General features: G+C 35.9%; 4 protein-coding genes across 12 annotated transcripts; 3 read left to right on the forward strand and 1 right to left on the reverse strand.

Moving 5' to 3' along the window:
- Window positions 1-1,801: 1,801 nt before the first annotated feature.
- Window positions 1,802-95,241, forward strand: LOC138306039 (sodium- and chloride-dependent GABA transporter 2-like). 9 transcript variants are annotated; one of them, XM_069246371.1, is made up of 22 exons: window positions 1,802-1,921; window positions 28,947-28,988; window positions 31,238-31,540; window positions 47,635-47,670; window positions 58,149-58,194; window positions 59,122-59,298; window positions 71,580-71,714; window positions 72,319-72,490; window positions 72,826-72,852; window positions 73,514-73,555; window positions 75,808-75,858; window positions 76,286-76,457; window positions 77,157-77,321; window positions 77,466-77,572; window positions 78,645-78,769; window positions 83,721-83,747; window positions 87,288-87,400; window positions 88,099-88,251; window positions 88,775-88,871; window positions 89,407-89,480; window positions 92,562-92,735; window positions 93,534-95,241. In XM_069246371.1, exons 6-22 carry the CDS (start codon window positions 59,208-59,210, stop codon window positions 93,762-93,764), a joined length of 1,956 nt encoding a protein of 651 aa, XP_069102472.1. In that variant the 5' UTR covers window positions 1,802-1,921; window positions 28,947-28,988; window positions 31,238-31,540; window positions 47,635-47,670; window positions 58,149-58,194; window positions 59,122-59,207; the 3' UTR covers window positions 93,765-95,241. The 9 variants fall into 9 exon arrangements, with proteins under 9 accessions (XP_069102472.1, XP_069102471.1, XP_069102475.1 ...); XM_069246370.1 differs by lacking the exon at window positions 31,238-31,540; XM_069246374.1 differs by lacking the exons at window positions 31,238-31,540; window positions 83,721-83,747.
- Window positions 95,242-109,186: 13,945 nt separating this feature from the next.
- On the forward strand, window positions 109,187-110,701 carry LOC138305807 (uncharacterized). The gene has a single exon (XM_069246073.1). It carries the CDS (start codon window positions 109,187-109,189, stop codon window positions 110,699-110,701), a length of 1,515 nt encoding a protein of 504 aa, XP_069102174.1.
- A 2,337-nt stretch (window positions 110,702-113,038) lies between these two features.
- LOC138305808 (uncharacterized) lies at window positions 113,039-114,516 on the forward strand. Its single transcript, XM_069246074.1, has 2 exons — window positions 113,039-113,582; window positions 113,687-114,516. The coding sequence occupies exons 1-2, from the start codon at window positions 113,039-113,041 to the stop codon at window positions 114,514-114,516; spliced, it is 1,374 nt and encodes a 457-aa protein (XP_069102175.1).
- A 12,428-nt stretch (window positions 114,517-126,944) lies between these two features.
- Window positions 126,945-129,653, reverse strand: LOC138306580 (uncharacterized). Its single transcript, XM_069247018.1, has one exon. The coding sequence runs from the start codon at window positions 129,158-129,160 to the stop codon at window positions 127,739-127,741; it is 1,422 nt and encodes a 473-aa protein (XP_069103119.1). The 5' UTR covers window positions 129,161-129,653; the 3' UTR covers window positions 126,945-127,738.
- Between the last annotated feature and the right edge of the window lie 10,667 nt (window positions 129,654-140,320).

The following is a 140,320-nucleotide window of genomic DNA, read 5'->3' on the forward strand; positions in this document are numbered from 1 at the left end:
GAATGTTGAAGATGTCCCGACGTATTAGCAATTTCAAATGTTGGGAATGAAACCACGATCCGTGGGGGGTTTTCTCCATACCACGCGTTCTTTGAAGTCAAACGTAGAAAAACAAGTCACGTGTTTATACCTCATTCATGCCATTGGCTGAAATAAATATGGAATTGTATTATGGGTAACTAGTAATCACATGAGTGGGTGTTTACTTCAAAATATAGTGATTTCTCTGACCTGGTATTTAGTATATATAATTTGGCCTTTTTAAGAAGATATTATTTTCTCTGTGTTATATGTATCTGTTCTGAAACATAAAGCAGGTAATTATATATAAAAATATAGAATTCTACGAATTTAGCCGAGGGTAGCCGATCATCGCTGATCCTAGATTAGACGGTTAGACCTATTGAATTGGTCAATTCGCATTATATCATTTATATATAAAACGTGGAAATGACAGCTTTATAAGTCATTTCAGTTCATTACTTATAGCAAAATAGTACATATGTGCAAGTCAAAATGATATGCATGAAATATTAATAACATTTTGGAGTCTAAATATTTTCAAATAAATCATTTTTTCCGAAGAAATGGCAAGCAAACTATCACTATATTTGGAAGTAAACACTCAATCACGTGATCACTATGCTAGTTACCCATAATACAATTGTACATGTATATTCCGGCCAATCACATGAATGAGGTATAAGCACGTGACTTGTTTTACTTCGTTTTTACTACTACAAAATTTTTTTAGATATATCCCGAGTTTTGAGGTAAAACCACATCCCAGGAGGATATTTAGTCCAAAGGCAGGTAGATCTAAAGGGACCTCCAGTTTATAAACATTTTCCCGTGGCTTAGTACATATACTGCTAGTTCTTTTTTTGCATAAATAAATATAATGGTTAAACATTATATTATTGTATGTGGCTTTTTCAGATTAATAAGCTGCCTAAATAAAAAAACGGAAACGTCAAATTTTTTACTTTTTTATTTTCGAAAAGCATACATTGAAAACCGAAAGTGTTTTTCTCTTTTATTGGTATATAAGTTGATTTTTTTATCCTCTAAAAAACGTACCCAAACCATCCTCGTGTTTTAGGAGTGTAGAGAAAAACATCTAGGCGCACTCACACACATTTATATATATATATAATGGTACATGTACATCTACCATTCGTAAAAATGACGGAGTTGCCAATCTCTTTCACTGACATGTAATTTTCTGAGTTATAGAATGATTTAATTTTAAAAGCCATTGGATAGACAATTTATCTAATCTTCCTAAGGTTATCAAATAAGTCATGATATATCGTCAGCAAACAATTTAATGGAGCAGTTGATAATGAAAACAATGTCGTTAATGAAAATTTATAATAGCAATGGACCTAGAAAGGATCCTTGAAGAACACCAGATGTAATAAGCTATATGAGATTGTTTTCCGTTAATTACTGGAGATCTAGTCAAAGATTACCCAAGAGAAGAAATTTCCTGTGATATCAACATATTTTCTTAATTTTTAAAGGACACGTCGATTTTTTTACTAAATACATTCACGAATATTAGACTTTTCAGTTTGTGTTAGTATATCTGTCAGGGATACAGTGTGCCGGGAATATATTCTGTTTCTGTGAGACTTGAATCTAAAAATAGATACATAGAAAAAAGCATTGATAAACTTTTATAAAATACAGTCAGTGATTCGCGTTAAAATATCAGAGTCGGTTGATTGCACATGAATGACCATCACGATAGATCTAATATCCGGAATTTTAGGTTCCGTTCGATTCCGTTTATTAGACGCGATAAGTAAACGGAAGTGGGTAATTTCTGTGGTTGTTGTTGTGTATTGGGATTCTGCCAATGTTCGGATGACATGAGGCTGTAGTGTGAGAGAGGATAGTTCAAACAAGCAAAATTGTAAGTATGCATTCTTTTTCTAAACAAACGCTTTGACAATTGTGAACAGCAATGCCCTGATTGACCCTCAAACGTCATATATGTACATGCATATAATGGCTCCTCGAATGTCGATTGATGGTTCGCGAGCGATGGGCTGGTGCTGAATGTGTTGAATGGTCACAGCGGAGTGTGAGGCTGTGCATTTGCTCTGTCCGTTGTACAGTTTCATCCTCCAGCAATTAATGTGTCAGGCATGTCTAGTTCTTACGTAAACAGGTAATGTTTATATACAAACAGTGAGGTCTGGAGCAGGTGCCCGTGGCTCTGTAGTCCCGTATATATCGATTATTTTGCTGGTTCTAGATGCAAGTCTTAATAACAACATGACGATGTTATCTGTGATACCAGGTGATGTGCAGTGGACAGTACCTTATAGCTTTAAACTTTAATTCATTCACCCATGAAATATTATAATGGATTGGTCTAGTCTTTGATTTAGAAGAGGCTAATTGTGTCTTCAGGGGTAAAAGAGTTTATTAAAATAAAGGCAGTCCGAATTAGATCTCTGTTCCCCATTTCCTGATCCTGTTCAAAAGATTGGGATTTTTTTTTTGAAAGTAAAGTTTTAACAAATCTTATTTCTCAATGTATTTTATCAGATTGGATTTAAGACATACAAAAGCTGAGTTAATGTAATGGATGTTCCATAATATGTCTTTCATTTGAAGTGAATTTTCAGTCAGGGTTCTTTTCATGTTCTCTCCTAAAATGTGAATGGGGACTAGTATCGGCCCTATTCCCCACTGCAAAACCTCAAAATTTTTCCTAATTCAAGCCTTGAATTTCCTAAAATCAAAATTTCTTGAAAACTATCTAAAAATATTGCATGAACTTAGTTGGTTAAGACTTTAAATATTTGTGAATTAGCTTCCGAAAAGTACATCAACTACATTGGAAATAAAAAATCTTAATTGTTATGCGCTATTTCATATTTCATAATTTTTCCCAAATCCTGGTTTTGTTGTACATTTTCCCAAATTCAAAGCCACAGGCCCCATTACCAAAGCAGTGAGAAAAAGGCCTGCATTGTGTCTGACATGCAATATACTTATACATTGTACCTGTACATGCAGGGATCAATCTAGCTCTGATTTATTACCGTTTATGGGTAAATTTCCCCTCAAGAAAATAATTCCCCTCTGGTCTAAAAAGATTTAAAAATTCCCCATTTAAAGCTAAAATATGACCGTTTTTGTAACAAAATTTCCCCTGTGACTTATTTTTCATTAATTTATTGTAGACTTTTGTTTGCAAATTTCTTATATTTATCATACAGCTACTGCATATTTTATGATGAACTCAAATTTTTCATTATTGAGCTTAAAATCTTGCTTTACTAAATCTAAAAATAAGATTAGTTGTTTTACAGTACTTTTTCGTCAAAATGCATATAATTTTGGACCAAAGTAAGATTCAAATTCCCCTATATTTCGCCAAACTTTTCACCTATTTTGAAAAAGGGTAGTTTCCCCCAAAACCTAGATTGATCCCTGATAGCAGGTGTTAGACTGGGGTGAGAGTTTGTGATACATTGATTCTTGTCTTTAACTCTTCAGTGTCACAGTGACAAGATGTTATCAAATCTGGTTTTGTATCTGTTGATTCAATACATTAAGCAAAAAGAAAATATGATATTGAGCTGAAATATAAACTATTTTGTGATAAAAAAAACTATTTATTTGTGTGCATTTCATTCCTAACTAGAAATGTAATTCAACCAGTCTTCTTATGTTGAACATGTATTTAACTATATACATGTAAACTTTATCGCTCATATGGAAGAAATGTATTTATTTCTCCTTAAAACAGATTTTATTCTTTTTTTTTGTACTATGACAGAAACATTCTTAAGCATGAAATTAAAGGTGATGATTTTTTATGTGTATCTGCACCTGGGCTGCATGGCCACAAACATTTTCACATTTGAATGAGAATTCACAGTTTCTCAGACAGGTAGCTATATATATAAGATATCGGTTCTTTATACCAATAGAGTATTGTTACCTATTAAAAACAAAAAGAGTCATAATAATATCTGTATTTAAAAAAAAAAAACATGTAAAAGTGAGTAAATGAAGGGAACATGCACTGGAGTGCAAGAGTCTTTGCGTTATAGTTAAATAAAATCTGTATGTAGTATGTCAGACAGTTTGTTTATTTCATCAAAAGTGTTCAGTATCGTTATGATAGCGGTATTATTTCATTGATACAATGTACTGTTGTACTATTACTGTCTATAAGTAAGTGATGGGAATCAGTTGTAAAATCACAATCGATGATCGGTTTAGTACAACCTACTACTTATGGATTCTATAATCCGATACCATTTATAGAAAACTTTCTTATATTATGTATTTAACCTTTTATTTTCTCTGAAGAAGTTTAGAAAGATATCCTGTGCCAACAGTAAAGAGAAGTTTGTTTTGTTATTATTCAAATTACAAACATAACATTTTGAAATATGAATTTAACTGATGTTTTTGAGACTGCATGCAACTAGAACCTGGAAACCAACTCAATGTTGCATTCTTCTCAAAATATCTCTCACTTCAATGACTTGTAAGAATTTTCACAAACAGAAGAGCAAAAAATCGAGTGATCAGAAGTTATTTTCTAGACATAGAAGCGGTCAAATTGGGTTAGGCAGTCTCTAGGTTTGCTGCTCCAGGCTCTAGACTCTAGAGGTCAGATAGATTTGGTGAAAGACATATGTTAAACTCGGTCTCTTATGGTGAAGTGAACTGGTGTCTCACCACCAAGGGCTATCACTGGCTTAGCGTATTGATTTTACTCTCACAAACAAATGAAGTTATTTATATGCTAACAGCTTGCTCTAATGATTTAGAGAAAGAAAGGTAGAAGTCGATGTTCTACTTCACATCTGTAATGTAATTATTCTATTTTGTTATATGTAACATACCGACCACCTGGTCTATGAACTAAAAATCAGCCTCAAGTCCAGCGAAGTTTCATCCTAGTATTTCTTAGTCCCATAATATAGGTTCAGACCTGGTTTGAACGGTTCAGACCTGGTTTGAACCCTTGGCCTAGATCTTGTTACATATATTTATATATAGTCAGAAATTAGGGTAAATGAAACAAACAAATAAATCAATGCATACATAGATGTACCCGCCTCCCCGGTTGAGCCCTGTACCCTCCCAACTCAATTTATTTTTTATTAATTTCAGCAGCTCAATTACATAAATAATCACTGATATTTGTTTGGTCAAATATTTAAATATCATAAAAGAACTATATAGCTAGATTCAAAATTTAAAGGCCCACTACCTTTCCGGAGCAAAATTTAAAGGTTTCTAAAAATCATAGATAACATAAGAAAATATATGTCGATGGCCTAAGGTGAGGTTACAACATGAAGCTTATGCAAGATATCCTGCGTAATGTATGGTAACAGTTGGGTTTCATTTCACTTTTTTGCCTTCTGGCGCAGTGATAATCAACTACCGCGCGGCATTTAGGACGACGGCGGGAAACATAAGACGACCCGCGTTATGAAAATTAACATTTTATTTATTTAAATTAAATTGTTCAGAAGGTGATGATAAGTGTAGAATTACCGGTAAGTTGATAACTTTTGCGACTCTACAAAATTATCAATCTCGTTTTACATTTCCATTTAAAAAATTAAAAGCTGTTTCGGAAAGGTAGTGGGCCTTTAAGTTAGGTCTTAATTATATGTAACCTACATTATGCATGATGAAATGTTTGACTTAATTATAAGGTCTGTTTTTTACTTAGGATATGTTTTCTTTCTTTGAAAAGATAATAAACCACAAAACATTTTCCTTAGCATGTAAACTAGCCTTTTAACTGTACAATTAAAATCCTTAATCACCCTGTACATTTCTGTGTAACATCTTGCACACTGTGAGAGTGAGTTGTTAAATGATGTGCTATCCCTATCTTATCCCGAGAGGCCTTCAGCTGATGGCCCGAATCAGTAGTAATCTGGTATCAGACAAGGTGGAGGTTGTGTTGACGTAGGGTCATATAGACAAAGACTGGCTTGTGTTGATTAGCTTATACTATACAATTATTGACCTATTTTCAGGTGGATCTGGTGAGTTATCAACCTGAGAAAGTGCATCAGATATTACCTGAGATTGCAGGTCAATAACTTTATTATTATAGACCTTTCTTAGCGAACATGGAAATAGAAGGTAGAATAATTCTTATCTGAATTTAAAAAAAAAAAAATTCAATGTTAAAGCTGGTATAGACAATGGTTTTGGCTGACTGCCACACTGAAATAGAATTGGCTATTTGAATAGTAGATGTCAAAGAGAAACCTTCTTAGCCATTGTATTAGTCCGTCATCTATTACCACCCAAGGGACAAGGGGAAAGTGCTGTCTATAGTAAAGTGGTTTTTATATGCAGGTCACATTGTGTTATAATTGACTATTTGGGACCCCAAGATGTGTATAATCTATATAATTGTTCAGAACAAAAAATCTCCACATTATTTAGTTACGTCCTGTTGTTACAAAATTATCAAACAACTACTCCACCTAAATAACTGGAGGAATTTCAATGATACTTGGTGGCGATACTCCTTTTACAGTGTAGATGTGTGTAATCTATACAATTGAGCAGAACAAAATATCTCAGTATTTTTCAGAGTTAAGTCCCTTTGTTACGAAATTATTAAATGACTATTCCACCTAAAATTACTGGCGGGATTTCAATGAAACGTAATAATCCTTACATAATATAGATGTTTATGATTACTATTAAGATAAGGTACAACTAACTTTTGAGAATAATGCCCTTATTTTCAAAATATTGTGGACGAAACAAGATGAATAAATTAAGGATGATCAGACAGAGTGGATGAATCATTACAGGGATAAGACAGGGGGATGCATTGTGAGTGCCTATGTCTGATTAGATATGATGTGTGTATGTCTGGTATGTCATTGTGACGAGTGCTCCACATAACACACATGACAACTGTCTGGGCCCAATGTTAATATGCAGCATGTATACATATTTATACTTATATAATTACAGGTACATCTTTACTGTAGATATATAGCTCTCTGATAAAGTCATAACACAAAAGTCTCTGTAAACCTCTATGGATATTAATGTATCAAATGGGCATTGTCCATACCAGGGATGAAAATTTGGGCCTTAATTACCTAAAATGGACCCATGCTTTAAATAAATGTTCCTCCATAATTCATACTGTATGGGGTTCTCCAAACTTAGTAAACATAGATACCATATTCACGAAAGTTGTATTTCATGATTTGTATTTGTAAATATTTCAAGATGTTAATATTTTGGTAATGAAATCAGAATATATGGTACTACATATCTATTTTAAATTTAACCTATAATCTCATACAGTTACTCATATATATACTAAATATTATTTTTTGGGGTAATTTTTGCAATTTTGCAATGAAAAGTTCTTCACATCCGTAATTCATAAAAAGAAAATTCCACATTGACAAAAAGCATTATGCACTTATTCTGTGCCCTCCAAACTGAAGTTGGACTAAAGCATGCATGGGTCATGCAAGCAAGCTGGACTTCTACAAATTCTGTCTCTTTCAAACTTTAGCTAGACAGAAAGTGTCAGTCCTGCAAACTTGAGATGGGTGACTATAGATCGATCTGCATGACTCTTTTGCTGCAGTGTTAAAGTTGTATAACATGAAATATTTGTGGGTACTTTCTTTCGTTGGTATAGTTTTATGGATAGAAAAAAATTGTGGTAAACAAATGGAACTATAGAGAATTTACTATATAAAAATAATATACTTTGTTTAAAATTTATGGTTTAATTTCTAGCATTCATGAAAACAATAAATGTTTCCACACAACGGACATATATTACCGTATTTGACCAAAAAGAGGCCAGGGCGTTTAGAAAATGAAAAAATTAAAAGATGCTTACTTAACGAAATTATTGAAAAAACAAAGTGCAAACCTATACAGTTTTGATAGTTGAAGTCTGTTTTTTTACGCCTGGGCAATGGAAATTAAGGAATCAAAAGGGGAAGGGGCGCTAATAGGGACATAGCGCTTATTGGATCGATTACGGTATGTGTAGTATTATTTTAGCCAAAGAGACCAATTTACGTCTGATTCTGACTTGGGAACAGACATATGGCTACATAATGCTATGGTTAATTCTTTCACCCCTGAAATTTCACAATGGACTGTTCCAGTCCTTGATTTAGGAGAGTCTAAATGTGTTTTCAGGGGTGAATGAGTTATCACTTAACAAGCTGTTAGTCAGATCTGCCCACCAAATGTCAACTGTACCACTGTGATTGACTTGTTAATTTACATAATTAAGCACATGGAGGTCACATGATAATATATCCTCTTACATTGCCATGAGTCAGATATGACAGTATATTTGATGCTGCCGAATGTGCATGATCAGCTAGTATTAGTAATATGATTGTGGGATCTTTGATATCCTAATTCTAATTTCATATTTGTATTTGGGTACCAGAAAATATCCCAGTTTCATGATGGCAGAGGTATTATCATTCCTATATAACCCCCTCTCACCCCTGGGGGAATTAGAGTAGACAAAATTTTGGTCTTGCGAATTTTCTGAAATGACAACATTGACTTAAGCTATATATTGTATGGCTGACAAATCTTGGAACTTCTTTGGTAAGAGAACCCTGTTTGAGGAAAACCCCATGTCAATTACTGATGGAAACTCGAACACTTGGTTAAATCTCATGAGATTTCTGGCCAAGACGATTATGATGTGGCTAAGACGATTGTGATGTGGCCATGACGATTGTGATGTGGCCAAGACGATTGTGATGTGGCCAAGACGATTGTGATGTGGCCAAGACGATTGTGATGTGGCCAAGACGATTGTGATGTGGCCAAGACGATTGTGATGTGGCCAAGACGATTGTGATGTGGCTAAGACGATTGTGATGTGGCCAAGACGATTGTGACGTGGCCAAGACGATTGTGATGTGGCTAAGACGATTGTGATGTGGCCAAGATGATTGTGATGTGAAACCAAAACTTTAAGTCAAAGCTACCTAAAACACTGCTTTATAATTCAATGTAAGTTTTTCCTTTGAATAACACATGAATCATGCTGTCTGCCGTGTAATGGAAATGGTTTATTCCCAGACAGACGGGATACACCAAGTCAACTTTAAGGCATCCATCTTGTGTACGTGTGTTATATTCTGTCTTTGAATATTACAGAGTTATCTCCCTTGTGGATAGGTTTCTATTGTGATGTCACAACTTTGTAAGCAAAAATGATGATGCTTTCACCGAAAACAAAACAACATGATGTTATACCCATAAAAGCATGACAACATTTAATACTTAAATCCCTTGAGGGAATGGTTGCATCCTCTTGGGACAGAATGGTTGCATCGCCTTGGGAAAGAACTTCGACTTCTCTTGAAAGAATGGTTAATGTGTCTTAGGAGAGAATAATCGACGCCTTTCGGGAGAGAATGGTCGACTCTTTTCAAGAGAGAATGGTCGACTCCTCTCGAGAAAATGGTTTACTCCCCTCGGGAGAGATTGGTCGACACCTCTCGGGAGAGAATGGTCGACACCTCTCGGGAGAGAATGGTTGACACCTCTTTGGAGAGAATGGTTGATGTGTCTTAGGAGAGAATAATCAACGCCTCTCAGGAGAGAATGGTCGACTCCTTTCAAGAGAGAATGGTCGACTCCTCTCGAGAGAATGGTTTACTCCCCTTGGGAGAGAATGGTTCGACTCCCCTTGGGAGAGAATGGTCGACACCTCTCGGGAGAGAATGGTTGACACCTCTTGGGAGAGAATGGTTGATGTGTCTTAGGAGAGAATAATCGACGCCTCTCGGGTGAGAATGGTCGACTCCTTTCAAGAGAGAATGGTCGACTCCTCTCGAGAGAATGGTTTACTCCCCTCTGGAGAGATTGGTCGACACCTCTCGGGAGAGAATGGTCGTCATCTCTCGGGAGAGAATGGTCGACGCCCTCCCAGAATCACATTCAAGATCCACAGCAGGTCGATCTATAAAGATTATGGAGCCAAATTTTCTTACAGCTTTTCCACTCTTTTTGAAGTAGACATAAAAGCTTTTAGCTTTGAAGAATGTCTATTGAATGGAGTGTATTGGAACAATTAAATATCTAAAATCGTGCACCAAAGGTCATAATGCATATAAGTGAATACTGAAATGTTTATATTCCTTCTGGGAAGTTAAACAAAATTATCACAAAGATCTTTTGAATAATAAAATGCTCCATATTAAACTAGCTTAAATGTCAGAAAGCAAGCTGAAGGCAATGATTACCTTTTGTGTAGAAAAAATGGATAAATTTTGATTGGATAACTTGCTGCGTCCTCACAGCCAGAGCTATCAAAGCTTGCACTAGGTTTATAGGTGGGTAATAACCACTGATCTATGGTCAGTATTTGAATTGTGAAAATAAAAAGATGCTCCACAGCCGACAGAGCATAAACGATACTCATCATTTGAACAATAATTGGTGTTTAATCGTGTATATATATGTGTCTAATTAACACTAAAAATATCATCAAAAAATTTAGTTGGCCTCTGGTGCATACACAATCAGTACTTCATTCCATATAGGATATAGTGCCACGGAATTTTTTCCGGGATGCAATTAATTATTTTTAATATTTCTATCTTCATGTAAAATAAGAAGCTCTAACTTTTCAATGGTGGTAATGGTGTAAAGTAAGTAACTTTTGCAACTGAAGAAAAATATTTCTTTGTCTGCTCCTGTTTTGATAGAGAAAAAATACCATTTATCAGCGGTGGGGCATCTTTAAATTATGACGGATGAAAATCCTTGATATAATGTGTTGGCGTTCTGGCGAATTGGTGGAATATAGTAACATAAATTTTCATAGCAACTGGGAATGGGATGGAGCATCAACACCAAGGGTTCCGTACAAATTTTTTTACGGAACCCTTGGTATTGATGCTCCATCTCATTTCCAGTTGCTATTCACTATATCGACTATGGGGCGCTGTTGAATACTTTTAGTATCCACCTCGGATTCCTCCACCGATTCTTTGCCGACCAGCACCCTCAGGACGTTGGATATCTCTGCCAACCCCTTCATTTATCACAACATTTTAAATAAGGATTCACAAAAAATATTTGCATTAATAGATTTAACTGTACTCATATGGATGTGCATCAATTAAATAGAAATAAATCCTTATTTAAATTTGACCTACATAGATTTTATAAGGCAGTTGTATTGATATTTGTACAGGATTGTGTCGGGTCAGAACAATGTTTGCTTTCTATTGCCTCTACCATTATGATTGGTAAGCATTCAACATGATGTGACAAACGGAAGGCTTGTTGTTGACCGTGTCGTTAATTGTTAATATTTATCAAGTTTATAATTAAATCTTCACTTTACGAAAACACACCTAGTACATATTACATCGTATTTGACATACCGTGTTTAACCCATTAAGCACCCAGGGCTTTTAATAAAATGAAAAAATTTAAAGGTGCTAAATAAGATGACATTATTGCAAACCTATACAGTTTTCATAGTCTTGGGTCTTATGTCCAGGCAATTGAAATTGAGGCCTCAAAAGGGTTAGGGGCACATATAGGGCCATGGGCACTTATTGGGTCGAATATGGTAATACCACCCAGGGTGCTTACAGAATGAAAAAAAATTGGAGAGGGGGGGTTACTTCATAGAATCAATTTGGTTTAGCCTTTGATAAAACTTTTTCAGCAAAATTTTATTTCAAATAAATTGAAATGGGATCAAACAACAGACAGTGCCTATGTAAGTTCTCTCCCTCTCCCCTTCATAAAACTATTGCACAAAGTAAGCTATAAATCAACTCCCAAAAGAAAGAAATTCCATACAGAAACCAATGGTTCTCATATTTTCAGTCTGCGTGTTTAATTTGAGGTTAGTGAAAATGAGGCCTCAAAAAGGGTGAGGGGCACTTATAGGGATGGGGGCGCTTATTCGGTCAAATACAGTATATAGGTAACAGAAATCATGGTCTTTAATTTTAATTGTATGTATGATATAAAGCGGCCATTAATTGAAGCATGTTCAAGAGATATATTAAGGTTTCTGGCCAAGTGGATACCGGTAAGATATATCCTGACAAATTACCACAAACGCTCCAGCTCCGAGTTGTAAGTTCGATCCCATGTGGGGCATATGAAATTTGATTGGGAGGGGGGTGAGGTAGTTGGGAGGGGGAAAAGGGGTGAGTCTATGTACATGTTGTGTTACTTCGCTTCCTCTTATACTCCTGTGTTTCATTGTATTCCATAATGTTTTGATATACCGTATTCAACCCAATAAGCGCCCCGGATGCTTGATAAATAGAAGCTAATAAGGGTCACTTTTTTTTATAGAAACACATTTGGATTTAAGCCTTTTATAAAATAAAGGAAGACATAAATCAATTCACAAATGAAATCAGTAAGGCAACCAGCACAATTTTCATATTTTTAGTCTGCATTTCATACTATTAAAGTTTATAAATGATGAATTTGATATTTTGTTAATCAAAATATAACGGAGAAAAGATTTTTTTAAAATCAAAATATTTTGAAAACACAAACAGAAATTGAAAAGTGGGGGAAAAATATCAGTGCTCAGACTTCAATGAACGCTGTATGTGTAACAGAGATCTTTAAATCATTGACCCCTAAAGACACATTTGGACTCTTCTACTTCAAGAACTGGAATAGTCCATTATGAAATTTCAGGGGTAAATCGGTTAAAGGGGTGGAGTTCTGCTGATTCAGCACATTATTCTTAAGATAAGAAATTATAATTAGTATAGGTGAATGTAGACAGTGTTAATTTGTGGCGTTGGTATTGACCGCGGTCACGTTGTTCTTACACAGGCTTATCTATGTAGACTTTAGAGTCCTCTGTATAATCATGGTCGTATTGATTATAAATGTTAATTAAATACAACGACGCTCTCACACATACAATCTCAGGCTATACCATTGATTTAGTACCTACAATACACCGACCAACCTTGTATTGTAGATCACCGAGTCACAGCCATACTTCTTGTAAAGAGGAATATGTTGTAGTTTAAAAAGTACTTGTTGTCTTTTGAAAGAGGCATTTAAGATCATAGTATTAAAAGTTCTTGTTTTCTCTTGAATGAGGCATTAAAAATCATAGTTTTGAAAAGTACTTTTTTTCTTTTGAATTAGGTATTAAAAATCATAGTTTTGAAAAGTAGAGTGTCAAATCCTGCCGGAATCCCAATTGAATTTTCTCTTCGGATATATACAGTATACAGTCATTCCTAAGTCAGAACAGGCCAGTTACATGTTACAATATATAGAGTATCGTAGTAGCATGTGTATCATTCATACCGACATGTAATTCTACCCACACACTCTGATAATGGACCTAATTAACTGTAAATGTGTATAAAAAGTTGCTGATTAATCTTTTACTACGCTAAGGTGTGTATTTAAACGATTAATTCCAAATCTCGTTAAGGTGTTAATAATTAGACCCTTATCTCGTTGGGTTTGTTGTTACCTTTTGTATACACCTTTAAAAAACTGTGATAGACTATTTAATGACAAGTAGACATTGAAATATATTGATTGTTAGTGCTTTTAATTGGGCTAATGAAAGATGAAATAGATGGTCGCTCAATAATTAGTGGTTTTTAGCTCACCTGGCCCGAAGGGCCGGTGAGCTTATGTCATGGCGCGGCGTCCGTCCGTCCGTCGTCCGTCGTCCGTCGTCCGTCCGTCCGTCCGTCCGTCCGTCAACATTTCCAATAAATCGCTACTAGTCATAGAGTTCTGCATGGATTGTAACCAAATTTGGCCACAAACATCCTTGGGGGAGGGGGAACAGAACTTGTATAAATTTTGGCTCTGACCCCCCAGGGGCAGGAGGGGCGGGGCCCAATAGGGGAAATAGAGGTAAATCCTTTAAATTGCTACTTGTCCTAGAGTTTGGCATGGATTGTAACCAAAATCAGCCACAAACATCCTTCGGGGAAGGGGAACAGAACTTGTATAAATTTTGGCTCTGATCCCCCAGGGGCAGGAGGGGCGGGCCCAATAGGGGAAATAGAGGTAAATCCTTTAAATCGCTACTTGTCCTAGAGTTTGGCATGGAATGTAACCAAAATCAGCCACAAACATCCTTGGGGGAAGGGGAACAGTACTTGTATAAAATTTTGGCTCTGATCACCCAGGGGCAGGAGGGGCGGGGCCCAATAGGGGAAATAGAGGTAAATCCTTTAAATCGCTACTAGTCATAGAGTTGTGAATGGAATGTACCCAAATTTGGCCACAAACATCCTTTGGGGAAGGGGAACAGAACTTGTATAAATTTTGGCTCTGGCCTCCCCGGGGGCAGGAGGGGCGGGGCCCAATAGGGGAAATAGAGGTAAATCCTTTAAATCGCTACTAGTCATAGAGTTCTGCATGGATTGGAACCAAATTTGGCCACAAACATCCTTGGGGGAAGGGGAACAGAACTGTTATAAATTTTGGCTCTGACCCCCCTGGGGGCAGGAGGGGCGGGGCCCAATAGGGGAAATAGAGGTAAATCCTTTAAATCGCTACTAGTCATAGAGTTCTGCAGGAATTGGAACCAAATTTGGCCACAAACATCCTTGGGGGAAGGGGAACAGAACTTGTATAAATTTTGGCTCTGGCCCCCCGGGGGCTGGAGGGGCGGAGCCTAATAGGGGAAATAGAGGTAAATCCTTTAAATCGCTACTAGTCACAGAGTTCCGCATGGAATGTAACCAAATTTGGCCAGAAATATCCTTGGGAGAATAAGAACTGAGTTTGTATAAATTTTGGTTCTGGTCCCGGGGGGCAGGAGGGGCGGGGCCCAATAGGGGAAATAGAGGTAAATTCTTTAAATCGCTACTAGTCATAGAGTTCTGTATGGATTGTAACCAAATTTGGCCACAAACATCCTTGGGGGAAGGGGAACAGAACTTGTAAAAGTTTTGGCTCTGGCCCCCCAGGGGCAGGACGGGTGGGGCCCAATAGGGGAAATAGAGGTAAATCCTATAAATTGCTAAAATAAATTGTCCTAGAGTTTTGCTTGGATTATGACCAAATTTGGCCGCAAACATCCTTGGGGGAAGGGGAACAGAACTTGTATAAATTTTGGCTCTGACCCCCTGGGGGCAGGAGGGGTGGGGCCTAATAGGGGATTTAGAGGTTAATATCAAAATTCCTTCAGAAAAGAAACAATGAACCTGTATTCAGAACATTACTTGGCATTACAAACCAGGTGAGCGATACAGGCCCTCCATAATTATTGGGTTTTTTTTTCCAAGTATCTCATAGACAATATCTGAAACATTTCTAAACAGAGAATGGAAACTCCTTCTTTGTGTTTTTAATACAACACGCTTTTGTATTATAGCTATCTGGTATACTAAATGTGTAGGAATTGCCCTACAATGACATCTAGTGGTGACTTCTTGAACCATTTCATTCATAAACTTCCATTCATAAATTCCCTATTCATTGAATAATATTCCTTTGGACCAATCAGACGGTGGACTTTCATTAAGAATTCTAACTTTAAGGAATTTCTTCAGCTTCTAACCAATTCTCCATAGGAATTATCATTAAAAAAAGTGAAAGAACTATACTTAATTCTAGTAAAACATTTTTAAATCCTTAACTTATAATTCTCTATATCGAAGCAGATTGTAGAAGTTTGGGAAATTTGAAGTTCTGTAGTAATGCTTGGAATTCTCTACGGAGAATCTTAGATGAAATTCCTTAAGATATTCCTGCATTCCTTGGTGAAACTGTCGAGGCTTGGTACTGGATCTCTTGTTTTCAGGACTTTTAAGGCCAGTACACCTGGGAGATCACTAGCATAGTCAGGTAGGAGGCTGTAATATAAATCAATAGAGCTTTTCTCCAGGTATGTTTCTTTTGTGTTAAAATGATTTTTAGATGGGGATGGCCATATTGACATATATACGAGTAATTAATTGTAAGATAAAAACAGTAATGTTCCGAGAGATGAAATCCTTAATGGTTTTGTATTCTCTGAAAATAATTAGATATTTATGGTCATTAAGGCATAACGAGGCGTGTATTGAAACAGGTATTGATCACTGACATGGTTGAGTGATTTACGATACCTGCCTGTGTACCCGCTCTAGTGAAGTGTAGCACTATGAATGTGCGATGAATATGATCTTTTTGTTTAAATTTCTCGTTTTATTTCTCGTATTATAAATTTATTTGTTGTTGGAGGGGGAAAGGGGAGTTGATTATAGATCGATGGTTGTGGGTTTATTGTTAAGTTTTATGGCCTATCAACACCCATGGTCATATAAGGAAGTGACTGGTTTGATGGTGGAGGAAAGCCAGAGTACTCGGAGTAAAACCACTGACCGGTCGTTAGTACCTGGGAACTGCCCCACATATGGGATTCAAACTTGGGTCCCAAAGGTTGAGGACTTGTGGTCATATATGTTAGGACATCTTAACCACTCGGCCTCCAGGTTCAGATATGGAGGAGAAAAGCTTAATAGCTGATCGCGCAGGGTCCTAATATAGATTTATAAGGGAAGAATAAGGTAAAATACTCGAGAGTTATATAAGGAAAATTATTACTATTTATAAAAGAGATGGTTTTATAGGGGGGGGGGGGGTAGAGATCGACTTCTGGGGTGTGTGCTGCGTGATGTTGGACAGGAGAGTTGATATAAAAGTCTTAGAAGTACTTTATAGTACATAAGACATTGTGTTATGCACATCTTAGGTTAGATAAGAACTCTTAGAAGTACTTTATAGTACATAAGACATTGTGTTATGCACATCTTAGGTTAGATAAGAACTAGCTTTGATCTGAGTAAAGGAGCTGTGGTGTTTATGATGAAGAAATAAAATATTTACACAGCAGTAAGACAACACAAGTCATCTCTGGCATCGTTCCTGGTATTTTATATAGTTTTACAATAGATGGATACAGGTACTGTATATAGCTGTGGCCATGAAATTATGTTCCTCAGAAATTGCATTTCAGATATTAATTGTTAGCCGCCAGTAATTACACAAAACAAATGTTGTATTCCTTCTCAACAAAGACATGTCGCAGAAAGCTGAGATAAAAGCGAAGGAGAATTAGTCCTTATGCATAATTTACTCTGGAAAATGTCAGTGTTATTTTCAAAACCAATTTTCTCCCCGCTCAGGTTTAAACTTTCTCTACTATATTTGTACTGAAGGTTAAGTTCAATTTTAAGAGCACTTCAGCAGCATGTGAGTTTGGAGAAATATACAGAATGCTATGGGTGACCATGTAGCATGGTTTTTCAAATCATGGTTTGAACTTGCTAAAGCATAATTTGACTAAATCTCCATATTCAAGTTATAGTTGTGTTATAAGTAATGATTGATTTTGCATGATGATGTTAGATGTACAAGTACCTGAACTTAAGGCCAAAAAAAAATCAAAAAAATCTAGGTTTCAGGTACCCCTACCTACCCTAGTTTTTACCTCCAACCCTAGCTATTTTATCACACTTTTTCGAAACAAAAATGTAGTGTGTGAAGTTTTCAGCTTAGATTTTTACAGAAGTATATCCAGATAAAGCTAAATTAAAGCAATGAGATATAAAAGACTTCTAGCCAGCCTAAAGCCTGAAAGACAAATTACTTTTGTACTGTAGTAATGAAGCAACTGAACCCCTCCTCAAAAAAAACAAAAAAATAAAATAAAATGAAAAAAATTCCCGACCGACCTACCCCATTTTTTAGGTCATCTGACCCGAAGGGTCAGGATGACCTATAGTCGTCATGTTTCGTCCGTCATCGTCCGCCGTGCGCCGTGCGCCGTGCGCCGTCCGCTGTGCGCCGTGCGTTAACTTTTCACATTTTGAACTTCTTCTAAAGTTCTACCAGTGCAATTTGGCTGAAACTTGCATGAAATGATCCTGCCATGGTCCTGACAAAGTGTTGTTATTTTTTGGGTCGATCCGAAATCCAAGATGGCCGCCACAGCCGCCATCTTGAAAACACATTTTGAACTTCTTCTCAAGTTCTACCGGTGCGATTAGGCTGAAACTTGCATGAAATGATCCTGACATGGTCCCGACAAAGTGTTGTTACTTTTCGGGTCGATCCGAAATCCAAGATGGCCGTCACAGCCGCCATCTTGAAAACACATTTTGAACTTCTTCTCAAGTTCTACCGGTGCGATTTGGCTGAAACTTGCATGAAATGATCCTGACATGGTCCCGACAAAGTATTGTTACTTTTCGGGTCGATCCGAAATCCAAGATGGCCGCCACAGCCGCCATCTTGAAAACACATTTTGAACTTCTTCTCAAGTTCTACCGGTGCGATTTGGCTGAAACTTGCATGAAATGATCCTGACATGGTCCCGACAAAGTGTTGTTACTTTTCGGGTCGATCCGAAATCCAAGATGGCCGCCACAGCCGCCATCTTGAAAACACATTTTGAACTTCTTCTCAAGTTCTACCGGTGCGATTTGGCTGAAACTTGCATGAAATGATCCTGACATGGTCCCGACAAAGTGTTGTTACTTTTTCGGGTCGATCCGAAATCCAAGATGGCCGCCACAGCCGCCATCTTGAAAACACATTTTGAACTTCTTCTCAAGTTCTACCGGTGCGATTAGGCTGAAACTTGCATGAAATGATCCTGACATGGTCCCGACAAAGTGTTGTTACTTTTCGGGTCGATCCGAAATCCAAGATGGCCGCCACAGCCGCCATCTTGAAAACACATTTTGAACTTCTTCTCAAGTTCTACCGGTGCGATTTGGCTGAAACTTGCATGAAATGATCCTGACATGGTCCCGACAAAGTGTTGTTACTTTTCGGGTCGATCCGAAAATCCAAGATGGCCGCCACAGCCGCCATCTTGAAAACACATTTTGAACTTCTTCTCAAGTTCTACCGGTGCGATTTGGCTGAAACTTGCATGAAATGATCCTGACATGGTCCTGACAAAGTGTTGTTATTTTTCGGGTCGATCCGAAATCCAAGATGGCCGCCACAGCCGCCATCTTGAAAACACATTTTGAACTTCTTCTCAAGTTCTACCGGTGCGATTAGGCTGAAACTTGCATGAAATGATCCTGACATGGTCCCGACAAAGTGTTGTTATTTTTCGGGTCGATCCGAAATCCAAGATGGCCGCCACAGCCGCCATCTTGAAAACACATTTTGAACTTCTTCTCAAGTTCTACTGGTGCGATTAGGCTGAAACTTGCATGAAATGATCCTGACATGGTCCCGACAAAGTGTTGTTACTTTTCGAGTCGATCCGAAATCCAAGATGGCCGCCACAGCCGCCATCTTGAAAACACATTTTGAACTTCTTCTTAAGTTCTACCGGTGCGATTTGGCTGAAACTTGCATGAAATGATCCTGACATGGTCCCGACAAAGTGTTGTTACTTTTCGGGTCAATCCGAAATCCAAGATGGCCGCCAAAGCCGCCATCTTGAAAGCACATTTTGAACTTCTTCTGAAGTTCTACTGGTACGATTTGGCTGAAACTTGCATGAAATGATCCTGACATGGTCCCGACAGAGTGTTGTTGTTATTTTTCGGGTCGATCCGAAATCCAAGATGGCCGCCACAGCCGCCATCTTGAAAACACATTTTGAACTTCTTCTCAAGTTCTACCGGTGCGATTAGGCTGAAACTTGCATGAAATGATCCTGACATGGTCCCGACAAAGTGTTGTTACTTTTTGGGTCGATCCGAAATCCAAGATGGCCGCCACAGCCGCCATCTTGAAAACACATTTTGAACTTCTTCTCAAGTTCTACCGGTGCGATTAGGCTGAAACTTGCATGAAATGATCCTGACATGGTCCTGACAAAGTGTTGTTACTTTTCGGGTCGATCCGAAATCCAAGATGGCCGCCACAGCCGCCATCTTGAAAACACATTTTGAACTTCTTCTCAAGTTCTACCGGTGTAATCCGGCTGAAACTTGCATGAAATGATCCTGACATGGTCCCGACAAAGTGTTGTTATTTTTCGGGTCTATCCGAAATCCAAGATGGCCGCCACAGCCGCCATCTTGAAAACACATTTTGAACTTCTTCTCAAGTTCTACCGGTGCGATTTGGCTGAAACTTGCATGAAATGATCCTGACATGGTCCCGACAAAGTGTTGTTATTTTTCGGGTCGATCTGAAATTCAAGATGGCTGCCACAGCCGCCATCTTGAAAACACATTTTGAACTTCTTCTCAAGTTCTACCGGTGCGGTTTGGCTGAAACTTGCATGAAATGATCCTGACATGGTCCCGACAAAGTGTTGTTACTTTTCGGGTAGATCCGAAATTCAAGATGGCCGCCACAGCCGCCATCTTGAAAACACATTTTGAACTTCTTCTCAAGTTCTACCAGTGCGATTTGGCTGAAACTTGCATGAAATGATCCTGACATGGTTCCGACAAAGTGTTGTTATTTTTCGGGTCAATCTGAAATCCAAGATGGCAGCCAAAGCCTCCATCTTGAAAGCACATTTTGAACTTCTTCTCAAGTTCTACTGGTGCGATTTGGCTGAAACTTGCATGAAATGATCCTGACATGGTCCCGACAAAGTGTTGTTATTTTTACGAGTCGATCCGAAATCCAAGATGGCCGCCACAGCCGCCATCTTGAAAATACATTTTGAACTTCTTCTCAAGTTCTACCTGTGCGATTTGGCTGAAACTTGCATGAAATGATCCTGACATGGTCCCGACAAAGTGTTGTTATTTTTCGGGTCGATCCGTAATCCAAGATGGCCGCCAAAGCCGTCATCTTGAAAACACATTTTGAACTTCTTCTCAAGTTCTACCAGTTTGATTTGGCTGAAACTTGCATGAAATGATCCTGACATGGTCCCGACAAAGTGTTGTTATTTTTCGGGTCAATCCGAAAACCAAGATGGCTGCCACAGCCGCCATCTTGAAAACACATTTTGAACTTCTTCTCAAGTTCTACCAGTGCGATTTGGCTGAAACTTGCATGAAATGATCCTGACATCGTCCCGACAAAGTGTTGTTACATCTCTGGTTGATCCCAAATCGAAGATGGCTACCATGGCACTATATCTAATTAACTTCCTACATGTTAAGGCACTTTGGCCTCTTGTTTGAAAGAAAATTTGTTGAAAGAAATTGAAAATGATCCTGACATTGTCCTGACAAATTGACACCATATGAAATTAAATTTACCATTGCCAAGGTAGTCAGATGACCGGTAAGGCCCTTTGGGCCTCTTGTTCAGTCATGTAACCTGAAACATGCATATAACTTTTTTTGGCCTAATAGTAATAAGAGTGTCCTTAAAAAGCGGCTACCCACTGGTGATTGTTCAGGATTCATTCTAATAGGGAAGCAACTTTGTCAGGAAATTGGAAAAACACGTCCACTCAATAGGAAGATAATGTTTAAAAGAAATAAAACAGGAAACATGCACTCAGCCTACAAATATCGTACGGCCAGTGCAAAATCTAAAAAAATTAATCTACAAATGCCTGATTTGTGCAGTTCAGCTTGGAGCGGGAAAAAAATCACGGCCAGGCAAGGATTCGAACCTGGGACCCTCCAAACACTTCAACTGATGTACTCAACCAAAGGGACAAATTCACATACAATGTGATACCCGATAGCGTTTGTCCGGGACTATTGTTTCTATTGGTGATGGAATGACGTCAGAAGATGATTTCCCTTTGAATATACGACAGGTCACCGCGGCGATCAACCTGTTATAGAATTGTTACATTAATGTATATAAAATAAGTTGTTTGTTGTTTCGATGCCTGGAATATCTCGACAGACATAAAAGACCTGCTACCTTTCCAAAACATATTAAAAAGATTCTTAAAGTGAATAGTCGGGCAAAGAAAACCAGTCTAAATGCGTTCATTGGTCTTCCAAAAGTTCTCACATATTAATATGACGCCAAGTTCTGCTTACGTTTCCCAGTTCTGGCCATTAAAGTAAAGGAAAGTTGAAAGCAGTGAAAGCGAGGCTGCGTGTAAATGTAACCACGGACATAGTCAGCAGGGAGGACGTTTTAGGATTCCTATACTTTAAATTAATTTCTTCGTACGCAGACAGATTTTGGCGAGAGATTTTATTTTTCTATTTCATAAGAAATTATACTGGATACATTCACACCATTTTTACCGACTTTAGCCATCCTTGCCCGACTGTTCACTTTAAACACAGCAAAAACAAAAAACAAAAAAAAAATACTGATTACTTAATATGAGGTTACAACACCAAACAAATGCAAGATTTCCTGAGTTATCTATGTTAACAGTGAAGATTCATTTTGCTGTTTTGCCGTCTGGTGCAATGATAGTCAATCCAATGCGCAGGTATTAGCCAATTAACGGTGGGAAACATAAGACAACCGGTGTTATGAAAATAAACATTTGAATTAGTTTAATTGAAATGTTCAGAAGGTGATGACGAGTGTAGTATTAAAAATTGAATAAGTTATAATAGCTTTTGCAACTAGAGGCCTGCAGGGTGGCAGAGTGGTTAAGGTGTTTCGACGACATATAACCACAGGCCGTCCACCTCTTGGTCGCGAGTTCGAATTTCAAGGTGGGCAGTTGCCAGGTACGGATCGCTGGTCAGTGGGTTTTCTCCGTGTACTCCAGCTTTCTTCTACCAACACACCTGGCACGTCTTTACAGGACATATACCGTAAAAACTTGTGTAATTTGCGCACTTTTTCTGTGCAAAAATAAAATTTGAAGTTGGGGGTGCGCAAATTACATTGATAGAGTAGTTTTAAAAAATTTACGGGGAAAAAATCTGTCCATTCTGAGGGGCTGACGATCTATGAACGTTGAGGTACCGCTCCGTGTATGGTAGCCATTTTATATAATAAAAGGTATTAAAGATTGTAAAAACAATGCCTCACCTATTAAAGTGGATTATCTATGGCTAATTAAAGTGTTAAGTTATGACCACGATGTTTTGTTTACATTTGTCCCGATAATTTCAATGGCGACTGACTGAGAGCATGGCTTCTACTTACAGCAAGAGGGTATACCCTGTACACCTCGTAGTATAATGGGACAGCCACAATCAGTGACTTCGGCTGGGTCAATGTAGTTTACCTGTATTTTTTTAGGGGAGAGAGGCTGTAGAGAGAGTCTGTATAGAGTGTGTGTGTGTATACACAAAAGTTACCCCGGCTGCAGGCGTGTGCAAAAAGTCAAAACACACAAGGGATTTATAAGATGCCTAAACTGACCTATATTTAGGACTTTCAATAAATGGTTTGCAATTGCATTACTGCAGAATTAACAAGCTACAAGGTTAGTGAAATTTTCAATGGTATTATTGTATATAATTAGCCTTTAGCTTTGCACATGAAACTCCGTAGGGCCCGGCTGCAGGCCGTGTGCAAAAAGTCAAAACACACGTGGGATTTATAAGATGCCTAAACTGACCTATATTTAGGACTTTCAATAAGTGGTTTGCAATTTTATTACTGCAGAATTAACAAGCTACAAGGTTAGTGACATATTCAACCGTATTGATAATTTTGATTAGCCATCAGCTTGGATCTGGTACCGTACAGGTAGTGAGTTTACTCACAATGTGATTGTTGCAAGCTAACGTATCCGCTAGCCGATTGCTGTTGATTGTTAATGATCTCAAACACACTAATTACTTATTGTGACAATTTTAAACAAATAAATTCTAATCTTTTTGAATATTCCTGATTACTATTCATGTGTAATATCTCAAAACATTGACATGTGCACGGAGTACGGCGAATTCGAACCGGACCGCCGATGTTTTGGACATCTGCAAGATATTTTAGTTTCAGGTTACGGTGGCCAATAAAAGAAAACGAACACAATGTGGTTTTAATATATTATTTCTTCTTAATACAACACTTCTTTGTGCATTTTGTCAAGCATTTATGAGGAATATTTTGCATTGAAATTGTCACCTTCATACATCGATTTTGGGACTCCCTGGACATCGTTTTCCCCCCAAAAAATTTGATGCGCAAAATATACTGATAGTAGATTTTTTTCAGCATTTTCAGCCCTAAAAAGTACCTGCGCAAATTACACTGGTGCGCAAATTATACCAGTTTTTACGGTAATAGGACATTTAATAGGATGTTAGGGTGGAGCATCTTTAAACAAATAAAAACCTGCTTTTCCAGCTCTACAAAATTATCAATCTGATTTAGCCTTCCCATTTTAAAGATTGCAAGATGTTTTGGAAAGGTAGTGGGCCTTTGAGTTGGGTTTAACATGGTAAGAATGTAATGCTTCTATAATACATACAGAGAGGTATAATTAGATGTCTGATGAACCTATCTCAGGAAAGGATTGGCAAAATATCATATTGTTATCAAAAAAGGCTTATGCATTGATGGTTATATGTGATAGGTTCATCATCTTTAATACGGTCGTTAATTGTTTTGTTGTAGAATCGTCCATTGGTCTTTCTCATTAATAAGTAGAATAAGCTAATTAATTAAACAAAGACATGTACAGAATGAAATTGTGGTGCACCAAATACTACAAATGTACTTATTTTTAACAGTTGGTGTTTTTTTTGTTTTTTTTTTAGAGCTTTTTGTGCCATCTTAGAAGCACTTGTTTATATACAGCACTAGTAAAAATTTTGTTAATCGCTTTAACAGTATTTTACAAATTTAAGCTTAAATTTGAGTGCACAGTGGGGGGGGGGGGGGGGGGGGGGGGGGAGTTGAAGGGGGAGGATCGACAGAAGAGATGTTTGGTGTTATATATTGTTTTCATGTTTAGAGGTAGTTTGCTCTGTAGAATCACTGTCTGGGTCTTTTTACTGTATAATTATTCTCACTCTACCATTTACTATTATCTCGGAGATTCTCAAAGCTAGACGAAGCAGCGTACCAATTTAGACAAATGGAAACATGTCTGTTTGAACTCTGTACCACCCCTAAATACCAAAATGATAGGGTCCAAGTCAATGATGGGAGATTCCATTACCAAAAAACAGGGATAATAGGTAGCAGGAAATAATTAGCGGTTTACGGAGTAGACTGTCTAAATGATTATTGATGTGAACGCAGTAATGTGTGCATCAGAGATTTTTGAGATGTTGTACTGCATCGCACTAAATCATCTACCATAGATATTCCCTTTGAAATTCAATAATTTTTGTATCAGTCTCGGTATTAATTTGATTTCTAATCACAAGGAGCGGATATTTTCATGATGAGTCACTCCATACATAAATACAATTATATATTTCAGAAGATAATTTCAGTTGCAAAAATTATATATAACATTCAATGTAATTGAGATTTTTCTTAAAATCCTTGTGATCAAAAAGCTTTTGAATATGCTGTGTATTTCAGTGAAAAAATTGTTTTATATGCCCAATTTTTTTCCAATGAACTGAATTTAGAGTTTTGTAAAAACACTCAGGTTGCTGATCAAACTTCCGGAATGTGCCTCATGTATTTTAGTGAAATATCTATTTTTATTGTATAGTTCACTAAAATATTTCACATGTTTTATATGTTGAGGGCCGCGGTGGTAGCTGAGTATTAAAGATGTCCTGGCATATATTACCAAAGCCCTCCACCTCTGGGTTGGGAGGTCGAATCCCATGTGGGGCAGCTGCCAGGTGCTGACTGCTGGTTGGTGGCTTTGATCTGGGTACTCCGGCTTTCTTCCACCAACAAACCTGACACATCCTTACATGACCCTAGCTGTTAATAGGATGTTACATTAATACAACCCATACCTTGTTTTATATGTGCAATTTATTTCAAATGAGCAAGCACCAAATTTTATAGATCACCCTATTATCAACTTTCCCTGGTTCTGAAATACTCCATGGGAATTAGATTTTAACTTGGCAATGCTTAGATTGTAGATTCATTTGATAATGTCCATCCTTATTTACCAAAATTGGTTCAATGGACATTTCTATCTTTTGGACTTGGACTGGTCCATTTCGATATTTAGGTAAGACAGGTTGTCCATCAATCAAGATGTAGAGACAGCGAGATGACATCTTCACAACAAGAAAGTTTTATGTCAAACTAATTTGCATAAATTTACATATCCATTTACATTTGACAGGTCTTGTATGTTAATTTGAAATTAGATGTGTGTATGCTAGAAAATTGATGCATGTTTCGTTGAATACTGTACCATGTTTTATCCAATAATCTCCCAGATTGCTTTAGAAATTGAAACAAATAAGAAAGTGCTTTATAGAACCAAATTGTACTATAATCTTTCATAAAATTACCGTATTTGTCCCAATAAGTCCCCATGTCCCTATAAGCGCCCTCCCCCTTTTGAGGCCTCAATTTCAATTGCCCAGGCATAACTAAAGACCAAAATTGTAATTGTATTGGTTTGCAATAATTTTGTTAATTAAGCCCCTTTTCATTCTTTTCAATTTCTTAATCGCCCTGATTGCTTATTGGAACAAATGCGGTATTTCACAAAATAAGCCATCCACAGTATTGTTGTTATCATGTCATTGACGACACAGATTGAAGACAAGTATAGTTAGACTATTTGGCAATACTTGTAGTTTCTGCCCTTGTATAGTGATCAACATTATGGAGTGGGACGACTGGTTCACCCATGTCAGTATTATCTGACTGGGTGGGGTGTGTTGCTTGGTGTCTTCAGCAGCATGCTTCAGTGATACAGCACTATAATAAAGGCGAAAGATCCTCAATACAATATATAATATGACCGGGTGGGGTGTGTTACAATAAAGGGCACGGTGTCTTTGGCGGCATGTTTCAGTGTTATAGCACTATAAAAAGGGCAAGAGTTCCATTATACAAGAAGACACAACATGAATATACCGCAGTCTCCCAAAACACGTACCTCGCACTTCGCACATGCTACACACCACATACATGGGAGGCCGTCCTTACATGACCCTGGCTGTTAATAGGACATTATACATGGGAGGCCAATCTTACATGACCCTGGCTGTTAATAGGACGTTATACATGGGAGGCCAACCTTACATGACCCTGGCTGTTAATAGGACGTTATACATGGGAGGCCAATCTTACATGACCCTGGCTGTTAATAGGACGTTATACATGGGAGGCCAATCTTACATGACCCTGGCTGTTAATAGGACGTTATACATGGGAGGCCAATCTTACATGACCCTGGCTGTTAATAGGACGTTATACATGGGAAGCCAATCTTACATGACCCTGGCTGTTAATAGGACGTTATACATGGGAGGCCAATCTTACATGACCCTGGCTGTTGATAGGATGTTATACATGGGAGGCCGTCCTTACATGACCCTGGCTGTTAATAGGACGTTATACATGGGAGGCCAATCTTACATGACCCTGGCTGTTAATAGGACGTTATACATGGGAGGCCAATCTTACATGACCCTGGCTGTTAATAGGACGTTATACATGGGAAGCCAATCTTACATGACCCTGGCTGTTAATAGGACGTTATACATGGGAGGCCAATCTTACATGACCCTGGCTGTTAATAGGACGTTATACATGGGAGGCCAATCTTACATGACCCTGGCTGTTAATAGGACGTTATACATGGGAGGCCGTCCTTACATGACCCTGGCTGTTAATAGGACGTTATACATGGGAGGCCGTCCTTACATGACCCTGGCTGTTAATAGGACGTTATACATGGGAGGCCGTCCTTACATGACCCTGGCTGTTAATAGGACGTTATACATGGGAGGCCATCCTTACATGACCCTGGCTGTTAATAGGACGTTATACATGGGAGGCCGTCCTTACATGACCCTGGCTGTTAATAGGACGTTATACATGGGAGGCCGTCCTTACATGACCCTGGCTGTTAATAGGACGTTATACATGGGAGGCCGTCCTTACATGACCCTGGCTGTTAATAGGACGTTATACATGGGAGGCCGTCCTTACATGACCCTGGCTGTTAATAGGACGTTATACATGGGAGGCCGTCCTTACATGACCCTGGCTGTTAATAGGACGTTATACATGGGAGGCCGTCCTTACATGACCCTGGCTGTTAATAGGACGTTATACATGGGAGGCCGTCCTTACATGACCCTGGCTGTTAATAGGACGTTATACATGGGAGGCCCGTCCTTACATGACCCTGGCTGTTAATAGGACGTTATACATGGGAGGCCGTCCTTACATGACCCTGGCTGTTAATAGGACGTTATACATGGGAGGCCGTCCTTACATGACCCTGGCTGTTAATAGGACGTTATACATGGGAGGCCGTCCTTACATGACCCTGGCTGTTAATAGGACGTTATACATGGGAGGCCGTCCTTACATGACCCTGGCTGTTAATAGGACGTTATACATGGGAGGCCGTCCTTACATGACCCTGGCTGTTAATAGGACGTTATACATGGGAGGCCGTCCTTACATGACCCTGGCTGTTAATAGGACGTTATACATGGGAGGCCGTCCTTACATGACCCTGGCTGTTAATAGGACGTTATACATGGGAGGCCGTCCTTACATGACCCTGGCTGTTAATAGGACGTTATACATGGGAGGCCGTCCTTACATGACCCTGGCTGTTAATAGGACGTTATACATGGGAGACCGTCCTTACATGACCCTGGCTGTTAATAGGACGTTATACATGGGAGGCCGTCCTTACATGACCCTGGCTGTTAATAGGACGTTATACATGGGAGGCCAATCTTACATGACCCTGGCTGTTAATAGGACGTTATACATGGGAGGCCAATCTTACATGACCCTGGCTGTTAATAGGACGTTATACATGGGAGGCCAATCTTACATGACCCTGGCTGTTAATAGGACGTTATACATGGGAGGCCAATCTTACATGACCCTGGCTGTTAATAGGACGTTAATATAATAAAACAAACCAAATTATAGACAGGTTTGACTGTGTAATGTTGTTATTTTGTCATTCAGTAATTATTTTTTTAATCTTTATGTTACAGGTCGTGAGCTCAGACTGGCATCTGACTGTGTCCTCCCCTCAGGTAAATATTCCCATGATTATTAAAGATGCTCCACCGCCGACAGAGCATAAATGATATTCATCATTTGAACAATAATTGGTGTTTAATCGGGTGTATATATATATAAAATTAACACAGAAATAATATAAAATAATTTATGTCGCCTTTGGTGCATGCGCAATCAGTACTTCATTCCATATAGGATATAGTGGCACGGAATTTTTTCGGGATGCAATTAATTATTTTTTATATTTTTAACGTGAAGTAAAATTAGAAGCTCAAACTTTTCAATGGTGGTAATGGTCTAAAGTAAGTAACTTTTGTAACTGAAGAAAATTACTAAATTGTCTGTTCCTGTTTTAATAGTGAAAAAAATACCATTTGTCAGCGGTGGAGCATCTTTAATCATTTAATCATTAATCAACTATTGACAAATGACCAAACTAGAGATGAAAATAATGTATCTTTAGTGTTGTATCGTTCATAATGTATGTCAGTATAGGTGAGGAGAGGGGGGGGGGGAAACAGAATTAGTAACTGCATGGTTGTAGTTTTGTGGTTTTAATGATTTCCTTATTTCTTTGGGTTGTGTGAGGAGGATTGATAGGGAAGATGGGATTTGAGCCTTATTTCTTTGGGTTGTGTGAGGAGGATTGATAGGGAAGATGGGATTTGAGCCTGATTTCTTTGGGTTGTGTGAGGAGGATTGATGGGGAAGATGGGATTTGAGGGTTCGGGGGGGGGGGGGGGGGCATAAAAAGGATGAGAGAGTGGTATCAATAGAAAAAACCTAGAAAAGAACACAAGTTTGACAACTGCACATCAATATCATTGATGATGTCATCAACAATACACATCACTGTTAAATTAACGTCACATGAATTCATGACGTTATGTGATTGTTTTGATGGAAGATTAGCACACAATCTCTCGTGCACTAATGACTGACAGAGAAATGTTTCGCTTCTAAAACAGTAGAGACAAATCAGTGAATGATTGGAGAAATAGTGGGAGTAATGGTGGGAGAAAAGGTGGGAAAATGGTGGGAGTAATAGTGGGAGAAATAATGATCCTGAATGGTTCATGCCAGGTATATAACAGCTCATGACAGTTTTTAAATTTGACACTAATATGCGGACACAACTTTTAACTAACAGCCAATATCTACATTGATTGGTAAATCATGTAGGTATAATTGGTTTCAGTAAAGTTGAGTGCTAATTCTTATATTCTATAACAGAATTCACTTGTTAGGATAATACATATTATAATAAGGCAGTAGCTTCTAACTCCTAACATTTCACATTTTACGAGCCGCGGTGGCCGAGTGGTTAAGATGTCTCGACATATTATAATTACCGCAAGCCCTGCACCTCTGGGATATACGGTAATCCCATGTGGGCAGTTGCCAGGTACTGACTGCTGGTTGGTGGTTTTTCCCTGGCTACTGCGGCTTTCCTCCATGCCACCAACAAAACCTGGCACATCCTTACATGACTCTGGCTGTTAATAGGATGCTAAACTGATAAAACCAAATGCAAAAACCAAACATTTCACAACGCTTCATAAGGTACAAAAGTTTGTAACATTTGGGATAGATGTATTATGAGTTATTCAGTAGATTTTTTTTGCCGAGTAGTTCTATAATTAGAATATGAAACTAACGGATAAATGTGTAAATTTTAGTTTAATTGTTATTCTTACTAAAGAGTGGTCTCTCTGATCAGGTCGTCTTTATACAGATTTCAATGGTGAATAGAAAGATCACACATGTAATTTCAAATTAATGTGTGCTTTTGGAAGAAATATTTTTGTGAAACAAATTGATACTAAAATGATACATATTTAGTTTAATATGATCCTCATCAATGTAAATCCCAGCTAAAAAAAACCCCCATTGATCTGTGCTTTTATTGGGCTTTAAAGAGCTCTGCAATGTACATATGTTGGTATTTAAGGTGGTAGATCCTGTGGCTCATGTTGTGCCTAGCATGATACTTAACAACAGATAATTGATTATAGTTGGCCTTAATATGATAATAGTGTACAGATTGACCTGATATGTCATTAAAAAAAGAAAAAGCAAAATAAATGACCTATTTAATGTTTACACAACAAATGTGTGAAATATGTACAAATCCAGAGCAAAACTGTAATCCTATATGATATATAGCTATGACACTGTAACTTGCTGTGAGACTGTTCCTGTTATAACCTGCTTGCTGTTGCTGCTGCTGATAGCGGCTCAATTGTTTTCTCCTTGTTTTCAGTCAGCTCTCCACCAGTTTGTATATTCCGTCAGGATTACAGCTGATCGAGGCTGTGTAGTGTTGTGGGTGGCTTCATGGAGGTGTAGTACAGTTATGGTGGCATATTAGTGGCATCAGATTGTGGCATTCCCTGTGGCTTTCATAGAGTGTGGCCGTATCAGTGGTGACACATTATATCGTGTACTTGAGGAGATTTTGATAGTGTGGGGAAGGTTTTTACTCGCATCATTGAGCCAGTGCACTGTGTGTTGTATAAACCATACTCTCTTTGGATTCTCTATCGCTGAATGAATGGGTAAACAGGTAAATGAATTATTTATAAATACAGGTAGATGTATATATATATACAAAGGTATTACCTTACATGTACTGTACATATAGTATATCTATGGTTTCTGCTTACACGTAATGTACATACAATATACCATATTCGACCCAATAAAGGCCCAGGGCATTTAAAAAATTGAAAAATGAAAAGATGCTAATGAGACGAAATTATTGCAAATCTAGACAGTTTTATGTAGTTTTGGTCCTTATTCATGTGTGGAAAATTGAAATCGTGGCCTCAAAACGGGGGTGGGGGGTGGGGGTTACTTATAGGGTCATGGGGGCTTAATGGGTCGAATACGGTAGTATATGTTTGATGATGGTGTACAGTACATTATGAAAAAGGAAATGATGATGGTTGAAATGAATTCCTTCACGTTTTATTTTTGACATTTACTATTTATATCTAAGTTTACCGCATATGGATATCTATACCAGCAATGTGACTGTAAGGATAATTAATGATTATCAAGATTTTTCCCGTTTATAAACATGCGAGAGAATTAACCCAGTAGAGAGTTTATATGAGTGTTAAGTTTTTGGTACAGATGCTGTATGAGATCTGAGTTTATAACAAGTCACAGGAACAGCTAGCTGGTTCTGTGTGAAATTTAAGTAATGTATTATAGTAAACAAAAATAAAATATAAATAACGTTACTGAGACTTCAGTCACAGGAACGAATGATTCTGTGTGAAATTTAAGTAATATGTATTATAGTAAACAAAAATAAAATATAAATAAAGTTACTGAGACTTCGGTCACAGGAACAAATGATTCCGTGCGAAAGTAATATGTGTTGTAGTAAACACAAATAAAATATCCTACAGCTAACTACCCTGCTGAGAGGCAGTTCAACCATATTAGTTACAATAAAATCTCTCTGTGGATGGAATGCTGTTACAGTTAGTGGACTGGAACTGGCGTTTTCTGCTTATTTGTTTTATGCCTCAATAGCAGACAATGTTATAGCAGAAGTTAATGAGTCAGACTTCTTTAACTTCACAAAGTCTAGTATTGTATACAACCCCCTCCCTCCCCCTAAATCTTTATATAGACCCACCCCTCATTCCCAACCCCTCAGCTCACTCCCCATCCCTCAATCTCCACCCCTCATTATAACATGCTGCATCCCCCACCCATCATTACTCTCATTCCCCACCCCTCACCCTATACCCCTACCCTCCATTACCCTCTACCACCACTCTCTATCCTCCTGTTCCACATATCCCTCATCCACCCCCCCACCCCCCAACCCTTCATCTTCCACACTCACTCCCCACTCCTACCTGCCATCCCTCATTCCTCACCTCTGAGACACTTCCCACCCGACTTACTCCCCACTCACCTCCCCCCCACCCCTACGCCTCACTCCCCCCCTCCCCCCTCACTCACCACCCCCACCCATTGCCTCCCTCCCCCCCCTCTGTTCCCTTGAACACTTGTAGTGATCAGAGAGCTACTCAGTGTTACACATCGCCAATGGTTTTTGCAGCTTTCACAAACACAATGTTAAGTGTTGTCCTACATATAAAGCCTTGTCATCTTTACAAAGCAATTTGATTTTCCTTTTTATTTACAAAAAGAAATATTTTTGTGTAATTTTGTGATCTTATGATGGTGATATTGGAGACACTGTTTAATAATGATCATGTTTTGTTTGAGATATATAATTGAGATATTCATCACATTATTATGTCGGTAACATTTTTCCACATCTATGTGAAACAAGTTAAGTTGTAAGATGTTGCTCAAGCTATACAAGAGGACGCACTTGTATGGTTCTCGGGGGCCATCATCTTCTTTTTGTTTATAGTGACATCTTACATCATAAAACATCAAGTCACATGACTCAGACACGTTGCAAATGTATGTGTGAAGTCTTTGATAATATTTCAAAGTCCAACATATTGAAAAAAAAATTTGATCTATTTACTTTTAGGATTAATGAAATCTTACATGGGTCTGTCAAGTGGACAGAGATATCTCAAACCTCAAGAAAGATTTTGGCCGTCAAATGCAACCCGAAGCTTAGACCCATCCTTGATTTTTCTGCCATGTTTCAAAGAAAAAATCAGTCATTTAGAATTATTTCTATGGCATCAACATCACAGAGACGTGGCAATGCATCAAAATTAATGAATCACTGACGTCATGTGAAGCTTGTGTGAGCAGTATTTTCCCTTTCCCAGTTAAAGACAGAGTTTCATTTTCCCTAGCAACCTAGGGATAACACTGTCAAGTATATGGGAGAAAAGGTTGTTTCACCCTATATATAAAAAAGAGGTAATCTATATATTCCTCATCTAAAAAAATGAAGGAAAAAAAATGAAAAAAAGAAAAAAAACCAAACTGGATAAAATCATGCAAGCTCACCTTTTCTTTCTTAGCTGTTGCTATTCTGTTTTTGTATATTACAGAGTTATCTCCCTTGCAGATAGGTATCCATTGTGACGACCTTTTTTATGACCGCAAGCACAGTATTTTCTCTGAAAAGTACGACGTTGTACTCGTAAACATATGTCACAATCGCACATACCTACCCGTAATTTTTGGGGCCGCGGTGGCCGAGTGGTTAAGATGTCCTGACATATTACCACCAGCCCTCCACCTCTGGGATGCGGGTTTGAATCCCATGTGGGGCAGTTGCCAGGTACTGACCGCTGGATGGTAGTTTTTCTCCGGGTACTCCAGCTTTCCCCCACCAACAAACCTGGCACGTCCTTATATGACCCTGGCTGTTAATAGGACGTAAAACTAAACCAAACCAAACCAAACCTACTTGCAAGGTTAGATAACTCCGTAATATGCAAATATGAAATATATTATTAACCATTAGCTTGTAATTATAATTAAGGAGTGTGTGTATCCATATTGTTGCCTCCTAAAACTATTAATGATTAAAGGTATGGCTGTCTAACTGTTTTGGTAAGGGATATTTTTGACCTGTGTCTGTCAAGGTCAAATATTGTACTAATTTCATCACTCAAAATTGATAAAAGTTCCTTATTAAGATTTCAGTGATTTAAAACTTATTACCCAGCAATAAATGTAAGAAAAAGAGGAAGATTAATTTATGGCCTGGAGTTGAAGATTATTATAATCAACTTATGTTATTCGCCCTATTTAGAGCCCAATAGGGCGCTTAAATATTTGTAACATAGGGGGTCGCTAAAAATAGATATTAATGAACCAAAATGTAAGTTGTGGATGAAAAACATATTTTAAATCTTTATGTTCTTATGGTACATTAATCGAGAACAGTAAACATTATTATGTCATAATTCACCTATAAAAGACTCACAAGTTCATGTGATATGGGATGCAATGTTGATGTTAGAGACATCACATGTAAAATATTGTTAAATCTATGGGATGGGGGCATTTATACATCTTCAACTCTTTTCCAGAAAAGGGGAGGGGCGCTATATTACAGCGAACACGGTACTGCAAAATACTGCTTTATTAGCTTTGGTGATGAACATGTGTACTTTTAATTTTGGAAATAATTTAATAGTGTGAGAATTATAGCAACTGACTAAAAATATTTGATTCAGCAGAATAAGAATTAGAATATAAAAGGCAGTATTCTTCCCTTAATTGGATTAATTAACAAATTTCTCTTTGTAATTAAACATTGCCTGCATATCAGCCCACCTATGTAGTTTGTCTGCTGATGTCTGTTCCAATTACCAAATAATATCATCTGCAACATAAACCAGACATCAAAATTGTTCTTAATTCTAAATTATTTCCTGTCTCATTATTTTATTATCTTTATTGCTTACAAATATTTCATGTTATTTTACAAAGAAATACTATACATGATGCAAAGAAGCATATGTAACTTTACATACAAATATGTCCTTTTCATCCGACTCGACAAACAATAGAAGAAAGCGATATATGTTACTGCGAATCTTTCTACTGTCTTGGCTACCGACCAAGCGCACACAATTATCGTTGTAGAAAAAAACTCGAACATTTCGCATGTGGGTTTTGGGAGAGTGTAGACAGGAACGCTGGGCCGTCACTCTCCAACTCTCTATAACACTACACAGTAATGCTTACTTATTGTACTGTAGGGTAAACCACTTGACTATTAAAAAAAAACCATCGTAAAAAAACATCGGGAGATTATTGTGGAAGCTTGCTGACTGACATTGATATGTTTAAAAGGTTTTCACACCATGAGTGAAGTTTGGAGTAGCGTGGAAAGTGTCACATGCGAACACTGTTATTGGTAACACCTATTGGAAAGTCATGATAGCACGTTCTGGCAGCTGATGGAGAAATTTAAAGACACCACATGCATTAAAAGTCTGTCTGCAAACTTTTTAACTTTTGTAACTTAATACAATTAAACATGTCTATAGACTTAGCACTGTAAATCTGTCCTTTATAGAAAGGTGTCCTTTATACAGAGGTGTCCTTTATACAGAGGTTAATTATAATTCGTAAATTGTTCCAAATGGGGTTGATGACTCTGTTCTTTATAAACAGGTGTCCTTTATACAAAAGTAAATTGAGATGATGAGTCTGTCCTTCACAAACAGGTGTCTTTTATAGACAGTGTCCCTTATAGACAGATGTCCTTTGTAGACAGGTATCCTTTATAGACAGATGTCCTTTATAGACAGGTATCCTTTATAGACAGGTGTCCTTTACAGACATATATCCTTTATAGTCAGTTGTCCTTTATAAACAGTGTCCTTTATAGACAGGTGTCCTTTGTAGACAGGTATCATTTATAGACAGATGTCCTTTATAGACAGATGTCCTTTATAGACAGGTATCATTTTTAGACAGATGTCCTTTATAGACATATGTCCTTTATAGTCAGGTGTCCTTTATAGACAGTGCCCTTATAGACAGGTGTCCTTTATAGACAGAAGTCCTTTATAGACAGGTATCATTTTTAGACAGATGTCCTTTATAGACAGTGTCCTTTATAGACAGATGTCCGTTATAGACATATGTCCTTTATAGACAGATGTCCGTTATAGACATATGTCCTTTATAGACAGATGTCCTTTATAGACATATGTCCTTTATAGACAGGTGTCCTTTATAGACAGTGTCCTTTATAGACAGATGTCCTTTATAGTCATATGTCATTTATAGACAGTGTCCTTTATAGACAGATGTCCTTTATAGTCATATGTCATTTATAGACAGTGTCCTTTATAGACATATGTCCTTTATAGTCAGGTGTCCTTTATAGACAGGTGTCCTTTATAGACAGAAGTAATTTATAGACAGGAATCTTTTTTAGACAGGAATCTTTTTTAGACAGATGTCCTTTATAGACAGGTGTCCTTTATAGACAGTTGTCTTTTTAGACAGGTGTCCTTTATAGACAGGTATCCTTTATAGACAGGTAGCATTTATAGACAGTGTCCTTTATAGCAGTGTCATTTATAGACAGGTGTCCTTTATAGACAGGTATCATTTATAGACAGATGTCCTTTATAGACATATGTCCTTTATAGACAGGTATCCTTTATAGACAGGTGTCCTTTATAGACAGGTGTCCTTTATAGACAGGTGTCCTTTTTAGACAGGTGTCCTTTATAGACAGGTATCCTTTATAGACAGGTGTCCTTTATAAACAGTGTCCTTTATAGACAGATGTCCTTTATAGACAGGTATCATTTATAGACAGATGTCCTTTATAGACAGGTGTCCTTTATAGACAGGTATCCTTTATAGACAGGTATCCTTTATAGACAGGTGTCCTTTACAGACATATATCCTTTATAGTCAGTTGTCCTTTATAAACAGTGTCCTTTATAGACAGATGTCCTTTATAGACAGGTATCATTTATAGACAGATGTCCTTTATAGACAGGTGTCCTTTATAGACAGGTATCCTTTATAGACAGTGTCCTTTATAGACAGTGTCCTTTATAGACAGGTGTCCTTTATAGACAGGTATCATTTATAGACAGGTGTCCTTTGTAGACAGTTGTCCTTTATAGACAGGTGACCTTTATAGACAGGTATAATTTATAGACAGATGTCCTTTATAGACAGGTATCATTTATAGACAGGTGTCCTTTATAGACAGGTATCATTTATAGACAGGTGTCCTTTATAGACAGATATCCTTTATACAGAGGTCAATTACAATAAATTACACCAAATGGGGTAATTTGATATTTCTAGCAAAAATAATTCTAAGGTTGATTTTCATATTGAACCAATGCCATGATACAATATAGTAATGTGTTATATCTGTTTAATTCGGTACTGTTATTTGATGCTTGGTCTGCATAAGACAGTCAGATATAAGAGATCTTGATATTGGAATATCAGAAATATTTTTACTACCTGATGTATAAACAGAGAAGTGGGCCAGATGGTCCCTTAAACAAGTATAGCAGTATAACTCACTCAGTGGAGGTGTTAGTTTATATTACTGACTCTACATATCGTATTCAACCTAAAATTAGCCCTTTCCCCCCTCCATTCTTATAATTGTCCCTTCCAAAATAACATACCATATTCAACCTCATACCGTATTCAACCTAATATTAGCACCCTCATTCCTATAAGTGCATGTCCCTTCCCCACATAACATACCACATTCGACTTAATATTAGCGCCCCCCCCCCCCCTGGCTGTTAATAGGACGTAAAACTAAACAAACCAAAAAAAAAAAAACCAACCCATTCTTATAATTGTTCCTTCCCCAAATAACATACCGTATTCAACCTAACATTATATTAGCACCCTCATTCCTATAAGCGAATTCCCTTCCCCACATAACATACCGTATTCAACCTAAAATCAGCGCCCTCATTGCAATAAGTGTCCCTGACCCACATAACATACCATATTTAACCTAAAATCAGCGCCCTCATTCCAGAAGTGTCCCTGACCCACATAACATACCATATTTAACCTAAAATCAGCGCCCTCATTCCAATAAGTGTCCCTGACCCACATAACATACCATATTCAACCTAAAATCAGCGCCCTCATTCCAATAAGTGTCCCTGACCCACATAACATACCGTATTCAACCTAAAATCAGCGCCCTCATTCCAATAAGTGTCCCTGACCCACATAACATACCGTATTTAACCTAATTTTTGCACCTCCATTCCTATATATATCCCTGAATCCCTTTTCATGTAGAATGAATCTATGAAAACTATATGTTTCTCTATTTGATTTCTTTTTTAAACTGATTGATGACCCTTTTTACTTAGATTAATGAAAATTTGGTCCTGTTAAGTACCTGACATTTTTTTTTTTCAATTTTCAAGTGTCATGATCATGAGTGCTTATTAAATTGAATATGGTGCACACATGTTAAGAGAAAGCTGGAGAAGGTTAAAGTTACCATAGCAACACAAAATAATATATAGTTGTCTTGGTGTATTACATTTATAAATCAAGAACTAGAAATATGATTATTTTCAGATTTAATTATGATAAGGTTATTGTGAACTACCAGCAAGAATAAAAGGTTTTTGTTTTAATGAAAACACATGATGTAGGCTTAAATCTGCCACAGTAAATTAAGAAAAGTGGTGAAATATCTTGATCTGAAACAAGTATTACAGTCAACAATTGGATTGTATAATCGACTAAAAATTTACAATTGGTCGTCTGTTGGAGTTGTAAGAGTTATCCAATCTGATAATCAGTTAAGATTATCGGTTTGTTTTTTCTTGTCATTTTGCCTTGCATAACATATATAGCTAGTTGTGATTTGTGATCAATTTGTCATAACAGGGTTTGGAGGTTTGAGGAGAAGGGGGAGGGAGCGCATATTATGGGACCCTTCAAGCCCATGGCCTAGCTATAAAGATCATCATATTTTCTTGGTCCTCTGGGTGGATGCTATAGTACTTTAATATTTCAGTTATTTAACTGCTTTTCCCATTCTTTTCAAATTTAGCATCTTGGGTCTAAATCAGGTTTACTACTGTGACCAACTTTCTATATTTTGTGAGTTTTAATAGTACTATTACAGAGTGAAGTGGATTTCCATGTCAGTAATACACTGGTGTATAAAGTATAACTCTCCCGTATACTCTACGGTTCAAGTTTCAAGAATTTCTAAATTTCCATAACACACAGATTTGATATTATCAGTACCATGATGGAATGAGATTTGGCAGATGTCAAATAGTTGGCCAGAAAGTTGGCATGTATTTATATCATAACTTATACATACTTCTGACATTCTATATGTGTTCATATATTGAGGTATATATACATTGAACATAGACGTTATATCTGTTTTTATGTGTTAAGGAATCTTAAACTGTAATCAAATACCTCTCATATTTTGTAGGTGTGGCTACTTTAAACAAAAGTAGTAATTTTTCTTTGATTTTTTCTTCATATTTAAAAATATTTTCGGGAGTCAAAAATTATGTAGTTGTTAGTCCTATTTATACAGTCAGATGTGCCAGGTTTAGGAGGTGGAGGGAACGCGGAGTACCAGGAGAAAAACCACCGTCCTGTTAGAATGGTCAGTGTACTTATTAGCCCTTAAACCCCTGCCTGATTCAAACTCAACACACAAAGGTATTGGTTTTATTGTAAAATTTAATTGTCGGGACATTTTAACCAGGAAATATATTATGACTTGCATTATGGATATGACCATATTGTTGTGTGTGTGCGCAGGTACTTTTTTATTTGGAAAAAAAAAAAAAAAAAAAAAATTTACGAAAAAAACTCTGTTTTTGCATCTTCATAGTAAACAGTGAACATTGAACCAATGTAAACACACTTCATTTAATTTGCCATTTTTCAGTTGGCATTTATACTCCCACAATTGCCAACTGAATGCAGTTCAGTACTTAGGTAATCTGAACACCATTGTGGTAAAGTATACGACAAGAAGTTGTTAATTCTGAGTTCTCGTGTGATTTACAACACCTCACCTGTTTACACTATCCGGCTGTTCCGCCGAGCATGTGTTCGTTAATTAAACAAATCTTGTTAATCACTCACCTAATGTTAATGTTAAAACCAGCTTATAGACATCTTTAACCTGATCACCCCTGAAATGTTATAATGGACTGTCCCAGACCTTGAAGTAGAAGAGTCCAAATATGTCTTCGGGGGTGATTTTGTTTATACTAGTGTCTATTGAAGAAACAGCCGGTTTCTCTGAAAAGTGTTTCAACGTAATTGGATAGTGTAAACATAGAAACTGTATTGTTTGAGAACTAATTCAAAAACCAATTCTTCCAAGTGTTTGAATTTCAAGGAATCTTAATGAGAGACAATAACAGTTGTTAAAACAAATTCTGGTTCGTCTAAGTGTTTGAATTGCTAGAATATCTAAGAGTTGTAATTGTTATTGTAGTTGTTGTGTCTGCAAAAGATTATTCTTGCAGTATTTGATTGAGCTAATTTAAAGGTTGTTAGGAGGTACTTAACAGGACCAAATTTAAACTAACCGTTCACATAGTTATTGAACGAAGTTAAGAGCCCAGAATAACATGTAAATGAATGAAATGACAAATTTTTTATTCAGTATTAATATTTTCAGTCTGTATTGAATTCAAGGCAATACTGAGGTTTCAAGATCACAAAACGATGTGGGTAAGGTACCTCTATTTACCATCGGTGATTATGACATCGTCATTTGAAGTGATTTTTGTGACGTCATAATCACCGGAAGGTCGGACTAATCAATGGTAAATAGTGCCTTGTCCACATCGTTTTTGGATCTCGAAACCCCCGTATTGGTAAAGTTAATGCTTAAAAAAGGGAGAAGAGGGGGCTTAATTACTATAGGGTTGCACATGAGCTCTCCTTGGGCCATATTTTACAAGGCATATGTCATGGCAGATATTGGGGTGCCTAAAATCCAACCACCTCACTGATCGATCGACACTATGAATCATTTGTCTAAAACTAACATTGTTTTCAAATATCAATCTAGCTTGTATTAAATGATTGATGGGTATGTAAAAATTGATAGTATATTGGTTTTACAGTACAATTCATAAGAGTTGTATTTATATATGAACAGACAAAATTTACTCAGTGGCAAAATGTGGAGCCTTCTGCAACACAAAATCAGAGGGTCTGTCAAGAATTTTGGGGGCCTTCAGGGTTCCCCCCTCTCCCCATCCCTGGTCCAACAAAATCAGTGGGCCTGTAAAGAAGTTTTGGGGCCTTGGGAAACATACACCCCACCCCCACCCCATACCCCACCCATGGGGACATAACCCCCACCCCCAATCCCTGGTATGCCCCTCTCCAAGTCTTATAGTCTCAATCCAGGATTTCACAATTTACACTGTCAGTAAAACAACAAGTTACAGAAAGCCACAAACTGCAGCAACAGGCGACATCCATATAGCATGGTGATGAATGATCAGGGAGAATCTAGGGGTACCCTCATCAATATTGCACTGTACAGAGAACATGGAGGGGATCATTACCAGAGATGTGGCACCACAATCCATAGTAAGGATCGACACAGCATTCAGCATCTTCACAGAAAAATATTCATCATATTATCTTCAAATTCTTTTTTGTTGAAATTAAATAATTTTTTAATGTCTCACTCTCAAATTAGGTTAGTGCGGGGGAGGGGGGAAAGGGAGGGAAGTTAGAATCAAATTGGGATTTTTAGAATTTTATCATGACTTCCAAGTTGCAGATTCATATATGGAAGAAAATTCTGATATTTCAAGTGCCATGCTTTAGTTGCATATTCAACTGAGAACTCCAGATTTGGCAATAGATGACAGTTCTGTGTTAAAACTTGCCTTGCTGTGTTACAGGTCACATTATTCATACAAGAGATACCATATTCGACCCAGTAAGCACCCCTGTCCCTTGAAAATGCGCCCTTCTCCCTATTTCGAATCCTCAGTTTCACTTAGCTCAAAGTAAATGCATGCTGAAAAATACGACAACCAACCGTTTGTTCATTTGATTTATTTTGAAAATTGATTTAGGGCTTACTTTTAGCAGTGATCTTGTGAAAAGGTATACCGTATTCGTCCCAATAAGCGCCCAGGGCATTTAAAAAATGATCAGGTGACGAAGTTATTGCAAAATAAGACGAAGTTTTTCATGTCTTTTTTATTGGGCAAATCGAGGCTTTACAATGGGGAAAGGCGCTTATAGTTTGACACGGGCACTTATTGGGGTCGAATACGTACGGTAGTCCATATTTGGGCTGGGAGTGGCTCTGGATTTTTTCCTTCAGTTATGTAAGCGCGATGGGAGCTTATTGGGTCCAAATACGGTAATAACTTGTAGATTGACAGGTTTTATGAACTTATGGAAACTAAAATTTTAAATTAAAGGATAAGTCAAAATGGAGGCCGTGTGTGTCGGTGTATTATAGTTGACATTTAACAGAACAGTTTTTATGGTGAAGGTTAATTCCATACACATATAAAGTTGACATGTTTCTTTCATGGATAATGTAATGATGTATGATCATTCTGTTCATCTAAAATATGATTTCCTCAAAAGAAAAAGGAAATTATGAAAAAAAGTTTCTAGACATTTTATTGACTGTAACACGTTCTGCCTGATTGAAATGACAGGATCAAATACTGTACCTTCTCACCCGATATATTGACAAAATGGCATGGCTGCTATTGATCTGGGTGAGTCCATTTAGCTTTGTAGGGGGCACCACAAACCTTGATAGATAAAACAAGATCTTCTACTTCTCATTTTTGGCTGGCATTCTGATTATAATTACTTTATTGAAAACTAACTTATAGTTATGTCACAGAGAGGCTAAGACTGAACAATACAATAACAGGGATTTTCTTAATTGGGAAAGGAACCTTTTTACTTTATTTTGGGAATAAATTTGGTGATTAGGATAGAAATTCTTTGTATTAACCTGTATTGGGAATTTCAATAAAATTTGAAATAATTTTCATTGGGAATGGGGCTCATTATTTATCCTAAAAAGCTCCCAGGAAAAGTTCTGAGCTGATGAACTTAGTAAGGTTTTGTAGATATAATTCATTCACCCCTGATATTTCACAATGGACTAGTATTTGATTTAGAACAGCCTAAATTTGTCTTTAGAGGTGGATGGGTTAAAATACTGTATTTTAAGAGACAATAATTAAGAACTTAGTATGAGAGAAATACACTGAAATATACATGCATCAGGGAATTTGAATCCCATGCGAGGCAGTTGCCGGGTATTGACCATTGGTCGGTGGTTTTTCTACAGGTACTCCGGCTTTCCTCTACCAACAAATCTGGCATGTCCTTAAATGAACCTGCTTGTTGCTATAAGCTATAACGAAGGTACTAATAGAACAGACCAGACTTGTAGTTCCTACCCCAAAGATCAGCTGATGGGGGGAGGGGGGATAATGAGGCACTTATGCTAATCAGACAGTTATGTTGTAATTATATGGAGGAGAGTGATACACTGCACACATGGAGGCAGGTTTGTCATTGTGGAGAAATTCTCTTGGTGGCCAGATGTTTGCCTGATGTGTTCATGAATGGGCTCAACACAGCTACACCAGGCCTAGCTACAGCTGATGGAGCATGGTTAGCTTTATAATGGAACAGATACACACGTTACATAGTATGGTTAACTTAACGATGATATAGATACACAGGTTACAATAAAACTGATGAGGGAGTTTTTATGAAATGTCCATGTCTGTGCTTGTCCTGTCTAACTGTCTTAATGTTAATCATTGTCTTTAATTTCTTTTGAGTTCAGTTATCCCTATACTATAGATTTTAGATCTTGAAAAATTCATGATTTAACCATTTCTCAAAATTTCGCAGATAAAATTTTTGTGATCATACCCATGTCTTGTGAAGATGAGAAAAAGTTATGTTGTGAAAATACCCGCTATACAGTATTTTCATTATCAGAAAATTGTGTATCCACGTCACATGTGCAGCAACAATTTCGGTGCCGCGACCTTCACCTTTAGTTGTAGGTCGATTTGCATGTAACCCTGTAACTGACATATGTTTTTACTTGGAGAGAAAATAAATCTGTCCAATAGCCATGAGTGTTAGCAGATTTTCTCCTTTACACCCCAGTGAAGCTTTGACAATTGTGTTATCTTTGAATCAGAGTTCAGAGTGACATAAGGACTCTTGTTGCACTCATTGCTGTGTCAGAACCCTGAAGTGAGATTTGACAATCTTGAGGCCAAACAACACATGGGTATCATCTTAATCTTGTTTGTCACTGAGGCCATACATCTGGCAAAAAAAATCCAATGCTTATTAGTCAATAGGGACTTTAATTGAATGTTTGATGACGTTTTATGGCTTATTTGTAAAGTGAAATGCTGGCAAAGATCTTAGTTGTCATGGAGACTGCATCAAATCTAAGTGTTAGTTGTCATGGAGGCTGCATCAAATGTCAGTATAAATTGTCATGGAGACTGCATTAAATACCAGTGTTTGTTGTTATGGGGACTGCATCAAATCTTAGTGTTAGTTGTCATGGAGACTGCATCAGATCTCAGTGTTAGTTGTCATGTAGACTGTATAAAATCTGTGTGTTAGTTGTCATGGAGACTGCATCAAATCTGAGTGTTAGTTGTCATGGAGACTGCATCAAATCTGAGTGTTAGTTGTCATAGAGACTGCATCAAATCTCAGTGTTAGTTGTCATGGAGACTGCATCAAATTTCAGTGTTAGTTGTCATGGAGGCTGCTTCAAATGTCAGTATAAGTTGTCATGGAGACTGCATTAAATACCAGTGTTTGTTGTTATGGGGACTGCATCAAATCTGAGTGTTAGTTGTCATGGAGACTGCATAAAATCTGGGTGTTGCCATGGAGACTACAACAAATTTCAATGTTAGTTGTTGCAAATCTTCATCAAATCTGGGTGATTTTTGTCATGTAGACTGTATAAATCTGTGTGTTAGTTGTCATGGAGACTCATCAAATCTGAGTGTTAGTTGTCATGGAGACTGCATCAAATCTGAGTGTTAGTTGTCATGGAGACTGCATCAAATCTGAGTGTTAGTTGTCATGGAGACTGCATCAAATCTCAGTGTTAGTTGTCATGGAGACTGCATCAAATCTCAGTGTTAGTTGTCATGGAGACTGCATCAAATTTCAGTGTTAGTTGTCATTGAGACTGCATCAAATTTCAGTGTTAGTTGTCATGGAGACTACATCAGATTTCAGTGTTAGTTGTCATGGATACTGAATCAAATCTGAGTGTTGGTTTCATGGAGGCCATATCTGATCTATGATACCATAGGTATCGTCCTACATCTATAATACATGTACCTGCAGTCTGCTTATATACAATCAATCTTCTTTTAAAGTTGTCATGGATACTAAATACTATTTTAGTGTTATTTGTTATAGAGAGCACATCAGATTTATTAATCTTGTGTATCACAATGAGAGACTTAAGACAATGAATCTAAGTCTTAATTGTTTGATAATCTTTCCAACTGGCTTACTGCAAGCTATACAGCAAGTGTAGAGATAAGCCCTGATCATGTACAGTGTTCAGAGCAGCTAATCCTTCAGTGTTGTGAAAGTTTGTTATCTGCTTTTGGTATTGGAAACATGATGAGAGGATCTGTTAGTGGCAGAGTAGGAATACTCTGATTCTTCTGATGTTTGAGTTGTTAAGTTAAGTGTCAGACATTGAACCACTAGTTCTCCAACCCTGGGACATTCTTCCATTGACCATCTTTTGCTGGGTTGTTGTGGTTGAGTTTTCAAGATGTCTGACGTTCTACCATTAGCTCTCCAACTTTGAGTCACTTTTGCAGTGGCTGAGTGGTTAAGGTGTCTGACATTCTACCACTAGCCCTCCACCTCTGGGTCACAGTGGCTGAATAGTTAAGGTGTCTGACATTCTACCACTAGCCCTCCACCTCTGGGTCACAGTGGCTGAGTATTCTACCACTAGCCCTCCACCTCTGGGTCACAGTGGCTGAGTAGTTAAGGTGTCTGACAATCTACCACTAACCCTCTGTCTCTGGGTTCAGTGGCTGAGTGGTTAAGGTGTCTGACATTCTACATCTAGCCCTCCACCGGAGGGTCAGAGTGGCTCACCTCTGGGCTGTGAATCAGAAACCTTCATGGCGCAGGTATTGTCTGTAGGACGATGATTCTTCCCCAATACATGTACCATGGTATTTGCTCAATCTTCAGTATTTTATTATCAACCCATGAATTGTCATTGTAAATTTTCATTATTAAAAGATGAATAATATAATATAAACCAAATATCTGTCCATTTAGATTGGATCATACTATAATGTTTCGTCCATTACTGATCGAGTTATATTTCGTAATTTGCCATTTTATGAAATAAATAGGATATGTTACCATGGTAACTTACTGTGTATTAGGAGATGTTACTATGGTAATTAACTTCTCTGTTTTAAATCTCACGAATCAGGATTGAACATAGCAGTTCACTGACAAATATAGTATATGATGAAGTGTAAAAGCCATAATAACAGGTTCCCCATAGCGGTAACACTGGTATATATCACAACATTTATAACATGGGATAATTGGGTGATGGCTTGGATTATTATCAAAATGTCAGATTACTCTGTCGACAAATGTCATGACTTTGACATTTTGGATTTCTTTTCCTAAATATAGAACTAATCCTATTGTCATGTATTTTTCTGATACAGACTAGGAGCAGAACTGACTTAATTAATGCATTCACCCCTGATGACACATTTAGACTCTCCTAAATCATGGACTAGATCAGTCCATTATGAAATTTCAGGGGGTGAATGAGTGAACATATACTGTTTGCATGTAAGATATGATTTGAGATTTAAGATAAATCATCAACAGAATTATGTCATTGAATGATAAGTTGATAAGTGAGTTTGAAGTCATTAGAAAGTGTTCTCCAAAGTAAATGTAAAATCACCCCTGTAAACACATTTGGTCTATTCTCATTCTAAGACTGGAAGGGTTCATCATGAAATTTAAGGGGTGACTATAATAATGAAGTGATATAAAGAGCAATGTTAAGAGTGTTCCAATTTATTCCGATTTGATTTATTTAAGGTTTATTTATTTATTTATCTATTTTATTTATCTATTCTTCTATTTATTTATTTGCAGATATGAAGATGCTAGAAAGGGCAGATTACTGTTTATGTAAGTTTCTTTTATTCTAATAATTTACCATACAAACTGATATCTATGGTGTTAATTTAACGGAGATTTTTGTCTTGTTTGATACCTACTCAACATTGTTTATATATACCGTATGTTCAACCCAATAAGCGCCCTGGATGCTTAAAGATGCTCCACCGCCGACAGAGCATAAATGATATTCATCATTTTAACAATAATTGGTGTTTAATCGTGTATATATATATGTCTAATTAACACAGAAAATAATATGAAATAATTTATTTTGCCTTTGGTGCATGCGCAATCAGTACTTCATTCCATATAGGATATAGTGCCACGGATTTTTTTCGGGATGCAAATAATTATTTTTCTAATGTTTAACTTGAAGTAAAATTAGGAGCTTGACCTTTTCAATGGAGATAATGGTGTAAAGTAAGTATTTTTTGTAACCGAAGAAAAATACTAAATCGTCTGCTCCTGTTTTAGATAGTGAAAAAACACCATTTGTCAGCGGTGGAACATCTTTAAAAATGGAAAAAAGTAAGGAGTACTCAGAGAAAAACCTGGTTTACTATATTAGGTTTCTATCAAGTCAATCAGTGATTCAATGAGAAGCTGATTGAAGCTGTTTGATTTGATTGGTCGAGATTGATAGAGAACAATATTGATTGGTCGAGATTGATAGAGAACGATATTGATTGGTCGAGATTGATAGAGAACAATATTGATTGGTCGAGATTGATAGAGAACGATATTGATTGGTCGAGATTGATAGAGAACGATATTGATTGGTCGAGATTGATAGAGAACAATATTGATTGGTCGAGATTGATAGAGAACAATAGTGATTGGTCGAGATTGATAGAGAACGATATTGATTGGTCGAGATTGATAGAGAAGAGAACGATATTGATTAGTCGAGATTGATAGAGAACGATATTGATTGGTCGAGATTGATAGAGAACAATATTTCCAGTGATCAAAGGTTTACTGGAGAGCTAATGGAAAAGATGGATCTTATTGTGACAAGTGCTCTGTGTACAGCGCAAACAGAAATAATTTACAGTCAACAATCAACCGATCACCACAAATACTCGTCTCCGGAGTCCTCATCTCCCGTTTTGTTTACAAGCACCTGGTCACATGGTCGGAGGGATATGTTGCTATGGTTTCTAATCAAATCCTAATCCGCAGATGGATTTGATTGCTTTTTCTCTAGGCAGGTATTTTAAGATGACAGGAAATTGTTTAGCAGTAAAAGTTTTCAATGAATTATCATGTTTTGTTTAATCATACACGTTATGAATTGAAGCCGGGAGTCATATTATAACACTTTATTATTTTTCACATTATATAGGCCTTAAATATAACCTAAACAATAGGTGGTTGGGAGGATGATTTCATACCTTTTTGAATATAATCTGGTAAACATAGTTGTTTGTAAATATTCTCACAATATAGACTTATTTATTATATCATTTTATCATTAAATTCCAATAAATTGGATATTGAAAGGGCTGATGAGTGGTCTAGTGGTTAGGATGTTCTAACAATACCATCACAAGCCCTCCATTCAATAGTATTGAGTTTGAAATCAATGTTATAGGCAGTTGCCAAGTAGTGGTTATAGGTTGATGGTTTTTCTCCTGGCACTCTGACTTTACTCCACCTCTTAACTCTGGCATATGTCCTTATATGGCCCTAGCTGTTAATAGGATGTTTAAGTAAATGACTAGATGATGAGACATTGATATGTCTCCATAAAATGAAGTAGTGTACCGTATATATATTTGTATGTATTCATTTGAAAAAATATGCTTGTGCATTTTTGCTTTCAATAGACTACTGACTGCAGTTATAGTTCGGATAATCAATGAGCTAAAAAGGCTTGGCCATCAGACCATATCTGGACTTTTATTTGCTTAGAATTTTTCTGTTGAATTAATTCTCCATTCTTAATGAAGATTGTCTATCAAGGCTTCGGAGATCAGATTAAGAAATCCTAAATCTCAGTTAATCTGATATTTACATGATATCATAGAAAGCTGAAATCAGCAATACTTCAAACTGACTTACTTTCGCGATGAATTGATTTAACATTTTCATGCCCTAATGATTTTTCACGGTTATTAAATTTCGAGCTTTAGAGTATTCTGGTTCTACTGTGCAATTTGGGTTACTGTGAATCATTATTTTTTTGTGGGGGTTTAATTTTCATTGATTTTGGTTTTTTGACCAAATTCAAAGAATTTATGTCCCCATTACAGTTGATCTTTTTAATGAACGTTCGGTAAGTGTAAGTGTTCATAGGATCACATCATATAGATCTATTTTAGGAAGTACGATAAAAATTTCAAAGCACCAGTTAAAAAATATTCGACAACTTATACTTAGATAAGCCCAAAACAATTTTTCTTTGGATATTTTCGGCAATTTATATCGCTATCCAAATCTGCAGAATTCAATCACATGCCAAAGTATGTTGGTTTTCACTAAACTACCAAAATAATTGATCCATTAAAATCACATGTAACAAATCTGAGACAAATGTAGCATTAGAATTCAGACGAGACCTTGTTATCACACGCCTATATTATAACGGTGAAATGGCAGACGTCTAGAGTAAATAACACTTCACGGTATTGTTGGTGTATCCCAGCACTAGACTAATTGTCCCTTTGTTTAACTTAATCAATGTATGCAGAGTCCATATAGATGTTATCTTATCATAGAGAGAGTCCCGACTAGTGGCTAATAAAACCTGATTACCCTATCAAACAATTTGGAACATTCCAAATGAAACAGAGGTAGAATCCATTTTCAAAATTAAGGGATTCCAGGTATATATATATAAGACAGGGGATATGTATTCCGGATCTCTTAGACATGTAATTTGGATTCATTAATAAATTTTAATATAATTGCTGATAAAAATTCTGCCCCACCCTTAAACGTTCGTATCAGAGAGGGAAATGTTCCAAAAAATTGATTAACATAAATGTAGCACATTTAGATGGTGTTAGGTGTAACACCATGTCGACAGAAACACTTAACACAGTTAGAGTGCTCGGAAATTATCTATAGTCAATTTCAGCATATTTTTCTGTCGATAAGATTTTAAATCAATTACACAAATGGTTTAACTCATTCACGCTTGAAATTACACATAGACCCTTCTAAATCAAAGACTAGACCAGTCCATTATGAAATTTCAGGTATGAAGAAGTAAATACTTTATGCTAAATGTTATAACTTTTCAAAATAGATAATTCACAATGGCATATATATGTCCTTGTAGTAGGTCTCCTTTTTTTTGTCGTGGCCCTTCCCTTAACCCCACACTCAACCCCAATCCTCGTCACAAAATGTAGGACACATCATAATGATGATGCATCAATAATTTCCTGGCTTAGTTTATAAAGATCATAGAGAGAGCTTTTATTTCCTACATAGAGGATCTTACAAAAAATTATTTTACGATTTTGATAAATTTCATATTACATAGTCATTAGTGTAAGATTCTATTTATCACATAACTGTTATTAATATAAATGCAAATATAAGCGAAACTTTTAATTTCATCTCTATATAAAAAAGCAGAAATCATGGCTCGGATGTGATGTTTCCGTCTACTGAGACAATCATGCGAAGTCATATATAGACTATGACGTCAAAACTACATATGATGTCATAATAATAGTGTTATTACAAATGTGTCTTACGATATTCATGACATGGCCGTTGACATTTTAGCGGAAAAGATATCACCTTCTGACTGACTTTTCCGCTACTGCAAGGTCCCTCTATAAAGGTGTGGGAAACCAAATCAGGTACGACCGACCATCGATTATGTCTTGTCAAAAATTATTCCGATCAAACACGGCTTTGACACATACCTGGGTGTTAGTAGGGGATGTTATTCTAGCTGTAGACGTCCAGTTTTTAACTTTTTAACCATTATTTAATCAGATAGATGCATTTGAATCCAATGTTGACAATTTCTCGGCTAAAATCGAGCGACATTTTGTAAACTACCGCCGCGCATGCGCCAGTCTCCGAGAACATTACTTGTGAGGCCCATTAGGGGTGATGATATTTCCATTATGTCTTGCAGGCCTACAAATGTTCATACAACACATACAATGGATAGACAAGCAATTTGATTATAAATATATATAAAAACATGAAAAAGAGGAAAAGAACTTTTTTTATTTTATTCTTTAAGTTAAAAAGATGTAAAAAAAAAAAAAAAAAACATAGTTTGTTTGAAAAACTGTTCAATTCATCATCAGCATCTGTATTTTTTGGAAAGTTTTATTTTTTATTGTTTTTATTTTTAGAATGATTAATTATTATCTTTTATGTCAAACTTATTGAATTTACATTTATTTGGAAAGTGCATACATGTGTTTCCATTTTTCTCAAAACTCAACTGCAGGATTTTTCTGTAGTTTGTTTACATGTACATGTAAGCCCTACAACATTAAACATAATAAACCAAGCTAATTATAAAGTTTAAACTTGATTTGAATTGTAGGTGATTTTCTTTGATGTCAAATTAAATTCTGATTGATTGGAAATGGAAGATATTCTTGATGTTTTCTTCATCAACACACATTAACATGGTAAAGTTATTTGGAAATGCAGAATATAATTTATATAAAATGTGGCTTGTGTATCGACAGAAGAAATGCACGTGTATGAAATTTTATTGATATTGATTATAAGTATATAAAGATTATATGTATTGACATATTCATTTATGAATTATAAAAAATATGAGAACAGAGAAAATCACGAATAGTTTCTGATGCTAGAATTTATAAGAATATTTCCACAAATTTCCATTCTAAATGATAATGTCAAAGTCAAAATTGTATTACCCATGCGTTCTACAATTTATAAATATACATGTACTGTGTGCATTGTTAAAAAATGCAAAAAAAAAAATCAATAAAAAATCATGGACAATATGTCAAGACATATTGGAATCAGACAAGATAAGAGTCATTTACTTAAGAAATATATCATTAATTATGAAAAGAAATCTGATACAAATCATTTATTTATTTTATATAGGCCTATATATATTTGTTTAATCTTAAATTAATTTCTTACTACCCATTTCATTTCTCAGAATGCTTAAAGAAACTTAAATATTGTGTATTCATTTTAGTGATTTTACTATTTGATTTCATTTTAAAAATGACATCGCCAAAATACCCGAATTTTTAGACCTACTCCTTTCATATGACTCATATATGAGTGTCCCCCATGGGGCCTCACAAGTAATGTTCTCGGAGACTGGCGCATGCGCGGCGGTAGTTTACAAAATGTCGCTCGATTTTAGCCGAGAAATTGTCAACATTGGATTCAAATGCATCTATCTGATTAAATAATGGTTAAAAAGTTAAAAACTGGACGTCTACAGCTAGAATAACATCCCCTACTAACACCCAGGTATGTGTCAAAGCCGTGTTTGATCGGAATAATTTTTGACAAGACATAATCGATGGTCGGTCGTACCTGATTTGGTTTCCCACACCTTTATAGAGGGACCTTGCAGTAGCGGAAAAGTCAGTCAGAAGGTGATATCTTTTATTACAAATGTGTCTTACGATATTCATGACATGGCCGTATGACATTTTAGCTGTCTGTAACTTTTAGACTGGCCATCGGACCCTAAGTTGTGAATTAGAATCTTCTCAACAGAATGTTATCCACCTTCCATTCCTGTTACCAGGCAGCTTGCCAAAACCTGTACTTTACCTACTCTATGTGCAGAAAAGAAAGTTTATTGGTAAATTTGGAAACTATAGAGTAATTTACAATTCAATATAGACACGAGGAAGATTTATGTGGGTTGATGATCTATTGAGTTTCTGAAGCTGCTTAAATAATAGATGGATGTATTTTAGTAGATGAAATAACAAATAACTATAGTTTGTATTTTGTTAACTGGACATACCTCTGAAAACACAATGAACTCTTCCAGTTCTGAAGCCGGAAGATCTTATTATTAAATTTTAGGGACAATTCACTTAGAGTCTATATTTGAAATCCCTGATGAATCCCAATTTATTGCAGAGAATTTAAATATCAAATAAAGAATATCAATATATAATATCGAGTGTCAAATATAACAGTGAGGAAGATGGAGGGTAAAATCCTGATTACTCAAGTTGACAATGGTACAAAAAATGGTACATTAGAAAAATTTTGATGTTTACTGATGGAAAAATGCTGAGATAAAAAGTACCATCAAAATTAATATATCTGTTTTGATAATAATCCTTAATTGAACCTACTTATATTTAAATTTTATTTAATGCTTTATTTCTAAGAAGCTTAATTTTCCAAAAGCGTACTTATGATTTTAACTATAACCTTTGACCTTTTTCAGTCATTAATTTTCATGATTTCAAAAACAGGGTTTATAATGGAATATAATGATTATAAATGGGGGTGTTTTGTTAACTTAAGATTATGTTGCTCTTTAAAAGTGAGGTAGTTTGATATCCAATCTTAAGTCTCTGAAAACTATTTCTTGGAGCCTGCTATAACTAAGATCATGTTGTTGCCAAATAAACCGTTTCTGAACAGCTATAAAGATTGCACTCCAAGAAATGAGTAACCAATTAAATATGGTGAATTTGATCGCTATATTACTTCAGTTATATTTTCATTATCCCTGTGCTCATGAATTATGAATAATAAAGAGTTTTGCGTTTGTTGAAAGTGGCTATTAAATTGATCATCCTTGCTAAAATTTGTTCCATGCAATAATTAATTTGGCGAAGCTTTCGGAATCCATAAAGCTGAGTTTATCACTGAAACACAGTCTGTGTTATAAAGTACACTATTGCTTTAGTCGAACCTGTATATAATAGATACCAGAGGACACAGCAAAAGCATCCTTTATAGACAGGTGTCCTTTATAGACAGGTGTCCCTTTTACAGAGGTAAAATATAAGGTGAATTGTATCAACTGAAGAAGTTACTGAGTCTGTCCTTTATAGACAAGTGTCCTTTATAGACAGGCGTCCTTTATAGACAAGTGTCCTTTATAGACAGGCGTCCTTTATAGACAAGTGTCCTTTATAGACAGGCGTCCTTTATAGACAGGTGTCCTTTATACAGATCTCAATTTTATAGTTAATTGCACAAAATGAGATTGATTGATGATATATATATAGGTGTCCTTTATGGACAGTTGTCCTATATGGACAGGTGTCCTTTATAGACAGGTATCCTATATAAAAAATGTCCTTGATAGACAGGTGTCCTTTATACAGAGGTGAATATTTAATGAGTCCGTTCTCTTACATGTGTAACCACATAATAGAAAGATCATAAAACCCTACTGAGGGTACATTTGTACAAAACTGCACTGGGCACCTTCATAGTTTTTGTACCTCGATCAACTGATACCAACCATAAAGATGATTGTGTCTTAATTATCAAGAGGATAAAAACATAAGATTTCCAACTTAATTAAACCATATTTCTCCCTTGCCTATGAGTGTGGTATCCAATGCAATACTTTCATGTCGTCCAAGGCTGTATTATATGGCTACTTGGCGATATTGCTTCGTAACATCACAGCGTTAACAAAATTACTATGTGCTCGGTGAATTTTAATTTTATTTTCAGAATCTTTATTATTTTTAGTTTTAAATTAAAGAATGCCAAAAATGGGATCTGCGTTAAAAATATAAGGCAATTTTCATGTATGGAGAATTGATTTGCAGTAGTGATTTTCTTCTAACATATTTCTCAAAATGATTTAATATCAAAGTCGTAAAATTTTGATAAAACATGAAGTTGTGATGAAAAACATTCTTTGATATCCTACCCTCAGGATCACAAAATGTCTTTCATGTTCACATATTTAATTTTTACATGTTTTCGTACTTAATAGAACTTTCAGATTGGCAGATTCTTTTTCTTCGTAAACCAACGTTATCATGACATCACAATAGAAAAGTCAACATTACATATTGATTTGAAAAAAAAAAATTGGAAAATAAATTTAATTGTATGTTTAAACGTATCTTATTTTATCAAGAAGTCTGAAAAATTGATTATAAGCATTGATGTTACTATTTTATAACTTCATCACTGTATGAAATAAATTTTGTTGGGAAACTTTTGTGAGAATTCGCTGCACAGATTCACACAGTTTACAAACAAAATTTCTTTCATATCACAATGAAGTTTAAAATAATTTTTGGACCTCAATCAAATGGTACCAACCAATGATGAAAATAAATTTTGTTCGCAAACATTTGTGAGAATCCGCAAAGCAGATTCACATAGCTTGCAAACAAAATTTCTTTCATACCCCAATTAAGTTAAAATATTCAATTTAAAATAACTCTACTAATGTAACTCCTATTGTACTTGTCTTCCATGTATCTTCTGTATTTGTTGTGATGTGTATATTTTTTGGAAAAAAAATGAATAAAAAAAATATTAAAAAAAAAAAAAATATAGTAACATCAATGCTAAAATATTAAAGAGTCGTAAAGTATAACATATCAGAGTATGAGATGTACTTGATGTGTATTATATATAGCAGGGCATGTCTACCACATGTACAGGTTTTTTGAACCCCATCACGAATATTTATTATAATACACAATGGCTTTTGATGCCAAAGTCCAAAGTTTATGCACTTATGGAGAGTTACTGTATACAGTGGACCCTCCCGAAATCGATCATGATCGGTGCATATAATTTCGGCCATTTTAGAGAGGGTTCGGTTTGGAGAAGTGAACCTAATACCGATCATTACGATCCAGATTTATTCGATGGGAAGTCGTTTTTTACACTAGTGTACCGCATGTATGCCTAGTGTTCGTTAAAACTGACCGATATTGATTGTTAATGTGAATGTTATCACAAAAGAGAGAATCATACGTTTAAAAGGAATGGATTACAACAATCTTGACTTTGTTACCACATATAAACGTAGTTTAGTTCGTTAGTTAGTTGCGTGAATGTTCTTGGGGATGCTCTCGTCTATACAGCCGATCGCTTCAAGTTACGTCAAGAATCAAATCATATGGTCTGATTACATGATGATCAGTCGATCAGTCATTGTCTTAAATAATACATGGCTTCGGCTTCTTCATACAGATAATTTACGTAATCCGACAACTACATATATGTAAATAAAAAAAAAACGTGTGATTTGAATACGAAATTTTCTCTTTATTACTAGCTGTGCTTGTTTTCCGACAGTAAACAAACTACGTGCATGTGGTAGACCTTCGTTAAATATCAAAACAATAAACATGATTAAATAATTACACCACAATCTTGGGTATAATTACCGTGTACCTATAGCCTTCACATCTGTACACATGCCCCCGGCCATGGCATGCGACAACTATGGTACAGGTGTATTTCACGGTCGGTTGATCAGACCTCAATGCAATCTACCGGTGTCGCTCAGGTAAGGCCGGTTTTCAGAAGTGTATTTTAGTTACATTTGACTATTCCGATCTCAAAATTGGACCGGTATTCGGAATTGGGAGGGATCAGTTTTGGGAAGTTTTATATACTATTAATAAAGAGGAATTCATTCCGTACATGACATCCATGTTCGGTTTCTAGAGGTGATCCGTTTTGAGAAGGTTCGGTTTTGGAAAGTTACACTGTACATGTATTCTTTCTGCTCATTATTTGGTTGAAATAAAATAAAATCATTTTCAGACTATATACAATAAAACATGGGTTATAATGAACCCCTGGGGACCAACAAAATCACTTCGTTATAAGCATAATTCGTTACACACACAATGCAGATATCTTATGAGAACCATGATGTGGAATGATTTGTTTGTTTGTTAGATTAAGTTAATGTCCTATAAACAACTAAGGTCCTGTAAGGACGGCCTCCCATATATGCAGTGTGTAGGATGTATGAAGTGTGAGGTGTGTTTTGGGAGACTGCAGTATATTCATGTTGTGTCTTCTTGTATAGCTCTTGCCCCTTTTATAGTGCTTTATCACCTACCATGTTATTACAATGTATTTGTTGTAAGCATGTTTATTATAAACATGTTTTACTGTTTATTTGAGCAAATTAATACAGTATCATTGATATTTAACTCCACTCACCCCTGAGGACGTGTTTGGACTCTTCCAATTCAGAGTCTGAAAGTGTTCCTTTAAATTTGAATCCTTATGGATTTTCAGGAGTGCAGTTATTCAGATGCTGTTTTAATATGTATACTGCATCTAGAAATAATTGAGGTAACATTTTGTGGTTATATATGAACTAAATATGTGGTTTAATAGTGGGGAGAATAATTTTGAATGTCTTCCTCAATCTGAAGTCATTTCTTGACTCACGTCCTTCCTGTCTGATTGACGAAGGAGATGTACACTGTGAGGCCACTGTTGAATAATGACGGAAAAACCACCGTCACGTTAAACCACTCAAGGGAAATTTTGGTGTGGTTTTACATGTCAAATTTTTACATTTTCAGAAGATGATGAGAAAAGTCATGAATGAACGACGCACGTGACAGTTAGGTATGTATTTTAATGCTTTTGGGGATAATTATTATTTGGTAATTAAGATTAAATTAATTAGGTCATTACGATGTTTCGTGACTTTTGGGATCACCTATTTGGTTAGAAAATTTAATCACCGATCTCTATATATGTTTGATCAATTGATTATTTTTTGTTTATCTTTGTGCAATCTTCCTTCATTCATTCCTTTATCTGCTGTTAATTCATCAAAATTTATTTATTTATTCATTCATTCATTTGTCTCTTTCTTTGCTAATTAAGGCAACTACTTCTTTCACTTAACTGTTTCTTTGTTTATTCATTCATTTGTCTTTTACTCAACAATTCATTCATTGATTCAATTTATTTGTCTATTCACTGAATTATTTCTTTGTTCATTCATTCATTTGTCTGTTCACTCAACTATATCTTTATTCAATTCATTCAACAATTATCCATGCATATGTCTGTTCACTCAACCATTCAATCATTCATTCATTCATTCATTCATTTGATTATTTAATCTGTTCTCTGAACTGTTTTTCTGTTCAGATCAGGGTAAAATATAATGAAATTGTTTGAAGTACATCATAGACATTAGTAAAATACTTTAGAGATCTTTCAGAAAGTCGAAAGAAATTTTCAGAATTTCCAAGAATCGGACATAATAAGTGTTTTATATATTAATCGTGACAGAGTTACTGAGATACCTATGTACTGAATAAGGTACTTACATCCCAGTTACGTACTTATGTGGTCGTTGTGTAGGATGTAATAAACAGTATGGGATTGTGTCGGAAGTTCAAGCAGAATACACCGTCATCAGTATGTTAAGTAATGCAATTTAATTAATTAATGGAAAACATAGCCAACACCTAAGAGTGCATGGTTGTGATATAGAAAATTAATTGTTGATTTAAAAAAAAAATTTGATTTTCATTTCAGCTTTACTAATTTTGATCAATTTGACCTTCGACTGGTGACCTTATAACCCCCAACCTTCGTCACCAAGTCAACCATCACACTCAACCATGGGAGAACCTACAGCAAAATGGAATCTCCTTCAACTTGCCTTTATTGCGGTCTACCCGGCATGTCTGTCTTCTATACGAATGGTAGATGGTAAGTCTATTTATAGTTATGTAACCTTGCCATTAAAGCAGTCCACCCAGTCTGTCTGCCTTCTATACGAATGGTAGATGGTAAGTCTATTTATAGTTATGTAACCTTGCCATTAAAGCAGTCCACCCAGTCTGTCTGCCTTCTATACAAATGGTAGATGGTAAGTCTATTTATAGTTATGTAACCTTACCTTTAAAGCAGTCTACCCAGTCTGTCTGCCTTCTATACGAATGGTAGATGGTAAGTCTATTTATAGTTATGTAACCTTACCTTTAAAGCAGTCTACCCAGTCTGTCTGCCTTCTATACAAATGGTAGATGGTAAGTCTATTTATAGTTATGTAACCTTACCTTTAAAGCAGTCTACCCAGTCTGTCTGCCTTCTATACGAATGGTAGATGGTAAGTTTATTTATAGTTATGTAACCTTACCTTTAAAGCAGTCTACCCAGTCTGTCTGCCTTCTATAGGAATGGTAGATGGTAAGTCTATTTATAGTAATGTAACCTTGCCATTAAAGCAGTCTACCCAGTCTGTCTGCCTTCTATAGGAATGCGAGATGGTAAGTCTATTTATAGTAATGTAATATTGCCTTTAAAGCAGTCTGTATTTTATACAAAAAGTGAACAGTATAAGAGAAAAAAATTACTATTTCTTGGCATTTCTTCGCCATAATAAAAAATAATTAAAAAAAAAGAAAATTTCTTTATTATTCTAGTTATTCTTATAAACAATTGTTGTGAAAAAGTGTAAAACAACCTTGATAGGAAGTGTCCCTAATGCTATAACTACAGATAATAGGAGATGTATGTATATAAAGTATACTCCATAGTTGATCTTCTTACCATAATGTACCTATACTGACAATAAGCTACCGGCTAATCAATCGAAGACTTACACAGAACACACAGAAGGCATGGCTTCACATATATCGGTAACGAGGCCAGTATTATATTGGGCATGAACAAACACAATGATCATTATTTTAATTGACCTTTACAGGGATATGATTCCTCCATATTTCAGATGATTTCCTCGTCTTGAACAATATTTATGAGATACAAATTATGTCAGATTTTTGATCAGAAACATCACAAAATGACTTTTTTTAATACTAGAGCGAGGGGTTCCACTTATATTTTCTCCCTTCACTGACAGGATAAAACTCATTCAAACCTTTATTAATCAGAGTAAAATCAGGGATTTTTGTGTTAATATTTATTTAAAAATCCAAATCAGATTGATGAGTCTTTACATTCATGTTGTAATGTTACAATCAACGAAAACAGAGAGCTAGAGCTTATAGATGTGACACTAGTTCTAAAAGTTTTGATAAAAGGGAAAGGGGGCTTATTTGCGGACATTACCATAGTTCTAAATCACTTGATAAAAAGGAGAGGGGGCTTATTTGTGGACATTACCATAGTTCTAAATCACTTGATAAAAAGGAGAGGGGGCTTATTTGTGGACATGACTCTAGTTCTAAAACACTTGAGAAAGATGGGGGGAGGGGGCATATTGGTGGACATGACCCTAGTTCTAAAACACTTGAGTAAGATGGGGGGAGGGGGCATATTGGTGGACATGACCCTAGTTCTAAAACACTTGAGTAAGATGGGGGGAGGGGGCATATTGGTGGACATGACCCTAAGATGGGGTGGGGGGGGAGGGGGCATATTGGTGGACATGACCCTAGTTCTAAAACACTTGAGTAAGATGGGGGGGAGGGGGAATATTGGTTGACATGACCCTAGTTCTAAAACACTTGAGTAAGATGGGGGGAGGGGGCATATTGGTGGACATGACCCTAAGATGGGGTGGGGGGGGGGGGGGCATATTGGTGGACATGACCCTAGTTCCAAAACACTTGAGTAAGATGGGGGGGAGGGGGAATATTGGTCGACATGACCCTAGTTCTAAAACACTTGAGTAAGATGGGGGAGGGGGAATATTGGTTGACATGACCCTAAGATGGGGGGGAGGGGAGGGGGCATATTGGTGGACATGACCCTAGTTCTAAAACACTTGAGTAAGATGGGGGGAGGGGCATTTTGGTGGACATGACCCTAGTTCTAAAACACTTGAGTAAGATGGGGGAGGGAGCATATTGGTGGACATGACCCTAGTTCTAAAACACTTGAGTAAGATGGGAGGAGGGGGCATATTGGTGGACATGACCCTAGTTCTAAAACACTTCAGTAAGATGGGGGGAGGGGAATATTGGTGGACATGACCCTAGTTCTAAAACACTTGAGTAAGATGGGGGGAGGGGGCATATTGGTGGACGTGACCCTAGTTCTAAAACACTTGAGTAAGATGGGGGGAGGGGGAATATTGGTGGACGTGACCCTAGTTCTAAAACACTTGAGTAAGATGGGGGGAGGGGGCATATTGGTGGACATGACCTTAGTTCTAAAACACTTGAGTAAGATGGGGGGGGAGGGGGAATATTGGTGGATATGACCCTAGTTCTAAAACACTTGATTAAGATGGGAGGAGGGGGCATATTGGTGGACATGACCCTAGTTCTAAAACACTTGAGTAAGATGGGGGGAGGGGGCATATTGGTGGACATGACCCTAGTTCTAAAACACTTGAGTAAGATTGGGGGGGAGGGGGCATATTGGTGGACATGACCCTAGTTCTAAAACACTTGAGTAAGATGGGGGGAGGGGGCATATTGGTGGACATGACCTTAGTTCTAAAACACTTGAGAAAGATGGGGGGAAGGGGCATATTGGTGGACGTGACCCTAGTTCTAAAACACTTGAGTAAGATGGGGGAGGGGGAATATTGGTGGACTGACCCTAGTTCTAAAACACTTGAGTAAGATGGGGGAGGGGGCATATTGGTGGACATGACCCTAGTTCTAAAACACTTGAGTAAGATGGGGGAGGGGGCATATTGGTGGACATGACCCTAGTTCTAAAACACTTGAGTAAGATGGGGGGGAGGGGGAATATTGGTGGACGTGACCCTAGTTCTAAAACACTTGAGTAAGATGGGGGGAGGGGGAATATTGGTGGACATGACCCTAGTTCTAAAAACACTTGAGTAAGATGGGGAGGGGGATATTGGTGGACATGACCCTAGTTCTAAAACACTTGAGTAAGATGGGGGAGGGGCATATTGGTGGACATGACCCTAGTTCTAAAACACTTGAGTAAGATGGGGGGAGGGGGAATATTGGTGGACATGACCCTAGTTCTAAAACACTTGAGTAAGATGGGGGGAGGGGGCATATTGGTGGACATGACCCTAGTTCTAAAACACTTGAGTAAGATGGGGGGGGGAGGGGGCATATTGGTGGACATGACCCTAGTTCTAAAACACTTGAGTAAGATGGGGGGAGGGGAATATTGGTGGACATGACCCTAGTTCTAAAACACTTGAGTAAGATGGGGGGAGGGGGCATATTGGTGGACATGACCCTAGTTCTAAAACACTTGAGTAAGATGGGGGGAGGGGGCATATTGGTGGACATGACCCTAGTTCTAAAACACTTGAGTAAGATGGGGGGAGGGGGCATATTGGTGGACATGACCCTAGTTCTAAAACACTTGAGTAAGATGGGGGGGAGGGGGCATATTGGTGGACAATGACACTAGTTCTAAAACACTTGAGTAAGATGGGGGGAGGGGGCATATTGGTGGACATGACCCTAGTTCTAAAACACTTGAGTAAGATGGGGGGAGGGGGCATATTGGTGGACATGACCCTAGTTCTAAAACACTTGAGTAAGATGGGGGGAGGGGGCATATTGGTGGACATGACCTTAGTTCTAAAACACTTGAGTAAGATGGGGGGAGGGGGCATATTGGTGGACATGACCCTAGTTCTAAAACACTTGAGTAAGATGGGGGGAGGGGGCATATTGGTGGACATGACCCTAGTTCTAAAACACTTGAGTAAGAGGGGGAGGGGGAATATTGGTGGACATGACCCTAGTTCTAAAACACTTGAGTAAGATGGGGGGAGGGGCATATTGACGACCTGGTTCTAAACACTTGATGGGGGGGTATGGTGACTGACCTAGTTCTAAAACACTGAGTAAGATGGGGGAGGGGGCATATTGGTGGACATGACCTAGTTCTAAAACACTTGAGTAAGATGGGGGGGGGGGCATATTGGTGGACATGACCCTAGTTCTAAAACACTTGAGTAAGATGGGGGGAGGGGGCATATTGGTGGACATGACCCTAGTTCTAAAACACTTGAGTAAGATGGGGGGAGGGGGAATATTGGTGGACATGACCCTAGTTCTAAAACACTTGAGTAAGATGGGGGGAGGGGGCATATTGGTGGACATGACCCTAGTTCTAAAACACTTGAGTAAGATGGGGGGGGGGGCATATTGGTGGACATGACCCTTAGTTCTAAAACACTTGAGTAAGATGGGGGGAGGGGGCATATTGGTGGACATGACCCTAGTTCTAAAACACTTGAGTAAGATGGGGGGAGGGGGCATATTGGTGGACATGACCCTAGTTCTAAAAACACTTGAGTAAGATGGGGGGAGGGGGCATATTGGTGGACATGACCCTAGTTCTAAAACACTTGAGTAAGATGGGGGAGGGGGCATATTGGTGGACATGACCCTAGTTCTAAAACACTTGAGTAAGATGGGGGGAGGGGGCATATTGGTGGACATGACCTAGTTCTAAAACACTTGAGTAAGATGGGGGGAGGGGGCAATATTGGTGGACATGACCCTAGTTCTAAAACACTTGAGTAAGATGGGGGGAGGGGGCATATTGGTGGACATGACCCTAGTTCTAAAACACTTGAGTAAGATGGGGGGAGGGGGCATATTGGTGGACATGACCCTAGTTCTAAAACACTTGAGTAAGATGGGGGGGAGGGGGCATATTGGTGGACATGACCTAGTTCTAAAACACTTGAGTAAGATGGGGGGAGGGGGCATATTGGTGGACATGACCCTAGTTCTAAAACACTTGAGTAAGATGGGGGGGAGGGGGCATATTGGTGGACATGACCTTAGTTCTAAAACACTTGAGTAAGATGGGGGGAGGGGCATATTGGTGGACATGACCCTAGTTCTAAAACACTTGAGTAAGATGGGGGGAGGGGGCATATTGGTGGACATGACCCTAGTTCTAAAACACTTGAGTAAGATGGGGGGAGGGGGCATATTGGTGGACATGACCCTAGTTCTAAAACACTTGAGTAAGATGGGGAGGGGGAGGGGCCCATATTGGTGGACATGACCCTAGTTCTAAAACACTTGAGTAAGATGGGGGGAGGGGGCATATTGGTGGACATGACCTAGTTCTAAAACACTTGAGGATGGGGGGAGGGGGCATATTGGTGGACATGACCCTAGTTCTAAAACACTTGAGTAAGATGGGGGAGGGGGCATATTGGTGGACATGACCCTAGTTCTAAAACACTTGAGTAAGATGGGGGGAGGGGGCATATTGGTGGACATGACCCTAGTTCTAAAACACTTGAGTAAGATGGGGGGAGGGGCATATTGGTGGACATGACCTAGTTCTAAAACACTTGAGTAAGATGGGGGGAGGGGGCATATTGGTGGACATGACCCTAGTTCTAAAACACTTGAGTAAGATGGGGGGAGGGGGCATATTGGTGGACATGACCCTAGTTCTAAAACACTTGAGTAAGATGGGGGGAGGGGGCATATTGGTGGACATGACCCTAGTTCTAAAACACTTGAGTAAGATGGGGGGAGGGGGCATATTGGTGGACATGACCCTAGTTCTAAAACACTTGAGTAAGATGGGGGGAGGGGGAATATTGGTGGACATGACCCTAGTTCTAAAACACTTGAGAAAAATGGGGGCTTATTGGAGGACATGGCCTAGTTCTGTAGCACTTAATAAGAAAAGAAGGGGCTTCTTGGTGATGAATTACGGTAGTTCCATAATAGGATTGATATTCTTGCACTGTTACAGTGTCACATCCTTGTCTCCAGTCTAAATAGTGAAATCTTAAACTTTTTAAGCGCTATCATCCTTTAGTGAAGTGTTGTGTAAGTGGTATATATATACCATTGTTTACTGTACTATTCTCCATGTTTAAAGCTCCATGTATTCATCATGTTAACTTCCTCAGACATCAGATACTCCCAGAAAAATGACATTTAAATTTACAGTCAATAAACCTGCTTCAGTGACCACCTCTGTACAAAGATCATCTGCTTTGTAATACAGTCAACCTGTCTATAAAGACCCCTCCTCCTAAGGGAGAGTGGTCTCTATAGCCAGGTGGTCTTTATACACAAGTCAACTAGTGTTGTAAATAACCATTTTTACCCTCAAAAAGTGTTCTTAATAAACAGATGGTCTTTAGCAGAGCGGGTTATTTAAAAGACAAGTTTTAGACCTTTTTTCTCAGGGTATAAAATTTATAAATCCAATACAATTTGATCTGAATATAAAGACAACCTGCCCATTAAGACCATATTTTCTTTGATGGTCGTTATAGACAGGTTTGAGTGTATTATCAGATTGAGATTTGTGTTAATAATTACAAGTGTTATGGCTGAGAAGCTATGGTGTCTCATGGTTTAACCTTAGCTCTCCACCTCTTACTGCTGTGTTGTTAGATTGAAACTCATATTTGTAAGTTACCAGGTTTGTAAAAATGGCCATATAGGTTACTGTGTGTTGTTGTCAAGGTTACTGTGTTGTTATGAGAGATACTGTGTTGTTGTCAATTGTCAAGGTTACTTTGTTGTTGTCATGGTTACTCTCTTGTTGTTCAGGTTACTGTGTGGCTGTCAAGGTTACTTTGTTGTTAGGATTACTGTGTGGTTGTCAAGGTTACTGTGTTATTGTCAGGGTCACTATATTGTTGTCAAGGTTATTGTGTTGTTTTCAGGATTACTATATTGTTGTCAAGGTTATTGTGTTGTTGTCAAGGTTATTTTGTTGTCAGGGCTACTGTGTTGTTGTCAAGGTTACTGTGTCGTTGTCAAGGTTATTGTGTTGTTAGGGTTACTGTGGTGTTGTCAGGGTTACTGTGTTGTTGTCAAGGTTACTGTGTTGTTGTAAGGATTACTGTGTTGTTGTTAGGGTTACTGTGTTATTGTCAGGGTTATGGCTTTGTTGTCAAGGTTACTGTGCTGTTGTCAAGGTTACTGTGTTGTTGTCAGGGTTACTGTGTTGTTGTCAAGGTTACTGTGTTGTTGTCAGGGTTACTGTATTGTTGTCAAGGTTACTGTGTTGTTGTCAGGGTTACTGTGTTGTTGTCAAGGTTACTGTGTTGTTGTCAGGGTTACTGTATTGTTGTCAAGGTTACTGTGTTATTGTCAGGGTTACTGTGTTGTTGTCAAGGTTACTGTGTTTCAGGGTGTATTGTTGTCAGGGTTACTGTGTTGTTGTCAAGGTTACTGTGTTGTTGTCAGGGTCACTGTGTTGTTGTCAAGGTTACTGTGTTGTTGTCAGGGTTACTGTATTGTTGTCAAGGTTACTATGTTGTTGTCAGGGTTACTGTGTTGTTGTCAAGGTTACTATGTTATTGTCAGGGTCACTGTGTTGTTGTCAAGGTTACTGTGTTGTTGTCAGGGTTACTGTATTGTTGTCAAGGTTACTGTGTTATTGTCAGGGTCACTGTGTTGTTGTCAAGGTTACTGTGTTGTTGTCAGGGTTTCCGTGTTGTATAGGATGTGTAAGGTTCAGCCAGTGTAAGTAGAACTCGGAGATGGACAGGACTATCGTGTGGTGTGGTTTCATTGATCTAGAGGACTAGACTCGAGTATCTCTAATTTGTTTTATGTTCCGTTTGTTCCCGCTAGCCAATGTACGTTTGTAAATTACCTTAAAGTGTTTCTTTGTATCTGTATTTAGCTCAGGTTGTGGTGCAGATAGAGACTTGGAAAGAAAGGCCTAAATCTGGTTCATATAGGTACAATGTATATATCTATAGATATATTTGTTACTGGAATTGTTATTGGTAGAAGAAACGAAGGAGCTGGAACAGTACATAAGTCTAACATAGCTACTGCTTTGAAAGTGTTTTATGTACATCAACTGCCATTAGTTTCAAATAAGAAATAATCTTATGACAGGGTGCCTCTGGATTTGGAGGGGGTGGCCAGGGCATGATGGGGCATGATGGGGCAGGGCAGGAGGGGTGAAAAATTTATAAGTAGGTCTCTTGTGAGGATGGTTGACAGTTTCAGTTTAGTCCAATATCTTAAAACAATATTTCAACAATTAAACAAAATTTAAAAAAAAATATAGGTATGGCAATTATATATCCTAAAAATTTGAAGTCTTGTTTTATTGGACATTTTTATATGTAAGTTAATTAATGTTAAAGAAAAAAAATGTCATGCTCTTTAAATGAGAATCAGGGCAGTGAAATTTTACATCTGGGAATATCAGAAATAATGAGATAAAGCATATATGTGCTTTACCTCAATCACCCCTGAAGACACATTTAGACTCTTCTAAAACAAAGGCTAGACAAGTCCATTGTGAAATTTCAGGGGTGAAAGAGTTATATGAGAACTAGGACAGTGAAAGAGAGAACTATGAATGAATACAGAAAACTGTCTTTCAATATGTCAGAAATTATCAAGCACAACTTTTCTTTATAAAAAGGACTTTCTTTACATTAGCATCTTCATCACAGTTTCTTATAGACATATTTGTGTTCGGTGGTTTTTCTTGGGTTACTCTGGCTTTCCTCCACCAACAAACCCGACTCTTCCTTACATGACCCTGGCTGTTCATAGGACGTTAAACTAATAAAACCCAAACCCAGTTTCTTTTAGATATATTTGTGTACATACATTACTTTACCTAGCAATGAAAAATACTTTTTATTTCTCACAACTGTAATGTAAAACAGAAGGATGATAAGCCTGGAGATTCTCCAAGATTTTCCTGGCTGATGTTCTAGCTTGTATGACGTATTGCTCGATCATTTACTATTTCAAAAGTGCAGCTGCGAAAATTTTGGGAGTGGCATAATATGAAGATTTGTTTTGATAGAAATAATTGTACTCGTAAACAAAAGATATAATTAAAATTAATCTATAGGTATGTGAATAAAAATATGTTTGTACAATAAAATCTTCAGTATCAAAGTAACAAATGAAGTCAAATTTTACGCAAGCACAAATTAAACACAGATTTATTTCAGCATAATATAGTTACCTGATTTTAATTTTATACACGGAGAAACCTGCCTTAGTGACCACCTCTGTATAAAGACCGCCAGCTTATAAAGATCACATGAAGGATTGCAAATGGGAATTATAACAAATTTGCTCTCTGTGTATAAAGATCACCTGTTTATTAAGACCATTTTCTTAATCAGGTTTTAAATAACCATTTATATCAACAATATGACCTGTGCATAAAGACCACCGGGCTATAGAGACCACTTTTCCTCTGTCCATTAGGTGGTCTTTATAGACAGGTTTGACTGTACGCAAGTTTCTTCCCAACACATTTCCATAACATTGATATGTTCAGATTAACCAAGTTGAATTCTTCACATTCGCATCATATCTGAATATGAGATAGCGATGTCTTGAAAATGATTGTATCCAGAGTTACACTAAATTTATAAATAACTTTCATGTTGAATATGCAGATAAAGGAAATGGAAAAGATAAATAGCTGTATATAGAGTATAATAGAATGTGTATTGGGGCTGGTGTTTTTCACCGTGGAGTTGAGACGAGTACTATAACCGTCTCAATACTTCTGTCACCTACTTTCGCTCCGATCAATATCATGCGTGAGCTTGTAATGCAGGCACCGTTCCATTATTGACAAGTCAATATTTGTTTGAACAAGATGAAGAAATGAGAGCGAGAAAGTGCAATAGAAGAATGACCTTTGAACTCTGTGTAAATGCTACAAGAACAATTCACTGTGGTAAATATTAGACATATTCGCTAAAATAAATATTCCTAAGATGATTTTAGACAAATGATATCTAATATAATACTTAAAAAAAACACCTGAAAGTTTTATATTTTGGTTGTGTGAATTAATGATAGTTTTTGCTGTATGCAGGAAATTATACCAATGGATGAAAATTAAAAAATAATCACCCCTGAAAATTCATAATGAACTTTTCCAGCAATTGAATTGGAAGAGTCCAAATATCTCTTCAGGGGTGAATGAGTTGTTCATCCTCTCATCTTTAGTGTAAATGTTCCGCAAGAACTTTTTATTATATATGGAATTGATTTTTAGTTATCAATAGATTACATAAAAACTGAAGACTTATTTGAAGCAGAAGTGGCGACATTTCTGATGAACCTCGTTTTTCTATTTTACTCTGTGTCGGCTGATTCAGTGACTAGACTATTTTTGGAATTCAATCTCTCCAAATTACCAATGAATTTTATTGATTTTTGGATGTAAAGTTATCGTCACAGATTCCAATTTCCAATTACCTTTTCTAAAGCTTTACTTTGAACGAATACCTTTAACAAAGGCCATATTCGTAGATTGAAAAGCTAAATTTGATGGCACAAAAAGTATAAATATTTCAGTTCGGCTGAAGGAAAACCTTTAGTGTTTGAAACTGACAATTTTCAGTCTTATTAGAAATATCCCTTCTGTCCCTGAACTTAAAATTAAGTTAAAATAAAGTTAAAAGCGTTTTCAACTAATTCAGAATATAATTACAAATTAACTAATGAACCAGGTAATATGGAATACAATATCGACGTTATAGGCATCAAACATTTGTTAAACATTGTTAAAATCAATTGGATGTGGGGGGGGGGGGGGATTTACATAACTTCAAGTCTTCCAAAAGAGGGTAGGGGCACTGATAGGGGGATGGGCATTGCACTTTATTGTCGAAAGTTTGTGAGTAATTTACAATAAAATATGTGTAATCTATTTAAACTACCTCTAAAGACACATTTGGGTTCTTCTCAATCAAAGACTAGAGACAGTCCATTACAAAATTTCAGGGGTGCATGGGTTAAAATAACTCATGACGTTTGAACATTTACTGCAGAGAAGGGAGTAAAATATTTATAGTTGTAAGTTTGGTTGGCGAATGTATGGCGGGCGTGTGTCCTGACTGTATACCGCTCACCCTACTGGGAGCATCAATGACCTGAGTTATTGAATTATCCTTCCTAGACACAGACAGAAACCAAAAAATAATTACAAGTATTGACGAAATCTTTGAAAAATGCTGTAATTATCCTGAGCTCTTGGCACCAGGGTGTTAATACATATCATACTGGTATAGCCTAAGTTAACTCCCTTATTGGTCAAAATGGACTGATCTTCTTACCCGATGGAAAAGTCCATTTTGTAAATATAGGGGGAGGGGTGTTTTTTTGTAGCAAAGTTTGAACTAGAATTATTCTTAATTTTCTGTTTTGGGTTATGTCAGCAAGACAAAGAAACTTATATTTATAATTAAGCCACTTTTACAAGTGTTTGCGGCCTCGTGGCCATCCTCTAGCAGGCACATGGAAACAAACACCAGCTACGTAAAATTCATCTCCAATTTCTTGATATGATGCCGTATTAAATAACGTAAATTTTGTCATAGAACAGACATATGTATTTTTTATATGGTCTTATCTCTTCCTCTAGCGGACAATTTTTCAAAAAAATATTTTTACGAATCGGCCATTCAGCTTTCACTAAATCATAATGAGTTTGAATGTGAAGTTTATCCTCTTAAGGTTTTCAAGTGTTTTTAAGTGGAATGCTTGACCCATGATTTGCTTTTATTGACAGGAAATAAAAAAAAAATTATATCCACTTTAAAATTGAATTAAAATGTATAACCTTACTACTCCATTGATTTCGTGACCGTAGAATCGAGTGTTTATAACAGACAATATCATATTGTTCATCGAAAGGAGAAAGTAAAGTATTTAAAGTCTCACTTCCTTTCTAGAACAAAACATAAAGGTTTCTTAAAATTATTTATAACATCAGAAAATATATACTGATTCTGTGCGTAATGTTTGATAAAAGTGGAGAGTTATTTTGCGGTTTTGCCGTCTGGCCCAGTGATAGTCAACTACAGTGCGGTATTTAGGACGATGGCGGTAAACATAAGACGACCCGCGTTATGAAAATTAACATTTTATTTAGTTTAATCAAATTGTTCAAAATGTGATGATATGTATAATATTAACAGTAGGTTAATATTTTTTTTCGTCTCTACAAAATTATTGATCTCGTTTTACTTTCACATTCAAAAAATTAAAAGCCGTTTCGGAAAGGTAGTGGGCTTTTAACAATTTTAACCAATCAGAATATTTTAATTAATCATGTAACATTTTGATTGACAGGTATGGCCCTACTTGCACTGTATGTGTTCCTATTTATACTCTGCATACCACCGATGTTCATACAGCACAAACTCGGAGGCTACGAACAGAAAGGCATTGTGGGATTGTTCTCGCGGTACCTCCCTATCGCTAAGGGTACGTAATTGTCATTGAATGTACACATGCTAAACATGCCTAGTGTAATCAAAATGGATATTCAATGACCTTGAAAAGTTTACCAATCTCTAACCTTCTATGTATATTTTAGTTCAAATATTAAAGTACACATTGACATTGATCATTTGTTTTGTAGATTTCAACTTGACCTTTCAAATCCATATTTTGACTTATCACCTTTTGACCTAGTTTAATGCCATACAATTTAATGTCTTTATCCATCTACCTTTGAAACATGGAAATATTTGACCTTTCTGATAAACCAGTGACCTTTGACCTAGTTTTATTGGAGCTATAACCTCTGAACTCTTATTCCTGGTATAAGCATTGCACTAATTTACAGAACGACCTCTGACATTTAACCTTGTTATCTTTTTTTTAAATAAAAATTTGCACTTTAAACCCTGACCTCTTATCATTGATTGTTATTCATAGATGATAATGACCTTCCTTTCGGACCTTTCTAACCTTTTACCATTAATTTTTGCAGAACTAGACATTTGGCTATAATAGATTACGTCTGCCCTTACTTGTGAGAATAACTGCACTTTTTACCTGTGTGACCCTTGACCTTTTGTTACAGGTGTGGGCGTGGCCTTACTGATCGACCTTTTCCTTACCTGTGTTTATTTTGCACCGTTGGTCTGCCATTTTGGGATGTACGCGGTGATCTCCATGATCCAGGAGCCGTACCTTTGGGAGGGATGCAGCAATCCCTGGAACACGGACAAGTGTGTGGAAAATCTACCTGTCACGTACGTATATATCATGTCCAATATTGTAATAAGATACTGGTGTAGTTGTTAAGTGTTAAATGTTGTTGGTGTAAAATTTTAAGATTTACTTTTTGGAAATTATTGACGGGGTGTTATTTTCGCGAATTATCTTTATAACCTTTGAAAATGTCATTCATACAACAGGCTTTAACATGTAAAACTGTTTTTTGATTTATTTCGTGAGGAATCAAATTTCGCAAATTTGGATAGATCTACGAATTTAGGGAAATTAAACCACCCCACAAATATTAACAATTGTACAGAAAATGGTCGATGAAGGATGTCCCTTTTGAGTTTAATTTGATTTTTTTTAGAAATGCGGAGTTATCTGCCCTGAGCAGGTAGGGAACTGGTTATAATGTCAAAAATTTCAGTTTTTCTGTGAGGAATGAGTTATTTTTCTCACGTCAACTAACAAAGATGTATCAGTTATTCTCTTCTGACAAAATAGATAGTCCTGCAAATAAACAATAACAACAACAAGCAAAAAAAATGACATGATAATAACTATGAAATTATTATACTTGTATTATTGTGTGAATTTGTTTTGACTAATTGTAACCAACATATTAGTCTTGTGAATCAAAATAACTAATAACAGCTCAATTACACCCATAGTCAGATTAGAGTACATGGCCGAGTTGTAGGGTCCGGTAGAAGGATTGAAAAATAGCACTGAATTTTCCTAAATTCAGTCAACATTTTCCCGATTGTGGTAAAATTAAGTTAAAACCCCCAAATGATGTGAAAAGATACGACAATAATATAAATATCTTCTAAAAGTAAAGATCGTATATTTTGTCCTGAACTTATCAAAACTGGAAAATTTTATTAAATTTATACTTTTCTTATTTTCCCAATTTTGAAAAACATTGAAGATATTTTTGCTTAGGGTCCTTTTCACAAAATAGCTGGCAAAAACCCTGACTACTGTAGTGATACCACAGTTATAGAGATTGCTGCTAACATCGTGGTCCTCATAGTCACCGTTTTTACTTACAGCATGCACTCTCAGAATGAGGGGGTGTATTACAACCAGTTGTCGTAAGTAACACACTAAATCTATATGGGCTAGATATGTAAGGCGATTTTCTGTTTTGCTTCCAGCTTTTTGTCTGTGTTGCGTTTTAATGTGCTGTGTTGGATTAACGCATGCACCCCCGAAGACACATTTAGCCTCTTCTGAACCAAAGACTAGACCAGTCCATTATGATTTTTCAGGGGTGAATGAGTTAATGTGGACTGCTAAATCCATTGTTCCATTGAGACACCCAAAATGAGAATTTTTTGTTTGTCATTAATTAGTTTAATTAAACCGATAATTGTCTCCTTTGTTGTGTTTACTGCTGCCAAGTGTCACTAACCATAACAATTTGGTATGAGGGGAGCTAACTCTGTATGTAAGGGAGACAATTTTAATTTCAGATGAAATAACTGTAATATATTTAAGGAAGATAATGTATGCAAGGCAGATAAATGTAATACAAGGGAAATAATTGTGTATATGAAGGAGATGCATGTACATTTAGAAAGGGAGATAACAATGTATGTATTTATATTATTGTAAGGGAGGTAAGTATTGTGAGAGAGATGACTATTGTAAGGGAGATAACTATTGTAAGGGAGATAAATATTGTAAGGGAGATAACTTTTGTAAGGGAGATAACTATTGTTAGCGAGATAACTATTATAAGGGAGATAACTATTACTATTGTAACGGGAGGTAACTATTGTGAGAGAGATGACTATTGTAAGGGAGATAACTATTGTAAGGGAGATAAATATTGTAAGGGAGATAACTTTTGTAAGGGAGATAACTAATGTTATCGAGATAACTAATATAAGGGAGATAACTATTGTAACGGGAGGTAACTATTGTGAGAGAGATGACTATTGTAAGGGAGATAATTATTGTAAGGGAGATAAATATTGTAAGGGAGATAACTATTATAAGGGCGATAACTTTTGTAAGGGAAATAATTATATGCTATGGAAAAATATGCACTTATTTAGAATTGATTGAAAGCAAGTGAATTACTGACCTCTTTAACGGATACTTTATATCTAGTGACTGAAGTAAGACAACTAACTTTCTTAATAATTAAAAAATAAAGTTTTAACATCTTGAACTGTAATTACTGTATATAGAGGTAAGAAAGTTATATATGAATGTCAGGATGTCACCATTTAAAGAGTTTGAGGCGAGACATTTAAGTCATCTTCATATGTTAATAGAGGTTGTTTGGTAATTATAGTCATGCAAGCTTACATTTAAAAGGGAAATTAATGCAAATAATGGATATAACTCCTTAAAGTAGAACCTTATGTTGCTTATTGATCTTGTAGTGAACTAGATGCTATATACCTATCAAGCACTTTTTAACACAGTGATATTTGAATGATGACTTTTATCATTATGTTATCGCTGCTCTTAAGTATATACACTATTACATGTAGTTTGGCCCTAAATGACAGTTGTCGATGGGCCGTAAAACTGAAGCAATAAACAAACAAACAATGGATATCATGTAACCTTCGTTCAAAAACTAAATTTGCTGCTGACAAAAAAATTTAACTATGCTATATATATTTTTCAACTTCTTCAATTTGGGATGGTGTATGGTTTCTTGTCTTTAATTTTGATTCTTCAAGCAAATGCCTCAATATTATTTAATGGTTTATTCATCCTTAGTTTTAAAGAATTATTTTTTTTTTCTATGGGAACTTTTGGGAGTTGCATGTGCTCTTTTTCTTCTTTATTATAATCAGAATTTGTCATTAATTTCTTATATCTTGACTAAATAATATAGTTAATGTTGATTTTTTCAGCAATAATATGAAAATTTTAATTACTACATTTATAATATTAAGTGTCCCTGATCGAATCACATTCTACTGATCAAGTCACTTATGTAAATTTAAAAATTTACTGTTTACAAAAATATTTTGGCAAATTATATTCAAGTTTTCTTGTCAGATTTTGTCAAAATAAATTTTATTGAGTATAATTTTTTGGAAAAATAAAATAAAATATCTGCTATCCAGATAAAATCCTATTTTTGCGGTATAGGCATCGTCGGAGACCCAGAATTGATCGCACGACACCACGTTACGTTGTCACCAACTACAGGTCCCCGACGGTGGCGTATACAATGTTAATGATTACTTTTACCTTTCAGAAATAATATTTTGATAATTTAGTTTTTGCTGCGGAAGATAATCAGATAAGATATCATTAATTTTATTTTATTATACAGTGAAGTGTAAGCTGTTTATCGTTTATTTTCTCCTTGCAGTGGACAGACTGCTGATGTTGCAAGACAGACACCAGAAAAAGAATTTTTTAAGTAAGTAAAAGACAATGTTAAAAAAAAGAGTTGATTCGTTATTGAAGTGAAACTCCTTTCCTGATTCTGTTGTTGAATTCCTGACCTTAACACTTTCAAAAGTCACCTTCATATTCACTGTAAAAATGTATCCTGTAAGTTTTATCCCAGTTTTTATACTTTATTTGTTACAAACTGAAGACGTCACAGAAGGGACGATCTGGGTTAAAGTGTCTGATATTGTTTGATGTCATCATTCAGGACCCACATATGCGACCGCTAGAGACAGGCTTTCTGATTAAACAGGTTGTAATTAATGAAATTAAGAAGGAAAATACCATATACAATAACGACAGAATCTACATTGATCCAGGTGAAACAAGGGTCAGTTTTGACAGATTACACTGTATTACCCTAAAATTAACATTAAAATCTTTATGTTCTTTAGCCAACAGTACCTCCAAATCACGGATAAAATATCAGACATCCGTGGCTTTCCAGTGTGGAATAACACCGCTCCGTTCCAGGACATCGGTTTCTCCATACTTCCTGTTGGACTAACGGTTGTGTGGCTAGTGGTGTTCCTCATCGTGGCATTTGGTGGCCGTGTCTGTGGCTGGGTAGGTATCACCTATTATATCATTTCATATAATGTAAACAAACTTCCTTTTGCAGTCACTAATTTTCGCAGTTTCTATTTCATAAAGTTCATAAAGATTAACATTCGCGAATTTAAGATTATAAGATTGAATGAATATTCCAATCAATACGAAAGCTGTATGAATTAATTCACGGAGATTAAGTTTCGCAAATATATTGGAATGCAAAATTCGCAAAAGCAAATAGCATGTGAAAGAAAGCTGCATTACAGTATGTGGAAGATTACATGTGATAGATGAATGTTCATATGAAATCAACGTTAAATTGTACTTTACCCACGTCGTTTTAGTAATTCAAAACCCCTGTATTGTATCATCGTTTGATATCACAATTACCTTTACATCATTATAAGTGACTGGCATTTATGCTTCAATGATTGCCAACTACGTTCTAAAGTGGGTGAAAATATTAATTTTCCAGACCTCATATAATACTCTATAACATAAAATTTTCATTGTGTAGAAATTTTGGTTATTTTCGTGTGGTTACTATGAAACCATACACATAAAATCAATGAATCTTGTTTTATATAGTATTATTGTCATTGTCCCATCTAACCACAAATATTTTTATCCAGGGAGTGAAAAGCCCCAAATCATGAAAGCAAGTACCCATGAGTAATACTTGTTATACAGCACATGTCATTATGTTTGTTCCAGATCCTGTTCGTGATGTGTCCTGGGTTTCTCGGCACCCTGTTTGCTGTTCTGGTGTACGGCTACATGAACCTCGACAAGGCTGCCTCAAACCAGTTCCTTGGTAGATTCTATAACCTCAACTTTGATGGTTTTGTAGATATACGAACCAATCGAAAACTTATTACAGTAAGTATACACAGATATGTTTATAAACATTGTTATCAAAAAAAAAAAAACCAGAATTGTAAAATTTTATAATCCACAAAAATGAAGCCCAACTGAAATTAATGATTTCGCAGGAGTAATAGCACTGATACATTTGTATAACAGGACTGGGAGAAAGGCTTCAGTTTGCTGATGAATTCATTCCCCGTCTGGACCGCTATACCCGCCACGCTGGGTAAGATGACCGGACGAGGAAAAGTCAGCCGGAATCTGTAAGTATTAATGTAATCCTGTCCCTATTTCTCGAAACCAAATTCAGTCATAAATTTTCATATAAGTTACCTAGGGAGAAAAACTTAAGTTTTGACTGAAGTCTGCACTTTTGTTTCGAGAAAACGGGGCCAGATATAATATTCTAACAATAGTTGATTTCATACTGAGATTAAGGCCAGGATTTGTTAACCTTTAGATTTGATTTATCACTGTGAGCAGTTCGGTAAGATAACTGGAAGAGGGAAAGTCAGCCACATCTTGAAAATGTTTCCCGCCGTCGTCCTAAATACCGCACGGTAGTTCAATGTTACTGCGCCAGAGAGCAAAACAGCGAAATGACTCTCCACTTACAGTGTAACTTCCTGAAACCGATCCTTTTCAAAACTGATCACCTCTTGAAACCGAACACGGATGTGATGTGCGAAATGAATTCCTCTTTATTAATAGTAACTAAAACTTCCCAAAACCGATCCCTCATAATTCCGAATACCGGACTGATTTTGAGATCGGAATAGTCAAATATAACTAAAATCATTTATACCGAACACTAATAAAGCCTGTAGGCACATGTATATGGTTATAGCTTAGTGTGGAAAATGTATTTTGGGCAATTAAATTCTGATCGTAATGATCGATATTCTGTTCACTTCTCCAAACCGAACCCTCTCTAAACCGGCCGAAATTCTATGATCGGTTTGGGGAGGTTCCACAGTACGTTGGAAATTTTGCATATGTTTGGTGTTGTGTTGTGACCTCATCTTAGGCCATCGTCATTTATATTCTGATGTTATTAATGTCTTTTATATTTTCCTCCGGAAAAGTAGTGGGCCTTTCATATTGTATCATCACAGCAGTTGGTTTTCAGATTTTCAGAATCAAAAAAAAAAAAAAAAAAAAAAAGTTTTTCAGAATCTTATTTAAGTATTTAACTTAGTATAACAACAAATGATTTTAGCTTGGTTTGAAAACTGTCATTAAACTTATTACCTGGTTATTATTTTTGTTCTCTATTACATACATTTGAAAATAAAAAAATAAAAAAAAAATAAAAAATTGTTCTCTATTAAACAGGGGTTGGTTACTGATCATACTCGTCTATGCCTGTATAGTCCAGGTACCTCAGCTGGCCATGGCTCCGTATCTAGGCAACCTACTCGAGAAAACATCGTCTTCACTGCCAGAGGATACATTTCTAGGTAAGTGTCCACACATAGGTGGATTTATCAAAGGGAGATCATGTGAATCTCTCTAAGAGGAGAAACTAAGTCTCTCTCTCAGGAGATTTCTCATGATCATGCTTCTATGAAGTATTTAAGATAAAGTTTCTCTCCAAAGAAATTGTTTATTCCCTACAAGCAGATCACCTGAGTGATCAAGGGCCATCACTCATATTTCTCCTGAGAGATTATTAAAGTTTCTCCTGAGAGATTATTAAAGTTTCTCAAGGGAAATCATTAAAGTTTCTCCTCTGGAGTTTCATTTTAAAATGCTCCAGTTTTTCTCATAGGAGAAAAGATATCTTAATTTTTGCAAGGAAGAATACTATTGTTACAATGCATGTTTTTTGTTGATTGTTGACTCATGGTTCTATAAATATAGATTTGTTTGTTACTATTTATAGGCGAAACATACATGGAATGTAAATATACAGTAGTATTTTAGGGTTTTCTTTACTCACAAAATCTTGAAACATTTCATTTTCAAATCAATATTAAATCTGATTTGATTTAACCTTGTTTTGGTGAAATTAAATAAATATATCAATAAATCTGGCCTAGATGGTTTTTTGATATCATCTGACCCGAAGGGTCAGGATGACCTATAGTCATCATGTTTCGTCCGTCGTCGTGCGCCGTCCGCCGTCCGCGCCGTGCGCCGTCCCCCGTGCGCCGTCCGCCGTGCGTTAACTTTTCACATTTTGAACTTCTTCTCAAGTTTGACCAGTGGGATTGAGCTGAAACTTACCTGAAATGATCCTGAGATGGTCCCGACAAAGTGTTGTTATTTTTCGGGTCGATCCGAAATCCAAGATGGCCGCCACAGCCGCCATCTTGAAAACACATTTTAAACTTCTTCTCAAGTTCTACCGGTGCGATTTGGCTGAAACTTGCATGAAATGATCCTGACATGGTCCCGACAAAGTGTTGTTATTTTTCGGGTCGATCCGAAATCCAAGATGGCCGCCACAGCCGCCATCTTGAAAACACATTTTGAACTTCTTCTCAAGTTCTACCGGTGCGATTTGGCTGAAACTTGCATGAAATGATCCTGACATGGTCCCGACAAAGTGTTGTTATTTTTCGGGTCGATCCGAAATCCAAGATGGCCGCCACAGCCGCCATCTTGAAAACACATTTTAAACTTCTTCTCAAGTTCTACCGGTGCGATTTGGCTGAAACTTGCATGAAATGATCCTGACATGGTCCCGACAAAGTGTTGTTATTTTCGGGTCGATGAAATCCAAGATGGCCGCCACAGCCGCCATCTTGAAAACACATTTTAAACTTCTTCTCAAGTTCTACCGGTGCGATTTGGCTGAAACTTGCATGAAATGATCCTGACATGGTCCCGACAAAGTGTTGTTATTTTTCGGGTCGATCCGAAATCCAAGATGGCCGCCACAGGCGCCATCTTGAAAACACATTTTGAACTTCTTCTCAAGTTCTACCGGTGCGATTTGGCTGAAACTTGCATGAAATGATCCTGACATGGTCCCGACAAAGTGTTGTTATTTTTCGGGTCGATCCGAAATCCAAGATGGCCGCCACAGCCGCCATCTTGAAAACACATTTTAAACTTCTTCTCAAGTTCTACCGGTGCGATTTGGCTGAAACTTGCATGAAATGATCCTGACATGGTCCCGACAAAGTGTTGTTATTTTTCGGGTCGATTGAAATCCAAGATGGCCGCCACAGCCGCCATCTTGAAAACACATTTTAAACTTCTTCTCAAGTTCTACCGGTGCGATTTGGCTGAAACTTGCATGAAATGATCCTGACATGGTCCCGACAAAGTGTTGTTATTTTTCGGGTCGATCCGAAATCCAAGATGGCCGCCACAGGCGCCATCTTGAAAACACATTTTGAACTTTCTCAAGTTCTACCAGTGCGATTTCGCTGAAACTTGCATGAAATGATCCTGACATGGTCCCGACAAAGTCTTGTTATTTTTCGGGTCGATCCGAAATCCAAGATGGCCGCCACAGCCGCCATCTTGAAAACACATTTTGAACTTCTTCTCAAGTTCTACCAGTGCGATTTGGCTGAAACTTGCATGAAATGATCCTGACATGGTCCCGACAAAGTGTTGTTATTTTTCGGGTCGATCTGAAATCCAAGATGGCCGCCACAGTCTCCATCTTGAAAACACATTTTGAACTTCTTCTCAAGTTCTACCGGTGCAATTTCGCTGAAACTTGCATGAAATGATCCTGACATGGTCCAGACAAAGTGTTGTTATTTTTCGGGTCAATCCGAAATCCAAGATGGCCGTCACAGCCGCCATCTTGAAAACACATTTTGAACTTATTCTCAAGTTCTACCGAAGGGATTTGGCTGAAACTTGCATGAAATGATCCTGACATGGTCCAGACAAAGTATTGTTACATCTCTGGTTGATCCCAAATCGAAGATGACAACCATGACACTATGTATAATTAAGTTCCTATATTTAAAGGCCCTTGGGCCTCTTGTTTGAAATAAAATTTGTTGAAAGAAATTGAAAATGATCCTGACATGATCCTGACAAAGTGACACCATATATAATTAATTTTACTATTGTCAAGGTAGTCAGATGACCGTTAAGGCCCTTTGGGCCTTTTTTTGATATTATTTACATAAAGACCTGTTGAAATAGTTGTTACTAGTTCAATCTAATATATCATACTATCAAAATGTTTGACTAAAATTAAAATAATGCTTAACTTTCTGGCTAAAACATTCTGTCTTTTCTTCCGTGTGGTCTTTTTATCCTAAACCCTAATCACACCAGGGATTAAATATTTGTTTGTTTTTTATTTGTATTGCGTTAATCTATCCTTCAACTATAGTTTAAATTAATTGAATTTCTTCTTTCTGTTAATTTAGTTGAATTTTCTCAAATTCTACTGTAGTTTAAAAAACTTTAGGCTTACAATGATGCCTATTGTCCTTTACAAAATCATTATCTAATTCTTGTCCTAGTTAATTTTTTTTCCCATCTGATTTGTGTTTTGAATGTTTTAAAGTTAAAAAGAAAATTTGAAAAGAAATATGAGATTAAAATTTTAGACATTTTTTTTTCTTGACAAAATGTCATAACATAATAACAATATACTGAGAACTTTTTTTTAATCAATTTTTTTGAAAAATGTCATTTTAAAATGTAACACCAAAATTGATAAAATAACAATAATTGCCTTGATTTAACAAACTCCTCTAGTGATGTGACAGATATATTAAAAGATTCCATCATTTAAAATGTCTTTGCAGAATGGAATGAAAAATATCAGTAATGTAAAATATGAAAACTTAAGACGGAAATCGTACATTATTAATTTATTCACCCTTAAAGACACATTTAGACTCTTCTAAATCAAAGACTAGACTATTTCATTAAAAACTTTCAGGGGTAAACAAACTGATTTATTGATTTTAGTTAAGTGAAGGATTTGGTTCCTTTCCACATGATAAAGAGTTGTCAAGATAGCCCAATTAGAGAAATAATTACTTTCTAATTTGTTCATCGTTAAATTTGAGTTATTTACATGTATCATTTGTAGTTATATTATTTTACAGAATGCTGTTATTTTAGTTATTAATTAATTTAGTTTAATTTTGTGTTTGCTATAGTGTTAAAACCTGAATGACTGTTGTTTTAGTAGATTTTTTGTACCAACTGCATGACCTTATAAACAAACATTTGAATGTAAAAATTAAATTGTGATCAGTTAAGATGTAAAAAAAAAGGTAGGAAGAGTTATCTCCCTTGTCTTGAAATAAAATTGTAAGAGTTATTTCCCTTTTGTCAACTACTGATGACCATGACTCCCAGATATGGATTATACAGCTGAATGTGATAATTAATAATAACTTAAAGATGCTCCACCGCCGACAAATGGCATTTTATCACTATCAAAAACAAGAGCAGACGATTGAGTATTTTTCTTCAGTTACAAAAGTTACTTACTTTACACTATTACCACCATTGCAAAGTTTGAGCTTCTAAGTTTACTTCAAATTAAAAATATGAAAAATAATTAATTGCATCCCGAAAAAATTCCATGTCACTATATCCTATATGGAATGAAGTACTGATTGCACATGCACCAAAGGCGAAATAAATTATTTTATATTATTTTTTTGTGTTAATTAGACGTATATATACACGATAAAACACCAATTATTGTTCAAATAATGAATATCATTTATGCTCTGTCGGCGGTGGAGCATCTTTAAAGCATTTTGTAAAAATTGGATATTTTTGAAGGCCAAAAGGTCTAATGGGTTTTCAGATTCTTATGTTATTAGTTTGATTTTAAGATTTAAAAGAAAAAAATTCCAATTGATAAATTTTATACCATTTAGAACATTGTCCTTTAAATTTGTTTTAGATTTTCTTCTTTAGATGCTTTGCTTCTTCTTTAGAGAGAAATTAAGTTCTACATGTAGTTCTTTTGTTTTAGTATTTGGATGCCCAATAGGGTCTCAGAAGTAATTCAATATATAAACTTCTTTAGAATTGTTTCTGAAAATGCTAGATTAAAAAAAAAAAGAAATCATCAAAATAAATAGAATGATCACATAAATCAGGGATGCTTGGGTTCTAATATACACAGATGATTAAACAAATGTTTTATTTTTATCTCATTTGCTTAACTGAAAAACCATGGTTGATGTTAACTGTTAATGGATTATGTATTCACCTTTTTTTCTAAAAACATGTCAGCCAATTGCTTATTCGCCCCTGAGGACACATTTAGACTCTTCTAATGCAAATGAATGCCAATTGTTTTATTATAAGTTTTAGCTTATTCACCCATGAAGACACATTTAGACTCTTCCAAATCACAGATTAGGCTAGTCCATTATGAAATTTCAGGGATGAATGAGCTAATGCTGACATAATAGCCAAAGTATTTTGTGAAAATTTGAATGTTTTGAATTTCAGATTTCAATAATGTGGGGAGTTCTTCAGGTAAAATGGTCCGAGATTTTGGACAGATCCTGCACAGAGCAGTAAACTATATCCCCCTTACACAGTCTTTGTATTTGATTTGCAGATTTTATACTCACTCAAAGTCATGCATGGGCAGGATGGAATTAATTCTAACGAATCAAAACCAGTCATGCATGAGTTTGAATAATTTTATTTATAAAGGATATGAATTTGTTGATTTGTTGTTTTCATGGCCATGATAAGCATTTCCAATAAAGTTGTTTTCACAGAGAAGTTGTTGGAAATATTCTGGGCCAAGTTTTATAAACATTCCTTAACTTAAAAGAATTCCTTAACTTAAAATTCCCCCATAGGAAAGCATTACAGAAAATAAGGGAAAAAATAAGTTGAGGAACCTTCCTTAAAATATGTAATGCTTTCCTATGAAGATTTTTAATTTAAAGAATTCCTTAAAGTTCATAAGACTAGGCCCTGATTTACTGAAACAAAACTATGCAGGTGATGTATGTGTAAATATGGGTGTAAGTACAGTTGAACCTGCCTATGAAGACCACACAAGGGACAGTGGAAAAATGGTTTTTATACCCAGGTGGTCATTATACACAGGTCAAATTGTGCTTAAATTGGTCATTTGGTACCCTATAAAAGTGGTCTTATTAAGCAGGTGGTCTTTATACAGAGGTGGTTGCTAAGGAAGGTTTTTATTGTATATGTATGTAGCTTGTATATTACATGGACAAGGACATGGATTGTATATACAGAAAAAGAGCTCAGAAATTTGTGGTACACAAATTTTCATTAACATTGTAACCAAGGACATACTATGTAACTGTAACCTGTTGAAGGGGACAGGTTATATGTCATAATTAAAACTGGGGTTGATTTATATTAAAAAATCTAAAAACCTTTTCTAATAGAAGTTAAAGTAGTTGATATGGCTATTCCGGATTTGCATATTACAGAGTTATCTGCCCTTGCAGGTAGGTATTGATTGTGACGTCATGTTTTTGCGAGCGTAACGTCATACTTTTCGGAGCAAATGACATGAACTGCGTTCACAAAATAATGACGTAACAATCGATAGCTGCCCGCAAGGGAGCTAACTCTTTAATATGCAAAGACAGAATAACCCAGTGTGTATGAATACCAAGTAAAGATGGACTGGTTTTTATGTATTTGGACTTTTGCTGAAAATATAACATTTCAGCATGTATCAAGGCTACTATTACATAGAATATGGGGATTTATTTAATACGGAGGTTTCGAGATCCCAAAACAACGTGGGTAAAGTAAAATTTATCATCAATTAGTCCCACCTTGCGGTAATTAGGACATCACAAAAATCACATCAAATGACGACGTCATAATCACCGAAAGGTGGGACTAATCGACGGTAAATAGTACTTTCTCCACGTCGTTTTGGGACCTCAAAACCCCTGTATTGGTTCACATATGCTACAGGCTTTCCCTACACAGCTACATACACGAATATTCCATACACACATATGGTATGTCAGACTCCTCAGCACCAATAAGTTCAATCATCTGTTTCCTTCTAGCTCACATATCCAGCTTTAAATTTGTATGAAAACATGTGCATCTTATAAGTGTCTTTGTAAACATTTCAACCTATGGATATTATCATCTTTTCATCAATTTTTCAGGTAAAGGAAATTGTAGACATTTTATTGTGTACATATGTTGATCTCATTTGTAATTCTGTTGGTTTCTATTTTGTCTCTGCTTGCACTGACAGGAAGTACCGTAGACATTTGTAAGTTATTTCCCCTACTTCAACAGTTATCTCCCCTCCTCCTGATATTAGTTATCTCCCCTTGGTCCCCAATTATTTTTCTACATCTCTCTATTTTTCAGCGTTTCTGAAATGTGAAATTAATTGACTTCTATTGCTCTGACCCTGAGTAAATAAAAAAGAGTAAAATCAAATTTGTGAGTGAAAAGCGAAAGCTTTTGAATATTTCTTTTACTTCCTCAGTGATCATATTTTTCTTTATCCATTGTTAAAACCATTGATAACAAAACTTCTTTCGTAAGTCAGACTTTAAAAAAAAATTCAGTTATAAGAAATTTTTATGCAAATTGTTCAATTAACGACTGCCATCAAGAAAAAATTATATTTCAGGGAGATAACTCTCTGTGATATTGATACCTGTTACAAACCTAATATGTATACAAAGTACAAATAAATGAAAAATACATTAAGACTACAGATTTTGATGAATCTCAACTTACATGTACTACTTTAAAGGGGGATAACTCTTAGAATGAAATGTAGTTTTCACACATCACGATGTTCCATTTCCTGTATCCCAGCCGTAGTTTTGTTTGGACCTGTCCTTATTGGTGTTGTAGCAGAGCGCTGCATGGCTTTAATTTATTAATATAGAATTTCTAAATATCACAAAATTTGATTTATGCGTGGCATTTTCTGACATTTTTTTCCGTATTTTATTTGGTATGAGCTGTTTCTTTGTGTTCTATTGGTTTTCCTCTGTATTTTTAAAAAGTATATTTGATGTGTTGGTTGTTTACAATATTAATTTGTGCGCTATAGCATATCCAGAATAACTGTAATGGAGCTGTTACTGATAAAACTGTGGAATTATTCACCCCTGAAATTACAAAATGGACTATTCCAGCCATTGAACTAGAGGAATCTAAATGCATCCTCAGGGGTGAATGATGTAACATGAATATTCGAGCTTTAATTAATACCATATATGGAGATGTATTGCATATGTAAATGGTTTGAGCATTTTGAAATGGTTGAAATTCTTATATATAGCTCATTTGTATAAACTAATGCCACTAACATGAAACCAAGACAGGAGTTTGTGATAGAAAAAGGATAGTTTTACCTTCTAATGATTGCAACGTCATACTTTAAGTGTGACTGTATGACGTCACAAAAACCAGAATGTGGGACTTATCATACTCAAACAACGTCATTTTATTGTCTCAGTATTTGGTTATTTATCACAGCATTTAGGAATTATAACCTTCATCGATTACAGTATGTGAAGGTCATGACCTCTGACTGAACAGTTACCACAGGAAGTAGATAAATGACATGCAGATGAGTCCACTATATTTATCATGACTGACATGACTAATGTATTTGAGGTCATGACCTTTATAACTGATGTATTCAAAGTTTTTGAGGTCATGACCTCTTTGACTGATGTATTCAAAAGTTTTGAGGTCATGACCTCTTTGACTGATGTATTCGCAAGTTTTGAGGCCATGACCTCTATAACTGATATATTTAAAGGTGTTGGCATCCAAGACCGATGATTTGAAGCTCTATGATAGATGTAAAGGTCATGACCTGTATCATTGATATGTGTTTGAAGGTCATGACCCCTTTGACAGATTTTTGAATGTCATGAACTTGCTGATACTTAAAGGTCATAATGACTTCTATAAGATATTTTTTTAGGTTATTGCCTCTATCTAAATGTAATAGGATGTTCATACCTCTATGAATAACATATGTTTTTAGTTTGTGACCTCTAAGATGTGTATTTCTTATTACAGGTATAAAGGTCGTGTTTCAAGCCATGCCGGCAGCATTCTCCATACTCAACATCCCCAAGGAATACGCCATGCTCTTCTTCCTCTCTCTGTTCCTCAGTGGAGTCATGTTCTTAGTAAGTCCTGTCATTCACCCCTGAAAATTCAAATGGACTGGTCTAGTCTTTGAATCAGCAGAGTTCAAATGTGTCTTTAGGGGTGGATATGTTAATGTTCTTAGTAAGTAGTGTAAAAGGAGCAGGTCAGTGTGGTTTGTACATAGTGTTAAATACGGTCTCTGTCACTCAGCCTACAGTGAATGCTTCTTTAGCTCAGTCGGTAGAACCATAGATTTCCACACCGGAGATCCCGAGGTTTGATTCCTTTTCGGGGCACTCGACAGGAATCTGTATTTTCCCTGTTCTTCTACAAGTTTAAGAGAATGTCTTTATTGCTAAAACTTCACTTTCTAATACATGCACCAAATGTTGTTTAGGAGTCCATTTATAAATGAACTTTGTGCTGCTGTTGAGTATTGTCTGAAATTAATGAACGTTGAAATGTTTATTTTCCAGTCTGCAAGTTAGCTCACTATTTTCGACCCAATAATATGTTTTTATTTTCCAGTCTGTAGGTTTGCTCACTTTTTCGGTCCAAAAATGTGTTTTATTTTCCAGTCTGAAAGTTTGCTCACTATTTCCGACCCAATAATATGTTTTAATTTTCCAGTATGAAAGTTAGCCGACTATTTCCAACCCAATAATATGTTTTTATTTTCCACTCTGTAGGAATGCTCACAATTTCCGACCCAATAATGTGTGTTTTTATTTTCCAGTCTGTAGGGATGCTGACCATCGTTGATAACATATGTGACAGTTTGTTTTCCCGTTCATCACGTCTCTCGTCTCACAAGATCCTCGTTAACTTCATCATCTCATTCGTTATGATTGTACTCGCCCTGGGAGCGGGCTTCATCCACATGACACAGGTAATTTACAAATCGTGACACAGGTAATTTACATATCATGACACAGGTAATTTACATTTCATGACAGGTAATTTACATATCATGACACAGGTAATTTACATAACATGACACAGGTAATTTACATAACATGACACAGGTAATTTACATAACATGATGCAGATAATTTACAAATACATGTTTGCAAATTAATCATGAAATATAACATTTTTTTCTGACCATGTTGTCAATTATTTAAACATTTGATGTTCTTGAGGGAAATTTCTTGATTTTGAAATTAGAAAATGGCTGATATTCAAAACAAAATGTATTGATACTACATATATTGATATATTCCATCTTGACTTCAAAAACCTGTTCAATTGGTTGATTGCCCCTTTATGCATTTGATGCACATGTCTGTATGTGAGTTAACTCATTCGACCCTGAAATTTCACAATGGACTGGTCCAGTCTTTGATTTAGAATAGCCTAAGTGTGTATTTAGGGGTGACTTAGTTAATTATTTGATCTGTTTCTTTGTTTAGGCAGGAATGTATTACACAGTACTGATGGACCAGTCCGTCCTCAGACTTCGCTTCATCACCGTCGCTCTGCTAGCATTCTCCATCATCATCGTATATGGTAAGAATAGGTATATGTACAGTGTGAAATTCAGGCCGTGTATAGTTATGATGGCCCACATAGAATAATAATACATTGAACACTATTGTTCTCTCAGTTTGATATTCTTAAATGGATGATGCCTGTAAATCTGTAATGTTCAGGAAATTTTTTTTAATCAAATCTATTGCATTTTTATTTCCTTCAACACGAACTTGTGAAAATAACACTAAAAAGGAAATTCCTGGCAGTCAAAGCATTTTGGTAATGTAATAGACAAAATTGAACTTTGTACTCTGAAATTGTGTTAAAGAATGTATTACTTCAAGCATATTTATTTTAGCGGATTATACTCTAAGTGCAAATACAAAAAAAAATATTGTGTTATTGTAGAATATTATCTTTGTTGATTCAATACTGGAAAACCATAACAAAATTTAGTGCTCATGTCCTTGAATCAGTTCTTCAAAGACATAAAACTGCTGCTAAAATATGTATGCTTACAGCATTACATCTGACTTGTTGTAATTGAAATTAATATTCTTCCTAATTTCAGTCCGGAATCGTTTTGCTGTAGCAGAAAAAGTACTGCTGAGTATTTGGTGTATACTTGCTGCCATAGGGGCGACAGTAAGTATAAAGGGACATAACTCAGCATAGCTATTATAGCAGGGGAAATAACCCAATAAGTCCTGTATCAATCATTCTCCACTAATTTGCATGTTTTCAGAAATGAAAACATAAAATATGAAAAATTTAAAACAAAGTTCTTATGTATTGTCATTTGTTTGGCAAATATCTCTACTTTTTAAATCCAAAAGGGCTGGCTCCCATCTTGACTCAAAGAAAAGTTATAATTGTTACAGTCAACTATCATATTTTGGTCAATAACAGATACGTGACTTTGTTAAAATGAACTAAATTGAGGTTTGTCATTAGAAATGCCACAAAATATACACTTTAACTGAATTTTTGCTTTGGTTTTGGACTTTTCTTTCCATTCAAAGCCATTTGTCCGTCTCGAAAGCAAATTGTCTTTATCAATTGCAGTTATGAAAAGTTCATTTGTGAATATTGGTTTGTATGATTCATAAGTGTGTTCGAATAGTTTCATATAAAAATAGTACCAAAGTATTTTGTTTCTATATTTTTCCTTATTATCAAACTGTACCTTTATCTTCATCAGTACATGTCAGTAATTTTGTATTCATATAAATCACAAATTACTGTATAGGACATTAAAAATCCTGCATTTAAACAGTAACGTATATGTCACAATATACTTAATATATGACTGTAGAAATCTGACAGGATTATTATGTTTTTCTGTTTCATAAATTCGTCAAAATGCATTATAAGAAAACGTACTTTTCAGCGGTTTCACTTCTCTGCAATACTTTAGATGATTTTTGCCTAAATTGGCAGCGATAACGTATCTGTTTCTCTTGGTATATGTCTTTATGAAGTATTAGAAAATAAACGAATTCAATAACACGAATCTGCTTCAAAACTTGTAGTCAAATCTACAACATCAAATTATCAAACGATAGATCAAAACTATTGAAAGCGGCGTCGATGAAGAGATGATTATGTTTCTACCATATTGGTAACGTATCTGTCTACACCGATTCCCATTGACTGCGGATGGTTTCAGCGTTCTTGTCATTTAATTGGGAAAAAACGACCCGCACGGCTGACAGGTATATGTGACAACTCATGATAAACAGTTCGTCTGATATTATTGGCCAACGAAACCTCACTTGTCCTTTGTTGATGTTTTTGACATGAAGCAAAGGAATAATTCATTCTCATTGTCCTCGCCTTCCTTCACATGAGAAACGTATCAGTCTCCGTCATACTTGATTGCCACAAACAACCCTAAACTTACATTTTCTGACCATATCTAGTCTGAAACAAATTGCTACAAATGAAACCAAGTTCACTCAAATTAAGGTTTACGTACACAAGTACAGATCCGTTACCAAATATGACAGGTACGTTACCAAATAAACAGATACGTTATTTTATGTTTATATATCACATTACCGTATCATTAGTATAACAAACATTCTAACAATATCTGGCTATAAAATGTATTTGAATTAGTCGATGTAACAGTATCTTTATTGGTTTTTACACTAAATATTAGAGTAAACGGTACATCTTTCATCAAACAGATACGTGATCATTTATACCAGATACGTTACTATTTTGATATGTGAGTTATACATTTAACAATTAATTATATACCTAATAGCTTAATCAATACAGCTAACTAGTGTTAGAAATCACGTGATTATTATCAGAAATGTATATATATGTTACTATGTACAGGTATATACTAAAGGAAAGTAAAGGTTTTTCTTATTTCGAGTTTCCCAACACTGGCAACACAACGAATCTTCCCGCTTGTAAACTATTGACAAACTCTCGGACACTTGCCACGTGGTTAAGCTAATTTCGAATGTTTTATGACAAGCGTGAGAATTTCTGCCGATATGGGTATTTTTCCATAACGTATCTGTCTGTAACGTACTGACCGACACTAACCTCTCTCATCATTTAAATGACACCGTGTGACTTGTCGACCAAACCACAAACATTGTAACACTTAGTATTATATACTTTTCAAACTGTGATGTGAATTTATCTCTGTGGGAAAGTGGCATCTTAGGTAATCAAGTACATAGTAGTAACGTATCTGTTGATGTCGTTGCGTAACATGTATATTTTCAAGATTAGATCGCACCTGTCCATTTAATTGTTAACGGATGTGTCCTTGTCATAAAGGTAAAAGTTAGTATGCAGATTGAAGTTCATTATCACGGAGAAAACGTGGACATTTGATAATACATTAATTGTGTACACGATTTTATTTGTTTGTAACGTATCTGCCAGCATAGTTTGTGACAATGATAAAATGAGTTACATCAAAAATATCTAAGCATTTTGTGTGCCAATACTTGTCTATTCTCATTGCGTATGCTAATATCTATGATATGATAGAAAAAAATGTAACATTTACCCATTTCCTTAGTCACAGTTGATTTATGAAATACATTATAGCTTAAGAGGACAGTCGAAATTCGTCACGAGAGCCATATTTAATGTGATGATGAGAAAAATCTTAATTGGTCAGAGGAACAACACTTGATTATTTTCGAAGATCAATCAATATATTTTACGTGTGAAACAAACATGATATACAAACATGATTTTTAAGTCCCGATATTGATAGAGGACACTTAATAATGGAATTTGTACATTTAGTGGAGAATGAACGGTATAGTAATCTACTGCCTACATAATTATCAGTATTAGGGGACATAACTCAACATTGTCTATATGTATAAATATCTCTATCAGGGGACATAACCCAGGATAACTTATCAGGGGACATAACTCAACATTATCTACATACAAAGTAATTATCAGTATCAGTGGACATCACCCAGAATGACATTTGAGACACCACTTACACAATTATCTGCATTAGGGACATTACTTAACACTACTTTTACATTTATCTAAAGTTTGTAAAATAACTTTACAGAACCTACACATCAAAAACAGGGGAAATAACTCATCTTATAGAGTTTACAGATTCTTCTGTAATAGGGAGTATAACCTAGTTGTAAGAGATGAATTTGTAATCACAAATTTATTTTTATTGAAAAAATGTATCATGATTTTCCACTTTTGTACCTACAGGGGTTCTGGTTGTACTCATTCATCATTACCAAGAATATCCCCATTAGTTACGCCGGACACCAGGTGTCTGACCTGTGGGAACTCATCAGCTGGTTACTGGCCGGTGTACCATATATAGCCATACCGGCCGCGGCGATCCATAGCTGTATGCTGCACGAGGGAGACTGCAGTGAGGTAAGTTATCTCCCTTTATTTTGTCAAGTTGAGGTTCAAATCTGGGTTATGAAATACGAAATAAAAAATCAATGAAACCCTTCAAGTTTTAACTCTTTGTAAATGGTTGAAACACAAGATTAATTTCTTTTAATTTTTGAAGTTAAGGTTGAAATTAGGATCTTGAAAAAATAAAAGCTATTGAGCAGCTTCAATTCTTTTATTAATACTATTGAAATGGTTAATCACGAAGTTCAACAGGGAAATTATTCATGAAGTTTCTACTAAAGAAAAGGTTTTTGATCTTGCAATATCTGAATGTTTTTTGAGACAACAGATAAGACAATCAATATCTTTAAAGTAAAATGTATAGTTTTAGGTCATCTGACCGAAGGTCTGGATAACCTGTAGTCATCATGTGTTGTCTGTTGTTGTGCTTTGTGTGCTGTGAGCGGTTCGCTGTGTGCCGTGCAAAAGAATTATAGTCAACTCTTTTTTTTATCCCAATGCAGATCACTACCAAATTTAGTGAGAAGTGTTGTTGGAAGAGAATGATCATATTTTAGATAAATTACCCTGGTTTGACCCCCAGGACTAGAGGGTAGGGCCCCAAATGGGGAACATGGCTTAAATTTTGTTGAAAAATCCTTTTCTTCCAAAGCTTGAGTGGATAACACAATGATTTGGTGTGAAACATCAATAGTGGGGGCAGTCATGTTTTATATAAATGACTCTGCTCCAACCCCAAGTGGCAGAGGGGTGGGCCCCAAATGTTCAATTATCTAACCAGACCCTAAAATAATTTTTTTTCTGCTACAGCGGTCACGTTATCTCCTTTGTGGAGGGGACGAAGACGATGACGATGAGGAAGAGCCGAGAAATTACGACGGATATTTCCCGACGGAGCCGACCGCTCCACCCTATAGTTATATGGACCCGGGCGGCCATCACTACGGCCACTCTCTGTACCCTGTCGACGATCTACACAAGGCCACATACGACCCAGAAATGGAACCGCTTAACTCGGACGTACGGACAAGTCGGATTTAAACGTTCTGGTGTTTAGGAATTTTATCTTTGTCTGATGTAACGCTGTGTTCAAAGGGGAGATAATCAGTGTTGAGAAATAAGAAAGAATTATGTCCCCTGGATGATGGTGTTTAAAGGGAGGCAACTCATTAAAAGAAAGTGAAAGATTCATATGGATATTGTGGTTTTAAGATATTACTCGGCAGATAATTAAGATAATGAATGATCTGTGGCCTAAAATGCAATGTTTGGATTAGTTACCACAATCCAAGGACAGATAACTCTTCAGAGAAGAAAACAAACTGTCATGTTCACGTTGGAAGTGTTCATCAATCTGGAAATGGTTCAAAACTTTTGTGATCCAATGATAGAAGGTGTACCAGATAGTGTGAGCAGGTTCAGGTTCAAGCCTTTTATATGAACTCAAACAGAAAAAGAATTGTTAGATTGAATTATAAGTATACTACAAATATATGAAGCTGACAATGCTGCTGGATTTGTACGGCTGCCTGTGTAGAATTTACACACAAGGACAAGTGTGCTATTTATTCAACATATTGTGACATCATGCGCAACAGAAATTTGTGGACGAATCCACAAAGTGTGTGTTCTAAAAGAGACAAATTTATCTGTTCTCATTGTTGTGATGGTATCACTAAAGCAGACAACGCTTCAAACATTATTTTAAAGATGAATGGAATCAGTTAGTAATTTATCTTATGTATTTTACAGTGGCGAGATTTGCATGTTTTGTGTTAAGGATAGTACCTTTGTTTGTGGAAACATTTGGTTTCAAAATAGCAACATGTACATATTGACAAGGAGTTCATTGTGTTGACTGAGTTTTAATAAATGAACAATTCGGTGACACAAAATACAATGGATACTTCTAGTCAAGGAAGAGTGTGTTTTTGCGTCAATAAAGGGAGACAACTTTTGGTATCAGCGGGGAGATAACTGCAGACAATTATTATTTTTCCAATCATGATTTAGGCAAATTATTTGAATTTGCTTTGAAAGCTTATCATAATTGCTGAATGTTTTTTGTGAAGTTAACAGTTTGGAATATCAGGAACGCAAGTTTATCAACTGTTCAAAAAATCTGAAGACAAAGTAAAATGTGAAATAATCCTATCATACATCTTTTTGCCAATTAAAAATTTGGATATTGAAATTATTGCCAAAATAATACGTAACACCTCGTATCAGGGACATGATATTTAAAAGCTCAAATGGAGAAGAATTAGTTTGTAGATAAAGGGACATAACTCAGATAAAAGGGGCATAACTGTGAAAAAACACAAACAAAGAATAACTTTGTAAATTAAAGGGAAATAACTCAGATTAAAGGGGCATAACTGTGAAAAAACACAAACAAAGAATAACTTTGTAAATTAAAGGGAAATAACTCAGATTAAAGGGACATAACTGAAAAAGCACAAATGGAGAATACCTTTCTAGATTAAAGGGAAATAACTCAGATTAAAGGGGCATAACTGTGAAATCATCACTCAGGCCACACATACCATTATGCCTTTACTGTGTGTAAAATTAGAATGTATATTTAGCAGAAAGGTATTGAATAGCACTGTTGAAATGTGGAAGGGGGAATCTCGTTTCCTTTAGGAAAGGCAGCCATGATATCCCACCTATTACATATTTCATTTCAAGATGTCATCAAAGATATATAGTACAGTATATAAATTAATAAATACTTATATTCTTATGGATTGAATGAAAATTACACTAAACAGTGATAAACCTACTTGTGCATCCCGAGTCCTGGACTCACAGAATTTTAAAAGGACCCATGAAATTTCTGGGAATGGGTATCTTTAACACTGTGGGACCCATTGTTTTCACAAAAACCATTGAAAAGGACCCACGAAAAATAATCGTAGATTGAACACTGACTAAAAATGAATTAAATGTTTTATACAGTGGGTTAACGTTGACTGCTAGTAGAATATGTACTACATTCATTTCTACTCATCATTTCAGACAATATCTTAGAATATTGGAAATTGATATTTTACAGAAATATATATGTGCGAGTTTATTATGGAAATATTTATAACTAATTATAAGTGTACTAACTAATTAACATTGATAAATGATAAAAAGGGGTTTATTTAAAGAATGATTATGTATAGGGCCAAGAGGTATTAAATAGAATATATAAGAGAATTTATTTGTTAAAGAAATATATATGTGCGAGTTTATTATGGAAATATTTATAACTAATTATAAGTGTACTAACTAATTAACATTGATAAATGATAAAAAGGGGTTTATTTAAAGAATGATTATGTATAGGGCCAAGAGGTATTAAATAGAATATATAAGAGAATTTATTTGTTAAATATGTACTCGATAGAAGAAGTATTACGACTGTCAGATTTCTTTTATAGTATAAAGATTTATCCCATAGCAGTGGCTCCAAATGGACTTCATGGAGCCATTCATTGGCATTGTATTCTGCATGAAAATAGTTTTCTTATGGACACGTATATATGTATATACTGGTCATCTCTGTGAAAAGTTTAACTACATCAATGCAGCAAATGTTAATAGATTTCTATCATGGTTGTGAATGTAGTATGGTTGATAAACTCTTGGTATTATGTGTTAAGTGATCGTAAAAATAATGTATATATGTAATCGACTCACTTACCCCTAATGACACATTTAGACTCTCCTAAATCAATGACTAGAACAGTCCATTATGAAATTTCAGGGGTGAATGAGTTAAACGACGATGTTTCAGCAGAATTTTTTTGTAAAATACTCAGACTTGTCTCGTCACATTTCTCATCAAGAGATTTTATATTATAATAATCAACATTTACATAGCTTATACTTCTGTATGCTTCACTGAAAATATTTTACAAGGCCTATTCTGTAGTGAATTTTATTCCATAGTTGGGTTTGCTCCATTTGCGGTATTTTCCATCAAATTTTTGTAAAATTTCCGAATTTATAATTTCAACTGACAGTTTATGCGAATTTGAAATGATAAAATATGAAAAATAATAATATACACATCATGAAATGATGAAAATGCAACATATGTTTATAAGATCCCCAATTTTACCATATATGACGCAAATTTTTCGAATTCCTAACTCCCCTGGCCAGATTGTTCACACTAGAAAATAGGCCATGATTTAAATCTCATTTTAAGTTTGTTAATTTTCATGTCAGCTATCATCAATCTGGCGACATTTTTATATTTTCATTGCTTTGATAGAAAATAAGCATTACCTGTCAAGTCACATATATATTTTTGTTTTTGTGTATGCTTAATAATTTTAGTAAATTACTTTGAATTCGCTGATAATATAGCATCGTTTTTTAACAAAACATGTTAATATTCATGATATTGGTTTGACATACGAGTTTTTCATCAACATTTTCTTAACTAATGATGGTTCATGTATTTCATCTGTGTTCAAATGTGTTTCAAGAATAATCTTATCATATGAATGTTTTTAGATATAATAATCATGCACACATAATAATATGATTGATTTCTAGGACTTTGTATACAATGTATGTTTGAAATTTAATTCACTTAACTTTTATCTGAACATTTAAGCTAGCCTAATTCTTAATACATTTGTAGCATTTCATTATAAATACATAGTACCTTTATGACGTTAAACTTAGTCATTTGTTTTAAACGGCATTTTCACTCTAATTTGATTTCGAGATTTTCAATATGAAACCTGTATTGTGCTAGTAATTGTTCTTCATTTGCGGAGATTTGTTTTCGCGAATTATTATCAACCGCTAAATACACGAAAATTAATTGCATGCAACATTAAATTGCTATATATACCGGGTATATGTATTGTATTTGCAGCCATTTCTGTTTGTCCAGATAAACTTTACTTTCAAGTGAGCATCACCCATGGTCATATTAAATGTAGAATTTACCTGGTATAATGTTCACACAAAATTGAAAATGAAATATTACATTTCAATGTTGACCTAATTATTGACCCTGCACCAATTGTATTAAGGCCTTTAATACACTGTTCTATAGTTTCTTCATTTATGTGACCTTGACCTATTTTCAGCGTCACAAGGTCATGCAAATTTGTATCTAGTCCTTTTTGACTGATGTTTTGTCATAAGTGTTTAAGCACTGTTTGTGAGTGATTAAATGCCTTTGAGCCTTTCTATGTATATATGCAGTACTGGTATGTTTTTAAAACATGGACTGGAAACTTTTAAGATGGGTCAAGTTTTAGTAATGCTATTTTGATTTTGCTACCTCTTTATAAATAAGGAGGCGTTTGTTTTGTGGCTGATCTTTTAGAAAAATTTCCTTTTAAATGGTTATTTTTGTTGGAGAGAAATTTAAATCAACGGATTTGAACTTTTATGATTTTTTTTTTTAAATTTCAGTATGGTTTATTGATTTCATATTATTTCAGATCATGTTAGTTTTCCACAAGATCACAAAAATATTAATCTCGGCAAAAAGAATTGGCTTTGCAGTATTATATTTGATTTCTGCTTACTTACCTATTTTTTGTTCATGTTTATTGTAAAATCTTCAATTTTTAGGATTGATTTTGCTGTTACTTTATCATAATTCCTGATAAAAATGTGCAATCAGGTACTGACTGTAGGTCGATGTTTTTTCTCTGGGTATTTCGGCTTACCTCTAACTCATACGTTTGCCACATCCTTTGTTGATCCTGTCAGATGGTGGTAAGATATAAAAGAAAAAAAGATACTGTAAAACCGGTTATTTTTGGCAGGGATGATATTTTTGCAATTTCGTGGGACATTGCTATGATGGCGAAAATGTGATCCCTGAAATATTAAGAAATAGTTGAATCATATACATTATACATATACATTTAAAGTCAGATCGCGAACATTCTTGATTTTAAAGATCAAATCGCGAAAAATAACTAGCTCTATGGTATTATATAGCTTTAAGATGAAAAGTTATTCCATAAATTCAAAGAAAAGTTTCCAAAAGCATGATTATTGAGTGTTAATGCTAGGTGTTGATATTGTATGAGTGTATGTAGAATTTTCTTATGTGTGCAATAACCATTCCATCTAAGCATCTAACACCCCTGAAAATTAAATCTCTCTAATCAAGACATTGGACGTTTTAACAAGCCTCTTAGAAGGTCAAACAACTGTATTTTTAATATATATGTAGGATTTTGCATGATATTTAGTTCAAATAAAGACATTATGTTAGCTATTAGGAAGAATAGATTTTAAAGTTTTCAAGTCAAGAACATTTAATTACCGTTGTCTTTTATTACTTTGTATATAAATATATATCTATACAAGAGTTTCCAAATAAATTGTAAATTTCAACTTTTTACGTTTGTTTGTTTTCATTAAGATACATGTATTACACTATGTTAAAAGGAGCCACAATGTTACCAAGTTTGAATCTCGCATAAAGCAAACTTGGCCAAAGATGTAAATTCGGCCTTTTCCATACAAACGACTTATCTGCAATAAAGCATCGGGTAGCACTTATACTATGGTATAGCATCGTTGGAAGGGGACTCAAAATTAAATAAATGGTAGGGCAACCATCTGAGGGGGACAAAATTGGGTCATTTTTACTGTATTCTTATAAACAACTTCTTTAATGATACTAATGATTACTAATTGAAATAAAACCAGCTTCCCTAAACCGATCGTGGTCGGTGCTGCTTCTACTAATCACGACGTTGGTTTAGCAATTGTCTTTTTTCTTTCATACGTATAGGAGAAACACCGAAAACTGTAGATTAGTCAAGATAATGGATAATGCGAGGCCCGTAGGGCCGAGCATTGTTCATTATCTTGACTAATCTACAGTTTGAGGTGTTTCTCTTACTTAAAACATGGCACTCTGATGTACAATGCTAACTATGGCTATTGTGTAACTAATCTACAGCTACAGGTTAGGCCTTCATCCATCTTTGACACTGAACAGGTCAGCACAGTAATTGTTGTAATATGTCTACTCTGGTTGTGCATGTATTGCATGAATTTTTCATGAAATTCCATACCGATGTTATTACCAGAGAATTTTTTGTGAGTTTGAGTTCTCTTCATTCTGAGTGGAGCAGTACAAGAGGCAACATGGCAGACAGTACAGATCAGATCTTTACGAAGTCAAACTATCTAAAATGATTATCAAATTTCCAATAACAGAGTTTATTTTGTGATATGTTAATTTAACTGCTCTTTATGTCAGAGGCAGACCATTCACTTGGATATAACTTGTCGGAAATTCACAAGATATGGAGGATTACCATGGAAACGTATTAATTTTGAATATACCACTCTACGTTATGAAATGAAGAATATGATTGGTCCTAAAACATAATATCAAGATTTAGTGGATTCTAAAGGAAACTACATTGAAATTCAGTGAAAACGGCAAAGTGATGAAAAGAAAGCTTAAAATTTCAAATTTGTTCAGTAGGCTTTGTGTGATTCTTGGATAAGGAATTATACCGAAATTATTCAATTTGGGAAACGTGGATTTATGTGTTACGTGTATGTATTCAAGAAATGAAGCAATTAACAGTGAAATTATTGGGAAATATACCGAAAGCATTCATTCATTTTTCAAAGAAAGAAAGTACATATCTATCTAAAATTAAAACATCATTGTACATCAACTGTCGAAATACTAAAGAGTCTTGATTTTCAACACAAGGAGTAATTTTATGCGTTGTGGTTGATGCGATTGGATTTATGCCGATGTCCACGAATCAATATATAAAACAGTAAAATATGTTATTATTGAAGTTTTCTATTACATTTATGTTGACTTTGATAACATTTATTTGTTATTTATCTGTCCAATTTTACAATGCTGCATGTAGTGTAACTCTTTACCTTTCACTGTACATTAGTTTACCTGGAACTGTAGATTAGTTGAAACTAATCTACAGCTACAGGTACATTTTTGTAAACTAATGTACAGTGAAAAGTGTACTAATCTACAGACAGAACAAGTACTTGAACAATAGTCTAAATAAAGAACTGGGGACAACAAAAGATGACATCATAGCCATGTTTTAACTACGAATGTAATATTTTAATATTAATACTGGCCAGTTTCATGCAATATACTCATGTCGTCTGAGCCTGTATTACATATGACTACCCATGCAATACAGCCTCTAAAGTCACGACGTCAACAGAATTACTATTTTTTTCCGGGTCACCTTATGGTGTTAAACCCTCGGCCAACCTCGGGTTTTACAACATTTTGTGACCTTTTCGGGTAGAATATACCTGTCCTTCATATCCACATATGAACGAGTCTAAATATATACTGAGCACCGATGAAAACCCAGCACTGTTGTAATATAGCTAAATTTTCATGGTTATAATAACTTTCTACACAAAATGATTATTTCATCAGACAGTTACACGTTTCGACAGTCTTATCCAATCAATAAGTCAGCTAAAGATCACACGTGGATGGACACACGACAAACGTTTTAACGCTACTCCCAAAACTCATATTCAACCTTTCAGTATATGGTGTGACCACCGTTTGCATCTGCACAAGATCGACACCTTCGGGGCATAGACCGAACCAGACGCTGGATTTCATTGCTGAATATTTCTACAGTCTTCTTGAAGGGCAATGTCAAGTTGGCGTCGAGTCTGAGGCTTTGATTGACGTCGTTTCACAGCTTGACCTAACTAGTCCTACAAATGTTCAATCGGATTGAGGTCAAGGAAGAAAGCAGGCCAGGGCAATGTCTGAATGTTTTTATTATTGAGGAAATCTGTCGTCAATCTCGGTGAGTGCGAACGGGCATTATTTTGCTGCAAAACGTCGATGGTTGGATGATTTCAAAAGAACGGGAGTTTGTAGGACTTCGTCGATATTAAGTCACGTCGTCAGATTATCATCCACTCACCAGAGGCGTTCTGCGGTCGAATGAAATCCCTTCCTACCCTCACTCTCTGACACACGAATCGGCGTAGCGTTCTCACCGTCGTCCCAAGCAAGAATTCTGCCGTCACTATTACGGAGATGAAAGCGAGACTCATCCGTGAACAGGGCACGTCTCCATTGCAGCATGAACCATCGACGATGACGTCAGGTCCAAGTCAGACGATTTTGATGTCGACGTGGTGTCAGCATGTTTCCATGGAAAGTTCTGCGCGCTGTTAAACTGGTTATTTTTTTAACATATACATGTTTAATAAGGGAGAATAAAATTTTCACGAATTACATAGAATATTTCGCGGTCTGGCGATAAGAAAACATGATTTAGGCCATTATCAATTTTATCGAGGATCAAATTCGCTAAAATTATCGGCTATACGATGTTCAATGAGGTAAGTTTCTAATATTGTAAATTTAATTAAGTAATTTCATAGCTTAATGTATATTTATATATCAAAACAGCGCCCGCACTCTAGCTATGAATCTTTTCCGTGTATCATTATTTGATTTGTTATGACGGTCATAGATATAAACCGGAGTATATCTATTATGTTATTTATTGATTATCAACCGTTGATAACTTAACAGATATTTTATTGATTTAAAGTGACCCCTTAACATAATTAGCCTCACCTGCAGGCAATTAATAATAGATAACTACAAAATATTTACCTTGACAGCGTAATGTTTTTATTTTTAACTGAAAACTATTTAGAAACTGATATGCTGATATCACACGCACATCCTCACACACACCATCACCCACACGTGAGTCGACGTTAACCGGTGTTACTTATATTTCTGCATCCGGGTATTCTAAATCAAAATTCAACGGATTTATCATTCAACAGGTGGTCGTGGCAGTGAATTCTAATGATGAAGATCACAGGGACTTTCAAACAAAAGGTTAATATATTTAAGTATCATATTGTATCAATGGTATGCTTAGTATGTATATTTACTATTGTATTGGGAATTTGTACAAGTTCCTGTGGTGAAAATCAACTTTGAAAGTGTAAAATTATAACTCGGCCGTAATAGTTATCTTCTATATCGAGGGAGTGAGTTTACCCCCAAGAAGAGGAAAAGAAGAGCGATTGATTTCTAAGATATCAGCAGCTTCAGTTCTGCTTGAATATTTTAACAACTTGAAATCAAAACTACATCTAATGATTTGTTGAGTGGGTTTATCCCTGAATTTAATACAAAAAAGAAGAGCGATTATGATATCAGCAGATGCTGTTCTGCTGGAAAAGTTTAACAACCCGATATAAAAACTGTATCTAATGCCATGTTTCAGGAAGTTGGATGAGGAGAGACGAAAAACAACACGTGGATTATGTTCTAGACAAAACACAACTTGTAGTAAATACGGATGGTGTGAAATCATTTCATCGCTTAGGATGAAGTTACATGGCGACTGAAATAGTGTGACTTAGACATCACTCGACATTCCTGATCTAAATCAAAATGTCGACTTCCATTACTCAAATACCATCCCACAAGAAAGGACAGGGAACTTGTCATTACCATAAAGGGAGACAACTCGAACTCTATTGTGAACAATGTCAGGAAGTGGCTTGTTTAAAATGCCTTTCATCTGTTCATAAACGTCATACAGTGTGTGAACTCGGTGACGTCAATCAACAGAAAAAAACAGGACATCGTACAATTTATCGATTTAATTGAGAAATATGAATTAATTGAGCTTGAGGCATATATCGCCGACACAGATACACTTCTACAAGACAACGACAGTGCATTCGAGGAACTGTCAAGCCAGTTGAAAAGGCAAACTGAGAGTCTAAAAGAAGAGCTTGACAACATAACAGCAGAAACGATCTCTCTTTATCAGAAAATGAAAGACGACAATGCAAATTTCATCCAAAAATACAAACAGGACTTGGAAATATACAACCATCAACTCAAACAACTATTGCAGGGATTGAAGAAAACACTTCAGCACGGTTCTCTCATAGAAATCTATGATACTGAATGTAAATTAGATTCTGAGGTCAATCTCCCTGACCGACCTGTTTTGAGTTCTTTCTGCTTTAACCTAAACAGAAGTCCTCGTCATTACCTAGAGCTGGCTCTAGGGGACAGTAAAATCCTAGTTCAAGTCCAAACAGCCGACCGTGGCCGAACAGAGGACTTCAATAACCCAGGTCAGGTTCAAACCTCAACAGACCATGGCCGAACAGAGGACTTCAATAACCCAGGTCAGGTTCAAACCTCAACAGACCATGGCCGAACAGAGGACTTCGATAACCCAGGTCAGGTTCAAACCCCAACAGACCAGGACAGACCTGTCGCACTATTGGAAGACCAGAAGATGTTCTCTGCACAACATCATCGGTCAACGGATAAAAAGAAGTCAGTAATCAGAAATACGTTACGGTCTGAAACAAAATTGGTTCAGAAATGGAAGTCCCCAAGTTCCATCACTTCTATTTGTCCCACTATCGATGACCAGGCCTGGACCAGTGCTTGCTTTAGTAGAAATATGACTCTCCTGGACAGGACCGGCACAGCGATACAGGAGGTCACACACGAGGTTAAGATTATTGACAGCAGTCTGTCACCTGTAACAGAGAGACTATGGGCATGTAATGAAAGCAACGATGTCATGGAACTACTATCTGGACGCCTACGGCACAGATTTCGAACCGAGGAAACACTCAAATGTATCTGTGCTACCGCTAGTAACCATATCATTGTTGGCATGTCAAAACACATCACCAAATTCACCACAGAAGGTCATATGGTACTCACTACAATGGCTACAGGAGCTGAAAAAAACCCATTACTGTGCTCACCGTACAGGGTCGCAGAGTGTTCGCTCACCCACAATGTCGCGGTGGCCGATTATTATCAAAGTGACTGTGGTGACGAATGGAAACGTGTCGTCGTCTTGGATACGGATTTCCAGAAACTCTTCATATACAGAGGCGATATTCCATGTGTATATGGACAGTTTGATCCAACGTGCATGCTGTATGATAGGTCTGGAAATATCGTTATAAGCGAGGGGAAGAATAACAGGGTTTTAGTTGTCAGTGGAGAGGGCGAATTTCTCCGGATTTTACACAAAGACAGTGCCTATATAAGAAGTGTGGGGTTAGGGAGAGCCGGCATTTTATGGGTTGTAGTATCTGGGGTGTCCATTTTGAATCAAAATGTTAAACTACTAAAATATAGTCGTTAAGTTTTATGATAATGGCATGCATATGTACTGTACACATTTACAGAAAGTAACTTTAATCCGACATATTTCCGCGGATTCTTGATTGTCTAAGAATTTTTCGTGTCGTGTCCTGTTTATATCTCGATTGTTCTACTTTAGCATCATTCTCGATATTCCATGGGTTACTATCACTGACGTCATATCCACCCCTGGACTATCTCATAGTAAAACATAGCTTCGCATATATCACTAGTGTAATATGATCTAGAGCGACAATCATTGGCGGGAAATTCATTGTGAAGTCATAACAGGAATAATTAAATGACATGACGTCAAGATTTTGAGGACGGTGGTACAAAATGGCGGCCTCTGCTGAATTTTCGCAATACGTAGATTTCTTCAAACGTTGGCTGATATAGTTATGCGATAAAAAGTATTTTAAATATCTGTTCATTTCTCACGTGTATGAGATTGAATGAAACTCATCTCCAATTTAACTTTTGCTCGCCAAGGCTCGCAAAAATAAAAACTCATGAACACTCGTTTAAGATCCTCTATATATGTAATAAAAGAGTAGCGAAAACACAAACGGGAAAAACAAATTTCATTTGAATTTTGTTGTGTAAATGATACTTGATTCTAAATCATTTAAATGTTACTTAACTTTTCTTTGAAGCTGTATCCCTAGATGTATATATTCTAATGGTAAATACATGTATGCAGTTTGAATAAAACCTTTGGAGTTTGACTGAAACTTGATTTTGCATTTAGCTCTTTTAGCAATAAACCGTTATATTTCCGAAGTAAAACATAAAGGTTTCTTTAAAACTTTAATAACATAAGAAAATATATATCAATTACCTATGATGAGTAAGATGAGGTATCAACATTAAACATATGCAAGATTTCCTCCGTAATATATAACGCGGGTCGTCTTATGTTTCCCGCCGTCTTCCTAAATACTGGCCGTACATTGTAGTTGACTATGACTGCGCCAGACAGCAAATTAATCTGCACAGTTGCATATGTTTGGTGTTGTTACCTCATCTTAGGCCAACGATATGTATTTTCTTATGTTCATTAATGTTTTTAAGAAACCCTTAAGTTTTGCTCCGGAAAGCTAGTGGGCCTTTAGAAAAATGAAAAGCTGTTTCGGAAAAGTAGTGGGCCTTTAAACTTTATTTAAGCTTCCACTTACAGTATACACTTACGCAACTTTCATTATCAGATACGTAAGGAGGCACATCGTTCAATATCAATACCACAACATGTAACAAAGATCAATTTTAAATCGGCTATCTGCAAATTAATCCGACATTTAAACGGATGACCTTGGCTCACATCTATTCGTGCCACAGGGACCTGGCACGAAAATTTTTAACCAATAGTATACATATATATGTTATGATACTATAATATATATATGTATACTGTTGGTTAAAATTTTTCGTGCCAGGTCTCTGTGATCCGTGCCTGCATAATATCGCTAGATATACACTCGTCATGAACCGTAGATGATTTAGGTACAGAATAGAAAAGTGTAGATAAATGTAATACTATATTACTTTATAAGTATAGTGTACAGACTGTGTCGGTATAACCGCGGTGGCCGACTGGTTAAGATTGTCCTAACATATATTACCACAAGCTCTCCACCTCTGGGTTGCAAGTTCAAATCCCATGTGGCCTGGTTAAAAATGAGAAAACTTCAAAAAAAATAGCGGCTTACTAGTTTGTTATATTACATAACTAATTACTATCTTACTACTATAATATTATTCAGTCTATTAATGAATTATCTCCCTTGTACAATTATATTATATATAAAAATATCTATTTGAAATTTATTCCCAAACTTATATATCCATAAGAGAATAATACTTGGCATATTAATAGTAACTATAATATTCTTCAACTTAATACATGTATATACTTAAATTTGATTATAGTTTCTGGCTAGGAAAGGCCTTACAGTGTATATAGGCATAGCCTGTTGCCAAATCCTTTTGATTGATTCAATAAAATTGGTTGAAATGAAATAAATAAATGCACGACAGAAACACTACCACAGTATAGAGCTATACAAAGATTACAGGACAGGTACACAATACACATTGGGAAATCAGCTTAACTTGTTAGCTTGCCTGGTCCATATAAATACATCTTGTACATGTACATCAATGTACATCCCCGCTACATTTATATAAAGGCATAACGGGTTTTTATTAGGGTCTTATTTGCCATGTACAGTTATTATTGATTCAACCTTTGGGATGAAAATTCCACCGTGGTTTTACCTCCAAAGTCGAGAACCACGTGAATTTTCATAAATAACATTCAGCTGACATTGGTAGTAAACGTAGTAAAACAAGTCACGTGCTTATTCCTCATTCATGCCATTGGCCTAAATATAGAATTGCATTGTGGGTAACTAGTGATCAGGTGATTGTGTGTTTACTTCCAAATATAGTGATAGATTGCTTACCATTTTGTCGCGAAAATTGATTTACTTGTCAATATTTAGACTCCAAAATGTTATCAATATTGCATGCAAACATTTTGACATGCACATACATGTACTGTTTTACTTAAACACTGGTCTGAAATGAGTTATAAAGCTGTCATTTCCACTTATTATCTAACAATTCTATAATGCGAATTGACCAATTCAATCGGTCTAGCCGTCTAATCTAGGATCAGCGAAGATCGGCTACCCCCGGCTAAATTCGTAGAATTCTGAATTGATATTTACCTACTTTTGGTATCAGAATAGATAAATAAAACACAAAGAAAATAAGATCTCATTCAAAAGAACAAATTATATATACTAAATAACAGTTCAGAGACAAATCACTATATTTAGAGGTAAACACACAATCATGTGATCACTCCTTACCCACGATACAAAGCCATATTTCGGCCAATGGCATGAATGAGGTATAGGCACGTGACTTGTTTACTACTTTTTTTACTACAAAAGACCGCGTGTTTTGTACTATAATACAGTGTAGTAAAAATCCCCCGCGGATCGTGGTTTCATTTCAAAAGATGGCCAACAGATGAGATTAGTTTAAACAATATTTATTCAAATATATACATACATATACACCAATACATACATACAGCTAGGATGGGAAAACAAGCTAAGAGCTTATATTAATTCCTCTCCTGAAATAAAAGCATGGCGTTTTGACATGGACATATACACAATAACAGGACAACTAGTGAGACAATACATTTATACTTAAATAGAGATATTTCTCTCTCTCTCTCTATATATATATATTTTTTTACGTAGTACATATTGAATTTCATAAATATATGCTTGCATCTATTTTACGCCGAATCGTTTGTTATGTAACACTTACAGGATCATGTTGATCCCAGTTTGAAATGACGTCAAACTACTCCCGACTCACCCCTGTGAATAAAAGCAACTTATCAATACCCGAGACTAGACAGCCAATCACGACAGAGGAAACACAGGCACAGATATAGGACAAAAGTCACGATAAGTAAATGCATGACAGAAACACTACCACAGTACAGAGCCATACAAAGGTCACAGGTCAGGTACACAATACACATTGGGAAACCAGCTTAACTTCTTAGCTTGCCTTGTACAGTGTATATGTACATGTACATCTTGTACATGTACATCAATATTTACATCCCCGCTACATTTATATAATGTCATAACGGATTTTTATTAGATTTTATTTGCCATGTACAGTTATTATTGATTCAATCTTTGGGATAAAAATTCCACCGTGGTTTTACCTCTAAAGTCGAGAACCACGTGGAATTTCATAAATATACATTGGTAGTAAACGTAGTAAAACAAGTCACGTGCTTATTCTTCATTCATGCCATTGGCCTAAATATAGAATTGCATTGTGGGAAACTAGTGATCAGGTGATTGTGTGTCACTTCCAAATATGGTGATAGTTTGCTTACCATTTTGTCGCGAAAATTGATTTACATGAAAATATTTAGACTCCAAAATGTTAACAATATTGCATCCATACATTTTGAGATGCACATGTGTACTGTTTTACTTTGAGACAATGGTCTGAAATGAGTTAAATAACACTGTCATTTCCACTTTTTATCTATAAAATCAATAATGCGAATTGACCAATTCAATCGGTCATTACGATTAATCAATGTTCTGTCGTTAGGACGATGGTGTTTATAGGCCTATTGCCCAAAGGAAGGAAGGTATCGAAGAAAACCTTTCTTCATCACACCAAAACATACTGTGACATGACAGATCACCTTGATCAATTTTAAGAAGTTATAAAAATGGCAGCATCCATACACGTATCATCCCACAAGAAAGGGCAGACAACTTGTCATCACCATAAAGGGAGGAAACTGAAAATATATTGTAGACGATGTAAGGAATTGGCGTGTCTCGAATGTCTTTCAACTGTTCATCTTAGCCATACTGTGTGTGAATTGCGTGAGGTCACTCGCCAGAAGCAGAAAGATATAGTAAAATTTATAGATAGAACAGAGAGAAATGAACTGATTCAAATCGGGTTGTGCATTGCTTCTGTCGATACACTACTACAGGACAACGACAGTACATTCGACAAACTGTCATATCAGCTAAATTCTCAAGCTCAGAAACTAAAACAAGACATTGATAAGTTTACTTCAAATACACTGTCTTTCTATCAGGAAATGAAAGCGAACAACGCCAAAATTATACAACAATACAAACAGGACCTTGAAATATGTGACAAGCGACTCAAAGAACACATACAGGAATGCAGAAACGTACTTCAGCGTAGCTCTGTAATAGAAATCCACGACACAGAATTTGAAATAGGATCTGAGATACGTATTCCTGTAAAACCAGTCTTTAGTAGTGTTATCTTCACTCCAAATAACGATCCTCTGCATCACCTGACCCTAGCTTTAGGAGATGTCAAATATCAAAGTCAATCATGGACTGTCCAAGGCCGTCCTGTACCGTTATCAGATGTCACACAGCGGCAATCCGACGTAGATGGCACCGGGAAGACGCCAATCTCAGAACCTAAGGTTGTGGAAGAGTGGAAGTCTCCTTGTAACATCTCCTCGATATGTTCCACATCATGTAGCCAGGCCTGGACAAGTGTCAGTACCTCCTTAACTCTCCTGGACAGAAAGGGTTCATTCAAACAGTCGATCGTACATAACGCTACACTTACTGACATCTGCACGTCACCAACGACACGGCGATTATGGGCATGTGACCAGGAACAAAACATCATGGAATTTGTGGATGGAAAACTAGTGCAAAGATTTGTAACCACAGAAACACCCAGATGCCTATGTGTCACTGTCAGTGACCATGTCATTGTGGGCATGTCTAATCACATCGCCGAATTTACCGCAGACGGCCAGAGTGTTCTTACTTCGTCAGCATGCTCACCATACAGGATCGCACAAAGTCCTCTCACTCATAACATTGCAGTGATTATTCGACACTCTGGTGGTGATAAAAGACAATGCGTTGTTGTCATGGATACCGCTTTCCATGAACTGTTTGTCTATACAGGTGACATTCCCAGTATATTCAGGCAAACTTTAAAGAAGAAAGATCGACCATTTATTCCTACGTGTATAGTATGTGATAGTAACGGAAACATCATCATTGGTGATTGGAACAATCAGAGGCTGATATTCCTCAGCGGAACTGGACATTTTCTCAGAATCATCCAAACAGATAGTGACCATCCACTGGCTGTTAGTATAGTCGGAAAGAAGGTCTTGTGGATAGCGATTGATTCAATGTCTGGCACAGACAATGTCAAACTACTTCAATAAATCAGGAAGATATCCCTATGACGGAGTGATCAGTTACTGTGACAATGACATCATAAAAGCTGCGGATTCAATATTCAGTTATCCTTTAACTTTTTATGATTGGATTTAAAATATTGCAATATGCGTTTTACATCTGTGCATAGCGGTCATATGGATTCAACTCCACAGAAAAAGTAAGATATCTATTTATGTTCTTTTTGTCCGCACTTCGCCTCTATCACTAACCACGGGCGTTATTCTATTTATCTGTCATCCCGTTAGCATTAATACACGTCTTTGTACATTGTAACTCGAATAACAATCTATATGGCAAGCCAATTTAACATTTATTGAAGGAGCAAGGCCTATCCCGTATTTAATCGAATTATATAAGATATCTTATATAATTATATAAGATATCTTTATATATTATATAAGATATCTTATATACATATGAGATATCTTATATCTATAATCTATATAAGATATCTTATATCTTTATAAAATATCTTAAAAAGTATAAAAGATATCTCATATAGAAATTAAATAAGATATCCGATAGAGATATGAAACGAGTAACGGTCAATTAGTATGGAAAAAAAGATGAACTAATATTTATTTTTTCATATTGAATTGTATATCATTTCCAGTATACTATGATTAATATAAAGCATACGGTCATTATGACGCAATATGATGATATGCTGAAATGTTTTAGGAAATATAGTATTACATTATCTAAACAACTTTCATAATTTGATACGCTATGATTTAATTGGTTTACCATAACACTTAACTTACTTAACTTACTTACATCGTCATCTGACCCAAATGATTTCTGCAATATATGTATACAGTAAAACACGGTTATAGCTAAAAAGATCACGTTCAGCCCTGCTACACAAATCGTTTACGATGTGCAGTAGAAGTGATACACTTTCATACTGAAGACAAGATTCTGACTTTTAAATAGTATTCTTATTGTTTCTTAGAGGTTACAGGGGAAATTTTATGTATATTATAATTTCTTTAGTTGCTTTAAAATATACTTGTGTCTAGAGATTTCAGTGTTGAATGTGCCAGCAACTTGCGTAAGCAGTGTAGCGCGCGTTCACATGTACACGACTTATTGTTCACTCATCAATAGACTAATCCATGTGTTTGTTGATTGAAATAGTAATGAATAAATAACATGTGATTTCAATGTATTCATCAATTCTGATAACTAGCAGAGCGGAAATATAATGTTAATAACCATAGTTTCAATATAAAAAGTATAACGAAATAGTGACGCCACACTGCGTCAGACCTTCGGGCCGCTCAGTAGCCATGGCGTTCGTCCGAGTAAGATCACCTCGATTTCAATCAGACAAATTGTTGGAGACGAAGTTAATATTATTTATACGTAATTACACAGGGAGTTGCGAAAGCGGTGGAGGCAGAGGGGGAAGGCCGGGCACTAATGCCCCCGTTCACCTCAGGAACGGACAGGGAGCGAACATCATGTCTTTGTTTTGCGATCACCCATTTGTCGCCGAACGGAACTTGATTCTAAAAAATTGCTTATTTTGAAAGATGAAAAGAGGTTCATTGTCGTAGCCATCAGATTCGCATAAAGTTCATTCTAAAAAAAAAATTCCGCTGCGCGCGGACGCATTTCATAAATCGTTCAAGGCACATAATTGTTCAAACCTTTAAATAGTAGTTATTGCATATTGAGCAAATGTAAGCTACAGCTTAGATACATTGTACCATTAGGGGACTTACAATACGTGACATGCATTTATGTGTGTGTGTGTCAAAAATGTCTGCTTAAAAGATTACTTTGTTTATATGTCTTAGCAAGACAATTAATTCATTATTATTTTGAGTTACAAAACAATGTGCCGTTGGTGTGAAGCCGGTATGTTCAGATCGAGCAGGGCTGCACATATGATTATGACGACACAATTATCACTAGAATTATCATTTTTTAAATGAAGGTTACTTTAAATCGAAAAAATTACCATGGTAAGAACGCGCTTTAAGGATGTACTCCCTCTGAGAAGTCAAAATTTTTCTTTGTATTAAACTTTTTTTCTCATATAAATTTTTGGAAAGAGGAGTTCATACCATGAAGAAGAACCATGAAAGAAAATATCTATCGATTGACATCCAGGAAGTCGATGTGTTTGGGAATTCAAACTAAAGTAAGTTTAATATGACATTACGATTAATCAATGTTCTGTCGTTAGGACGATGGTGTTTATAGGCCTATTGCCCAAAGGAAGGAAGGTATCGAAGAAAACCTCTCTTCATCACACCAAAACATACTGTGACATGACAGATCACCTTGATCAATTTTAAGAAGTTATAAAAATGGCAGCATCCATACACGTATCATCCCACAAGAAAGGGCAGACAACTTGTCATCACCATAAAGGGAGGAAACTGAAAATATATTGTAGACGATGTAAGGAATTGGCGTGTCTCGAATGTCTTTCAACTGTTCATTTTAGCCATACTGTGTGTGAATTGCGTGAAGTCACTCGCCAGAAGCAGAAAGATATAGTAAAATTTATAGATAGAACAGAGAGAAATGAACTGATTCAAATCGGGTTGTGCATTGCTTCTGTCGATACACTACTACAGGACAACGACAGTACATTCGACAAACTGTCATATCAGCTAAATTCTCAAGCTCAGAAACTAAAACAAGGCATTGATAAGTTTACTTCAAATACACTGTCTTTCTATCAGGAAATGAAAGCGAACAACGCCAAAATTATACAACAATACAAACAGGACCTTGAAATATGTGACAAGCGACTCAAAGAACACATACAGGAATGCAGAAACGTACTTCAGCGTAGCTCTGTAATAGAAATCCACGACACAGAATTTGAAATAGGATCTGAGATACGTATTCCTGTAAAACCAGTCTTTAGTAGTGTTATCTTCACTCCAAATAACGATCCTCTGCATCACCTGACCCTAGCTTTAGGAGATGTCAAATACCGTTATCAGATGTCACACAGCGGCAATCCGACGTAGATGGCACCGGGAAGACGCCAATCTCAGAACCTAAGGTTGTGGAAGAGTGGAAGTCTCCTTGTAACATCTCCTCGATATGTTCCACATCATGTAGCCAGGCCTGGACAAGTGTCAGTACCTCCTTAACTCTCCTGGACAGAAAGGGTTCAATCAAACAGTCGATCGTACATAACGCTACACTTACTGACATCTGCACGTCACCAACGACACGGCGATTATGGGCATGTGACCAGGAACAAAACATCATGGAATTTGTGGATGGAAAACTAGTGCAAAGATTTGTAACCACAGAAACACCCAGATGCCTATGTGTCACTGTCAGTGACCATGTCATTGTGGGCATGTCTAATCACATCGCCGAATTTACCGCAGACGGCCAGAGTGTTCTTACTTCGTCAGCATGCTCACCATACAGGATCGCACAAAGTCCTCTCACTCATAACATTGCAGTGATTATTCGACACTCTGGTGGTGATAAAAGACAATGCGTTGTTGTCATGGATACCGCTTTCCATGAACTGTTTGTCTATACAGGTGACATTCCAAGTATATTCAGGCAAACTTTAAAGAAGAAAGATCGACCATTTATTCCTACGTGTATAGTATGTGATAGTAACGGAAACATCATCATTGGTGATTGGAACAATCAGAGGCTGATATTCCTCAGCGGAACTGGACATTTTCTCAGAATCATCCAAACAGATAGTGACCATCCACTGGCTGTTAGTATAGTCGGAAAGAAGGTCTTGTGGATAGCGATTGATTCAATGTCTGGCACAGACAATGTCAAACTACTTCAATAAATCAGGAAGATATCCCTATGACGGAGTGATCAGTTACTGTGACAATGACATCATAAAAGCTGCGGATTCAATATTCAGTTATCCTTTAACTTTTTATGATTGGATTTAAAATATTGCAATATGCGTTTTACATCTGTGCATAGCGGTCATATGGATTCAACTCCACAGAAAAAGTAAGATATCTATTTATGTTCTTTTTGTCCGCACTTCGCCTCTATCACTAACCACGGGCGTTATTCTATTTATCTGTCATCCCGTTAGCATTAATACACGTCTTTGTACATTGTAACTCGAATAACAATCTATACGGCAAGCCAATTTAACATTTATTGAAGGAGCAAGGCCTATCCCGTATTTAATCGAATTATATAAGATATCTTATATAATTATATAAGATATCTTATATAATTATATAAGATATCTTATATACATATGAGATATCTTATATCTATAATCTATATAAGATATCTTATATCTTTATAAAATATCTTAAAAAGTATAAAAGATATCTCATATAGAAATTAAATAAGATATCCGATAGAGATATGAAACGAGTAACGGTCAATTAGTATGGAAAAAAAGATGAACTAATATTTATTTTTTCATATTGAATTGTATATCATTTCCAGTATACTATGATTAATATAAAGCATACGGTCATTATGACGCAATATGATGATATGCTGAAATGTTTTAGGAAATATAGTATTACATTATCTAAACAACTTTCATAATTTGATACGCTATGATTTAATTGGTTTACCATAACACTTAACTTACTTACATCGTCATCTGACCCAAATGGAGCTGCAATATATGTATACAGTAAAACACGGTTATAACGAATCTCTTGGGACCAACAAGCCATTTGTTGGAGTGTACAAGTAGAGAACGCAGAAATCTTTACGTCATCAACTTATGTGTATGACGTATAGATCACGTTAGGCTTGGTCATGTGACTACTAACATATCATACAACCTTGACGGGACACAATACTTAAGGAATATATTTTTATTTTGTTGAGGTTATGAGGGTATAATGATAATGGAGCACGTGTAAATTATGTAACCCCGGCGAAGCCGGGTTACATAAAATTTACACTGGCTCCATTATCATTATAACCTCAACAAAATAAAAATCTATTCCTTATATTTACAGTTTTTCACGCAAATAAATGTCAGTTGCGTATTGTTTTTTATAAAATACCCATATTTTTTTTTCTCTCTCGTCATCGTCAACGAATTCTATTGAACAGCTGAATGGAATCGAGACATTCATATGTTCCCACCAAAAGTGGGGTCATGACCCGACGTTGCTACTCCAGCGACTATTCCCGTAACAATAGAATCACCGCACGTGTTGTACTATCATTATGCGCAGATAATGATAATACTAGTAAGCATGGTTATTGCGTCCATGTCAGTGCAAACTGTAAATATTACGTTATAACATGAATTCACTGTGTTCGTTATTTATAAACGTGTTTTACTGTAGCGTATTACCCAATAAGCTTCCACGGGTGCTTAGTAAGACCAAATTTGGGCAACCAAGATTTTAAAACAACATTGCACGGAGTAAGCCGTTAATAAGTTTTATTACAAAATAAATCAAATATAGATAAATGTACCTCAACAGTTTCCAGGTTTTCATAGTTTTAGTCTGTATTTAAGTCAAAGTAAGGGAACTTGAGTCTTCAAAGGAGGGGGCTCTTAAAGAGACGGGTTCAAATACAGTAGTAGCAGTTAGTTGAGTATTACTAAAAAACACCCTCGATATTCCAGGGGTTACTATCATTGTCGTTATACATGTATCCACCCCTGGGTTATGCCATAGCAAAACTGAAGGCTTTGTGTACAACAGCTAAGCAGGTATAAATTTGGTCAATTGATATACATCAACAGATTCGAACAAGCTTACAGTAAAGTGTTGCAAGCAACACACGTCCTCTGCCGTCAATTATAGAAATATTACAAATGATTAATTGCATTCCGAATAAACCCATAGCAATATCCCTTATACGGAATTTAAACACATAATTAGTGAAATATTTATTTCTCATTTACCGCACAATCTGTTATTACATCAAACCTGAACTCAGTATGTAATTAAAGAATGGAGTTCTTAACATTCTTATAAAATTTTATAAAATTTGTATTTCCAGCAATTATTTTATCTTGATTTGAAAATTTTCATTAAACTGTGACTAGACTTACCAACTTTTGAACAACTGAGCTCGTGTGATAAATAACAGTACCTCTTCGGAGACATGTTTTGATTATATTCTATCAATATATAAAATGATACAGGGCAATAACAGGACGCTGGGGCGTAATATGTTTGATAAGTAACACATTATCTGTACAAAGTAAATTTTCCTGTCAAAGTTAAATTGCTGAGTAAATTTGCGACTCGCATTTTGGTATTTTTTTACTGTAAATTTTGCTAACATATCTTTTCATTATGCGTTATGTTAGGAACAATTAGCATTAATCGGTGCTAATACAATGAACCCCTATAATCCGGATGCCGATAGTCAGGACAACTTCCAGTCCGGACGATTATATTAGGGAATGGATTAATGTTACGTTACACATTGATTTAGAATACCGAATTCGGCAGTCCAGAAAATTCGTGATCCGGATGGATCAGGGTAGGATTGAAGATTTTCGGATTATCGAGTGTTCACTGAATTTTCTTTATTACTAGCCCATTTTCTTTTCGTTATACTACCGAATGTTTTTTTTTCATTACACAATCAATAGTATTTTTTATTTAACAATATTTTTTTATAACTCGATCGATTTTTTTTCTTATCTCGACCAATATTTTTTTTATTAATATTGTTTTCTTCTCGAGACTGAGAATTAAAAAAAATCAATTTGCTTAAATATTCATTTGATATAGAAAAAAATGTTCATATGACTGATCATCCGATCGTTATTAATTTTAAATTGGTTTTAAGAGTCAACAGAATATAGTAGTGGATTCTCGGTAATCCGGATACCTTCGATCCTATCCTAAACCGTCAGAATTACGAATGTTTCGGACTGCCGAATTTTGCGTTTTTATTCAATATGTCACGTTGCGGTAATCCATTTCATAACATTTCCGTCCGAACTTTTCGAGTTTTCCGGACTATCGGTTTCCGGACTATAGGGTCCACTCTATGTTGTAGACATACATGGACTCCGACAACTTCATTTTGCAGGTTAAAACACAATGCAGTTGTATAATATGATGGTACGAATCTACTGAATGTAGTTATAAAGACAAAGGATCCATCATTTGTGTGGTCCTATTCAGTCAACTTGGCAATGAATGTAGCATTTTTTTTCCTCCGAGTACTCTGGCTTTCCTTCCGAACTGAAATGCCCGTGGGTGTTAACGATACGTCATACGATTCGGACCAAACCTAGTAGAGAGATTACCAGTACAAGTTTATTGGGTTTTACCAGATTATTTACTTCCTAAAAATACGTATGATATGTGTTGATTGTATTAGTTTTATCATGTGTATCTCATTTATCTCCAAGGTTTAATTTATGTCTATCCGCTGATTATTTATGTATTATGTATAATTAATCTATATCTAGATCTGTCATCCATTTCCCTCATCATAAAAATATCATTTTGGAAAAACAGCTTTTTACCAGGTGTATCATTCATAGAACGTTGAATATTGTAGTAAAATAGATCAAAATCGATAGATCATATCAAATTAATGAATATTGATATACTAGAAAAATGAAATATACGCTTGCGAAGCCTCATCTGGTACCCGCACTGTAGACGAAAATGGCGGACCTTTCCATCGTTGCAAGTAAGTATATCTAGAATCTTATTGTTTTATATTCAAAGATTTGTATTAATGTGATACACATGGTTATAACTTATGTAACAATTTAAAATTATTCTGTAAATAGGATGATGACGTAGTTCATTAGAACGCGTTTAAATCTTCCTTTTTCATGATTTTAATTGTTCGACGTCTTCTTAATAATTTAGTCTATAATGATGCTACAACATCCTATAAAAACGAATATCGCTAACTTAAAAGTGCTATCTAATCTCGGGACCGTTTGTCAAAGTGAGCGTTTAAATCTCGCACTAGGCTAAAGACAAGACACATGTACGTTCACATCAGGCTATGAGGTCACGGCAACAGTACTAGTATCATAACATAAGCATGACGTCACGACAACAATGCAATTATTAGGCGACACCAGCAATATATTTAGGTCATGTCATCATTGCTTTTATTGCAGATAGGGCATAATCAGAGACACAAAGTGGCGCACAGGGTACGAGAAAAAGAATCATTTACCAGACAGGATATCTCAACCCTCGGGATGTAAAACACAAGTCAAAATCACTTGGCCTAATCTATAAACTATACCGTGTAGCTATACTTTGGTTTAGTTAGCGTTACGTCCTAATAACAACAGGAGATGTAAACAAACATGTAGACGAACACGTTGTGTTAGTGTTATTTCGGACTGAAGAAGGCCCTATAGTGGCTGAATATATATTATTATTGATATACTAGCTTTATACCGTTTTTACCTCATTATAAACAACAGTCAGGGTCAGGTTTTATTGTGGAGGACAACCAGAGTACCAAGAGAAATACCAACAACCAGCAGAGATTTATACATGTACTTGCAACTCAGAGGGAGAAAGAAGGGGGGGGGGGGGTTGTGATAATATGACGAGGTATATCTTAACCACTAGCCCACCGCGTCTCCAGACTATGCTTGGTATGGGTCAATAGGATCAAAGTTTGCCAATTAACCGTTTTACCACGTTTATTGGGCGAGTTTTTCAAAACTGCCCTACCGAACGAGAATACAATTAGTTTGTGTCATATCCCTGTGTGGCGTGTGACGACACACGACGACGACAGAATGTCTCCGTTATGGTACCATGACAAGATCAATAATATTATATAAGCAGTATTTCGTGCCCCTGTGATCACACTATGACAAACACACAAAGATAATGATAAGTAAAGTAAATAAGCATCGTTCCATCGCTGACGAAAGGTACTTTCCCTATCAAAAACAGGTGTAAATAAATTAGTTTTTTTCTTCATGTACTAAAATTACTTAATTTACGCCATTACCATCATTGCAAAGTTTGAGCTTCTGAATTTACTTCAAAAGAAAAATATTAAAAATAATTATTGTGCCCGAAAGAATCCATGGCATTATGCCCTATGTGGAAAGGAAGTAATGATTGCGCATATACATTTAAGTGTCTATAAGCATATATATATATAAACGATTAAACATCATTTAGTGTTCAAATGAAAATCACCATGTTCTCTCTGCATAATATGATGACTAAAGCCAGTTAAGTTGTTAATGAGACCAACAGTGAAGTTTCGAAAAAAATAAATAAAAAACAAGTGTCCAACTCTAGATACAAAGAAATTCACGGAAGGTCTTTATTTCCGGAAAATATCACGTAACCCGATCGACTTTGTACGTGAAAAACATAAACAAATACGGTTTGGTAATTGTCGGGTTTGCAATGGCGACTGTTTCAAGAAGGTAGGTATGTTTAATGAATAATGTCATTTATGAATAATGTCAAAATACACGTCTTTCATCTTTATTCTAGGCCATTGTTATGTTTATGCTTGTGATTGGAGAGAAAAAACAAAAAAGTTACATATAATGGGCCTTTAATCATACAATGTAATTGCAAACCGTACTTTACAGTGATGGTATTCCATGAATACGTGAGTCATTGTTTTATATTTACACTTGCTAGGCTTGTTCACTATACGCAAGTACTAGCCGATTTTGTTTACCATAACTGCATGGTAACATTGAACTTTGGACTTGCGTATGAAAATGTTCTATGCAACGTAAAGGGGCTACTTTTTTTTAAAGAAATACATGGCTTTGTTTACATTTTGACGCAACATTACGTGTATATTGTTGTTTTTCATAGAAATTTGGAAAAATATGAACAATACATATATGTTTTATATTTATACATGATACAAACATTTTTAAAATTAACAATTGAATAAAGAAACGGGAAAAATATCCCGACCGGGGCGACGTGCAGTGCTTTCACTTTTGTTAAAAATGATGGATGTCAAATGTAAACATTACCTCTGTGTCTGTGTGCGTCCTAACGCGCCCCATAGAATATATTCTTAGAGGAATTGCTCCATACAAGCATGGTTAACATAAAAGCGCAATCCAATCCCTATATGGATACGATCGATAAAAAAGTTTACAAACATTTTTCTATTTTTTCATATTTCAATATTACATGTACGTTTATGTAATGTACACAAACAGTTTATCACGAGTACACGTTGCTGTATCCTATCATTCAATAACAAGTTCGTTGTTTTGTAGGTGGAATGTCAAGCAAATAGGGCCAGTCTTGCTATTGTTGAAACGGAAACAGAAAATACCTTTCTACGGGATTACCTGTCAGCCAAAGGTAATATTATCTACGCTAAGATAATTCACTATTCTCACAGACAGTCACATATTTACGTGGAGGGCGATACTAAGCAAATCAACTCGGTATTTCTATTTTTTTTAGAAATATCACGTCAATATTTCCTTTGTGACGTCACACAAAAGTTGATATTCCTAATGTTACGTTATTCCCAAGTTGATATTTCGATTGTGACGTCACTATACCTCGACGTTGATGTCTGCTGGAAGATATAGTCAAGTCATTCTCCATGCAGTTCTACATTATTTAGCATGAAGCAAACATTTTAAAATAACTAGCCTATCTAAAATAAGGTTGATTTGGTCCATTCTTTTGATCTACCAGGGCGGTATAACGCCATATGAACCTTAGCAAAAGGTCCATTATAAAAATAATAATGACTAAATGCGTAGTTAGTTTCCGCTCCTTCTGGACCAAATATGTGCTATATTTTTAAATCTGTTATTCTGTTTTTTTTTTTTTTCAATTTCAAATATCGAATACATCCCTGATAGAATTGTTATAACAGTAAATAATAGTTTGTAAGGATTTGAACAAATCTAAGTAATGATCAACTGATAATGACGATTCGTTAGTGGTATTTAAGTAAGATGAATTTTAGCATATGTTGTTGACAGCACCAGCAGGCGACGGCAGTTACTATTTGGATGGGACTGACATGCACGTAGAGGGACAATGGATATGGTCTACTTCCAATACACCAATACACTATAGACCATGGCCTCTCTACCAGCCTGACAATGGTCTCAACGATGAGGACTGCTAAGCTTTATCCCGACAATTTGATTTCCACTGGAATGATGTACCGTGTTTTTCACATCAATATTTCATCAGATTAGGCAATTTTTTTGTCTGTTTAGGGTTACATTGGCAAAAAATAATAATAAAAAAGGTCAGAAGGTCGAGAGGATATTTTTTTTCTGTGTCTTTCCCTCTAAAATAATGGCCGGAACCGGAGTCTGATATTGAAATCCCGACTTTGAATTTTTTATTTCGTAGCAAAGTGAAAAAAATAAGGTCGGGGGTAAAACATTAGGGTCGGACGGGTATCCCTAAACAGACATTTACATTTTTTTCCGTACCAAAAACAACAAATAACGTCAAAATAAAGTTATGGCAAATATAATTTAAGTGTCAAAAAGTGTTTTGTATGAGTCTTGTTGAGTCTTTAATGGTGTTTTATTGCATATATATATTTCCTCATTTTTTGCAATGCCATATAACATTTAAAATGTTATATACGTGGATTATTTCTGTTTTGACTTTCTGATTATTTCGTGTGTATATAGATTCGAGATTATTTGATACATCAGAGCTTTCAATAGTTTAAAAAAAACAACAACATATTTTGTCGTTTTTATAGTCGTAGAGTCGTATTGAGATAATACAAATGTGCAACGTTTTCCATTACAGCGTATGCAACATATTCGAACGTTCTGATCGTGCCAACATGGAACGGGTTAGCAAACTAGACCAACATACATGATCCAACATTGCATAATATTTAAACATAATTGCACTGGAGTCGTATTGTAATCATTTTAATAATAAGTTCCCTGCAAATCCTGCAAAACAGTTACCTTCACATATTTGGACAACTTGGAATTCCTAAAATTGGGATCCCAGAATTATGAAATTCTAACTTTATCAAAAGAGACGTCCCAGTTTGTTCCAAGGGTAAATTGCGTTCCAGTTAATGGAACGTCAAGTTGATACCGGAACAACTGGAAAGTTCCGCTACATAACACAGTCCCAACAACTCATCCCATTCTTTTTGTAGGTTATAGGATTGCATGCTATATGTTAAAGGTTAATTGTTATAGGTTATCTGTTATAGGTTAAATGTTATAGGTTATAGGTCAAATGTTATAGGTTAAATGTTATAGTTAAATGTTATAGGTTAAATGTTATAGGGTTAATATGTTATAGGTTATATGTTATAGGTTATAGGTTAAATGTTATAGGTTGAATGTTAAATGTTATAGGTTATAGGTTAAATGTTATAGGTTATAGGTTAAATGTTATAGGTTATAGGTTAAATGTTATAGGTTATAGGTTAAATGTTATAGGTTATAGGTTAAATGTTATAGGTTATAGGTTAAATGCTATAGGTTATATGTCAAATGTTATAGGTTAAATGTTATATGTTAAATGTTATGTAATATGCTATAGGTTATAGGTTAAATGCTATAGGTTATAGGTTAAATGTTATAGGTTATAGGTCAAATGTTATAGGTTAAATGTTATATGTTAAATGTTAGTAATATGTATAGGTTATAGGTTAAATGTTATAGGTTATAGGTTATTAAAAGTTATAAGCCATAGGTGATAATGTTAAGATGCTACAATGTTTGTGAACGGCCATGTATAGACAGGCTTTATCAATTTACATTTTGTGAATGTACATAAGAACGATAAAATTAATCGGTATCATTTAATGTTGTGCACGATTTAGCTATAAAATACATGTTGTTTAGCGTTTCGATGTAATAGATTTATATTATAATACTTTAATCCACGTATGTATATCAGGCAAGGGTTTCGTTATAACTATTTATTCCGTCTTTGCATATTACAGAGTTAGCTCCCTTGCGGGTAGTTATCGATTGTTACGTCATTATTTTGTGAGCATAATTCACGTCGTTTTCTCCGAAAGGTATGACGTTACGTTCGCAAACATATGGCGTCACAATCAATACCTACTCGTAAATGCAGATAATTATGTAATATGCAAATTAGGCATATGTATTATGTGCTAACATTGCCTCTAATTTTACCAGAGTATACAATCTATTGAAAATACCAATCCGTTCTAGATTTTGACGTCTTTTTCTATCTAAATACATATATAAATCTTATTATATACCTTCAACTGCATTAGGATATTATGACAATGCCACCTAAACAGGCTTGGATCGTCCGATTGATTTTTTGTTTGGTTGTTTAATTAAATTAGCGTCCCATTTACAGTCAAGGTCATATAAGGACGGCCTCTCATGTATGCGGTGTGTGTGAAGTACATGGTGCGTGTTTTGGGAGACTGCGGTATATTCGTGTTGTGTCCTCTTGTAGTAGAGGAACTCTTGTCATTTTTTTAGTGCTTTCGCGCTGAAGCATGCCGCCGAAGACTTAAAGCAACACAACCCGAGCCCCAGAAACATAAAAGAATCTTGGTTTTTACTCAGCCAATGATAAATGATGGAATTTTTTGTAACGTCATCCTTGATTGGCTACGTCTAAAATAAAGACTGTTTCATGATCCTGAGGCTGGGTTACATTATACTGACGACGGACAAACCAGTCGTCCCACTCACTTAATGTTGAGAGCTAAGCAGGAGCAGACAATACCACTTTTACAGAATATGGTGTGTCTCGGCCAGGGACACAGTATGGAAGACGAAAGTCAGAGGGAAGAAAAAATATACGATCTTAAATTCAGTCACTTTTACTCATGCGACAGCAGGTACAATTTTAACACCCACACCGGCAGGGCGGTGGTTAATTTCACGTCCTATTAACAGCCAGTATCACACTTAAATAGTGTCACGTTTAAGAAGTGAATAAATGCCATAGTACCCGTCGAAAACCACCGTCGTTCTATCTTCTCTTCGTATCGCAAATCATCTGGTCAAAATACATTTATCGTATTGTAAATCATGAGCATTGAACCAATTATTACCTAGTATGTTTCGACCTTTGACATACATTTAAGAAAACGTTCTTAAGGACTCTTGTCATTTTTGTTTTAAGACACTGGGACTACATACTGAGCACAGTATTAAACCACCGTGACCTGTATATTGACACCTCGCCTTGATCACCCCTCAAAAAATCCGTTTTGGTATAAGGTGGCATATATTCACGATGACAATGCACATCGAAAAGTGTTTTGTCGTCTAGGCATATAGAATTATTCTCTAATAAAAGCATTAAAGGTTTAAATGTGTTAGGTAAATAAAGATAAGAAATTTTCCCTTACAGAGAAAAACTCTACTTGCAAGTAACTGAATGAATTCGACATGATTATTTGTCATCAATGTCAGCGATGATTTTGTAGATTTTTTATAGTATGACGTCATCTGCTATGACGTATCGTTGCTATGTACATATGGTATGTAATCACGACTTTTGCCATTTATACAATGTATTAAGTTGTCATTTTGTGACGTTACTGTCGATATATTTTTTACATTTAGTCACATGCCTTGTATACATATATCTTACTAGTTTTGGCTGAAAAATTCTCCGTCTCCATCTTACGCTTGTCCATGATATTAAACATGAACATTTATGAACAATTCCCTATATGCTTGCTTAATTTTGAATTTGGATTTAATAAAAACTTATCAAACTTGAAAGCGTGTTGTGTATTGAATCCATGTCATGATGATCTAGCTTTTGACCTTTGACGTAAACACTCCTCATTATTAGAAGTACAGGAACTTTATGGTGTAAGGGTCCACCTAGTCTAGGTACACTGAACCCACCATAGTCCGGATACTAGTCGAAGTACTCTCAGTCCTGACAGAAATGTCACGACCGGATTATCGTAACGTTACACACTAACTGTACACAGAATTCTTCAGTCCGGAAAATTCTTAATCCGGATAATTAGGTTGGAAATGAAAGTATCCGGAATTATCAGGGGAATTGGTTTTTTCGAAAATGTTTTGTCAATGGTTCTTTATTCCTTTTTGTACGTTATATAATAAAATGACAATCATTTTGATTGAATTTGATTCAACGGTATGCAATAGGAATGTGATTTACATGTATCCACGCCAATGAATCGAAGACACAGTGTGGCCTATTAACAGCCAGGGTCATTTAAGAACGTGCCTGGTTAAGATAGTGAAGAAAACAGGATACTTGGAAAAATCCATCGTCCAGCAGTCAGTACCTGGCAATTCCTCCCAATGGCATTCCAACTCGCGACCCAGAGATGGAAGGCTTGTGGTAAAATGTGTCGATATCTTAACTACTCGGCCCCTGCGGCCCCAATTGTTTGCTTTATGTTGATGCTGGTTTGCATTATGATTAGCTGTAAACGAACCTTCCAAACCGTTATTCCACATACCCCCACAAACATGTTAAGGTGCAACAAGGGGAAAAAAATAAAAATTAACGGGAAACTTTTGTCAAATAATACCAAACATCAATTTATATGACACTATGTTGTTCATTATTCAGTGACTTCGCGCAATAATCCGGACGTCGAATAGTCTGGAAACTCGGGGAACCGATCTGATTATTATTGACCTAAAAACATCACGAGATCCCAAAGATCTGCCTTGTTAGAATTAGATAATGTGTTAAATCGTATGAAGGCATTGTAACGCCATATGCAAGGAATCAAATATGTATATTAGATACATGTAATTCTTGCGACAAATTTCAAAAGAATTATCCGATGTATATGCTAATTACAAGAAGAACGATGGTCATAGAATTCACCCTGAAGAACTCAATATTTGGGTAATGAGGTCACAGACGGAATATTAACTCGATGCTTCTAACAATAGAACGTCATATGATCGTCGCTTTAAATTTCCTTGTAATTAATATAATAAAATTCTTTTGAATATTTTGCAAAGAAACTACATTAACTAATTTAAAATTTTAGAACCTGTGATTCGGTTTATATGGTATTATATTACCCTCAGTAATTATTTAATTCTTTCAGAGCAGTATACCATAGTATACCATAATATGAACCTCAGAAAAGGTCCATAATTGGAAATTATGTCAAATATAAAACTATTACGTATTTGTAAGCATTTAAGATTTGTAATGGCATTATGTAATACATGTATACTGAGTTAGTATAGCAGCGTAACGTCTTGCATTACACAATTTCAGTGGCAATTTTTTTAAAAATAAGTCTTCGAATTTGTTTTATAAATTCAATACAAAGAAAGAACACCAACTTGTATATCTATTGTCATAAACAGGTATTTTTATTATCATAAACAAAGTGCAAATATACATGCATAAATCGGTCAAACAAGCGCTCTTTGTAGTTACTAATAAAAACATAATGGCGTAGTTAACATAAATATGTACCGAGCCGTATGGACTTGTTTTCCTGAAATGTACAATGTTTTTGGATATTATGTCACAATTTACACGTTTACACAAACAATCAGGAGTCAACAGAAATCTATAAGGTTAGGCTCGATGTTTACACATTTTTCAGCAACGTAGCTTTGTTCAAATATATTTCAGAAGTGATTAATAGGCCTATAAAATATCACTGGAACATTACGTTTATTGACATTATATGACCACACTGTTATTGACATAACATTAAGATTATTATATAAACACATATTTCTACTAATGATTACCACATTTTAACCATTTCGAGATTTTCTTCGTTTGAGAATCCACAGATAAATAAACTTTTATCACTTATAGAGAAACATAAGTGTAAGTATATTCCAATATGGGTACAATATGATATTAAACCAAATTTACATCTGCACTGTGTTCTCCAGACAGTGTGGGGGTCATCGTAAGAAATGTTCTCATTTATACATTATGTTTACGTGGTGAATTGAAGAAGTTTTACTTTAGTAGAAGACGCAAACCATAAAATCTTCTCATCATTTATCTTTACAACGGGTTCCGTTACATTTGGCTGCATATTGTCGTTATATATGACCCTTATGAAATTACCACATGCACTTAGGATTAGGACCCTGTTTCTGAATCCCTCTCCTATGATGATATTTCCTAGACTATCATACACAACACTCGTTGGTACAAATGATGAGTCCAACGAAAATGGTCTTGCATATGCTCTTGGGTTGTCACCGCTATATACAAACAGTTCCTGGAATTCTGTATCCAGGATAACGATCTTTCGTTTATGAAATATTTAGAACTACGAACAATCAAGGCGATATTGTTAGTGCGAGGACACTCCGTGATCCTGTACGGGAAGCGTGCAGTATCGCCATGTTGTTCTACAGTGTCTGCAGCCTTTGCAGTGAGTACCAACCGACCTTCTGCGGAAAATTTGGAGATATCCATGGACATTCCTAACAAGATATGGTTACTTTTAGTAACACATATGCAGGTAGGTGCATCCTTGGTTCCAAACCTGCGCACTAGTGTCCCTGATATCATCTCAACGATGTCATTGTCTTCGTCACATACCCATAATGTCCGAGTTGTAGGTGATAGACAGATATCATTGATCGCAGCTTTATGTGTGATCTCTTGTATAACTGTACCCTTCATGTCCAGAAGAATTAGCCTTTTGTCTGATTTATAGCTGATCCAAACTTTGTCATCATTAGTAGGACACATGGAAGTAATTGAACCTGTAAACAACTTTTCCTTGGAAACGGGGCACTCCCACTCCTCCAACACCTCCGTTTCTTCGAGAAATCTGTTCCTGTACAATGTCGTCTTCCTTTGTATTCCAGGCTGGTGCTGGTCAGTAGAGCACTTCAGCTGGTCATCTGCTGGCGTTAATGGTCGATCAGACATTGCTTGGACTTGACTTGTAGTGTTGACCTCACCTAAGGCCAGTTGTAGGTAATGGCGTGGATTTTCGCTCGGAGTGAAACCAATAGTACGTAATACGGGTTTGCCAGGAAGACATTTTAAGGAGTCTATTTCACAGTCTGCATCGTAGACTTCTAAGTGAGAGCCTTGCTGGAGCAATGTCTTGCATTCTTGCATTTGTAATTTGAGATGTTCGTCGTACATCTCCAGGTCCTGTTTATATTTCTGTATGAGCTTGACATTGTCTTGTTTCATTTCCTGATAAAGAGAAAGTGTATCTGCTGTGAGCGCGTCAAGCTCTTGTTTTAATTTTTCAGTTTGAGTTTTCAGATCGTGTGACAGTTTTTCGAACACACTGTCGTTCTCCTGAAGGAGAGTATCAGTAGAGGCGATGTATGTCTGAAGCTGTGCAAGTTCATTTTTTTCTGTTTTATCAACAAAGTTTGTTATGTCTTGTTTCTTCTTTGGAGTGAGTTCACAGAGTTCACACATAGTATGACTTCTATGGGTAGATGAAATACATCTTAGGCAAGCCAATTCCTGACATTGTTCACAATACAATTCAAGTTGCCTATCTTTGTGGTGAGGACAGGTTGTCTGTCCTTTTCTACGTGAAGATATTTGACTAATTGGTACCGCCATTTTGATGACGTCCGTTCCGAAATTTTAAACATTAAACCAGTCTCTTCATCACAACCAATGGGATGTAGATTAACACTGTCATATTTAGTCATTTAATTCACATCCTCATTGATGTCCTGTGTTTCTTATATAAATACATATTCCCGACTCCCTGCATCCAGGACTGGTATTCATCAAAACGTCTATTTCCTTTCAATATCACACATAGAGGTCACCAAGTACACCATACACCTTCGGATCGATAACCAATTGTCAGATTAGGTTTCGTGTGTTCAGGCTTTAAAATACTTCCTGCTTAATTAACTTATCCAAATTCACATCCAGAATCTACGCTTAAAGTGTTTTATGTTAAAAGATATGTTGTCGCATGCAGTTATAAACTTCCTCACATTCACGATTCAAACTCTCCTTTGCATGATAAAGGTTTTCCTTTTTCATACGAGTTGTAACTAAATGCAGCTGCCATTTTATGACCAAAGTTATGTACGACAGCGTCACGTCCACTCAGAGATGTGATACATTATCTTATAGCATCCCTGCTTAAATAGTGCTGACCGAGATAGATTTGCCGTAATTCAATCAAAGTCCACACACCACTGCATCGAAGTATCAATGTTTAATAAGAAATAAGTGGTACAAGGACACAGTCATGATCAAGCGTATGTTGACATTACCTGTACGCTCAGATAAAAATAGACGAGAAGTGAGGTGGACACCGTTAATCACCGTCTTATAATATTGAGCGATGGCTTTGAATGTCTATGGAACACTACCTAAACAAAAAGTCTGTTTAATCAGTAAACACGAAAACCCAATGCCTGAGGTCTGGATGATTACAAAAATATTAAAAATATTGTACAGAATTTATATAAACATGTCAAACGATTGTTATCCCCCGTTTTCTCCGAAACGGAGGATATTAATTTGGGTTTTCCGTCTGTCCGTCTGTCTGTCTGTCTTATTTAGCTGAGTAATGGCCCTTTGAATTACTAAAAACGTCATTTTCTGCCATTTCCGTGGAATAAGTGTAATAAATATTAACCGATTTTCTTCAAACTTAGTAACAAGGTTAAATGCCTTAAGGACTCGGCTGTGTTCGATCGCAACTTTTAACGAACCTTATTTAGCGGAGTTATGGCCCTTTGCTTAAATAAAAAAAGTCAGTTTCTGCCACTTCCGTACAATAACTGTAATAAATATAAACCGATTTTCTTCAATCTTAGTAACAAGGTTAAATGCCTTAAGTGCCTGGCCAGGTTCGATCAACTCTTTCAGCGGACGTTAAATATCAGAGTTATGGCCCTTTCATTTACTACAAATATCATTCTTCTGCAGTTTCTGTGTAATAGCTAAGAAATGTTAAAACTAATATTGTTAAAACTTGGAAACAAAGTTAAATACCTTAACGGCTTAGCAAAGTTCGATCGCCATTTTTGGCACATCAAAATTAGCAGAGTTTTGGCCCTTTGATTTAATAAAAAAGTCATTTTCTGTCAATTCTGTACAATAACTGTAATAAATATTAACTGATTTTCTTCAAACTTGGTAACAAAGTTAGATGTCTTACTTTCGAATAAGACTTCCGTTTACTTTTTCATGTTTCAACCAAAGTTAAACCTAACCTCAATAATGTTTACCTACAATATGTCCTGAAAGGGGGGAATGGAAATTCCACGAATTTGCTTGTTGTTCTCTAATTGTTACTACACATACAAAAAATAAAATGGCTGAAAATTTGTATTAATGACTTTGAGATCAGGGAGAAGAATGGACAAACCGACGATTCTTGTTCCAAATTTAATAAGGTACTTTGTAGGCCAACCAAACATGACAGTTGTTTATTGTACACACAGTTATGATTGTTAGAACATTTTCTGGCATCGTTTATCAACATATACATTCAATCAGATTTGAAGGGAGGATAATCATGATATTGTATGCTATTCAGAACATCAGATTTGTACCTTGACTCGTGGTAATTTCAGAGATCTAGGGTCAAAGGGTGAAAATCTAAGGTTTTATATTGTTAAGGCATAATTTATAAATTCATAATAATTTTGCAGTTTTTGCCTGCAAATCATGGGTTTATAAATTTCAGTTCACACAACATGAAAAAAATGAAGTAGGTTACAGCCATAGAGTTAAACTTATTTGCTATTTCATCATCAAATACTTAAGCACTTTAATGATTTTGCCAAAAAAGTTCATTTTACAACGACTTATGTAGAGTGGGGTTTATATTTAGGACTGCATGTGGATCTTGGTATGACCTACTTCAGATGATTACATTATTGCATCATGTAGGGAAGGTGACAGGGATGAATTACGTCAAATTCTTTGTACGGTATCATCAGTCAACTAAACATCTTCTGGGTTTTCCATGTTTAACGCAGGTTTATATTTTTTATATTTGTTGTAAGAGAGAATCTCAAGCAACAACTACATTCAATGTTAGAATGGTAAATGGCGACTAAATTTTGAATCTTAATTGCATTGCTATGTATCTACGTCATAACACATTCATTTGGCAATCATTTGACATTTTAAAATTGTTAAGCACTACATAATCTGATTAAGGTAATTACATCCTAGGGTCACATGGAATGGTTTTAATTTAAAGTACATAACACTTGGCATTCGCATTAAAGAAATACTTTTTTTTTAATATTTGTTGGCTTTGTACGGTTAGCCAACATATAATTAACGGTTACATTTGTACTATAAACATGTATAGTTTCGCCAGCGGGAATTTCCGCTAATTATACGAAAGTCGCTTGATCGCTAAAATCTTGCGCACGTTAATATTTTGTACATGTATGAAGTGTGTGTCGTAAATTTTGAAGGTATATCTATTACAAAAATAACCTCACCACGAAACTGTTATGCAAGTAAATCACAAAATTAAGCGCTCGCATATCCACTTTTACAAAAGTTTTTGAAAAAAAACATTCTACAAGCACTTGAATCCTAAACAGATTACAATTATGGTTTACAAGTAAACAAAACAACTACTTTTGATATGTTTGTGATTCAAGATTGTACAAGTATATGCTCCCCAATAGCCATGTGCGTATTTTGTAAAGTGTGATTTTTTTAGTTCTCAGTACTCATGTTGCAGTTTTAAAATTTTGTAACGATCTCATTTTTGAAAACGGTAACTAACAGGATATAGAAATAATATTGAAAAATTCTGATGCAAATGTTGACGAGAATAGTGACTGTTTATAATTGTTCTGTTTTATAGCCCTGTTATGTATATATGTATGTGTGACTGACATGTATGACTTGGTATCAAAGATACATGTGTATACTGTATCAATAAAGATCACGTTTATGCGTGCAATAGACTACGTACCCCAAGATAGCACGTATCGCAACGTGTCAATTTATATCTTGATTGACTGATGGGTCAGTCTATTAATGATAACAATCTAGATTGTAATGTTTGTCATCTGAAGCAAGTCATGTCAAGATCCACATGCAGTACTAAACATTTACCACATGTAGTCAAACCGTTGAAAGTTTTTAGCAAAATCATTTACGTTTCAGGCTAATGTTAAAATCAAACAAATGATTAACTAGGTAAATTCTGACCAACTTCTTGATTTTTTTTATCAGTTTCAGAACTGAACTTCACAAACCCGTGTTTTGCAGACAAAAACATATCAAAATACAATTTCTACACTTATGTTTATTAATAATTACTTAAATAACGAAAACGCTTTTTAACCCTTTGACATCTGAAATTATCATGAGCCAAGAAATATTCGGATATTCCAATTGCATACAACATACAGCTGACCATATAGTATCTTCATGCTATATATTTTGCTTATCACTGAGTGGCCGTAACTGTCTAAAGTGATGATACAAAGAAAGAACACCAAATGTATATCCATTGCCATAAACATGTACGTTAATTGTCATTTACAAAGTATAAATATGTATGTACAATCCAGTCAAACAAGCGCTCCTTGTACCACATATACAATGTAGTTACTAGTAAACATTATACCGTGGTTATTTGGTGTCATCAACATGCACCGAGCCCTGTGGTGGCAGAAAACAGTACATTTGGACAGTTTAGGAAAATAAGGCACATACCTTAGAAATAAAGATAAAGTCATTTAAATGGAAAAATATAAGTACTTTACAAATATATATAAATATATAATTCATCTACGCAATTACAATATGAAATTTTGATAGAGATTTGGCCATTTGCTGCGCTTATTCGTGCATGTGAATACCATGGTGACAACAAAAAAATACCTGAAAACTTGCAAAATTTCTTGATTTTTTGCCCATATTTTCTTAACAGCTGCTTTAAATTGAGCATTTTAATCACGATGGCAAAATAAGCTACTTTATTTCATAAGTCGATCCTGTGGGTTTTTTCAATAATTTTGCCCGAACCGCTCGCCATGGATTTTGCTTCAAGTAAAGCTAGCATTTCCGGTCATGACGCACTTTCAGTGGAGCCAAAATTGTAATCTAACCCGTTTTAGTTATGTTAAAAAATGAAACTTGATTCAAACCCTCCATATTGGATGTACAAATATCAGAATATATTTGATTTTAATGTTGTTATGCTTGGTTCAAAACAGGGGCTCAGCACTTAATAAAAATATAGACCGGAGCCAGGCTGTCCTTGATATTAATATTTGTAGGGTGTTGATGTGAATTTAAGTATAAATGTATATTCTATCCTAAAGCAATATTCTGGTGACATGAAGTCAATGTCCACCTGTTCAATGTTCAATGTGTAGTCATTTAGCAGATGATACTATATAATGCATTCCCTATATGGTGTTGTAACTATTGTATACGACATGCCGAAAATCAACTTATGTTCAATATTGTTTGACTGATTATATCATCACAGTAAATGGAATGTAGATTGGCATTGTCATATTCAGTCATTTAATTCACATCCTCAAAATCCTGTATATCCTACAGAAACAAATATTTTCGACTACCTGCATCAAGAACTGTTATTCATCATAACGTCTATGTCCTTTCATTATCATGCATGGAAGTCACCGGTGCACTATAAACCTTCGGATCATAAACAATTGTCAGATTAGGTTGCGCATGCTCAGGCTTTAATACACTCCCATATTAATTATCTTGTCCAAATTCACAGTCATAAACCACGCATGAAGTTTATCTTAAAAGTTTTCTAATCATTAACATTTATAAATTTCACATTCACCATCCAAAGGCTCACTCGGGTGGTAACGACAGGGCTTTTTTCTTTCTTTCAGACGAGTTGTGACTAAATAAAACTGTCATTTTATTATCAAAGGTATGTCCACTCGAAGATGTGATGCGTTATCTTATAGCATCCCTGCTTACATGTGTCTAACCGAGAACGCTTTCATTCAATTAATCACAAACCATTGCATCGGAATACATGTATTAATGTTTAGTAAGATATAAGTGTTACAAGGAAACACTCATTATCATGCGTATGTCAACATTAACCGTACGCTAAGATAGCAATAGATGGGAGGTGAGGGGGAATATCATTATTCACCGTAGTACAATTGTTTTAGCGAGGACTTAGCTTTGAATGTCCATGCAAAACAAAAAGTCTGTTTTCTTATTAAACCCTGAACCCCAATCTTTTCCTTATGTAACTTATATGAAAATCTGTGACTTCAGTCAGTTTTTTTACTGATTTTTTTTTTCGAGAATTCGGGGCCTGGATGTTTACTAAAATATTAAAATTATGATACAGAATTTATATTTAACATTTTGGACAATAGTGGCGTGTTTTGTAACTACACAAAAAAATAAAAAAAAAATCTGAATATCAATATTAATAAAAAGGGAATTAACAAACCGACTAACATTTATTTCTTCGTCATGGTAATTTCAGAGGTCTAAGGTCAAAGGGTGAAAATTATTTTTAGTTGTAATTTATAAAGATTTATTTTGCAGTTTTTTGCCTGCAAATCATACGTTCATAGGTCATAGCCACCGAGTTAAACATTTCTGTTTTTTTTTTTTTTCAAATCGCCTTTCGTCCGTGGTCCGTCGTCCGTCGTCCTTCCGTCCGTCCTTCCGTCCGTCCATCCGTCCGTCCGTCCGTCCGTCCGTCCGTCCGTCCGTCCCGTCCGTCCGTCCGTCCGTCCGTCCGTCCGTCCGTCCGTCCGTCCGTCCGTCCGTCCGTCCGTCCGTTAACAATCCTTGTTACCGCTATTTCTCAGAAAGTAATTAAGGGATCTTTCTCAAATATCAAATGTAGGTTCCCCTAGGGCCTAGTTGTGCATATTGCATTTTGGGACCAATCGGTCAACAAGATGGCCGACTGGCGGCCATCTTGGAATTTGATAGTTAAAGTTTGTTACCCGCTATTTCTCAGAAAGTTTTGAAGGGATCTTTCTCAAATTTCATATGTTGGTTCTCCTAGGGCCCTAGTTGTGCATATTGCATTTTGGGACCAATCGGTCAACAAGATGGCCGACTGGCGGCCATCTTGAATTTTGATAGTTAAAGTTTGTTACCGCTATTTCTCAGAAAGTACTTAAGGGTATCTTTCTTAAATTTCATATGTAGGTTTTCCCTAGGGCCATAGTTGTGCATATTGCATTTTGGGACCAATCGGTCAACAATGATGGCCGACCGGCGGCCATCTTGGATTTTGATAGTTAAAGTTTGTTACCGCTATTTCTCATAAAGTTTTGGAGGGATCTTTCTCAAATTTCATATGTTGGTTCTCCTAGGGCCCTAGTTGTGCATATTGCATTTTGTGACCAATCGGTCAACAAGATGGCCGACTGGCGGCCATCTTGGATTTTGATAGATAAAGTTTGTTACCGCTATGTCTCAGAAAGTACTTAAGGGATCTTTCTCAAATTTCATAGGTAGGTGTTCCCTAGGGCCCTAATTGTGCATATTGCATTTTGGGACCAATCGGTCAACAATGATGGCCGACCGGCGGCCATCTTGGATTTTGATAGTTAAAGTTGTTACCGCTATTTTCTCAGACAGTTTTTGAAGGGATCTTTCTCAAATTTCATATGTTGGTTTCTCCTAGGGCCCTAGTTGTGCATATTGCATTTTGGGACCAATCGGTCAACAAGATGGCCGACTGGCGGCCATCTTGGATTTTGATAGTTAAAGTTTGTTACCGCTATTTCTCAGAAAGTACTGAAGGAATCTTTCTCAAATTTCATATGTAGGTTCCCCTACGACCCTAGTTGTGCATATTGCATTTTGGGACAGATCGGTCAGCAAGGTGATCGACAGGTAGCCATCTTGAATTTTGATAATTGAAGTTTGTTACTGCTACATATCTCAGAAAGTACTGAAAGAATCTTTCTCAAGGTTCATATATAGTATGTAGTAAAAGTTTGAAAAGCAGGGAAACGATCCCTCTTTCTGTTGTCAGACATAGATCATTCTTTGGTGAGCGCCAAGATCCCTATGGGATCTCTTGTATCATTAAAGATTCTAATGCTTTTGTAGAAAAAATAATTGTATAACGATTTATGTAGCTTGAGATTGATATTTTGGATTGCATTTGGATCTTGACATGACCTGCTTAAGATGATTACATCACGTAGGCAGGGTGACAGGGATAAATTAGGTCATATTCCACGTATGGTATCATCAGTCAACTAAGCATCTTCGGTTGTTCCATGTTTAAAGTAGGTTTGAAAGTTATTATATTTGCTGTAGAATCTCAAGCAATTACTACATCGAAGGTAGAATGTTATGATCGTAAAAGGCGACTAAATTTTAAATCTCGATCTAGTTGGTACCTTGGTCATAATACAATCATCTTTTAACCACTAAATATTTTATGATTGATGTTAAGCACTGGATGTGGATTTTGGCATCGTCTTATTAAGATACATAAAACAATAATGTAATTACACGGGAAGGTGATAGCTATACTCTAAAGTACAAAATGCATGGCGTTTGCATATTTTTTTTCTGGAAAATATTTTTCACGTAGCCAACACATAACTAATGGGTATTGTAAACGTGAATACTTTCGCAATCGTGGATTTCCGCTAATTACGCGAAGGTCTTTTGATCTCGAAATTTTTTGAACGTAATATTTTTTGAATCCATGAACTATATAGCTAAAAGATTGACGCTGTATCTATCGTTTAAAATAGCACCACCACAAAAGTTTTATGCAGGTAAATCGCAAAGTTAAGCACTCGCGAAAATATTCACTTTTACAGCATTTAATGGAAAACAAAACGTTGTACACGCACTAAAATCCTATACGATAGTAAGATTAATTTTACAGATCAAAATAACAACTATATGTTTTATTTTGTAACTTAAGATAGCATAGACTATCCGATAGCCATATGCATATTTTGTTAATTTTGTGTTTCATAATTGTCAGTATCCATATTGCATGTTTAAAATTTTGAAACATTCAAATGAAATCTCATTTTTGAACACGTTAGTCCAATCAAGAATTTCTGCATTGACAAAAACTGCTTATTTAAAATCAAATAAGATATAGAAATGTTTATCAAAAAACTTCTAAAAATGTCAAGGATCAATGTCATGACGAAACATGGCAAGTTTCAATATGTTATTCCTTTTGATGCACCATCTTGGATTTCGAACTGACTCCAAAATATAGGTTGGTTCCCTTCCCTTGTAAATTAGTTCTCTTCTCTCGGTTAGGCTGCGCTGCGTATGCAAGAGAGATAACTGAGGTAAGAACTAGTCAAAAAAAAATACCACATGGTTGGTAACATCTAGATTATATTCCAGGCAAGCTTCTGCTTAATTGGCGGTTTGCCAGCTGTCATAATGCACACGAAATAGTATTTTGTTGTATATGCACCGACAGTTGTTTCCGTGTGAATAGGTATACAGGGTATACCAACCAAAATCTGACAGGGCATCCAGTAGGACAAAAAATCTCTAGAGTCAGTGACCCTTGGCTTTATAATCCTGAGAGTCAAAATTTTAAACTTGAAGGTCAATAATTAATCGCGTGAAAATTCAGTTATATTTAGATAATTCTACAACCAACATTTATTTACTAATAGCATTTATTATGATTTATGAAGTAAATAGAGCTATTATATTTCTATATACTAAGTAAAGAAATGAAAGTGAAGAAATATCAATTTCAAAATATTAATTTAACAACAATAATCAAATATTTAATTATTTAACTTCTGGAAAAAATCAACATTTTTTTATCTGCTGGTCATATATATATTAACTTATTTATAACATTTTTATAAGAAAAAATATGATTAATGATTTTTTTACAGAAACATATATTAAATATGCTTCTGTTTTTTATTTAAATAATGATGATTAGACTGTTTTAGTATCTATGGTTAATGCTGCTAATTTTTGGTTTGAAATAAAATTTCAACAGTACTTCTAAAATGATCTTTTAAAGATAAATATAATGTTTTAATCATATGTCCCGTGTGTGTGTACGCACGCGGTATGGCTCTATATGCTGTCCAGTGGTCGGTCAATTTCACAAATATCACAATTTCAATAATTTATTGACATTTAACCACAAAGGTACAACAGTATTACAGTGCAGGTTGTTATTATCGTAATAAAGTAATACAAATATCAGATCAATACGACTATTGTCATAATATGGACACACTGTATGGTGGCTGACGTCGACCATGTCGCACTGTCGCATTCATCCTTCATAATCCATTGTCGTTAAGTCGCTAGGGTTATTTACAAAAACATTATGATTATTATGAAAACACTATATATTAATTTCGCTACACATCTGACGTCACACGTCGCACTCTTTTCGGTCATCGCTCATATTTTAGCGTTCTGCCTAATAGCATGTATACATTTGGCTAGATCCGGCCTTCGGCTGCCACTTGCCGAAGGGTAAATTGCGCTCCATTGTGCTGTGCAGTTAAATATTTGTCTACTTTGTCCTGCATTACTGTTCGTATCCTATTTTGTAACCGTGTTCGTTTTGTATGTCTTGATAAAGGGGCATCTCGCCTTGAAAATTTGACCAATTTTTTTTGTCCACATGGTTGGAATTACTTCCTTGTCCCATATATAACACATATTTTTTACTAATAAATATCACATTTTAGCCATTTCGAGATTTCCTTCGTTTGAAAATCCATAAATAAATGAACTGTAATAACTTATAAAGAATCATAAGCGTAATTCCAATATCAGTACAAAATGATACTTAAACAAAGTTAATCTTCCCTCGGTATAAACGCGGTCATGCGGCACTGTCACATTCATCCTTCATAACCCATAGTCCTATTGTGGCTAGGGTTATTCATATAAAAAAAATATTTCCACTAACGATTATCACATCTTAGCTGTTTCGACATTTTCCTTCGTTTGAGAATCTACAGATTAACTGACTTAATTCACAGGAATCATAAGAGTAGTTCCAATATCAGTACAAAGTGATATTAAATCAAGTTACATCGTCAGTCCGTATCAACACGTTTTCCAAGACTGTGTGCGGTCATTGTAAAAAAAATGTTCTCGTCGATACATTTATGTGCACGTGGTGTATTGACCAAGTTTCACTTTGGTAGAAGGCATAAACTATTTTCGCTTATATTTACGATGAGTCCCATTGGTCATATTTCGTACGATGTCGTCTTCCTTTACGATGAGGTCTATATAAAGTATGTCTTTTGCGAAAAGAGCACAGCAACTGGTCATCTGCTGGCGATAATGGTCGATCAGACATTGCTTCACCTGGACTTGTGGTGTAGACTTCACCTAAGGCCAGTTGTAGGTAATGGCGTGGATTTTCGCTCGGCGTGAAACCAATAGTACCTAATACGGGTTTGCCAGGGAGACATTTCGAAGAATCTGTTTCACATTCTGCATCGTAGATTTCTAAGTGAGAGCCTTGCTGGAGCAATGTCTTGCATGCTTGCATTTGTAGCTTGAGATGTTCGTCGTACATCTCCAAGTCCTGTTTATATTTCTGTATGAGCTTGGCATTGTCACCCTTCATTTTCTGATAAAGAGAAAGTGTTTCTGCTGTGAGCGCGTCAAGCTCCTGTTTTAGTTTTTCAGTTTGAGTTTTCAGATCTTGTGACAGTTTCTTGAATACGCTGTCGTTCTCCTGAAGGAGGGTTCAGTAGAGGCGATGTATGTCTGAATTTGTACAAGTCATTTTTTTCTGTTTTTCCA

The sequence above is a fragment of the Argopecten irradians genome, chromosome 13 (assembly GCF_041381155.1).
Source record: "Argopecten irradians isolate NY chromosome 13, Ai_NY, whole genome shotgun sequence".
Classification (NCBI taxonomy): domain Eukaryota; kingdom Metazoa; phylum Mollusca; class Bivalvia; order Pectinida; family Pectinidae; genus Argopecten; species Argopecten irradians.

Bases quoted from the DNA above. Each gene is read 5' to 3' on its own strand.
- LOC138305808 (XM_069246074.1), top strand. From the start codon at position 113,039: ATGGCAGCATCCATACACGTATCATCCCACAAGAAAGGGCAGACAACT. The intron at 113,583-113,686 runs GTATTCCTGTAA...TACCGTTATCAG, and splicing joins TGAAATAGGATCTGAGATAC to ATGTCACACAGCGGCAATCC.
- LOC138305807 (XM_069246073.1), top strand. From the start codon at position 109,187: ATGGCAGCATCCATACACGTATCATCCCACAAGAAAGGGCAGACAACT.
- LOC138306580 (XM_069247018.1), bottom strand. From the start codon at position 129,160: ATGGCGGTACCAATTAGTCAAATATCTTCACGTAGAAAAGGACAGACA.
- LOC138306039 (XM_069246371.1), top strand. From the start codon at position 59,208: ATGGGAGAACCTACAGCAAAATGGAATCTCCTTCAACTTGCCTTTATT. The intron at 88,252-88,774 runs GTAATTTACAAA...TTCTTTGTTTAG, and splicing joins GCTTCATCCACATGACACAG to GCAGGAATGTATTACACAGT. The intron at 92,736-93,533 runs GTAAGTTATCTC...TTTCTGCTACAG, and splicing joins ACGAGGGAGACTGCAGTGAG to CGGTCACGTTATCTCCTTTG.